Below are 144,179 nucleotides of genomic sequence, written 5' to 3'. Positions count from 1 at the left end.
GAGGAAAACCACTTTTGTTTATTGTTGATTTCACTGAGATTTTTTCTCTCTTTTCTTTCCCTATTGTGCCTGCAGAACTTTTTAAACCTGATTTTTATGTGACCTGCTTATTTGGTGTTAGGCTAGCCACTGTTTCCCAAGCTAGTTTGCTGTTGTTTTGAAGCTGATTTGTTTTATAGGGTTTTTAAAAAATGTTTAACTGTTTTCTATTTCTATTCTCTTTTAATGTTTTGCATTTTATATCTTTTGTAAGCCATCCTAAGAACCTATATAGTTGATATAATATTTTTGGGATATGAATGTGTAAATGGAAGACAGCAGACCGTGCACACTGGTGCCACTCCCCTACTTCTATGAGTAAGGCAGAGCTTCACATCAATGTATAGCCTGTCACACCACCAACCTCCTTCTACAGCCACAATATGTATTTTGCTTGAAGAGGCTTTTATGTACTTTATTCAGGTAAAATTCAAGGCTTTCTTGTTCTTTATTTTTCAGGCAGTTATCAGTGTTGCATATGTTTAAAACATAATGGCCATTTTCACACGTCCTTAAAGGGATGGTCTACTCACCGAACACTGGTGGCTTTTCCACTTCACTCTAGACATCTACGTTTTCAAAATGGTTGCAGGCTGTTTGGCTACTTTCTTTTTTTTACTCCTTTTCTGGCACTGTAGGGAAGTGCAGTTCCAGAAAAGGTGTCGAAAAAACGGAAGCCAAAGAGCCAGCAACTATTTTGAAAATGTCTGGAGTGAAGTAGAAAAGCTGCCTGCTGTTGGTAAGTGGACTGTCTCTTTAAGGATGTGTGGAAACTCTCAATGTTTGGAATTCCAAAAGTATGTGCGCAAAATGAGTACATTTTATGGGGAATGTCTGAATCTTGGAGGTCTGCGCTATCATGGAACAACATATTATTTGCAATGCATAATGCAGCCTTCATTTCCTATAAACTGCATTCTTGTTAACAGCATCTTTTGCAGTCTGCTACAAATGAGTCATTTGCTACAGCCTAATGAAGGATTAAGGTTTCTGCTCAATTCAAATCACATTCTGTAAAATACATCTGACACAATGGACCTAAACTCACAGAAGTTTATAACACAATATATTGTTCTGGAGGAAAATTGAAGAAAAAATATGCAAGAGTCTTGGGCACTTCAAAGGCTAACAAGTATTTATTCTAGCATAAGGTTTTGTAGGCTACAGCCACTTCATCAGATGCAAGCTGCATGTAGTAGCTGCTGCATTTTAGAACATTTGACATTTTCAGACTCTCAGCAGACCTGTGTACAGTGTATTAACACAAGCTAGTCTATAATTCTAGGAACTCTTTCCTGAGAGTAAGCCCCATGAAATAAAATCTTACTTCTTAGTAAACCTATTTAAGATTGCTCCTTGGAGTTTTTCCCCTCATAAGAACACTGTGAGGCCGGTGAGGTTGACATTGACTAATTCATAGTGACTTAATGAGCGTCATGGCAGGGTGGAGATATAAATCCTGATTTTCCTGGTCCCAATCCAACATTAAATGCAACACTATCCTGTGTCAGTTGCATTTACACTTGGGAGAATGCTATATGCATTTAAGACAAATGTATCTGTCTGAGACAGACAGGTCCAAATCCCTGCTCTGTCAGAGAAGCTTGCTGAGTAACCTTGGGCCAGTCATTCTCTTTCAGCCTAACTTATCTCGCAAGGTGGTTGTTGTGAGGATAAAATGGAGGAGGACAAAACAATGATGTAAGTCCATCTGGGTCACAACTGGGGGGAAAGGGTGGTATAAATGAACAAATCAATCAATCAATCTTCAAGCGAATACATCTAAATTGTCTGCAGGAAGAGACTAACAACTGCACACTTATTGTGCTAAAACAATGACCATCTAGAAATACTTTGAACTAAAGGATACTACCACTGATGGTAAATGACCACAAAGTATACTCCTGCCGGATCAGTGCTGGGCTGGCTTGCAGTGGGTGTATTGCAGTAATGATTTCTGCATATATGAAGCAAGATTATTTTCCTTCCAGAAGATTTATGTATATGACATTCCATGTTTTATTTTATATGAGTATGTGCAATGTTAAAGTGACATTATAGAAGATGAGGTGTATTGAAGAAACATAGATAATTTTTAGGTAAGGGACTTTTCCACACCCAGTTTTTTTTAGAGGTTTTAACATGTTTTTTCAGACTGCAGCAAAAAAAAGGGGCGGGGGAGACTTGAAGAAAGACTGGGAGAACAATGACCAAATGATACCATGTGTAATGGGGGGTGGGTGGGTGCTGCAGTTAAGAAGCTGAGAGCAGAACCACAAGTGACAAAAGGCACAGGTTGGACACTTGTCAGCTTCCCTCAAGTTTTGATGGGAAATGTAGGCGTCCTGGTCTTGCAGCTTGGCTCTCTGACTGCTGTCCAATGGACTTTCAACTGTCATTTGTCCAACATTCCGCCAAGCTGCCTACATTTCCCATCAAAACTTGAGGGAAGCTGGCAAGTGTCCAACCTGTGCCTTTTGTCACTTGTGGTTCTGCTCTGAGCTGCAGCAAAAACTTTGTGTAGAAAAGCCCTTGTGGAAAGAAGTATATTATATGCAATATAATACCAGTAGAGGGTGCTCAAGGGGTATGTGTGGCCCAGTTCCAGGTTTCTTCGACCAGTTGTGTAACTGGAGGAATCAAAGCCACTCAAGCAATTTTGCATAGACTAGATATCATCAAGGAACAGCCTTGCAAGAAAAAAGGCTGAAATATGATTCTGAAAATGTATAGGAGGATACCCTGGAGTGCCATGACACCGTATCTAAAAAAGTGATGTACAAGAACCTGGTTAGATTAAGAGAAAAATATTCTCTGGTAACTAGAGTGATAAGACTGACAGTCTAATCCCTAGCATGTGTTTATGGATGTAAGCTTCACTGAGTTCAGTGGGACAGAGTTCAGTTAGCCACATTACAGCTGATAAGCTGAGGAAACTTGCAAAGGTTTTTTTTTTAATGCACCAGTGTTGCAATATTGCAACATTGTTGTTTGGGGTAGTGGTAAGAGTGGTGGAACTCTAATCTGGAGAATCAGGTTTGATTCCCCACTCCTCCACCTGAAGCCAGCTGGGTGACCTTGGGTCAGTCACAGCACCCTTAGAGCTCTCTCAGACCCACCCACCTCACAGGGTGATTGTTGTGGGGATAATAATAACATACTTTATAAACCACTCTGAGTGGACATTAAGTTGTCCTGAAGGGCAATATACAAATCGAATGTTGTTGTTATTATTAAAAAACATTTTAAAAGAAAAAAAGGATTGCTTGCTGTTCAACCAATCAGGACTCAGAAGGAGAAAGGGGAGGGTGAAAGGCGGGGCCAGGGCCAGGCCTCGCACCAAAAAAAAAAAAAAGCATTCCGCACTTCAAAAAAGTCCCAGTTTGACTTTGCTGGGAAAAAAAACATTGGGAGATGTGAGCTGGGAGAAAAACCGCAGAAACCCCAGGGAAAAATCGATCCTGCAGCTGATGCAGCCTTTCACTATGCAGAATGTAAAAAAGTCTGGAAAGCAGTTTGGAGACTGAATTGGGGTATTTTAATTATGTGTGCAGAACTCTGGAGAGAAATCGATGCAGTACGGGCCCAGGCATCATAAAAAAGACGTGTGCAGAAAAGATCTCAGTCTATATCTGAATCACAATGTGGATATATGTTCAAGTGTTTACACAACTAGACAACTTTTGTTCAGCATTCAGAACAGGTCATGTGAATTAGTCTTTAAACCAATATGCTGAGAAAGTGTACGTCATTTTTTACTGTGCCAAGTCAGAGTGACAAAAGGATCTAAGAAACTTTGCAAAGGTGTTTTTTTTTCCCTTACCAAGGTCAGATTGATGTGTAATGTAAATAAACAGTTGCTCAAAGTCCAAAGATGAGGAGTTAGAACAGCACATGTCATCATCATGACTATTTGCCAATCCTGGCACTAGCAGAGCTAGTGGGGAGGAAAAACAGCAAGAAAGGCTGAAATGGTAAGGCAGCAAAAAAGTGACTCTTGCAGCTACTCTCACAGAAAAGCCTCTGCAACAGTGGCTAGTAGCATACAACAATGCACCGATACCATGCCAAAACAGCATATGAAGCTATGATCTCATCTGCACCTTCTGATGAACATCAAGAATCTGCGGATGTGGTGCCTGCTGTCACTCCAGCACCCCGGCTTTCATATGTGCCTGCTTCCATCAACAATCAGGAGGTTGCTGGGGAAGCATACACTGCCAGAAACGCTGAAAGAACTATGAGTAAGCCAACCAAGTCTGGGCATAAGGACATTATGAAACTAGCTTCCAGCTTCATCAAGCATGGTCTGAAAGATAATGGCTGCGCATATTTGTCAAAATGTAGGAAATGAGCATGTCTTAAGTTTCTAGAAATACTAACACTATTTTTGATATTCTGATAAGTTTCTCCCATTGCAAAATAATTTGAAACTATTTACCAGAATGAGACAATTGAGAAGTAGTGACTAAGGAGATATGATGGAATACAAATATGTTCAATAAGTAGATGCATTTGGAACAGTCCTACCATAATGAAAGCATGAAAGCACTGTCTGTCAATCTTGACTAGTGGACAAACTGGGCAGATTTCTTCTATGGAAAAATCAGTATCTAAGGCCAATGAAAATATAGTCGATGCAGTTTGTCCCACCCCCCTTCCGCACCGAAACCAACTATGAAGGTATGGTCAATCTCAGTCTACAAATTACAAAGTCCTTGTGTTAGTTGGGGAACAACACAAGGACTTGATATTACATACGTAATGGGAATTTTGTGCCTCCCAGATGCAACCACAGCATACAGGGACAAGTGGCTGTAGCTCCCCCACTCCCAACTGTTGTTTTTGTGTCCTCAAACCCCCTCATGGAGTGGCTGTTAGCTTCACTGTGAAACTTACATGCAGCCATTAAGCCAATAGCTGCTCCATGGGATAGTTTTGAGGATACAAAACAGAGTGTGGGGAGGAGACTAAAGCTGCTTCTCCTTGCATGCTTCAGTCACAAACAAAAAAGAGACAGTGTGCATCTTTTCACATTGTGTGATGTGAGACACAAAACCCCTATCACACTTGTAATACAAAGTCCTTGTAAGAAACACAAAGATTTTGTAATATGTAGATGTTGTCCAAGTTCCTGCAAGAACGTAACTGCTTTTTCCATTGACAGCACACAACTGGTTTGTGGGACCAAGAAGGACTTAACAGTACTTGACTCCAAATGCCTGCAACATCTCCAAAGCATTATAGAAAATTCCAGAAATGGATTCACCAAGAATGCTGATATTTTGGCATTATTCCTGAGCTGTGGTAGCACTTGTGGACTGAACCAGAAAAGATAAAATATAAGTAACAATAAAAGTTAAAACTGGATGTTGTCAAAGTTGCCTGCAACAAGAGCCACAGTGGCAATCTTTTTAGCTAATTAAGGGGCACTTCATGAGGATGTTATGAGAAATTATGATTTGTCTGAGATACAAAGAGAACAAATTTTGCCTCACTGTGTTGTAGTTTTTGAGGTATTTTACTCAAAATGTGAGCTGGGCTGGGCTGGACTGGGCTGGGTATTTACAGCCCAGCCCAGCTCACATCTGGTGTTGGAAGAGGGCTAAGAAAAAATGTTCTAAGCACCAGAGCACAGTGACGTAAGGTGCAGGAAGTGGCAGAAATTATAGGGGGTTATAATGTAAGTGGAGGAAAACTATTGATGAATAAGATCAATTATAGGAAAGTGTACATTATGTGGTGGTGATACATACTTCTTAGGTTTACCAGGTCCTCTTACACTCCCGGTGGGAGGCATTCACCTTCTCTGTACCCCTCGCTCATGCACAAAGCACATTCATGCTCCTGCTCTTGCGCGATGATGTCATTTCCAGTGATATCATTGCACATGTGCAGGAGCATGCACACGCTTTTCAGCAAGCTGAATTGGGCCTCAAATTGGTCCATTTCGGCCTTCTGTGAAGTGTGATGACATCACTTCCAGGAAGTGGCATCGACCCGGGAGTGCACCTACAAGGCTTGTTCCTGCACCTTTCCCCACGCCAGCCAGGTAAAGGTTAATGCAGGGGATCCCCCCGCTACCACTGGGAGACTAACTACCCTAGTACTTCTCTTTCTGTCACAATTCCAGATTCTTAGAGCCTTCCAAATGGTGTTCCAAGTCCTCAAGGGGCTTCTTCATTTTGCTTCTGAAGATGTAAGCTGAGAAGCATTGATAGCTTGTTCTGACTTGTTTGCATTTCACATATAAAATTGCCCACATCTTTCACAACTTAGGAATTGTGAAAGTTCCCAGCCACTACTTGTTCAATCGCCTTGCTCAAGGAAGGTACATTTGAGACAGGATGGTAGCTATTCAACACTGCTGGTTCTAGATAAGGCTTTCTTTAGGAGTGGACACACCAGAAAGTAGAGAACTGAGGGTTCAGTGCAGGAGTGGGGTGGAGTGGAACAATGTGACTACCTAAGCAAAAGTCAAAGTCTAATATCAATAAAAACTGTTTCCAAAGCAGCGAACTTCATTTTTGAGAGCAGGGAACCTTTGGGACTTTACAGGAAAACTGATCCTACAAAACTAGGATGCAGAGTGAGTGCAACTAACTCTTAGTACCTTGGGGAAATTATTGGACTGGTCATGATAAATACTTGGGACATGCCACTGAGTTGTGAATGGGAGGGGTAGTACGTAGTAGTTCCCTGAGTGCCCATCTCAGTTTTCTGGGCACAGGATTATGTCTTTTTCATTTGTAACAAATGGTAAACTGTTGTTGTTATGATATTGTTGTTACATTGTTCTGTGAGTGCTGAGAACTTCCAGAAGCAATGCTTCCAGCTTGTGAGACCACTGGAGACTGATGGTATCTTTGTAATATTTGCTTTATTTAAAAACATACTAATATAGCACAGGTGCAGGCAACAATACACGGGACAGAAGACCCAGAGAAGCAGGGAGGGGGTGGGGATTCTGCAACATAGGGGGCTTTGAACAAATCAGAGCTTGCTCCCTGCCTTCTGTGTCTTGCTCTCACACTAGTGTTTCTTCATGGACACAGCATTTCAGGTGTTACATTTCTGCTGCTTTTACCTCATGGTACAGCATGCTACATTTGATCCTCCCAATATACGTGACTGCCATTTTGAGTGAAAGAAGTAATATGCGTATCTTCCAGCTACAGTATACACAATCTGAAACCTGCATGTATGAGGGTATGTGCACCAAATGCATCCATTAACCTTTTCACACAAAATAATGATTGCACGTACTGATATGATTGCACAAAACATGCTCCTCTGGTATCGTTACACAGTAATGCCAAAAATGTAATTCCCGAATAAGTGTAACTGTGCCCTACTCACTGTGAGGCAAGGCAGCATCATTATCTCCAAACTCGGCAGGGATGAACAGAGCTCCTGGATGTCTATCTCTGTGCTGATTTTTGGCACCACATTGATAAAGCAGTAGCTAAATATTCTGGACACTCAAGTCTCAGAAAGGAATAGTCAGCCAGCAGCCACAACATTGCTGTTATTAATTTATGTAACCAAATCAATATGCTCGGCTTATATAGCCACATATATGTTTCACACTTCCATAATTTCTACACAAGAATCACACTGACTGGAAGAAGAAAGAAAGGAAATACCAATTAACAGTCTTCGTTCAGCTGGAATATTCACCTGTAAGCATATCAAAATAGTTACAAAATTTCCACATGATTGAGAAAACTAACATTTGTTATACAAGTAGTTTGAGACATCAGCAGTACTAGAAAAGTAAAGGAAGTAGCATTTGTACACCTGTCTCTGGAAATGAGCACAAAGGATATCTGTTAATTTTTAAGCTCTTCCCATACTACACAGGAAGCTGAAAGTTGATATACAGGTAAATCAAGAGGCTGTAACTGCTAGAACAGCCTGAAAATGGTGCCTTCCTGCTACACACTGAGGATACAAAATTTGCCCATAATACAGGGCAACACTTCAGGAAGAGGGGAAAAAAAGCAAAACCATAAATGATTCAAGAGGGCTTTCTACTCAGATAAGAGGGCTGTACTGTAAGCAGGTGGTCTTAAATTGATGCTTCTCTAAAGAGATAGGGACCATAGACTTAACCACTGTGTACTATCTATTGCCTTATGTCCTATATGTTGCTTTAAGTATGTGTTACTACGTACTATCTGCTGCTTTAAGTATCATCTATTGGGTAGTTCTATGTTGTTTAATGTCAGTCCTAGAATTGCTTATGCTCGGTTTCAGGATTTCTTCTACTCTGTATTGGATTTTTGCTGATGTTATATCTTTGCAAATTTGTATTTATATACCCTATGGCATTGTTTATTGAAATGTTGTTGATATTGACTGTACTGATCTCACACTACATAATCCGCCTGAGTCTCAGTGAGAAAGGTGGACTATAAATGACAAATAACTAAATAAATAAATAAAGGTAAAATGGTGGACTCTTGGAATTTCATTGCCCCTTCACAAACACAATTCATCCTTATGAAGAGGGCTTACTGTAGCAGCTGGGAATGTTGATATTTCTACACTTGCTGCATGCAAACTGAATTTTGAAAGATTTGTTCATACATTCATAGAGGTAAAGGGTACTTTCCCATAATGTCAGAAATACCAGGTTATCGGAAAGATCTGAAAACAGACATTTGTAAATCTTTTGCCCCAAAGCAGTTAAGCTTTGGGCAGACATGAGGAGGCACTAATGTGGGAGTGCTTTGCCCATCATGTAATGGTTAAAGGCATACATTATTTGTGCAAAAAACAAACGGGCAATGCTGAAGCTGAATCAAGATTGCAGACAGCTCCTGTATCATGTGAATATCTACACGAGATGCCTCAGCGCATGTTCTCCAAGTGCAGAGAGATGCAATGTTAGCCAGGAAGAGTAGTTTAAAAAGATAGAGCCAGTGGAGATCGCTCCTCAAAATGTTTGTCAGTTTCATCTTTGCCTCCCTGAAGACTGTCAATTTCACCTCTCCAGTCTAAAACTGTGGGTTCTAACCAGAGGGCAGTGAGAAATGGAAATTGACTGGAGCTGCCTTCCAGACCTGGGCTTGAACCTAGTGAGGGTACAATGAGCTGAAGTTTCCCTTCTGGCATTTCACGGATCCTTCTTGGCTGTCATTGCATCTCCCAACATGTGTTCTTCACATGTCAGATGTCTTGTGTAGAGAGACTATAGCATTCCTGGCCATCTATGGGAAGTATATTCTTTATCAGAGATGAACATTGTACAACAGGCATTAGAGAGAAAGATACTGCTTTATAACTGGCTTGGTGGGAATGGTTTGTGCCATGGTTTTGATTAAAGTTGTCTGCCAGAGTACAGTAACTTGTACTCCCCTTCCTGTATACTGTTAAGTGAACCCCACAACAACCTTGACACCGATCTATGTGGCATTCAGAGTCCATGATAATTTTCTGAAACAAAGGATTGATATACAGATATATAATCTTCTGACATTGTTTTCTTCAGTGCAAGAAAAATACACTCTTTCTATTGATGAATTCTTTTCATATCTGTATAAACTCTCTGTTGCAGTGGCTGAAGCACCCAGTATGAACAATCAAACATTTGTAATTATTCCTCCACCTGGCATGACAACAATCCTCCAAAACCAGGCTTTGTTCCCCAGTACCATCAACCAACCTCCAGGAAAGGTCCAGGATACTGACCAGCCACTTCAGACAATGTATCAAATGGACCAACACACTGGAGGAACTGGGACAGCTGGGAACAGATACAAGGGTCATGGAGACGCCGTCCTGGGAGGTTGCCCAAAGGTGGTGGGGGTAAGTGAGAATCTCCTGACCTCTGAGGATTAAGTGAATATTTGTTGCAATGTGGGCACATGGGATGAATGAGGTCGAGTAGACAAGAAAACCCTTGAAAGTAAATGACAGACCAATCTTCATCTATGTGTTTTATCTGATTAAAGTGCAGTTTCCCAAGTAGCCCAGGCCACCTGTGCCTTGGCAGCTGCCCATCTGTACCACTCCTGCCCTGACTCCAGCCCTGTGTCCAAGCGCTGCTATAAGAAAGCCTAGCCATCTGCTTGACAAATTGTCTGTTCAGTCTTATGCAATGACTCCAATCTAATATACACAGGATTGTACTGTGTGGCACCAATGTAGGGAAGAAGCTGCTCCAGTTAGCCGCAATGACATTCCAGCATTTAAGATACCTGCCAAGCATACGAGATTTTTGCACTTCCCACCTCCACTCTTTTTCTAGAATAGAACTAACCTTTCTGTGCTGTTCTTATAGGCCATAGAGATTCTCATCGGCCTGGTACACTTGACTTTTGGAAGTCTCTTGGTTATGTTCAGTGGACTGTATATATCATACATCATGTATCTGAGATACCTGTACTGGGGTGGAATTTTGGTAAGCAGCACCAGCTCTAATAAAAATTAAAGAGACTAGTATATTTTATTATGTATTTATTAAAATACTTCTATCCCACCTTTTGGCAAATAGTACCCTCAAAGTGGCTTACAAAAATATAAAAAGTCACCATATTTTCAATTAAAAAAATAATAAAATACCATTGACATCATTATAGCAGCTATTTGTCTGGTGGCAGATGAAGGCAAGCAAAAGTTTTTCTCATGCTCCAATAGAGGGAGAATGGCATTGCTCAAGAAGCTCAAGAATACTGAATTGATTTTAATTATTTTAAAATTATGTTTATGTTTTTATGATTTTATTATGTTATAATTTGTGAGTTGCCTTGAGAATGTTTTTTGGAAAGGTGGCATATAAGTTTTCTAAATAAATCCTGATATAGTATTTTAGCCTTTACTGAGAACCAAACTAGATAAGATGCAGGGAGATCTATGAGTGTCTCTCTGTCTTGGGGAGAGTTAATGCCCTAGATCTCCCCACCTCAGCAGATTTTTCCTTTCAGGCAACCTGCATATTTCCTTCAATGGGGTGAACAGAAGCTTTATGTGTACATGTTTGTGTGCTTAAGATCTGGAAAACAGCATGGAGGGAAAAGTTAAATCTCCATCCCCTCACATCATGACCCCAATCCAAATTGAGGCCTCTCATTTGCTATATTGCTATTTAGCAATAAAACCATGATGGAAATCTGAACGCAGGTCTTCCAGCATCTCTTCTAGTTTAACATTATACCAACTTATAAAGTGACAATTGGATGCAAAGTGGAAAAATGGGAATTTGATTTTCTAATTTCTGTTGTTTAAAAAATCAGAGATGACCATCTCCCAAGTGTTTTCAGTTCCATCAACATCAGATCTCCAGCTCTTTTCAACGAAGGTTCAGGTTGGAGTTTTTAAGATCACTGCTTAAATGATCTTGCAAACAATCTCCCATGGCCTTTAAAATAAAAATTTTCTTAACTAAAAACTTTTAAGATCTCTAAAATAAATCTTAAACGTTTTTAGTTAAGAAAAAAATATTTTAAATTAAATACAACTGATTTTGCATTCTTTGAAAGCTTTATGATTTTATAGTGTGGCTTTGCATTAGTTTTAACTGAGTCATGTGATCATGCTGAGCCTGTGATCATACTTGTAAGCTGCCTTGTGCTGAACAGTAAAGGTGGAATAAAAATATTTTAAATCTTAAATGTGCCATCTTGTCTACCAAGAAAGGTTTGCTACAGTGTACATGGTCTCCCTATTTTATTTTTACAACCACCTCATGAGGTATATTGGCGTCAAGGAGAGGGAATGGCCCAAAGTCACATTTCCCCTCCCCCCCTCAATATAGGGGCCATTGAATCGATCTTCACCAGCTCCTTGACCCCAAGGATAATGAGGGAGGGCATAAATTTTGTGCTGTAGCCCCCCCAGCTCTGTGAACAGCATGCCATTTATTATCCATTTTGTACTGTAGATGACTTTCCCCGTCTGAATTCAAAATGATGTTTTACTCTGATATTAAAATTTCTTTTTCTTATGTGATTCAGTTCATCTTTTCTGGATCTCTCCTAGTGTTCACTGCACACTATCAAACATCCTGTGTGGTGAGTTCAATTTTTTTTCATTATTAATGTATCTCCTGATTGTCTGTCAGGAATTTAAGAACACCTTACATCTAGACACTTGAGTAGGTGAACTCTTCTGTGCATTAACAATGTAGACCAGTATATGTACTTCAACTGTGTTCTGATACCTTCTGTGTTGTCCCATATTTTATGGCATGGACACGGTTCAGTAATGAAAGCAGATAAAAATAAGTAGGCTTAATGAAAATTGCAGGGATCTGTTTTGGTTCATGGAAAAGGTCTACATGCACCAGGGAGTGATACCCATTTAAAGGCATAACTAAAGCATCTCAGAGTAGTAAGCAAGCTTTCAAGTTTCCCAAAAGTCATTAGGCTTGGTATTCATTAGACAAAAGAAAAAATGGGAGTGGAGAAAGAAGTGTTGGGCATGGTAGAACAGATCTCAGTCTACAGTATCTCTCTCTCTCTGTCTCTCTCTCTCTCTCTGTGAAGTGCTGTCAAGTCATAGCCAATTTATGGCAATCCCTGCCGAGTTTTTCAAGGCAAGCGGTGGTTTATCATTGACTGCCTCTGCATAGCAACCGTGGTTTTCCTTGGTGGTCTTTTATCCAAATACTAACTGACATTGACCTTACTTAGCTTCTGAGATCTGACAAGATCAGGCTAACCTGGGCCATCTAGGTCAGGGGCTGTAGACTGTGGCAGAATGAAAATAGAGTACAGAAGGCAGAGGAAGCCACAGCCTTCAGTTTGCGAGATGTGAGCAAGGCCGTCAATAACAGAACATTTTAGAGGTTATTAATTTATGGGGTCAACATAAGTCAGAAATGACTTGATGACACATAACATACACACAAGGTGCTGTCATCTTTATGGGTTTAAATCAGTTATTCTTAACCAGGGCAATATGCCCCCAAAACAGGATGTGTGGAGAGCAAGATTGTGCATGAGTGTGCTGGCCCTGCCCCTTCTTCTGCATGATTGCCAGCTTGTGAACATGGCACCTGTGTGTGGAATACCCACGTATAAGCTCCCATCCCGTAACTGGGGTATGCCGCTGTCTGAATGTTCCTGATCATGGGTAGGAAGCTTATGCATGGACACTTGTTCTTCATGTTGGTGCCATGCTCTCAAACTAGTGATTGATTGGAGGCTGGGTGTAGGCTCAGCATGTTCATACATGCTCCCGCTTTCCCTGTATTCAGTCAGTATGTGGAGTTGTCATATCCAGAGGGCTACTGCCAGTCAGAGTAGACCAATGGTCTGACCCAGTATAAAGCAGTTTCATGTACACCGGGATAGATCAAGAAGAAATGGCTATTCTATCTTTGAAAATATAAAATTCAGCAGTTAATCCTGCACAACATATGGGACTCCTGAAGAAGAAGAAGTAGTAGTAGTAGTAGTAGTAGTAGTAGTAGTAGTAGTAGTAGTAGTAACAACAATAATTGCACTTATATACCAGTATTCTAGGCAGATGACTGCCCCACTGAGAGCAGTGAACAAAGTCAGTGTTATTATTATTTCCCCAATACAGCTGAGGAGCTGGGGCTGCAAGGAGTGGCTTATCCAAGGCTACATAGTGAGTTCATGGTAGTAGTGGGATTCAAACCAGCAAAGTGCTGATTCACAGCTAGGGATCCCAGGTCCCCTAGTGGGGATGGGGGACCCCAGCTCCCACCCTCCACCTCCTGTCACCACTCACCTTTGGCTGGTGGGGGGAAAAGTGGGGAGAAAGGCATGAGAGTGGGCCTCCTGGGCCTACTTGGTAACGACCAACAGAAAATCACCAAGTCTTCATGCTCTGAACAGGAAGAGAAAGTTTTTAGTGGTATCAATTAATGGAGAAACATTCCTTGTTACCACATTCAACCACTCTACTGGCGTGTAATGAATGTTCTACTCCTGTGCAAACACACTAGTGAGTTTCAAGGCAGTAAAAAAGATGAAAAATGCTTCCATTCCAAAGGTAGTCACAGAGGCAGGATGTCAATAATCTGGTGATCTGTATTGCTGTAATAACTTGGGTTCTGGGTGTCTTTGTGTTTGTGGCTTTCAGATGAAATGCAGCCTTGCCCTGAATATAATCAGCAGTTTTGCTTCAGCTATTGGGGTATTTTTTTTCCTTGCTGACATACTTTATTTCCCTGGTGATCAGTATGAACAACATGCAGTGGACTGGGTAAGCATATGGGAGGAGTTATGAATTCTTAATTTATTTCAGTAGCAGTTGAAGTCTGAATCTAAGGTCTCTTAATCTGGATATGACAACCTGGTTTGTTTGCCAACCTCTTACATATTTTATATTACTAAGTATTATTTACTCACTTCCTCTATCTCTAAATAGATTGCCACAAAAAAAAATGGTCAACTGTCACTGGTGTAATGTTTTTGGGTCCATAAACACAGACATTGAGCAAAGGTAGCTTTCATGAATTACTAGTTGCTGTTAACTAGCACTCTCAATAAGGCAATATCTCTAAATTACGAACTCTGTTACCACAACTATTAGGAAGGCAGGAAGACAGGTGAGGCTAGTGAGATAAGAGATTTTTCTTTGTATAATCACAGGAATCATAAGTTAGGCTTTAGTTAGGAAGGGAATACATTTGAGTTCTCTGGATTTGGAAGGAAAGGGAGAAGCCTTTATATTTTGTCACTTACTTTACTGTTGCGTTTGTGTGTTGTGGTGCTGGATTCTTTAATCTGTTTTTTTCTCCTGCTTCTTTTGTCGCCTATGTGTTATATCAGTCTGCGTTCTGGCTCAAATGACTCACACGACACCTGTCTTGGGTTAGAAAATGGCCACAACTTTATTGATTACAGCTAGATGGAGCATTGGCCCGGCATCTGGGCACGGATCCCCGTTGGCATTGGGGGCCATCCTGCCGAACGATGCATCTTCCGCCAGTCCCGTGCTGGCCCGACACAGCAAGTGTCATCCCCCACCAGCACATACCAGGCGGCCTTCTCCTTCCAATCCATCGGGGTGAGCAGACCTGTGGCCGACTCACCCTGTTGGGATCCGGCCCAATGCCACAAACCCGCCAAACCCATAAAGTCACAGACAGTCCTCACTCCCTTCCATTGAGCAGAGGGTGGGTGGGAAACGCGCTGCTTCTGCCGAAGTCCTGGGAGGAATGGCACCCACCACGCTGCTGACCAGATGTGGTCTGGGCACTCCTACCCATCCTGGGTGTGACGCCTCCACTGCGTCTTTCACAACGGCGACAACTCTGCACGCTGGTGATTCAGTGAGCTCCTTTTCTGTTGGTTTGTTATTTGGCTATGGATTTTAAAATCTGTTTTGTTTTCTTTGTTTGAGGGTGTTGGCTTTTGACTTTTGGTTCATTTGGTGACTAATTTTTTTAATTGTAGGCCACTGTCTGTAGTTTTAAATTTTTTAAAAAATTCATTTCACGGTGCATGTATTCTGTGATGGTTGGTTGTTTTGTGCGTTAGTGCGTTTATATGCTTGCAAGAGGTGTGTGCCTGTGAGGGGCATGGCTTCAACGGACCAAGCTACAAGTGACAAATAACACTTGAATGGCAAGTGAACAGACTTACATGTATTCCTCCCTCACTACGTGATCAAGTGGAGCACAAGTGGAGCGCAAGTGAACAGGGAGGAATACACATGAGTCTGTTCACTTGCCGTTCAAGTGTCATTTGTCAGTTGTAGCTTGGCCCTTAGTTTTAATAAGAGGTTTAAGAATGAGTGAGAGGAGATCCATCTGTCCAAACCCAAGGATATATCCAAAATCAACATTAAAATTCTATGAAATCATGGGTTTAATATTTCTTGGAATCAATATTCCAAGATAAGCAATAACATCTGGGCACCACTGAAAACATCCATCTGAAATCAAACTCTGTGGTATATTGTCTCCCAATGGCATCAGTTCTGATTTTGTCCAATTAATTGAATAACCTGACAAATCACCAAAATTATTAATCACGCTCATTAATTCAGGAATGGAAGACTGAGGTTCTGAAAGAAATAATAGAAGATCATCTGCATAGAAAATAATTTTAAATTCTAAAGACTTGTATGTTCAACTATGTATATTATTATATTGTCTAATAGCACAAGCCAGAGGTTCCAAACATAGATCAAAAATAAGAGGAGAAAGTAAGAGGGAAGTTTTCCAGAACAGTGAGGGCAGCTCATTTTTACTGCTCCTTGTAAAGCGTTCTGTGCACATGGACACACACACACACACACACGGTGCTATTTTGACATGGGGAAATAGCTTGAGGGGGGAGGGAGGAGCCCTTTCTTCCCCTGCAGTGGCATTCTGAGGCCATTTATGCTCTCCCTTATTTTTAACAGCCATTCCAAACCGCTTCCATGTGGCTGCAGGAAACCCAGGGAACTCTCTAAAAAACTGCATGTCTAGAGAAACCCTGAGCCTCCTAGCAATCCACTTCCTCCTGCCGGCCAGATTCCAACAGGCTTCTGACTAGCAGGAACAGCTCCACCAGCCTACACTGTACAAATGCAATGGTGGGGGCATAGAATTGTTTATTTGCCACCACTGCTGAGCTTTGACATTAGCATTATCAGCCCGTGTATTGTGGGATCCATCCCAAATCTTCCTCCATTGTTGTTCAAGTCTTGTCTTTTCCTCACCTGCAGCCCCTCAGCAAACCATGGACCCCTCAGTAAGATAAGACAAATAAGTATTAAATAAACTTGGCTAAAATGAGTTTAATCATTCTTCTATTTGGTTTTTCTTTTATAGTGATTCCATAATATTACAAGCAGTTTTAACTTGCTTCCCTTAAAAATCAGCTCATGTAATACTGAAAATACCTCCATTTATGTATCATATGTTTGTCAAAACCCATTTTTGAATTTCATATACATAAAAATGGGAAAGTATTTACAGTTTCAAAAGCTTCAAAAGAAACTGAAACCTGCTTGTTTTTCAAAACCAGGCAAAATAATGATCAATGCAAAATGCTTACTATTGTCCTGATGGATCTTGCTACCAAAACAGAATGTGGCTCAATCTCTTTGATTATCTTTGACTAAATTACTTCCTGTGATGAGTTCACTTGTTGGTAGTCACATGACTATAATATTATCTGACAGTATGGCTTTTATGTTTGGTAGAAAATGGCCCAAGGACTTTCAAATACAATTTTGTTCTTCGCCATCCTGGAGTTCTTCATTGGAATTATTGCTTCACATTCTAGCTATAATGCTTTGAGCCACCAAGATGAAGAGGTAAGTACTCTCTAGACAGAAGAAGAAAAAAATGTATGCTTTAGCTAAATTTCTTTGGAAAGCAAGATTGGCTCTAATTTTTAGGCTTGTTTTGTTGTTTTTGGTTTGCTTCTGGAATCTAATTTTACCTAATGCTCATTTAAACATTTCTTCAGTTAAATTTTTGCTGATTTTTTCCCTGTTTATTATTTTTATCATATTCCTACAAACCAAATCAAGTGTGTGGGATAGAAATATCTTAAATATATATTTTATATTTAAAATATATCTTAAACTAAAATATATCTTAAATAAATAAATAAAATAAAAATAGCTTAGCTACAAAAATAAATAGAGTTGAGCTACAAAGGCAACATGGAGAGGGTGGGGAAGAATGCAGGAAATTGTTACAGTAGCCACAGTGTCCTTGCAGTTCTCCATTATCATCTGTTTTTCAGGCGATATGTCTTGTGACAGATTTGAAAGATGAAGTCATGACACAATGAGGAGTTCTTCTGCCAGTAGCTGCTCATCTGCCTCATGAAGCATATGTCTATATAGGTGATGACGACTCTGGATGGTAGGCTGAGCAGAAGACCCAAGAAGAAAAGTCGTATCAAAATCAGCTCTTCCAGAATGTCAAATCAATTTTAAACTATAGTTTGTGCTTACTTCTTCCTTCACGATCATTTGCTGATTCTGAGGAATCTTAGCCTCCAGTCAGCATCCTTGATGTTTATACTATGCAGAAATCCTCAAGTAACTAGAAGCACCTGTTGAAGTTGGATGTAAAACCTTCATCCTAAATGGGGTGTCCAACATTTGCATTGTCTTCCAGTTGTTTTTTGGGTGCAACATAGCAGATTACTTTGGTTGGCAAGAACACTTCCAATACAAGCTCTTAATGAAAGGGGAAACTGTCAATGATTTCAGCACGTTCAACTGCGGGAATGCCTTCATAATGCATTGAAGACCACATCCACGTGTACTTTTGTTTTACTGCATTAAAAAAAAACTAATTACCAAACTGGGAGTGACAGAAGCATATTATGAAACATGTTTTCTCAAATTATGTCTGTCTGATTATACTGCTGAAGAAACATGAGAAGGCATGCTGGGAAGGCTGTTTATATTGTCTGAATGGAATAAAAAAGGACAGTGCCTGGCCTAGGTATTGTGAGGCATATGTACACAAGTAATTGTTATGTTAGGACTGCTACCAAGTTCGACTTTTCCCACTCTAACAGAGACTTTGTACCACTGGATAGTGTTGGGAATTTAATTAAGCTAAACCTGAATGTTTGGGGAAACTACATTATATAAAGGGGAGGAGGCAGAATAAACAACTGTAAATGAACAATGAATGGTATTTGGGGGAGGAGAGAAAGTAGGTGCGGTCTTATAGGAAGGTGTAGGCAGGGTTTTATTTATTTAATCCCCTATACTAGCACGAGGGCTTCTTCAAAACTTCACAGTGACCATTATCATGAGCCTTACTGAGAAATGTTTAATAATCAATGCAGTTTTTTTCTGTCTTCTAGGTATTTGAGGGATCTCTTTGTCCCTTAAATAAAAATCCTCCAAATAACTGCTTGCCAATAGAATGGGTATAATGAAACATTTCAACAAGGGTGGGCATGGGGATAGTAAATCCACAAGCAAAATGATGTCATAAACAGATTTATTTTTAAGAAATCAAAAATCAAATGGCAAGATAGAATTAAGGAAATGACCATAAAGGATGACTTCCAGAGCTCCAGAGAAATGTGGGCAAACTTAGGGAAGAAAAGAAATGGTGCAGCTTGTTATGTTGAATGGTATTTATAATAACATTCGATTGGGAAGACCTAAAACGAGGTGGCTTGACTCAATAAAAGAAGCCACGTCCTCCAGTTTGCAAGTTCTGAACAAGTCTGTTAATGATAGGATGTTTTGGAGGACTTTCATTCATAGCGTCAACATAGGTCAGAGACAACTTGATGGCACATAACACACACACACACACACACACACACACACAGAGGACAACTTAACACCCACTCAGAGCAGTTTATAAAGTGTGTTATTATCCTCACAACAATCACCCTGTGAAGTGGGTGGGGCTGAGAGTGTTCTGAAAGAGTTGTGACTGACCCAAGGCCACCAAGCTGGCTTCAAGTGGAAGAGTGGGGAATCAAACCCGGTTCTCCGGATCAGAGTCTCACACTCTCAACCACTACACCAAACTAGGACCAAAAAGTGTGACAATTGCATCCTTGTTTGTTAAATCACTTGTGTGTCCTGTTATGAAAAAATTTGTATGGGATGCATTATGAATCTGAAAAGGAGACAGAAGGTTATTCTCACAGTGTGCCTTTGCACACCCCTACGTCACACTCCAAGCATCCCAAGGGGATCTTTTAATTTTATGATGACAATTGCCGCCTGCAAAGAAGTACATTATTTAGAAGAGGATAATGATTTTGACAAAATTAACAAGTATTTGGTTCAGGAAACAAATTTGACCACCTCATAATGCTTAAAAATATTACAGTTCTAATTTCATTTCCCTGAGTAGTTTTAAATTGGCTCACAATTCTACTCATGTGTATACTATTATTGAAAATCTAGTTTTGTTCTTAGCCACAAACACTAATTTTGGTTAAGATAGAATTAAGGAAATTGCCATAAAAGGTGATTTTCAAAGCTCCAGAGAAATGTTACTTCACATCCCAGTAGCCAACTGTTTGTGCAAATACTTTTTGATATCTTCTCCATTATGTTTCCCTTTACTATTGTTTTCTTGACCTCTTTAGTTTATTGTGAGCCAACAAAAATGTTACCCCAAACCTTTGTGTAAAATGCATGTATGTAACAAAATCTTGTTTTATACTGCAAACCAATGCAGAACTAGTCTCTTTGTAGGACAAACAGGTCCATTGTCTCCTAAAAGAGCAAACAGATAGAAATCTGCCATCAAAAATCCAGTATTCAGAAACTAGTCGGTCAGTGCTTCAGTATACCAGGATAATTTGTTTTTGACCCAAGAGTCACTATTTTTCAACAACATCCACAACAAAAATTTAGAGGAAGACTCCAGCATGAAACAGAAGAATTGGGATTTATTCAGAGGTTTCACTCCCCTACCCTACCCACTGTTGATTTTTTTTTGCCCAACTTCAGGGCAGTATCTGCAGAAGACCCTGTTCAGATGAGTGAAGCTGCTATGGTAGAACATAGAATGAGAGAGGGTCACACAGATATGAAGAGCCCTGATCTGGATAGCCTAGGTAAGCCTGATCTCGTCAAATCTCAGAAGTGAAGCATGGTTGGCCTTGGTTAGTAATTGGATGGGAGACCTCCAGCAAAGACCATGGTTAGAGAGGCAGGCAATGGCAAACCACCTCTGTTAGTCTCTTGCCATAAAACCCCCGCTGGGGGGGTGGAATGCCATGTCAGCTATGACTTGAGGGCACTCTCCACTAACAACAACTGATGGGAAGCAATAGAGTGACTGCAAAATGGGAGTGATATGCATGTTGTGCCTTGTTCCTAAGAGTAAACAGTGTTCTGCACCAGCTGGGGTATTCAAGTCAACTTTGAGGGGGAGACCTATGTAAGTGAATTATAGTAGTCTTGTCTTGATGTTACCATGGCTTGAATCCAGGAGACCAGATCAGCTGAGTTGAGGTAGTGGGCCGTTTTCCACAGCAATCTGAGTTGGGAGAAGGCCTTTTTTGCTGCTGCATTTACTTACCTCTCTAGCAGTAGTGCTGGATCTAATATAACCAGGGGTCATTTTGTAGAAAAAGAGCTGCAGGAACTCATTAGCATAACACATTAGCACAACTCATTAGCATATGGCACATCCCTTGACATCACTGGAAGTGTGTCATTAGCATAGCTGATTTGCATATGACACACCCCCTGACATCACCTATTCTGGCTGTTTTGGACCCAATCCTGGCCATTCAGGGCCGAAATTGGGCCCAAAATGGTCAGAATTGGGCCACTGCTGAGCGGGAGCGTGATTCACCACCCATCAGAGGCCCAATCCTGGCCATTTTGGGACCAATTCTGGCTGTTTTAGGCCAGATCTTGGACATTTTGGGCCAAATCCAGGCCGAAACGGGCCCAAAATGGCCAAAAATCAGGAGGGTGGGGCCACCTGACATGTGACCTCTTTGGAGAACTACCGGAACTGCGTTCCTGCGTGTTCCCCCTCAAAATGAGCCCTGAATATAACCCCTTTGCTTTTCACTGAGTCAGCCAGGGTCAACTGGATCCCATCAAAGGTTGTGTAAGCACCATGTTCTTCTGGGTTCAATTTCAATTTGTTTGCTTTCATCCATTTGACAACAGCTGTCAAGCAGCAGCTCAGTACCACTACAGCATCACCAGGGGATTTGGTTAGCAAGATGTAGAGCTGGGTGTCATTTGCATATTGATGGCATCCAATTCCATAGCTACAAATGAATTCTCCTAAAGGCTTTACATAGAGGTTGGATAATATGGGAGATAAGATTGCAGTTGTGGAATCCCAAAAAATAATTCCCACACCGAGTCAGAGCCTACGCTTAGGTTTACCAAACCATCTTTCATCTGTATGAACTAAGTCTGAAAGACCAGGATTTATGAGGCCTTTAAAGTTCACAAAAGATAGAAAAGTGAACATTGAAGATTGGTAGGGTGGGAATACAAAAGGGAAATACTCATGGTGATTAATACATTTCACTTTCAGAAAAACTTAAAGATCATTGCCCCCAAATGCCAGACCTGAATGAGGATTCAGAATAGAAGTTAAAATGCAGAAGACTCCAGAAAGTGAATCTTAGCTCTTTATTAGGGATTAGAAGATTATTTGAAGTGGGTGAAGGCTTTGACAGAGCAGAAAGGGTTGGAGGTGGAGCCAGAGAAGGGCACACAGCTCTACTGAAATGGGAATGGAGAATTCTGCCAAGAGAACTCCTCCTGCATTATATATCATCATTTCCTGGTGAGTTTACAGATGCACTGAGAGGGTGAGACCAAGCACGGCAAGAAGTATACGGTAAGTCATTTGGAAGTAACTTTGGCTTATACAGATATTTGAAGGGCAGTACTCAATTTGACCGGGGCACAGCTCTGAAATGTTTGAATGAATATCAGGTTCCTTTTGAACATGTGCAAAACATTTTCCCTGACCGCTAAGAACCCATTTAGAGGATACATTTTGTATATCAATGTATGGGTAGCTTGTGTATTTGTTGTTGAGAAATTAACCAGTGAATGAGAATATTCTCTCTTTCAGCATCTTAGTTTGTTGGCCCATTGGATCAGGTAAGAGCCAGAGTGATTCAAGGATATTTCTGAGGTTCCATTTTCACTGTTCAATCTTATTGAGAAAAAAAATTGAAGGATCTCTCAGATGAGGTCGAAGTTGCACCATTTACTCTGAATGCTTTACTAGTGTTGGGAATATCAGATGGGTTAAGCAATTTTTACAGTTCAATTGGGTTGTGGATATTTTTTTTGTGCATTTTATTTGTTCTTCTATTGAATCATTTTCTTTCTTTCCCAATGGCTAAGATGCCTTTCCTCATCCCTCTCTACCTCTGGCCCCACACTGACACTGTAGGCAGGCAGGGGGAGAGGATTTGCTTTGACAAGCTGCCTGGCTAGCTGGGGAGGTGACGGAAAGAGATGCTGTGGCACCCCATACTCCAAGTAGGGCAAAGTGAAGGAAATCCTGTTGCGCTCAAAGAGAGCTTGCTCCATTAGTGCAAAAGGAAGGGGCCTTTCCCCATTCTTAACTGAAGTACCAGGCACCAAATGGGAAGTTCTGAGAGTTTCCCCAATACTCAGCTTTGGCTGGGCAGGGGTCAATTTTCAATAAACTTCTTGTGCAACCCATCATTACTCGTGAGATCACATTTTCATTTCCAAGGTTATGGGAGATAGGAGGGGCTAATACAGTGAAGATTCAACATCTACATAGAAATGAACATACCAGGTACTGGGAATGGGGTTGTATCAAGACTTCTGTGCTCAGAAGTTCCACTTCTGCCAGTCAGGGTGCCATCTCATCATTAGACTAGTGGAGGGTTGTGTTATTCTATGTTAGCACATCCTATTTCTTGAGCTTTTCTGTACTAAGGGCTCTGTGCATGATACACAAGCACAGAAAGAATTTGCTTGCACAAGCCATATGGCGAGACAGACTGGAGGTAGGGTTGCCGGGGAAAACACATGAGGTGGCCCTAGGTGATTACCTAGGGCACCAGAGGGTGAGTGGTGCCAGGGGTTGCAAGCAGCCCCCGGTGGAGACGTCAGCAGCAGCAGCACTGCTGCCTGGGCCTGCTTGCCTGCTCTGTCTTCCCCACCCTGCCCCAGGAAGGAAGGAAGGAGAGGAAAGAGCAGGCAGTCATACAGCAGCTGGAAGCACAGAGACTTGGCTCTGTGTTTGGTGACTCTACATGCACTCAGACCTCATAAGGGGGCACCCAGTAGGTATGCCAACTCCAGTTTGGGAAATTCCTGGAGATTTGGGGTAGTACTTGTGGAGGGCAGAGTTTGGGGGAGGGAGCTCTGTGGGTATTCAATGCCATAGAGTCTAACTTCCAAATATGCCAGAGGAACTGATTTGTGAAGTCTGGAGATGTGTCCTACCTGTTTTCATGCTGGTTGCCAGGCTGTGCCTGGAATCATAATTACAACTGATCTCCAGACTACAGAGATTGGTTCCCTTGGAGAAAATGGCTATTTTGGAGGGTGGACTCTATAGCATTATATTGGGGGTGCCAGCTCCCCGGTGAGGCAGGGATCCTTTTTCCTGCTGCTGCTCCAGAAATTCCCAGGAAGCTGTGATGTCACTTCTGGATTTCCCCCTAGAAATGATACCAAACCATAGCTAATGGCATCCCACTCACTTCCCCACCAAGAGTTGCCAACCTTCAAATGGTGGCTGGAGATGGCTTGAAATTGCAACTGATCCCCAGGACAGACCCCAGTTCTCCTGGGGAAAATGGATGTCTTGGAATGTGGATGATGGCATTATACTCTGCTGATATCCCGTCCCTTCCCAAACACTACCACCTTTACCCCCCCCCCCCCATCTCCAGGAATTTCCCAACCTGGAGCTGACAACTATATCCCCACCCCTCCTTGTTACCCACTGTTTGCCAGGCCTGGAAACCCTACATCCTGCTGACATCTCCCTCCTTCCCAAACCCTGCCCTCCCAAAGCTCCATATCCAAATCTCCAGGAAGTTCCCAGCCTGGAGTTGGCAACTCTACTTGTGATATTTAAGCCGCTCCAGCCTTGCAAGGGATAGAGAGTAAAATATTTCATTTTACTAGCTGGCTTTCAGGTAAGAGAGCGGATATTGAAGGGCAGAGGAACAGAGGCCAATGCTGAGGCCTCCACTTGTTCTGTCCACAAGACCAGGTATGAAAATCAGGTCAAAGCATAGTTTTAAACAGATAACAGGATTTAATAGAAATGTTCCTTCTTAAAATAATGCCCCCAACACTTAACTTGTTTCTAGAACTTCTTTTTTGTCTTCCTACTCCACTGTATTTAGGTAGCCATGTTGGTATGCAGTAGAACAGCAAGATTTGAGTCCTACAAGATTAAAGACCTACAAGATTCTAATGGTATAAGTTTTCGAGCATCAAAGCTCCCTTTGACAGATACCACGAGCACATGACTCTTGAAAATCTTGTTGATCTTTTAGGTACTACTGGACTCAAATCTTGCTAGTCCACTGTACATTCTGGAATTGACGAGCATGTGATCAATGACAATCCAAAATAAGGATCTAGATCAAGGAATGAAGTTTTTTTACTTACCTACATACCTACTTACTTTATAGACCTCCTTTCTCACTGAGCCTCCAGGTAGATTACAAAATTTAAACACAATGCAGTAGGAACAGTATAAAATATGCTGTATCATAATCAATGGAAAAACTGCATTACAGACATTAGAAAACAATGCAGCAAGAACAAGACAGTGCATGCAATAAAAAGTGCCATAAACTACAGCCCTGGTCTCTGTAAATAAAACCCTGAACAATTCTATTTTACTACTGCCCTAAGCCCTTTATAAAAAGCTGTTATGATCCCCACCCTTCATGCACATACCACCAATGTGTAGCTCACCTGTACTGGAACAAGGGTGGATAAAGTAAGAGGTTAAGACTTTGGCCAACCCCAATGGTACACACACATACAGCAAGGAAGAGAATACTGAAAGAACTGCTTGTTCAGGATCTGACATCACCCAGTGTCAATGATTTCATGTAAAAGCTGCTGAGCAGCAACAGCTTTTTCCTAGTACCTGTTGTCAGAATTTTGTTCGTGGGTCGGAACCAGGCCTTTTTGGCCTATGTTAGAAATAGGGCACCAGCTATAGTTTGGGAAAAAGAAATCTTCCAAAAGTTCTCTCTGTCCCTGCAGAATGAAGTTGCATTTCCTGACAAGATTTCACCCTCTGCGACAGGAAACAGATAAGGCCATAAAAGTTGTTAGTTGTTTGGAACCTTTTGAAGGGTCCTCTGGCCTTTTACATATAAATCACCAAAAGAAGAATAAACAACAAACAGCTTATCTTCAGGAAGGACAAGATATCTCAAACCCTTAGCTTGTATTCTCTTTTGCCTTTTTAAATAAAAACTTCCAGTCTTGCTTAAGACCCTTTTGCAGCTGGCACATTATTCTTAGCAGAGACATCAGTTTAGTACTAGGGAAAGATCAAGTGAGGTTGCACTCTTTACATGCCTACGGTAAGAGGCAAACCCAAGCAACAAACCGACAGCAACTGGTGGACTAGTCCCTGGTTGCAGAGCAACAATTTCCACAACAGTACCAATAACACAGGTTGCCAATGTCCAGGTGGGACATGGAGTGCTTCCGGTATTATAACTGATCTCCAGACTACAGAAATCTGTTCTCCTGGAGAAAATAGCAGCTTCAGAGGGTAGACTCCACGGCAGCAGAAGCTGAGCTCTGTCCTCTCCCCAAACTTCTAGTAGGGCTGCCAGGTCCCCTGGTGGGGGCAGGGAATCCCCCACTCCCAGCTTTTGCCCTTTGCTGCCACTCACCTGGCCAGCCGGGGGTGGGGGGTGGAGGCGAGAGAACAGGCCTCCTGAATGTGCTTCTGGTGTGGCGTGATGACGTCACTCCTGGGAGTGATGTCATTGCACAGGCCCCAGGACCACTATCATGCTTCTCACCAGGCCGATTTCAGCCCCAACTGGCCCCCAAACAGCACACAAAAGGAAACAAAGAAGGTAAGTGCTGCCCCCTCCCACTGGAAGGGTAAAGGGGCCTGTCAACCCTTCTAGCCCAGAGCTATTAGCTTCAATTTAAGGGAAGAAACACAGGCAATCTCCTCCATGTGGCTAAATGAAAACTAAGGGAAGGAAGGCTAAAAGGTCTATTTTAAAACAAAACCAGGGTGCTTAGGTCTGAGGAGATAAAGCCTACCACGTTCCATGTGGCCTGACACATTTTCCGCCAACCTGACTGACTTCCAGCATTGAAGCTGAGTTATATCCGATAAATATTTTTCCATGGGAAAAAAACCCTCTTAAACTGAATTCCTTTTATGACTGGCTTTAAAACCAATATTAAAGAAACTCGAGTGTTTAAAAATATTTCACAATTTAACTTTTTTCATTCCTCTATTTTCTGCATATCAAGTTCATCAAAGAAAATTTTAACTGGATGTAGTTTCTGAACTACGCACGAGAGAATTGTTTGATATTTTTTGCTGAAAACCTCACATGGGCTATTATGCCTAGCAAATGTGTGTTTCAAGCAGCTAAGTTTGTTTTACTACCACTAATTCTTAGCAGACATGTTTCTAGATATAGAAAATAATAATCTGTGATTATTAAAAAAAAAGTCTTTGAATGCTAAATGAATTAATCATTGCTTTCCTTCTAGTATGCTCTTTGCAGAATTGGATGTGGACTCACTGTTTCTATTGGAACCAGGTAGAGGCTTACATTTGGTTTCTCCTGGTGTAGCTTTCAAGCAGGAAACAAATATTTGCCTAGTGCATACATGATGGCCAGATCATATTGAACAATTTTAAGTCTTCCTTGATTCTATCTTGTTTACATGGAGTACATTAAACGGCTTGCACTTTAGGGACTTTTACTATTCATTGACAGAATCTTGAAAAAAATAATTGTTCTTTTCACGGTGGCAGAGAACCACGCTTATGGATTCTGTTTCAGATTTCAGTGAGTCTGTTGGGGATGGGATTAATAAGATTTCTCCAGACTTGGGAGAAGGCTTTCATTTATTTTCATTGGGGTTCCTTCTTCCCCTTGCAGATATTATGGCAACAGATCCACTAAGAATGGCAAATGGAACAGTGCTGTTCATTCCCCCTAATGGTGCCAACATAATCCAGGCAGGCCAGATAATCCCTGGTACTGTTTTCCAGACATCAGGGATTCTACAGTATCCAGGCCTCCAGCCTGGAAGTCCCAACAACCTACCGGAGCCAAACCATCAGGTGGGGTTAAGAGAAAAACTCTACAAAGCAGAGACCAAGACTCTTGGAGTAAGTGTCCTTGATTTATGCTTGTATTCTAGTTCATGCTTGAAACACAATTGCTGCTGCCAATTTAAAGTGTTTTAAAATGCAGTAAGGTGGGCCTATGGCACAGAATTCTTTCCTCCCACCCTGTATCTTTTAAAGTGCCAAAACAGCCATGGAGGGTCATCCCTGCAGCTGTTTCAGCACTTTAAAAGGTTGGCACAGAGTTCTTTCCTCCCAGAGAAACTCTTTCTCTTCTTCCTTTGATAATGGGGAACTCAGAAACATGGCTTCTGTCCCCATCCCACTGGGACTGTGGGGAGATAGACCAGCTCTTTCTCCCCTCTTTTTTGCAATACAGACATCAAAAGCTTTGCTTCTGTCCCCATGCAGCTTTGAGGGGAGAGGAGGGGAGGGGTGGGAAAGGAGCACTATCTCCTCTTCCCTTTGCAACTTCACTCTGTAGCTATTTTGCTGAGTGAGCGGTGTCAGAAGTAGAGATGGGCACGAACCAGAAAAAAAACAAACCATGTGGTTCATGGTTCATCACGTTTCATGAACCACGAACCATGAACTTTCATGAACCTGCCCCAGTTCACAAACCGGTTTGTTTTGGTTTGTGAAAACTTCACTTCCGGGCCAGCAAACCACCACTTTCGGGTCAGCAGAAAGTCACTTCCAGGTCAGCATAAGGCCTGCAGGAAGCCCAATCCCCGTTGCCTAGGAAACTGATTGATTGGCACCAGGCTGTCTGCAGTGACGAACCAAAAAACGAACCAAACGAACAACCCTAAAGTTCGTGGCGGTTTGTCAGAAATAGGCTTTGGCAAACCACTGGCTCGCAAGCCACAAACCGGCCTGGTTTGTGACAAACTTTGGTTCATATTTCGGTTTGTGCCCATCTTTAGTCAGACAACCTGACTCCCAGCTGATCTCCCAATGCACCTACTGGCAACTGCAAACTTATTCAGCAGTTGTTCAAGTTGCTCAGTGCAAACTGAACATATACCTGATCTGCTCACAGTCTAATAGGAGAATCAAACAAGGCAAGTTTGAGTGCTAAACAGGTTTACAGAGACATTCACAACCATAGACTTCACCATTATGTTGCCTTACATATTATCTGTTGCTTTAAATATGCACTCCTATATACTTCCTGTGCTTCATGTTGTTTAATGTCAATCCTAGAACTGAATATGTTCTGTTTCAACAATTCTTCAACCCCATATTGGATCCTTGCTAATACTATGTCTTTGTAAACTTGTATTCATTTACCCTATGATATTGGTTATGGAAATGTTCTTGACACTGTATGGAAATGCCTACCTTTGTCCTTGCTACTGATTGTACTGATCTCACACTATGTAATCTGCCTTGAGTCTCAGTGAGAAGGGCGGACTATACATGACATAAATAAATAAATAAATTGCTGTGATGGTGGCATTTGTTCCCTTGCGATGTTGGGGCTCTGTAGGCCGGAGTAGGCATGCCACACAGCCTCCATTAATTGCTCTTTACATTTCTACATTCCTGATCTCCTGGTCAGTTGGCATGCCACACGGGAAGACTCAGGGAGTAGTTTAAATGTGTAACAATAAGTCTCTCACCATTCACAGAGCACAACATTCCCATACACTCTAAGTAACATTCTCCTATGCTCAGAGGCTCATGATGTACCTTTCTTTCCGTTATACTTCCTAGATAAGACAAAAGTCTGAACACAGCCTATTTTGCTTAGTTGGCTGAGAATGGAATGTGTAACTTGTAACTGTTGCTATAACCATATTTGGGCATCCGGGACTTCCTGAATACAAGCTAATAAAACTCTCGCCTCCATCTTTGGAGGGACAGACTTTGCATCCAGATCCTGTCTCGTGTCGTTACTACAGGGCTCCATTTCCTTGCTTTGAGGGTGCTTTTGCATCTGTGTATTAGGTGAGATCAATTCTACCACAGCCCAAATAGTAGCCTGTAGCTGGAGGGAGCTGGGTTTCAAAATCAGCCAAATATTGAGCTGAGACCCATAGGATTTTCATGAATGGAGATGGTACTTGAACAATGCTCAGATAGCCAATATAGAGAGGCAAAAAAAAAAAGTCACCCAGCTGAAAGACTTGAGATTATTCCTAACATAAACCTGTTTTCAAATATTCCCATTCTGGGTGAAAAACAAGGCCTGCTTCTGAATTGACCGAAAGAATTGGACCAAATGAGCTAGCTGGGTTTGTCATGGTTTTAAAATGTTTCTTGAGTATCCTAAGAGGCCAAAAGAACTTGAGCCTTTCTAGGACTACTTTTTTTCTATTTTCTCCCACAGGCCATCCAGATCATAATTGGAATGATACACATTGGCTTTGGGGGTGTCTCAGTTGTTATTCATAGGATGGCCTATGTTCCTTTTGCCACGGTAGCAGGTTATCCATTCTGGGGTGGACTATTTGTAAGTAGTATATTATTTGCAGTGCTTTTTAGTTTTTAAAGAAAATACCAGTACTAATATATATGGTTGCATTGATTTCCATCAATTCCTCCCTCAAGAGTTAGAAAGCCCCCCCAAAGTTGCCAATACCACCACAAAAAAGCCCCGATTATTCACAGGCAGTCTATTTCAGTGTCCATGGTTTTGAATTTAGACCATGGAGAAGATCTGAATTCAAAGTGCTGTTCAGCTGCTGCTTTTCTGTGTTCTAAATAGTTTAATTTCTGAAAAATGAAAAAGCATAGGATTATTATGAAGATGAATGATATAAAGACATATTATAAAGAGAGCAGTAATATCTCCTATTAAGATGATGTTGTAGGATTGGAGCTGCGTACTCATGTTTGCAAAAAGGGCAAAACCCCAACATCCATAATTAGCCTCCCCCCCACACACACACACCAGGGGCACAGAAGAGCAGAACACAAATTGATTATATCTTGCTACTCCCACCTCCCACAGGGGGATCCTTTTGCCTGCCAAATATGAGAAATGTAGGTTAGTGTGTCCCCATTTTAATACACATTAAATATTCCTTGTTGAAAAGTATGAATGACGTTCCCTTATCCTTTAACAACAGAAATGACACTAGAGGCGTTTTTAAAATTCAAAAATAACTAACTAGTTTATTTATTTTAGAAGGGAAAGGTCAGGTGAAATCAGGAGTTGAAAATTTCTGAGATGGTTCAACATAGATAAGGTAAAATCAGAACCTGCGCAGATTTTAGTTCTTATGCTCTTTACATATACTTAAAGGCTTCTGTTTTGAGGCTTTTGTTCCCTTGTTTTCCCCAAACAGTCTAGTATACTTTTTTTTTTTACTATTCCCTCTCCCTTTTGGGGTTAAGAATGCTGATATCTTAGTACCCCAGTCCCCTTCTCTTCACACACAAGTGCTTTCCTTCAATCCTTAACTGAATCTGAAGGTCAAACAGTTTCCAACCACACCCAACCAGGGATCTCTTCACTCTCCAGAGCTACCTCCCTGTTTGACTGGGTAGGGAAAGTCTCCTCTTCTTAGAAGATTTATCCCCTTTTCTTTAGCCCATATGGGAGTCTGCACCTATTTCCCAGACTTCCTTGCCAACTTTTCCCCCAATCAGATGCTCTCTGTGTCTGTGAGGAATTAACCTTTAACAGTCCTGCAACTATGTGTACAGCACCTCCAGGCTTTATAAAACGTTCAGTCTGTCACAAAAGGAAACATGGTGGGTGAATGACTTTTTCAGCCTTTCCCAGAATTTGCAAACAGGGTGAGGTTGAGGTATCTACTAGATTGCCAACCTTCAAGTGGGACCAGAAATAGGGGAGACAAACCCGGGTAGTCAATAGCACGAAATACAAAAGGCTGGGAATCAAACAGTTTACCAAATTTCAATACTGTTTTAGTGCCAAGTGCAAAGTGCAAGGTGCAGTCAATGTAAATAATGTACAATAATAATAAATAATGTTATTACAAAATTTCAATGTCTGTATGGTATATCCATAAATCATCCACAATGGGAGATCCGGAGGTAGGAGAGCAGTATGCCAAGGTATCAGATGAGTAGACCACAGTCCAAATAGGAATGGAAGATAGACGTACCGACGGGCTCATGCGTGCATATATTTCCCAATTCCCATTTCGTGGTAAAACACTTCTTCTTGGGCACGTTAATCACGGACTGGAATAAATTATACAATTATAAAATTTTAAAAGCATCAACAACTATATACAGTCCACCATTCAGGGGTATTAGATAATTTTACTACTCACAAGTCACAGTTCTCCTGGTCACATACCCTCCTGGATCATATCATATCTTACTGCAAAGTTTCCGAACGGACAATGAATCAATAGGGTGGAGAAACACCCCATTAAATACATTGTGTGGGACTAATTAATTAAAACGGTAAACACCCGCCTGATCTAAAAGGTACCGGTCACCTAATCAATATTCTCATGGTATTAATATACAATACTAACAAGTACATGTATTTTAAATACATATATTTTACAAAAATCTTAAAGGCCGCTTATAATCTAACATACAATTCCAATTGTAGACACAAAAAAGAGAAAAACAATGGATCTATCAGCCACCGTTCTAACATAATGCTGAGTCATCCTCAGCCCAGGAAGCACGAGAAATCTATCTCCTGGTTCAAGCCTTCCAGGGCAAGGCTCTTGAGTACAAAGATCCACTTTGTTTCTAGTTGTAATAATTTTTTCTTCTTCATATCATTATAAAGAGAGGATTCCTGCAATGCATCTAGCACAGAAACGTTAAACTCATTGATGTTATTGTGAGCTAACAGATAGTGCGTAACCAAGGGTGCCTCGTGGACTTTGTTTCTAATCCGAGAAACATGCTCTTGAATTCTGATTTTTAAAGGGCGCGTGGTGCTGCCCATGTAGTTCAACAGACAGCTACATTGAATCACATATACTACATTCACAGTTCTGCATGTGGAGAAACCTCTCGAACATCCCAATCTGCCTGGAATAATGCTGTCCAGTCTTACCATTAAATTACAGATGTTGCAATCCCCACATGAAAAATGCCCAGTTGGTATAGGTCTGGATGGTTCCCTGGTTTCAAATTCCGAATGTGTAAGCATATCTTTCAGACTATTGGTTCTGTGATAGCCGATAGCAGGACACTGCTCACAGCCCAGGATACTACTAATTAAGTGTCAATGTTTACGTACAATTTGGCTAATGGGGGTGGCTAAAGCAGTGTAGTCTATTGCCCATTTAATCTGCATGTCAGTTTCGCGTGATCTGGGTTTAAGCAATTCCTCCCGTGGTGTATCAGCTGCTCTATTCCTAGCTGATGTTATGGCGATCTGTGGGTATCCTCTGCTAACAAATGCTTGAGATAGCTGCCTGCTACTCTGTCTGAAATCCTCCAAATTGGAGGAATTATGCTTAATTCTTAGAAACTGGCTGATGGGAATATTATATTTTAAACGCCTCGGGTGAAAAGAGGTATAGTGCAAATAGGATGCGCGGTCCGTAGCCTTCTTAAAGGGATGGACCCGCAATTTATTATTATACTTGTAGATGGTCACATCCAAATAGCTAATGCACTCTAAATTTCCCTGCCAAGTAAATTGAATGTCAGTGCTGATTGTATTAATCCATTGGCAGAAATCCTCAGCCATGTTATGCGACCTCAGGATCACAATGACGTCATCTATATAGCATCTGTAAAAAATAATAAGTGGGTCCTGGAGTTCTCCTGGAACTACAACTGATCTCCAAACTACAGAAATCAGCTTCTCTGAACAGAGTTGCCAGTTCCAAAGTTCTGGAGATTTAGGGGCAGAACTTGAGGAGGGGTGGGTTTGAGGAGGGGATGGACCTCAGTGGGGTATTAAGGTTCCCATATGCCCACCGGTGGCAGGCAAACTCCCAGCAGTTTTCCTCAGTGCCTGCTGATGGCTGTCAATCAGCAGAAGGTGGCAAGCCACCCAGCAATCATCCTCCACTTGCAGGCAAACTCAGGAAAATGCACAGTATGCAGTCCCAGCAAGCCCAGTGTCCAGCAAGCCCAGGGTCCCAGCAAGCCCATCGTGTCCTCTGGGAGTGTGCCTGCTGTGTGCTGGCCCTGGAGGTTTTTTGTCTCTTGGGCACATTCTCCTGGTCTTTCCCCCCCCTTCTGGCCAGGTGAGTGGGGGGTGGGGGGCAGAGACTGGAAGCAGGGGATCCCCCGCCCCTAGCAGGGGACTAGCAGCCCTACCGCTCATCCATATGATTCTTTTGCTTAAAAATAGATCCTCCCAACCGTCTTTCTTTTTACATGTGAAAAGGTAGAATTGTACATAAATCTACAAAGACTGTCCCAGTAGACTGAGAGTGGAACCACAAGTGACAAAAGGCACAGATTGGACACTTGTCAGCTTCCCTCCAGTTTTGATGGGGAATGTAGGCAGCTTGGCGGAATGCTGGACAAGTGACAGTTGAAAAGTCCATTGGACAGCAGTCAGAGAGCGAAGCTGCGAGACCAGGATGCCTACATTTCCCATCAAAACTTGAGGGAAGCTGACAAGTGTCCAACCTGTGTCCGGCGTCACTTGTGGTTCCGCTCTGAGAACTAAAGAAGTGGCCACTGGCCAGCTTCTGGACCATCACTCAATATGCAGGATGTACAGACCCACATCCGGCAGCATTTTTAGGACTGAAACCTTACCCTCTACTGCCATCTTGTGGCCAGGACAGCTGATGCCATTCTTTTGAAGATTACAGTCAACCTGGAATTCCAGATTAGGGGGTGAGGATGATAGGGATCAGGGCTCCAGTACTGAGGAATAGTCATGGTTGACTAATTTGGCTCATAACCTGCTTGCTGGTCATTTGCTTTCTCTAATCTCTGCCCCTGCCTCCAATTTTTAAAAGGTGCACAGTATTAAAAAAAAATCTCATGAAATATTTGAAATGAGATTTGCCATTTCAGTGCCTTTTTGTGCCAGTGGTGTCTGTGCATGATTAGCCAGTTCTTGCAGTCTCAAATAGATGTTAGTGGCTGTGCAGACACAAAAAGCAGGAAATGTATTCTATGTAATGCCAATCATTTAAGAATATATATGACTGTGCAGGCTACCCCCCCCCCCCTTTCCCACAGTCTTATCAGAAATTATTTTAAGTTCAATAACAACTATTACTGGCAAATTCGAGCTATATCTATGGGGTCACCTATGGCTCCAAAGATGGCAAATTCATATATGAGTAACTTTGAAGACAAGCATATGTATTCTTGAAATAATTCTTTTCAGAGGCATATCATCAAATGGTGATGTTATATTGATGACATTCTTGTGTTGCGGCAGGGAACTTCATAACTGGCTTGACAGTAGAGATGTAAATCTAAAGTCTGACATACATGCAAGCAGTAAACAGATACACTTTTTGGATATTATGGTTTTCATGGAAAACAACAAAATATACACCAATTTTTATTAAAAAAAACAAATACTGCTAACTCCCTCCTTAGATATGACAGCCACCACCCAGCACACGTGAGAAACAATTTACCCTATGGTCAGTTTCTCAGAATTAGGAGAAATTGCACTGAGATACAGGATTTTCAGACTGAGGCTTCAATATTACAAAAGAATTGGACACAAAGAGGATACCCACATCTCTCACCAAAGCCATTGCCAAAGACAGGAGTGAACTATTAAGGGACAAGAAAGCAAGTGACCTGGAAGTCTTGTATATAGCTTAACCTACAATTCTATAAGTGCAGCCTTTAAAAAGAGTATATATAAGAACTGGAACATACTAGATGACATAGCTATGTGTAACAAAAAAACCTATTGTCTATAAGAAAACAGCTAGTTTGAAAGGCCCTTTAATACATAGCAACACTTATCAGAATAAGAATCTACAGCTGGTGTTTCCAGGATCCAGCCTGCCCATGGGCTACTTTCCCAGTGGACATTCTTGCTTCTGTAAGAATACCAAGGCAATGAAATACTTCATCAACACTATTGATAATAAACAGTACTATCTCAAAGAATTCACTGCCTGCAATAGTGATCATGTGGTGTGTGCAATAATATGTGGATGTGGTAAGATCGATGTAGGGAAGACAGTAGATCTCTCAAAATCCGACTTTCAGAGCACAACAGTAACATTACACCACAGAATTAGTGCTCTCCTGGTACAACATTCTCTAGAGTTTAATTACAAACCCACAGATTTTTTGTTTTGGGTCATAACTAAATGCAACAAACAGGAGAGGGCCCTGTTAAAAAAAGAGTCAGGATGGATTTTAAAGTTAAGAACTCTGCACCCTAATGGGCTAAATGAGATCATCTCCTGGCAAGCACTAATATAGATAAGAACTGAGATATCTCAAACAAGCCACTCTGCAATAAGTGCACCTACGGAATAGATGTTAAAATGAATTCTGAAGGTCTGCAAAATTTTACTATATTAACTTGCAAGGAATCTAAATAAAACATCTTCTGTGAATGTAAGGTATGGAATGTTGTTAATGTATGTATGTTAATGTTAGTCTAGGGGCCAAACTACAAGTGATGAATGACGCAGATTGGACGCTTGTCAGCTTTCCCTCAAGTTTTGTTGGACAAGTGACAGTTGATAAGTCTATTGGACAGCAGCCAAGATGCAAGACCAGAATGCCTACATTTCCCATCAAAACTTGAGGGAAGCTGACAAGTGTCCAACCTGTGTCATTTGTCACTTGTAGCTTGGCACATGGTTTGTAGACACTAAAATGTATTATGAATTGCACTTTGCCTCCTTTTGTCCTCCTTTTGAATACTGTTTCATCATTTTTAAGATGTTGTATTAATTGTTAATTCATACATTGTTTTATTAATAGATCTCCCTGATGAAGCTGATGCAAAATGTGTAGGGGTTACTTACTATTAAAGAATTCTTCCTTTTGTACCATTTGCTGTTCCTTCTTGGTTTGGGGTGGGAGCAAGTATGTTCACTTTTTGAGAGTGTAAAGCCTTAGCCTTTGCCACTATTTCCCCCTCCCTCATCAATTTCTGCAGCTCTGCCTGACCACTAGCTAACAAAAATGAAGCTCTGGCCGCTGTCATGTCCTGCAGGGCCTGCTATTGGGGGTGAGTGGGGGTGGGACCTGATCTTCTGCCTCTATTTCTACCCACCATTCAGTCCATGTCACCTTGCTGACTTGCCAGTCACCAGTCAAATTCCCTAAGAATTTCATCCCAGTTTGGTGGGCATGTAGAAGTTAGTTCTAGATTTTTTAAAAAATAGTAAAATCAGTTGAAATAACATTTGGATAGATTTCCTAATATGATATTAAAGAATCTGACTTGCTTTTAAAATTATGTAAGAACCAAATCAGAATCCAAATCCTCACCACCACCACCTATGATAGGCAGACTATAGGTGTAAAAGAAGAGAATTGCAGACTTTCATCTAATACATTTCCTCTCTCTTTTGGACAGTTCATTGTTTCTGGATCCCTTTCCGTTGCAGCTGAGAAACATCAGGACATCTGCCTGGTAATCTATAATTATAGAATATAGAGAAGAAAATAAGGGCTGTCCAGGGCTTTTTTTGAGGGGGACTGCTCCAGAACAGCATTCCAGCAGCTCTAGAATCTACCCACATGATTCCTCCCTCCTTCAGCCCTACGGGCTCTGCAGAGGAGGTTAAGCTGCTTTGAGTTCATTCTGCTTTCTTTTCATTCCTCTGTGAGTGAGTGAGAGAGAGCAAGCGAGCTGGGGCCCAGCACGAGCTCTGCAGAGGAGATTTAGCTGCTTTGAGTTCATTCTGCTTTTTTTTCATTCTTCGGTGAGTGAGTGAGTGAGTGAGTGAGTGAGAGAGAGAGAGAGAGAGAGAGAGAGAGAGAGAGAGAGCTCTGGGGCCCGGCGCAGGCTCTGCAGAGGAGGGTTAAGCTGCTTTGAGTTCATTCTGCTTTCTTTTCATTCAGGGGTTTCTGTGTATGTGTGTGCTGCTTTGAATTCATTCTGTTTTATTTTCATTGGAGGAGAGGGTGGGTGGGGCTGTGTGTGTATGTGTGCTGCATTGAGTTCATTCTGCTTTCTTTTCATTCCTCTATAAGAGAGAGAGAGAGAGAGAGTGCAAGCAGAGCTGCTAATTCTGAGAACTTTGGACCTCTCTTTTTGCATAGAAACATAATAGTTTTAAATATATTTCCTTATTGCTGTACACTTATCTCTTGGAACAACAAATGGGAAGCAAAGTGGCATTTAGCTTTTCTTCTGAACCAGCATTTAATTTTGATTGATCATGGAAAGCGTCCCATATATGGAAAGGGTCCCAGATTTGACTCATTGGCACTGTATAGCCTTTTATTTCTCTTCTTCAAGATTGCTATCTTTAATATGCTCTAAAGCATTACATCTTAAACACAATATATATCCTCTTAGAGGTTCGTTTATTTAATAATAACTTTCAATTTAATGCCACACTCAAAACAGTTTACAAAGTGTGTTATTGTTATAATCAACAATCATCCTGTGAGATGGCTGGGGCTGAGACAGCCAAGGTTGCCCGGCTGGCTTCAAGCGGAGGAGTGGGGAATCAAACATGATTCTCCAGATTAGAGTCCTGCTGCTTTTAGCCATTATACCAAACTGGCTTTCCTAGTAAGTCTCTTAAACTAGGACAGACTGGAAAGAAAACGTCTTTATTATTTATTTATTTATTTATTGGATTTATATCCCACCCTCCCTGCGAGTGGACTCAGGGCGGGTCACAACATCATAAAACCACAATTTCAAAAAATATACATACAATAAATTAAAGTTACAGTCAATAAATTGCAGTCACTCTGGATAAGTGCAATGGATCTCATTAGACAGTGGAGCAGAACAAAACAGGCAAGGGACCAGCAGGTTAGTTCACCAGCTCCTCAACCTGCCTGAGGAGATCAGGAGAGCCCCCACTCTTCTAGCTTTCCACAAACGATGCAAAACCGAATTATTCAAAAAGGCTTTTGTATTGTAGGGAGGGGCTCTCAGATGCTTTGCTAATGAGTTAAGGACCATAGACTTCACTATGTTGCCTTACGTACTATGTGTTGTCTTAAATATGTGCTTCTATGAGCTACTTGTCCTTCATATGGTCTAATGTCAGCCCTAGAATTGCATATGTTCTGTTTCAACATTTCTTAAGCTCTGTATTGTATTCTTTCTAATGCCATATCTTTGTAAAATTGTGTTTATTTATTCTATGGCATTGTTTATGGAAATGTCCTTGAAACTGACAGTACTAATCTCACACTGTGTAATCTGCCTTGAGTCTCAGTGAGAAAGGTGGACTATAAATGACACAAATAATAACAAAATAATAATAATAGTAATAGTAATAATAACCACTCTCATAGGCCTGGCAGAAAAAGCCTATGCTCACTGATCTTGACTCACATTCCCAGCAAGTGGTTGTACCATCTACACTTTCTATTAATCATCAGACAAAGGCTTCAAAGGATGAGACTGCAAGTTTGATTAGATCATTTGGGGCTTTACCTTTTGGTGAGCAAACCCATTTAATCGACAGATTGAAAACTACAGAAAACCTTGGAAAGAATTGCTTATTCTAAGGTAGATGCTAATTCTTCTGAGCTTGCCCAATGTCCTATTAGTCAGTCACTAGTAATGTTGGAGGGCCCTACTGAGCAATTGATAAATCATAGATCTCAAGCACCTCTTGGTGAAATACAGAGTTGTCAGCCTACTTACAAATGTTCTATCCGGCTCTGGGGGCCCAGGGTGGATATTTAACAGGATCAAATGGCCTTTTCTTCGTGTTAAACAGAATTTTTCTGTTCCTCTTGATTCCTCTTAATTGTTAAGCAATCTAGTCCTGCAAATGGACAAACTAAATTGTGTAATGACTCTTTTCAACATACAACATTATTAAATATTATAGTTCTGTATTGTTTTTAACCACTGTAATTGTTGTGAATTGCTACAAAATCTTAACTAAAGAGAAGTGATATAAAAATTGAATAAATAAAATAAAATAATAAAATAAATATCAGTGGAGGAAACACTGATAAATATCAGTGGAGGAAAGCTGTTATAATTATCCTTACAGATCATCTAAAGATAATAAAATTGACTTGCCTGGTAAATTAAGGGCTATATTTGTAGATAGTAGAAAATTGATTATTTTAAATGGCCTTAAGGAGAGCTTACCTCTCTGAACAATTTTGGGGCAACTGTTATAGACAATTTTCTTACTTCGGCTGATTTTATTGATTGGGTAAACTATCTTGAAGTGGAGAAGGCTATTGCCAGTGACCATATGCCTTTAATAAGTTTGAAGAATAATCTCTATATCCAAAATAGTCATTTGATCTTGTTTGTCAAGACTATAACAAATAGGAACCAGTAAAACAGAGCTCTGAAAACTGCATTTTGTGTAGAACTCTGATATTCTCAGATAAATGTTGTACTCTTAAAAGAGAAATCGCTCTAGGGTCTTGTGTGTAAGACAACTGTTACAAGCTAGATCAAATTTACTCTCACTTGCTGCCCGCAAGTGTAAGTGTCTTTAAAATGTCTGCTATCAGGCACTTACGGAATATAGATTTTCTAGCTCTTCAACTACCATACAAGCTTTTCTTTTCTGGAAAAAAGCATATAAATAAGCTATACACATGAATAAAGAAGAGGCTTGCTTTAATAATTGGCAAAAGCTAATCAGAGCAGCTAGAAATAATAGAAATTTGGATGAATTTTGGAAGTTGATTAGTTCTGTTTTACATCTTAGGAATCTTTATCCTATATTCTTTTGCATGTCTAGGAGGAACATTTTGTTAATATTTTTGCTAGCTTTTGCAGCAACTACAATTATCAGAGGAATTGGAATCTAGCTGAAATACTGGAGTGGCCCCCCCTGTTCGACCATCTGAAATTAGTTTTCTGAAGAACGGGAAGTTCTCCCAGTGCTGATCTAATTCCTCCTGCATTTTTTAAAGCCAAAATCTCTTGGTGGAAGGATATTTTGGCAACCATTTTCACCCATGTCAGACTCTGCAGTAGGGGTCTCGGAGCCAGGGGAGGGGCTCGCCCTCCGGGATGGCTGATTTACCTAGGCCAGTCACCGGATGTGCTTCAGAAACAGGGAAGAATGGAGGGGGGATTCGGTTTCGTTTTCTTGGCCATGTCAGACACTCCTCCCCGCAGGTCCGAGAGGAAGCGCCCGAGCAGCCTGACCGGGCGGCTGATCTGCGAAGATTAGCCCCCAGAACTCCCAGTGAGGGAGGCAGGGTCCGGAACGTGGCGGGAAGAGCCCCCTGAAATTGATGCAGGGGGTAAATTGCCCGTTTGTTCCTATGGAGGCCGGCAGACGTGCGCGGCACCTCAAGTGCTGCCGGGCCATGGAAAACGGCAAAGAGCAGAACTAGGTGGAAGCCTTTAAGTAAGCGAATCCCTTCTGTTATTACAAGCGCACGCGAAGGAGTGGTGGGATCTGAAGCTAAGAAGGCTCGTTCTTCCCCCTCGCTGAGTTTCAGAATTTGGTCAGCGGTCCCCCCCCCCTAAAATGGCAGCGAAAAAGCAGAGTCCCACTTTGGGCAAGTCAATCTCGGCTGCCCTGCAGGGGAAAGGAGAGTCGCTCGAGGACTTGGTGAAGAGGTCAGTTATCGAAGCCATAAAGCCCTTTGTTGACAAGCTGAATGAAACAGATCAAAGGGTGGGCTTAATTGAGAGCGAAGTGAAAACCATTAAGGAAGCAGCGGGGGGGGCAGAGAAGTCTGCTCGGGAAAATGCGTCACTCGTGAGGGCAACGAATAAAGAGTTAAAGCTGGTGGAGAACCAGCTGATCGAGCTACAAGTGGAACGAACACAGACAATTTTGCGCATCCAGAATGTGAAAGAGGAGGAAAATGAGGATTTAAGGGATCTGGCCTCGGAACTATTGGCGACACCCGCGAGGGCAACTAAAGAAGAGGTAAAAAGTGCCATTTTGGAAGTCCGTCGGGCTTCTTCAAAATATGCAATGAAGTGTCAGCTGCCTCGCGAGATCATCATCGATTTTTCATCTAAGAGGATCCGAGACACTATCCTATACAACTCATACAATGCGGATCTGGACTTTCTGGGTAATAAAGTTAAGATACTGAAGAACGTTCCATTTTTAGTTCGGAAAAGAAGATTTAAGTATAAAAAGTTCGCAGCTCTTCTGAGGGAACGTGGAATAAAGTATAAATGGCTATTTCTGGAAGGTATCTGGTTTAGTTACAAAGATCAAGCTTACAAGATGACATCAGAAGATCAACTAAGGGATTTTGAGGACAAAAATCAAGAATTTCAGCAAGACACCAAGCAAGAAGAAAAGGATTTGAAGTCTGAAGGGGGGGGGGAGGGAACGAGCACTGCGGTTGCAGTTGCTCAGAGAGAACTGCGTCCTAGGCCCAGGGGGGAGGGAGGAAGACTTAATTTGGATTGTAATCTGTATTTTGCAAGGTCAACCACTCCATCAATATCTTACAAAGTTTTATTTTTTTAATAATGGCAGTATGAAGGAAAAGCATTATTTGTAGTGTAGTGTTGTTATATGTTGCTGTTTTTTTTTCTTTCCTTCCCCTGCTCCCCTCCTTTCCCTCTGTATTGTTAGTTAATGTAGATAATAAAAAGAAAAAAAAGAAAAAAAAGAAACAGGGAAGAATGGGGTTCACAGTACCCTTGCACCCTCTCTCCCCTCTGAGTAGCCTGTTGTTCCTCCCTTGCATGCCAGGAAGCTACCCAGCTCTTCCTCCCCAGCGCCCCTGGGTGGCCTTTTATAGAGACTCCTGGGGGGAATCCTGCCCCTCCCCCAGACTCTGTCCTACTCTGGGCGTGGTCACTCCTCCCCTGGGCTGACCAACAGGGACAAAGCCCCATCCAGTGGCTTCTAGGGGCCTCCCCTTCCCCTTCCCTGGCCCTTTAATTTCTCCCTGCAGGGAGGGGCTGGCTGGCCCCCTTCTAGATAGTGTGGCTGGGCAGCTGCATCAGTGGGCCTTCTGTCTGCCCCATACTGGTCAACCATGGAGGCCCTGTTCCTTGGAGCATCCGGCAGGCCAGGCCACGCTCACCAATGCTGGGGTGGTGGTGGCCTGAGCCGCTGCTGGCAGCATGCCTTGGGTGGTCCTGGCATGGTTGCAGCATTCAGAGCTTTGCTCATTGGCTGCCCCTCCACCACCAGTCACAGCTGCTTCAATGGCACAGCTACTGCTCTCAGAGTGTCAGCAGTGTAGCTGCAGCTCTTGGAGCCTTGCTTGTTGGCCGGCTCCTCCAGAGGCTTTGACTCAGTGGTGCTTGCCCCTTTCCACAGCATCCCTGTCTCTCCTGGACCCTCCAGCAGGGGCTGAAGTAAGTCCAGGGGGAAGGTTCTATGACCCCAGACAAATCAGATAAATGCAACATGAATCATGCTGTTTGGAGACATGCTATCATAATATTTGTTTTTAAGAAGGAGGACAGAGCAGACTCGTCCAATTACAGGCTGATTAGTCTTCCATCAGTGGTCAGGAAACTCTATGCTCTATCTCTTTACTATCGACTTGTGTGCTGGCTGGAAAATAATAAAATCCTGGGGAGGGAACAGGCTGGTTTTAGGTAAGGGGTTGGTACAGAAGATCATCTTTTGGCACTACAGTTTTAAAATATACAACCAAGAGCCAAGGGATTCTTGCAGCTGCCTTCATGGATCTGAAGGTGACTTTTGATACTGTACCCTGTACCAGATTGTGGCATAAGCTAAAATCAACATTGATTGACAAGAGCCTGAGCTTTGATTGAGATTCTGTATTCTAACCCCACTGCAGAAGTCCGCTGTCAGTTAGATGGACAACTTTCCAACATAATTTCCCTACAGCAGGGAGTCCATTGAGGGGTGCACTGGACCCTTAGTTGTTTAATTTTTATATTAATGACATGAGTTCTGCTGTTTCCATCCTGGGTTGTTATTCTCCATCTATTATTAATGTGAAAGTTCCTATTTTACTTTTTGCTGATGATGCAGTTCTCCTATCAGGATTGTCCTCTCTGATACAGACTTCTATCTCTTATTGTCTAGAAGAAAGCCTGATAGTTAACTAAAAACATCCAAGGTCATTGTCTTTGGTAAAAACTCTTGTGCACACCATAAGCAGCAATTTCATGGTGATAACATCAAGAAGGTTCCCTGTTTTAAATACCATGGGGTTTGGTTTGATCAGCGATTAACTTAGTCAACACAAGCTGCTCATGTTAAATGATTGGCTACAATGGCAACAAATATCATCTGTCTTTTTTTTATTCATCTGGAGCTCAATATATCCCAGCCACCATCAAACTCTTCAATGCCAAGGTGGCTGCGCAAAATTTATATGGAGCAGGTATTTGGCTTGATAAAATAGGGGAGTCTTTTGATTCAATTCTCCTTAAATTCCAACAATCCATCTCTGGAATTCTGAATTGTGTAGGGGGGCTACAGAAAGGGGGTGATCCTCTGTGCAGAACTGGAACAATCATCTCTTGAAGCTCAGGCTTGGATGAAGGCTTTTTCTCTTAAAGTTAAAATCGGTCTGATTTTAAAGAGACCTGTGCTTATGCTTTGTGCATTAATTCTTTGTCTCTATTTCAGGTGAAAAGAAGTGTGGGAATGAACATCACAAGTGCTGTAATGGCAGCTTTCGGAGTTGTTCTGTATATAACAGATTTAGCTATAAATCCACTTTATTATTATTTTTCATATGACTCTACTTTTCTAAGGGTATGTAAACAAATATCATCAAGAATGTTTATTGGTGGGATCCAAAGAAGGGGTGTACATTAATGAGACTGAAACATACACACAGCTGGAGCTTTGCTTGCTGTTTGCACTGAAGTAGTTCCCATTTCCAAAGAAAGAAACCATTGTTCATTTTAAAAGGTGGCTTGTCTCCGAGACAGTGGGAACTGTGGATAAAACAGCATACAAGTCAAGCTGTCCACAGGGTTCTCCTATGTTTGCCTGCCTATCTGTCTGTTTAGCTACTGGTAGATATCTCGGTGGACAAACCACACTTGGAGGAAAAGCAGCAAACAACAACAATAACAAGAATCAGTGCATATAATTATAAAGTGTATTCCAGTGCAAACTGTCTAGTGCTTCTAATAAATAATTCAAAGTTCCTAATAAATATCCATATAAATAATTCAAAGTACCCAATAGATATTCATATAAATACAATCAATACAGATGTTCAAACTCTGATAATGGGTAAAACTTCCAATGACTCACTCATGGTGCTTGTATATTCTTTGTTCGTTTAAAGCCATGCAAAGGAAAAAAAGACACATCTATTCACTAACAGCAGTGCTCATGAGTGGATAGAAGAGAAGATATTTATTGAATGCTAGAAAGTCGGTTTTCTATTTTTATATATGGCCGACTCAGTTTTGATACCATTTTGTATTGATTGTATTTATATACAAATTTATATGCTCTGGAATACACTTTATAATTGTATGCACTGATTCTTGTTATTGTTGTTTACTGCTTTTCCTCCAAGTGTGGTTTGTCCACCGAGGTATCTAGCGTTTTGGATTGGGGGTACCTATCTTTTTTTGTGGTCCTTGTTTAGATACTGGAGCTGTTTGAGCAAGTTAACAAGCATGTGGGTAAGCAGACCTTAAATACATGGACTTCCAAAACTTTTGAGAATACATCTTTTAAGAAACTTTCAAATAAAGTTGGCAGTCAAGGGATAAGAAGATGGATCCTTCCATATGAGGAAAAGCTAAAGTCTGGAACTTTTCAGTTTAGGAAAAAGGCAACTAAGGGAGTACATGATAAAGGTTTATAAAATTATGTATGTGATGCAGAAAGTAGATAGAGGCTATTTCCACACACATTGAATAATGCACTTTCAATGCACTTTCATAATCCTTTAGAAGTGGATTTTTTGTTCCACACATGGAAAATCAGTTTCAAATCTTCAGTAAAGAGTACTGAAAGTGGATTATCCAACGTGTGTGGAAGCAGCCAGAAAGAGGGTTCCCCACCTCTTCCATAATATTAGAACAACAGGCACAGGAAAGTCAAAAGGTGTTTATTTTTCTACTCATGAGTAGAGATGGGCACGAACAGAAAAAAAACCGAACATGATGTTCATTGTTTGTTGCCATCCACGAACAGGGACTCATGAACAACCACGAACATGGCCCTGTTCATGAACATGTTCATGGTTGGCTGTTCGTGGGGGCCAGTAGGCTCTCCTACAGCCATCATCCAAGTCAAGATCCCTACTGCACCACTGCCAGAAACCTGACCTGAGCAGGCAGCAGGAAAGGTACCAATAATAATAACTTGGCCCAGAGCCTGGCAGCAGCCCTGGAACTTGAAGGGGTAGATCCCTATCCCATCACACACAAAGAAAATTCAAGCTCCAATGTACTCTCTCTATCAAAATGCCAACAGCAACTGTCTCTCTTCCTCTCCACTGTCTGCAAAGTCAGAGCTGGGAGCCCCCCTCCCCCCTGGTCTTTGCTCCCTTGTTGTAACAAATTTGGAGCTCCACACTTGAAAGGAAGACCTGCCTATCAAGCTAAATTGGGCTTAGATTGGGGTTTCCAGGGCAACAGCAGGAGTTCTGACAGAGTTCAGACAATCCCTGCCTAAATTGCCAAGGGAATTGATTGCAGATGCCAGACTGTCTGCCTTGATGAACAGCAACGAACAGCAACAAATGAGGCTTGCAACGACCACCTGTTTGTTTAGAATGGGGCCTCACAAACAGCTTGTTCGCGAACAGCAGATTGGGCTGTTCGTGGCTTTTTTTCATTCATATTGCTGTTTGTGCCCATCTCTACTCATGAGAACAAATGCCTATATGAGAGAATTAGACAGATTTGTGGAAAATAGTCCATCAATGGATACTAGTCAATAAAAGGAACCTCCATATACAGAGTAGCAAAATTATCTGAATATCAGTGCAAAGAGTTAGCATCAGGGGAAGGTCTTGGCCTCTAGGGCAACTGGTTTGGCTGCTGTGTGAAACAGATGCTGGACTAGATGGACTACTGGTCTGATCCAGCTGGGCTCTTCTTATATTCTTTGACTTTGGCTTTAAAACCTAGAATTCTTGCGAGCTTTGCTAAGTCTGTGCTAAGCATTCAGGTTATCGAATAGGAGTCTGAACATTTGGATGCTATTCTCTGTTGTGGAAAGGCCTACCTGAGGTGTCCAGGAAGGCTCCCATGCTTCTTGTATTTATAAAATTTACAGGGCTATATTATAACAAAATGATTTGGGAAGGCACTTTTACAAAGGCAACAGTACTATGTTTAGTATGTATTATCTGTTTGCTGTGGGTATTATCTTATTCTCTCTGTATTGTTTAATAATTATGAAATACAATTTTCTGCATTGTTTAACATGCCATGTCTAATATTTCATGGGTTGTTTTAGATTTCTGTGATTATATTTCTATTACATTGCTTATTAAATGCTTCATCCTGTTGATTGCATTGATGTACAATATGTAATCCAATCTGAGTCTCAGTGAGAAAGGCAGACTATACACAAACATACAAATTACTATACGTAGTTCAGCATGGCTTTTTTAACAATAAAAACAAAACAAGAACTCTGATAGATCAGATCAAAGGCCATCCCTTTTTCCCAGAGTGGCCCACCAGTAGGGCAGCAGTGGGGCTTGAACACGATAGATCCGGTGCTAAGTCTCAAAGAGGATTACAGAAATAGAATAAACAATGGGATAGAGAAAACAGTATAAGACATGCCATGAACAATGCAGCTATTAGTTTACAAAAATTCAAAATCAATGCAGTACAAAGATAATACATGTTGCAAGCAGTGTAATAAACAATAACAGTGTTCCCTGTATGAAAGTGCCCTCCTGACCAAATTCAATTTACCAAAACCTTATCTCTTTATAAATATGCCTTCCTGCACATCTGAAAATAATGCACTGCAAACAAGATACTACATACAACGAACAGTGAAATAAACTACAACACTATTCCCTTTATAAAGGTGTCCTCCATTTCATTTACCTCATTCCCTTTATAGTCAGGTTGTCCTCAATAATTCCATATTACACAATCTATAGAATGATAGAAGTGTGGGAGCCTTCCTGATCTATTCAGGCAGCCGTTCTACAAAAGGGGAGCCACAACAAAGAAAGTGTGTACTAGGGTTGCCAATCTCCAGGTGAAGATCTCCCAGAGCTGATTTCTAAGACTACAGAGATTAGGTCACCTGGATTAAATGACCAATTTGGATGGTGGACTCTATAGCATTATAGCCCACTGAAGTCCCTCCCCAGGCTCCACCCCCTAATCTCCAGGAATTTTCTGAACTGGAGTTGGATTACTATGGTATGAATCCACATGTTTTGATAAACTGGGTCATACAGATACAAAATTGTAATTACACAAAAGGAAAAAAAGAGCAGCTGATTTGGCAACAACATTATCCCCCCCCACCCGCCCCCAGGGAACAGGAACTGAATAATTAACTACCGATATCAAAATGTAGCAGCCATTAGTGAAGAGGAAGGAAGGAATTAAAGTAGAAGGGGAGAATCTGTTAAAATTGCCCCTCTTGAGCCTACGGAAATTGTAGGCAGGATTCAAGCCAATGTGCAAATGACCCTTCCTGTCCCACCTAATATTTGTCTTCTGTCATTAAGGAGGCAGCAAATGAGACTCCATTAGCCGCCAGCTCTTCTACTTGCATGCCTTCTTCACTGAGAACATCAGCTCTGAAAACCATCCCAACTCCCCACCCAATTCAATAAAAGTATAATCACTGCATTAGAAAAAGACACATTTTATCATAATAAATGTGTGGTTATTATTCAACAGTGCAGGATCCTTTCATTGGTATATAATCCTATTATATAAAAGACAAGCCATATTCGCAACGACTCACTTTTTATCCTGGTGCGCCTGCTGCAGGTAGATGCCCAGGCAAGGTGGTCTGTCCCTCCAGAGTCCACTTCCATGCCAGGAAGGCCAGCGTTCCTGTGTTCCATTTTCTAGAGCTTGTTTAAAAATAAATAAATAAATAAAAACAGGCTCTGCTGCTAGTCTAAGCATACTTGAGGACTGGAGTCTATTTGATTTTTCTTCTGTGTTCTTTTCTGTATTAACAATCTTCACATGTGTCATTAAAAATAGGGTACAAATTAGACATTTAGCCTGGTGTGTGCATGTTCAAGCATTATTCAAGCATTATTGCTTTTATCTATGTCTGGAGTCTTAATTTGTTGGAAGACAACACACATGCCAAGAAGGCCCCTGCCACATCCTTACCCACTAGCATAGGTTCTGCAGCAATATATTCAAAGGAGCATTCATATGTCATGCAGACAACTTGACCTAATTATTCAAAGTGCTCACTACTCTCCTCAGGTCTACGTAGGGTTGCCAGCTCCAGGTTGGGAAATTCCAGGAGATTTGGAGGGTGGAGCTTGGAGAAGGCAAGGTTTGGGGAAGGGAGGGACCACAGACGGGTATAATGTTACAGAGTCCATCCTCCAAAGCAGCCATTCTCTACAGGGGAACTGTTCTCTGTTGTCTGGAGATTTCCAGCCACCACCCAGAGATTGGCAGTTCTAGGTCAATTTTTCAGAGATGTTTTCAAGTTAGTTTCACTGAGATGGTGGTTATATTTTTTATACTGTTTCCACTGAGTTACTTTACCAGAACTGAGAGGTGAATAATTGGTAATTCACACAATTCTGTGTTCTGTAGTCTGCAGGTTTGGGTCTTAGTGTCATGCTTCTCTTGTTCAGCGTCCTTGAGTTTTGCATCACCGTTTGGACAACATATTCTGGGTGCCAGGCAACCTCTTCCAGCAGTGACATGGTAAGCATTTGATACCTTGCTTGGAGTTTAAGCAGATCATATTGCAAAGTCCATGAAGAAGTAGGTAGGGAGAAGTTTCACTCATGCATGTGAATAAAACATGAATGAAATATGCCTTCAGGCTATTGTGGAGTTCTGCAGTTCCCTCTGAATCCACAGTTTGAATATTGATTGTAGACATCAGGGCTTTTTTTCTGGGAAAAGAGGTGGTGGAACTCCGTGGGTTTCCCTCGGAGAAAATGGTCACATGGCTGGTGGCCCCGCCCCTTGATCTCCAGACAGAGGAGAGTTTAGATTGCCCTCCACGCCGCTCGGCGGCGCAGAGGGCAATCTAAACTCCCCTCTGTCTAGAGATCAGGGGGCGGTGCCACCAGCCATGTGACCATTTTCAAGAGGCTCCGGAACTCCGTTCCACCGCGTTCCAGCTGAAAAAAAAGCCCTGGTAGACATAATCATAAATCCTGTTAGGAGATTCTCTGTTATACCTGACATGAGCATTCTATGGGGTTAAGAAACATTGTTACTGCCAGTTTAGCTGACTGTATCTTGTAACAGCTATCTCTTCTGCAGCAGTGTTTTGTCATGAAGATGTCCACATAAGACAGAGGACTGGCATTATCTGTGCTAACACAGTTAAGGAGGACAGATTTCCCTGTCCATTTTCCTAGGACTTTAATGCCTTGCTTAAATAATTGATTATGCATTAAACACATTTATCCTGCAAAATTTCCAGCAGTCAGTTGGAAACCTTTTAATCCCACTCTTCACATTTATCCTCACAACAATCCAGTAAAGTAGGTTAAGCTAAGAGAGACTGACTGGCCCCAGGTCCCTCAGAGAACTTAATGGTGAGCATGGGTTTGAACCTGGTTTTCCCTGGTCATCACAGCTCAGCATCCATACTGCTCTCAAAGGGCATCTTATTCCTGTAAAATGGCTTCTGCCTAATACATGTAATAATCTTGCTCATTTTCCATCTTGAGGTGTCTGTGTGCGTGCGTGTGTGTGCGTGCATGCAGAGCAATAAGGAAGTTGATAAACGTATTTCTCATAAATGTAGTAGAAACTGAACTGGAGTGTGGATGCAGAATAATTGGGGGAATTAAGATAACTGGGTGAACAATGTCTGCCTGCCTACCACATTGTAGTGGCTTTGCAGAATGTCAGCAACAATAGTGAAGGAAAGAGTTTCTTGTAATGCTTGATCTTTCTGTGTTCTAGACGATGATGATGGTACCCTACTCTGTCAGTGCAGGGGGTGTGATGCCTGCTGAAGACACTCCTGCTCCTCCTCCCTATGATTATGTGGTTTCTGCTCAAAAGTGAGAGGCTTTGTCAAGAAGCTAAGAGAGACATTAAGGGAGATATCACACTAGCATCTCAAAATATTTCATTTTTGCATCTTTTTCCCCCAACAGGCACAGCAAGTGTTGGTGGGGGGAGAATTTTCCATGACCTGGTGAACACAGGTCTTCCCTCTTTCAAGAAAAACTCCTGGAGACATGAGGAGTTCACAGTGTCCTTTGTTTCCCCTTTCCTCTCTACACAGTAGCTTCCTGTTTTGGAGCAAGGAAATTATGCCACTCCGTTTCCCCAGAACTACCATCTCAAATCTCCAGTGGCCAAACAGGAGCCAAGCTTGGTAAAAGCCCCACTTGGCCCCACCTACTTTCTAAGAACACTTGGTGGCCACCAGGAAAGGTATTGGCGGTGCGATTTGATCAGCCTTTATTGGCATATAACAAACAGAACAAGATGGTACAGAAAAAAGAGCACAAAATATACTATAAAAAATTGAGTGATATTAGCAGCTATTTATGAAGCTTCTCCTGGCTCAGCTTTATAGCAAATTGTAAAAACTTTGCTACCTTCTCAGTTATATCAGAGGAGAAATCATTTAAGAGACTGTAAACCTTTCAGGGATCAGAAAAACCCATCATATTAGCCAAAATAGAGCTTAGATATTTAGAATGGATATCAGTATAAAAAGGGCAATAGAAGAGAGCATGTGGAATTGTCTCGATACAGCTGGTATTACAAAGACAGTATCTGGCCGCATATGGTATCTTTGGGAATCTGCTGTATAAAGTCACAGATGACAAAGCGTTAAATCTAGCTCTGTGTTGTTGTGGAATTTGCAGATAATAGAAGTATGTGGCCATACGACCCACTACCAATGAAATCTCCAAACTCAAAGGACAGCAAGTTTTGTTAGCCATATAGATTTTGGAATTAAACATCCAAAATTCTACATTTAATCATTTGATATGCACCTGAAAATGGGAGTATAAACAGTGAGTCCAGAGATGTACCCGTCATAGTGATTTTCCCCTCAACACCAGCTAACCAATTGGTTTGTGGTAGGAAGGGGGTGGTAGAGAGATGCTTAGGATTTAGTCCTAAACTCCTAAATCTTTCACAAGCAAACAATGTATCAATGATTTACCTTTCAGTTTGTGCATCTGTCTTTTGTTTATTGTAATGTTTATCCCTCCCATCATTCAAAGACCTCAGAATGATTTACATGAGTCTCTTCTCTGCCTTGTTTTATCCACGCAGTACCCCTCTGAGGTTAAGTTAGGCTGAGAGAGACTATCACTGCTCTAAGGTCAGCCAGTGAGCTTCATGCCAAACAGGAGATGTGAACCTGGGTCTCACAGGTTGCCATCCAACACTCTAGTCCATGAGTCCCCAACGTGGTGCCTGTGGGCACAATTATGCCAGCAGAACCTTTCCTGGGGCCTGACAAGTGTTTTTAGAAAGTGGGTGGGGCTAGGTCGGGCTTTTGCAAAGCATGGCTTCTGATTGGCCATTGGAGTATTAATTGGCTGTGCAGAGTTTTAAAAACATTGGTTTGGCAGAAACTGCTTCTATGGCACAAGGATCTTCACTGTGTGACTGAAGCTGTAGTAGCCATTTTGTGGCTGGCTCTACCTCTTTCAGCAGCCATTTTGTGGCAGCTGCTTTGTTGCTGTGCCCACCACATTGTGTCAGAATTCCAAAAGGTTGAGGACCCCTGCTCTAGTCACTACACCACACTGGGGACCAATAGAGAAAGACCTGTTCAACTCTTGAAGCTATCCATTCATAGACACCTATAGGATACCTATAAAGACACCTATAAAGATAACATCTGCCAAATTTCTAACCTGAAGAAGGAATTCAGTTTCTGAAACAGTTGAATATGTGAGACCTGGAATTCAGCAATCAATGGAATCTAGACAACTTGAACAGAAGAAGTTAAAAGACTTTCAGTCCATTTCCCCCCTATCCATAAGAAGCAGGAGGTAGACTTGGTCATCAATGACTTTGCAACATGTATTGTTTGAAAGACTTTCCTTTAAGATACTCCAAAGATGATTTCTCTGTCATCTATTTTCTATATAATTTAAACAGTATATGATCCCTTAATGACCTGCACTGTCATCTTGTGATTATATTTGATTTTATGTAGCATTATCAAGTACAGAATATGTACGTTGGGATATTTAATTGCTATTTAATAAAAGTGTTGTAGGGACAAAACTTTCTTTTTGTTGCCTTTTGCATTATTGAATACTTTAGTCTTACCTTATTCATCTCATGTAAAAGTGTGATGTTAGACCTGCTGTAATATAAAAATAAATATGTTAATGCCAGAGAGGAGCTTGTGGCACACATCAGATTATCCATTCCTTTGCTACCACTGTCTGTCATTCCCTTAGACAATAGATTTAGGGGGCAGATATCATTCCCCATGCCACTGGAGGAGGGGATCCAAGGGTTGAAAGAAGTTAGGAAGATTCTTCTCACCTCTTGTTCCTGTTCTTATGTGTTGTTTATCATATTTGTTCTGTGTACTCTGCCGAGACCTTGTTTACCTGCTGTCAGCTAATGCCTTCCTCCCATGCTCAGTGGAGCCCCATGCCAGATTGTGCCTGTATGTGATGAGGTTTATTGAATTTATATTAATAAACCATTGGTCCCAAACATATTTTTCTATCACATATTGAAGGCATAATTTTTCCTACTTGTAGCCAGTAGACAATGTATTCTCTATCCGAATTGACACATTTTGCTTGAACCAGGTATGCATGTGGGGGAGGAGGTTGGGCCACTGCTGGGGAAGGATGTGATGAGCTGTGGCCGTAGTCAGCATCCTGTGTTGAGCCAGGGCTTGTGGGTGGTTCTGTGTCTGTGGGTGGTGTTTTGCCTTTTCTTTTGAATGGGCACTATGATTTGGGCAGGCAAAATTATGCCAGTTGGGGGGGGGGCTAAATCTGCTGTGGCTAAATCTGCTGTGGCTAAATCCAGCCATGCTTCCATGTCTTCCCCTGCGCCTTCCCCTGCCAGTGTAGAGGGGTTACTAGCAGTTCTTTGGCAGGGGCCATGGTGTTACATCACCAGTGCCTGCCCACAGTGCAGCAGCAGCAGGGCACTATGGCAATGAAGGTATGCTGACATAGCAGCTGATCAACTCCCTGAGCACTTTTGCCCCCCTCCTCAGCACTGTGCTCTAAAAAAACTCCAATCCAGGGAACCATCCAGAGAGATACAGAAATTCATGACAACTTGAAGACTGTTTCTTACAATCTAGAGAATAAATACCTCACCCCAGAGAGATATATCCATGGGGCTGTAAAATACCTAAAGTATAAAGAATACCAGCTAATAATTTTAAAATGTTTAAATTAATGAATGTTAATGTTAGTTGTATAATATCTTAGGTTCAATAGATAGGATTGCTTTGTTCCATTTTTTTTTAAAATGTGTCTTTGGAAAGAACCATGCTGGTATGAACTATTCAATATGCAAAAAGGATGGGTGAATCTACACAAAAGAAATTTTCTACCTCATGCCAAAATGTGTTTTTAAGATCTGGGTGTTCTAGTATACAATGATTTCTGCCACCACAAACAAAAACAGTCTTGTGGGACTTTTCTACCCAAGAAACATTGGAATTTGCCTTGGGATAGAAATATATCCAAAATGTAGTATCTACTTTCTTTCACAATCTTTCCAAAATAGAAATAGATAGAAATATATCCAAATTGTAGTATCTACTGTCTTTCACAAAATGTAGTATCTACTTTCTTTCACTATCTTTCCAAAATGTAGTATCTATTTTCCTTCTACTTTCTTTCACAAAATTGGCCCCCGGGGTTCAATCTCCCAGAAACTTGAGGAGAGGTCTTCAGAGGACGGTCAGGACGCTGCCCTGCAAATCTGGTGGATTTTTATTGCAAAATGCCATTCCCAGCTCCCTGGATCTCCCCCATAGTTTTCCCCATAGGGTATAATCAGGGCTTTTTTTCTGGGAAAAGAGGTGGTGGAACTCAGTGGGTTGCCAGCACAGGGGGCAACTCTTGGCGGGAGGTGGTGCCCCTGGTACCACATGTGCACGTGCAAAGTTCACGCATGCTCCCAGGGCCAATGACATCACTTTGGGTCAGCTGGAACAAGGGGGGGGTTCAAAGTTTAAATCTCCCTCGGTGAAAATGATCACATGGCTGGTGGCCCCGCCCCCTGATCTCCAGACAGAGGGGAGTTTAGATTGCCCTCCGTGCCACTCCAGCGGCGTAGAAGGCAATCTAAACTCCCATCTGTCTGGAGATCAGGGGACGGGGCCACCAGCCATGTGACCATTTTCAAGAGGTTCTGGAACTCCGTTCCCCCGCGTTCCGGCTGAAAAAAAGCCCTGGGTATAATGGAGGTGGCTGGGGGTACCTTCTTTGGGGCCATAAAATGGTCCCCTAGGGCCTAATCTTCATGAAACTTGTGTGTGGGGGTGAGTCATTAGAAGACAGTCAGGAGTAGATATGCTGCAAATTTGGTAAAATTAGGTAAAAAATGAAAGAAAAAAAATCCAGAACACCAGATAAACCAAAATCGAGTTTCCCATAGGAAACAATGGCTGAATTGTACCGAATTTGCTCTGTAATACCAAACCAAACTAGAGAATCCATTCAGTAGTCAGGGAATATGGAATTTTTTCTCCAGTTCAGTATTACTGAACCAAATTTACTGAATGTTTTTCCTGTGTGCACCTCGAACGGCTTCAGTTCCCTTGGCGAAAATGGCTCCTTTGGAGGGTACACTCTATTGCATTGTAACAACAATAAATTCAATTTATATACTGCCCTTCAGGACAACTTAACGCCCACTCAGAGCGGTTTACAAAATATGTTGTTATTATCCCCACAACAAAACACCGTGAGGTGGGTGGTGCTGAGAGAGCTCCTAGAAGCCCAAGGTCACCCAGCTGGCTTCAAGCGGAGGAGTGGGGAATCTGGTTCTCCAGATTAGAGTCCTGTGCTCTTAACCACTACACCAAACTGGCTCACCAAACTGTACCCCATCGATGTCCCTCCCCTCCTCAAATCCTGCCTCCCCCAGGCTCTACCCTCAAATATCCAGGAATTTCCTAACCCAAAGTTCGCAGCCTTAATCATGCTGCACATCAAACAAAGAGCACAGCAATGAGGGTGTGCAGTCATTTTAAAACCAATTAATAAATGAAACAGAGAAATCATGTCTATGCTTATTCTTTGTGAAGCAAAAATGAACAGCCCAATAAAATCATCCGTGCATCTGGTGATCCTGATTGCCACTCACTGCCTGGACAAGTCACTGCACACCACAAGTTTTTTTGGGTCTCACCACTTTCCTTCCGTCCCTCATAAAGGCCCTCTGCTAATTGGGTAAAATCAAAAAGAGTCCAGTAGCACCTTTAAGACTAACCAACTTTATTGTAGCATAAGCTTTCAAGAATCACAGTTCTCTTCATCAGATGCATGAAGAAGCTACTGGACTCTTTTTGATTTTGCTACTACAGACTAACATGGCTAACTCCTCTGTATCTATGACCATGCTAATTGGGTAGAACTCCTTCAGGCAGAAATGCTCCCAATACAGCAGGGGTGGCCCTCAGCCTTGTGTGACAAATTACATTTTGTTCATGAGCGCCCTGCCCAATGAAAGTGAATATATCTGAATTATCAACTGTAGCTTTTACATTTTCTGCCAAATTCTTTTTAAAAAAACATAACAATTAAATGTGCATGTAAAAATTACCAATTATAACAATATTGACAGAAAAGAAGTTATCTTCAATACCTTATTCTAATTCATTACCGATTGTTCTAGAGGTTTTGTCTTCCTGACAGGACGTCTCAAAATTAGTTCATCATGGGAATCTGATAGGCCTTCCTGTGGCTAGTCAGGCTCCTCTTGAGGTGGATAGATTATTTATCAATTCGCTGAAGCTGGAATCTTTCCTTTCCGAAGACTCTGGTGAGTGTTCTGGGGTGACTCTAACATCATGACAGGTATTGTGCAATACAGACCAAAGTAGACAAGATAATGGGATATCTGTGAATGGGAAATATTAGCTGTGGAGAAACAGAAATCTGGATCAGAGCCACAGCATTGGGGAGGGAGAGGATTTTAACCCTTTTCCTTTGGCCTGTTTTCCTGACTTCAATTACTTTTATGGAACTTTTTTTTTTGCCTCTCTGCTTTTTTGCTTTTCTATTCCCTCAATGGCTGCTATTTATGAACTTTTAAAAAAATCTTGGTAGATCCATTCATGGTCTCCCAATGTCTTGTTTTAGTATGGCCCTAAGTTTCCTATTATTGTGTTGGATTTATAAGTAGTGGATACAGTGGTGCCATAACTATACCTCATTGATCCCTTATACAAGCATCATAAATATGTCTGTTTCTGATTTCCCAGGCAGCAGGAGAGACTGGTGCCATGAGGAGAAAGAATTAACATCGGCAGATATGTGCTGCTGACAGGGAGACTAGGAACAGTATTGTCCCAGCTGATGTTTTTATGCTCACTGCTTCCTTATCACCAGTCATTGTATTGTCTCGCAGGTTTGGGGGAGGCTTGCTGATTCTGTATTAGCACATCCTGTTTGCCTGCACTATCCCACTATCTGGGGTGATGCTAAACAGACAGGGGAAACACTGTGCGCTGTATAGCAGGCTAGGGAAAAGGCTGGCTTTCCCATCCTTCAGTAATGCCTGCCATCCTGCATGCCCTGCAGGAAACAGAGGAAAATGTTTTCATTGTAGTATCTGGCATCAGAGAAGGCTTTAGAGATGGGGAGGACAGATGCCCAGACTCCCCACCCCCAAGAGTCAGCACAGCTTTCTTCAGACAGATTGGAGGGGGCAGAAGTGGTTAAGGTTTTGCTCATCCCCTACAGTAAACACAGCATGCCAGATTAGATGTAGGAGACAAGTGATGAGGAAGGACTAGACCATCTCTTTCTGCAAGGAGCTACTGATTCAGGATATGATCTCTCAACGCTTATAAATTCATGTAAAAGAGCTAAAAAGCCTCCCTCAACTGCTTCTAGCTCCAGTAGGATTAAAAGAAAAGATACCCCTCCCCCGCTGCCCCCTGCTGCCACGTGTCATTAAGCACCAAGCTGAGGGATGATTTTAAAACAAAATTGGAGTGCTCAGGTCTGAGGTGGTAAATGCTGCCCCGTCCTATATTTTACTCTAGTGACTGAGGTATTTTTTGGTCAGAAAAAAATGCTGAAGCATCAAAAAAACATTAAAGTCAAGTAGGCAGAGGGCAATATTTAGCCACCTTCACCTCCAGACAAAGTAGAAGAGTTCCCTATACATTAAAAATATGTTTTGACCTCCCCCCCCCCCTGGAGGATTCAGGCTTCCTTCTCAAGTTCCAAAGGTTAGCCATTTTTCCTTTGGGAAAAATTCTATGATGATGTTTTCTGTTATCAAAAGATATAGACTTTCAAATTATTTACTTAAATTATGTGTTGAAATGGGACCTCTGAAATCTCATCACTTTATGAGCATACAATAATATTTTTTGCTCAAAAAATGAAAGCAAATTACCTGGCAATTCTCCATTCCAAATTTTAGGTAGATAAGAAAAATGGGTGGTCTATGTAACAGACGAATGCTAGAACTATGTAGCCACTCTGCAAGCTGCATAATAAAGAAATTTTCAGTCTTTCCCTAGACCTGGAAATCTGTGTGGCACTGGTGGGCATTTCCATATGGCTGCCAATTTCTGAATAAGCTCCATTAGATGTTTCTTTAGGGACAATTGATGCTCTTTCATTCCATGTGGTGAAAAGCTTCATCTCCTTTTCAAACTTCTCTTACTGGGGCAAAAGTATATCACATTTTTTTTTAGGGGGGTATCAGCTAGCAATGGTACTCCCACATAAAGTTTGAGCAGATTTGGAGAAAACCAGTTCAAGAACAAGTTTGTTAACTCCACCATGATGTCCCTACAATTTAATTTTTTATATATTTAAGGGCCGTATTGGATAGGCTTGCCAGTGCCAGAATCAGAAATTCCTGGAAATCTGGGGGTGCTACCTGGGAAGGGCAGAGTTTGGAGAGGGAACTCAGTGGGTGTTTGGTTCCATAGAACCTGCACTTCAAAGCTGCCATTTCCTGCAGGGGAACTGAGCTCTGTAGTCTGGATATCACTTGTCATTCTAGAGAACTCTAGGCCCCCATTTCGAGGCCTCTGTCAATGGTCCATCTTGATTTTTGCCCCTCTCCCCAAATTACTTTCCATTTGTTTCCTTTTGAGACCTGATTGTTCTAAAGACTAGGGTTTATTTGCATCTATTTACAAAAAATGGCAAACTCTCTTTGATCTTCCTTTACCCTGATGAACGCTGGGGGGTAGTCTCTGTGCATACATTCCATAAGTGCAAAAAGCTGCATAAAGATTAGTCATGAGTAATTGACTTAGTTGAGTATTTACATGAGAACATCTACTGGCACAGAGCTCACCTTCCTTGGCTCTGTTTCAGATTTTAGTCTGAGTTAGGAGTGGGTGAATGTGTGGGGATTTGCAACTTTTGTTATCATTTGTTTATTTCCTTATGGGTCCCTTCCCCTGCTTGCAGACAATTGAGATATGGCAACAGATCCACTAAGAATGGCTAATGGGTCAATGCTCTTCATTCCTTCAAATGGTGCCAACATAGTCCAGGGAGGACAGCTAATCCCTGGAACTGTTATCCCGTCAGGAGGGGTGATACAATATGGAGGACAGCAACCTGGAAACTCCAACAGCCAACCTGAGCAAAACCCTCAGCAGAGGGTACAGGAGAAACTCCGTAAAGTAGAGACCAAGACACTGGGGGTAAGTGTATTTGGTTTCCTGCTCATGGACCAATGTACAGTAATTTTAATAGCTTCTTTGGCACAGTGATGGCAGTGCAGGAAAAATGAAGTTGTTCAAAAGGGAAGCCAACAGGTTCTAGTTGTGGATATTGTATAAACTTACTTATGAAGATATCGACATTTTAAGGTTAATTCCTGGTGAGCGACAGCCCTAGTATTTGGTAGTTCAAGTACTCCACTTGCTAGAAATAAGTAAAGGTATTTCTGCCCAAGAATAAGGGACGTAAAAAAACAACAATATGATGAGCCTACTCCAACAATGGCTAGTTTTCCTCCAAAGGAACTTCCAGGCACAGACATGGTTTGCAGCCTACCACTCCACTTAGCTACGGGTGACATGTTTCCTCAGCACAAAGTCCTGCCAATGCAGGAGACTCTTACGTTGTTGGGTTGCTTCTTGTGCAGTTGGAACAAGACTTATGTTGCCAGAATGTACTGCCCATAGCCAAGCTGAGTGGTAGGATACTCCAGTATATTATAATATTTATTAAAAATTAATATTAATGGCATTATTATCTTGTACCGCATATTCCCCCACTCCATCCCAATTTTATCTTCATAGTTTATGTCTGAGCCAGGCTTCAACCTGGCTCTTCCTGGTCAATACTGTATTACATTGGCATAATTGCTGTAAGGCAGTAGAGGCGAGACCAAAGATTCTTGGTGGTAGTGTCCGCCCCCCCCTTCACATAGGGATCTGTTTTGCTTCCTTCCCAACAAAGAGTTGATTTGTTTGACAGCAGCATACCAACTCTTTCTCTCATTCTTATCAGAAAAGAGTACAACACAGAGATCTTTTTTATATATTATATGAAGCTCAGATTTAGGAGAAGCTGGTCAGAAAAGGAAAAGACTTGAAAGAGGAACTAATAGGGAATGAGCAAGGTTCAAATCGAGTACACTCTAAAGTTCAATATATCTGACAAAGGGAGCTTGACTGTCTAAAACTTATACCCTAGAAAGATGCTTTTGGACTCGAATCTTGCTCTTCTAATTCAGACCAACATGGCAACCCACCTGAAACTATTTACATAGGGAATGAGTTGGATTAAGAAAGTGGGTCTGAAGAATATTTTCTTAGCGTGCAACTAAGACTCAGAAAGAAATCTGTGATGTTACAGTGGGCACATAATGGACATTTGTAGAAGCTGGGGCACTTTAGGGCTAACCCAAAGAGATGGGCCTGAGCTGCAGGGAGCTACAATTCATATACTGGAGTTAAAGCCTTGCAATTATTGCCAGATTGGATCAGTAAATATTACGGTTGTAACAAGCCTAAGCTGTGATCTCAATAGTCCAGGTGAGCCTGATCTCATCATCTCAGAAGCTAAGCAGAGTTTGCTTTGGTTAGTAATTGGATGAGATTCCTCTAATGAAGACTAGAGTCACAGAGGCAGGCAACAGCAAACCATTTCTCTTGCCATGAAAACCCCACCAGGGAATGCCATAAGTCAGCTATAACTTGAGGACACTCTCCATCACAACAAGCCCAAAAGATTTTATTTGCTAAAATGAAGTCATTTTTCAGCTTTTGTAATTCATCTATATCAGAACTAATATGTTTTGAACTTATTATTCATTCATTCATTCATTCATTCATTCATTTATGTCATTTATAGTCTGCCTTTCTCACTGAGACTCAAGGCGGATTACACAGTGTGAGATTAGTACTGTCAATTTCAAGGACATTTCCATAAACAATGCCATATGGTAAATAAACACAATTTTACAAAGACAAAGCATTAGTAAGAATCCAATACAGAGTTGAAGAAATGCTGAAACAGAACATAAGCAGTTCTAGGGCTGACATTAGACCACATGAAGCACAAGTAGCTCATAGGATCACATATTTAAGACAACAGGTAGTACATAAGGCAACATAGTGGAGAAGTCTATGGTCCTTAATTCATTAGCAAAGCATCTGAGAGCCCCTCCCTACAATACAAAAGCCTTTTTGAATAATTCGGTTTTGCATCATTTGCGGAAAGCCCGTGTACGGCTTAGTCTTTTTCAGTTTTCTATTATAAAAGGAAATTGACTAAATGAACTAGCTAGGTTTACATTATTTTTTAATGTTTCCAGAATGTGTTAATGGGTCATAATGCAACCTATCCACTGCTCATTGAATTATTTGACCTTGCTTGCTGTTTTCTCCTTCTACAGGCCATCCAGATCATAATTGGGCTGATGCACATTGGATTTGGGGGGGTCTCAGCTGTTCTTGTTGGTTTATACTACATACCTTTGGCCGTCGTTGCACTTTATCCATTCTGGGGTGGAATATTTGTAAGTAATATAACGTTTGTCTTTGAGAGCTCATGTGTTTGGATGGCCATGATTTTTAAAATATATACATTGGGAGAGTGCCAATCAAATTCTTGTTCAGATATTCATTTTCTGTGTACAAAGAACTTGTAGCTGTATAGGTTTTAAAGGTCAGCATCAGCACTTCCAATTGTCCCCAGAAATTAATCAGGAGCCTGTGTAGATGAGCCAAGGCTGGAGTGATACGGTCCCTAGAACGCACTGCAGTCAACATCTTGACTGCAGGATTCTGCACCAACTGAAATTTCTAAACACTTCTCAAGGGCAGCCCCACATAGAGCACATTGCAGTATTTTAATATGGATGTAACCAGGGCATGCACCACAGTGGCTAGATCTTTCTTGCCACAGCTGGCTAACCTGTTGAAGCTGGTAAACGGCATGCTTGGCCACAGCTCCCAGCTGTTTATCTTGCAGTAGGCCTGAGTCCAAGAGCACTCCCAGACTACAGGCCTGTTCCTTCAAGGGGAGTGCAACCCCATGCAGAATAGGCGACACCTTAAATCCTGTGTCAGACTCACCAATAGCATCTTGTCGGGATTAAGCTTCAGTTTATTAGCTCACGTTCACTCTAAAATTGCCTCCATATACTGTTTCAGGGCTTCTACCGCCTCCCTGGGATCAGTTGGAAGTGTGAAATAGAGCTGGGTGTCCACCTGCACATTGGTGGCAACTCAGCCCAAATCTCTGGATGATCTCACCCAGTGGTTTCATGTTGATGTTAAGGAGTATTGGGGATAAGATGGAACATTGCAGGATACCATAGGCCAAAAACGAAGGAGCTGAGCAGCAGTCCCCCACCAACAACTTCTGAAACCTACCCTCCAGATAGGACTGGAACCATTGCAAAACAGTGCCTCCCAATCCCAGAGGCAGCCCAGACAGATACCATAAACAATGGTATTGAAAGCCACTGAGAGGTCAAGGAGAATCAACAGAGTTTCCCTCCACCTGTCCATCTCTTGGATGGGGTTGCCAGGCCAAGCTTGGCAACCGGTGGGGGTGTGGGGCCCCGGACAAGAGTGCATGCTTGTGGCACTGGAAACATTGCCAAAATTGCTTCATCTCTTCCAAGTACAACCAGTTTTACCATACAGTTTCTGGCAATTCCTAGAGCTATCTTTTGTCACTTCTGTGTTGTACCTGGAAGTGATGTAATGACATCATTGACGTTGCTGTTTTTTATTTTAATAATAATTACACATGGTTTATATACCGCCCTTCAGGACAACTTAACACGCACTCAGAGCAGTTTACAAAGTATGCCATTATTATCCCCACAATAACAATGTCTCCCTATTTTATTTACAGTAGTTGCATAATTTAACAGAAAACTATACCACATGTAACCAGTCCTAGGAAAAATTATTTTGCAGGCGTCATATATGCTCCAAAGTCAATACATAAAGTGTCCAGTGCTTCAAGTGCTCTATTAATATTGCAACAGGTATTAAAGTGCAAATGCTTCCTAGCACCATGTACACACTAATTCTTTCATTCAAGCTCACCTTATGTTCCAACTGGAATTGGGTATAGTCCAAGATTTGGTTCCAATAAACTGTGTAGTTCACAGATTACAAGTAGACCTTTGCGTGTATTCTTTAGGTGTACATTGATAATTCTGTGACATCAGTATTCTAACGGAAGGTCCAGATCACCATTGTATCCGTTTCCAAGCTCTTTCTCAAAGAACACAGTTGTCAAAGGTTCATGCAACTACCACTCCATACTAGGAAAATTGATGACTAGTATGGAGTGGTAGCTGCATGAACCTTTGACAACTGTGTTCTTTGAGAAAGAGCTTGGAAACGGATACAATGGTGATCTGGACCTTCCGTTAGAATACTGATGTCACAGAATTATCAATGTACACCTAAAGAATACACGCAAAGGTCTACTTGTAATCTGTGAACTACACAGTTTATTGGAACCAAATCTTGGACTATACCCAATTCCAGTTGGAACATAAGGCGAGCTTGAATGAAAGAATTAGTGTGTACATGGTGCTAGGAAGCATTTGCACTTTAATACCTGTTGCAATATTAATAGAGCACTTGAAGCACTGGACACTTTATGTATTGACTTTGGAGCATATATGACGCCTGCAAAATATTTTTTCCTAGGACTGGTTACATGTGGTATAGTTTTCTGTTAAATTATGCAACTACTGTAAATAAAATAGGGATCTTGAAACTGTTTAGTCACAATCTTCTCTTTCATATTTCTTGTTGTAAATTGTACAATCACGTCTCTTGGTACTTTTCTCTGGGTTGCAATTCTCGAGTTCACACGATATGCCACATCTAGGATAGCCACAACATCCTCCTCCTCCTTCCCCAGGTATTCAGCTAACACCTCCGTCATCTGCTCTTGCGCTGTCTTTCCTTCCATTTCCGGCAGGCCGCGAAATCTGAGCTGCTTCTCCATATGTCTACTTTCCGCAACCGCCATCCTTCCCCTCATCAACCTCATCTCTGTTTGTTGTGTATCTGCTAAGTTCTCCATCGCTCCTTCTACTGTTTTAACTCTCTGCTGCGTCCCTTGTAATTCACTTTGTATTGTTTCCATACCTTTCTTCACTTCTGACAGCTCCGATTTTACTTCTGACAGCTCCGATTTTACTGTCTGTTTAACCTCTTTGATCAGCTCCAATTTCATGTCTTTAAATTCTTTAATCACCTCCAAAAGTTTTTTATCCAGGTTTTCTATTGCCGATTGCCACTCTTTCTTCGACATCGTGGGGCTTGCTTTAGCTCGCTCCCACGAATCCGCTCTCTTCCTTAGCTCCGTGGCGTTAAATTTAGTACCTTTTTTATTTCAAATGTCCTGGTCTTCTTGCATAAATTAATTTTAAAGGGTCCAAAATGTCGGGCGTCTTTTCTCTATGGTCTCTCTATGATTTTATAATCCAATATGGCCTACTTCCTTTTCCGCTGAAGCCGCGACCCTTCCCCTCTCAAAGATGGCGATTCCCTTCTTCCTGCCCTCCAGCAAGGGCCGCTTCTCTCCAGCCGCTCTATTGTTGTTACGCACTTCCTGTCTCCCGTCTTCCCACAGCAGGTCTCGCGATGGTGTCTTTTTCTCACAGCTCCAAAGCCACAGGTATTCAAAACAATAATCCGATTTCTTTAATAACTTCTTTAAACTTAGTCTCTTTTCTAATACAACTCCTGCCGGAGCTTCCCCTCCTTTTCACTAGTCTGTTGCAGTTTAAAAGTCTACTTTTTTTCCTCTCTGTTTTTATCAATCTGTCCCGTATCGGAAGATAGTGATCTTTACCTTCCCTTCACTTTCCTCGGGTTGTAATCGCTGTTTCGATTTCAAGTTCTCCTTTCCACTTCTTCCCCCAATCGAAGCTTGGGTATGTAGGTCTTATGCCAGCCGAATTGGCCCCAAAACTGCCGCAGAGATTGTAGCCGACCCGTCGCAAGGTGGGACCTCAAGGATCGGGAGGGGACCCGTTATGTAGAGCCCCCCCTCGTCCGAGATCTAACTCACCCTAGGGTCTTGAGCGTTCTTTGCCTGCTCTCCGCCTGAGAGCAGTCGGCCGCGGGCTATTTTTCACCCCGCCGGCCGCTTAAAACGGCAGTCCGGTCAGCTCCACAAATGGAGCTGCGTTAGACCTCCATGAATCCCCAAGCCGGAAGTCGCAGTATTTTAATATGGATGTAACCAGGGCATGCACCACAGTGGCTAGATCTTTCTTGCCACAGCTGGCTAACCTGTTGAAGCTGGTAAACGGCATGCTTGGCCACAGCTCCCAGCTGTTTATCTTGCAGTAGGCCTGAGTCCAAGAGCACTCCCAGACTACAGGCCTGTTCCTTCAAGGGGAGTGCAACCCCATGCAGAATAGGCGACACCTTAAATCCTGTGTCAGACTCACCAATAGCATCTTGTCGGGATTAAGCTTCAGTTTATTAGCTCACGTTCACTCTAAAATTGCCTCCATATACTGTTTCAGGGCTTCTACCGCCTCCCTGGGATCAGTTGGAAGTGTGAAATAGAGCTGGGTGTCCACCTGCACATTGGTGGCAACTCAGCCCAAATCTCTGGATGATCTCACCCAGTGGTTTCATGTTGATGTTAAGGAGTATTGGGGATAAGATGGAACATTGCAGGATACCATAGGCCAAAAACGAAGGAGCTGAGCAGCAGTCCCCCACCAACAACTTCTGAAACCTACCCTCCAGATAGGACTGGAACCATTGCAAAACAGTGCCTCCCAATCCCAGAGGCAGCCCAGACAGATACCATAAACAATGGTATTGAAAGCCACTGAGAGGTCAAGGAGAATCAACAGAGTTTCCCTCCACCTGTCCATCTCTTGGATGGGGTTGCCAGGCCAAGCTTGGCAACCGGTGGGGGTGTGGGGCCCCGGACAAGAGTGCATGCTTGTGGCACTGGAAACATTGCCAAAATTGCTTCATCTCTTCCAAGTACAACCAGTTTTACCATACAGTTTCTGGCAATTCCTAGAGCTATCTTTTGTCACTTCTGTGTTGTACCTGGAAGTGATGTAATGACATCATTGACGTTGCTGTTTTTTATTTTAATAATAATTACACATGGTTTATATACCGCCCTTCAGGACAACTTAACATGCACTCAGAGCAGTTTACAAAGTATGCCATTATTATCCCCACAATAACAATGTCTCCCTATTTTATTTACAGTAGTTGCATAATTTAACAGAAAACTATACCACATGTAACCAGTCCTAGGAAAAATTATTTTGCAGGCGTCATATATGCTCCAAAGTCAATACATAAAGTGTCCAGTGCTTCAAGTGCTCTATTAATATTGCAACAGGTATTAAAGTGCAAATGCTTCCTAGCACCATGTACACACTAATTCTTTCATTCAAGCTCACCTTATGTTCCATCTGGAATTGGGTATAGTCCAAGATTTAGTTCCAATAAATTGTGTAGTTCACAGATTACAAGTAGACCTTTGCGTGTATTCTTTAGGTGTACATTGATAATTCTGTGACATCAGTATTCTAACGGAAGGTCCAGATCACCATTGTATCCGTTTCCAAGCTCTTTCTCAAAGAACACAGTTGTCAAAGGTTCATGCAACTACCACTCCATACTAGGAAAATTGATGACTAGTATGGAGTGGTAGCTGCATGAACCTTTGACAACTGTGTTCTTTGAGAAAGAGCTTGGAAACGGATACAATGGTGATCTGGACCTTCCGTTAGAATACTGATGTCACAGAATTATCAATGTACACCTAAAGAATACACGCAAAGGTCTACTTGTAATCTGTGAACTACACAGTTTATTGGAACCAAATCTTGGACTATACCCAATTCCAGTTGGAACATAAGGCGAGCTTGAATGAAAGAATTAGTGTGTACATGGTGCTAGGAAGCATTTGCACTTTAATACCTGTTGCAATATTAATAGAGCACTTGAAGCACTGGACACTTTATGTATTGACTTTGGAGCATATATGACGCCTGCAAAATATTTTTTCCTAGGACTGGTTACATGTGGTATAGTTTTCTGTTAAATTATGCAACTACTGTAAATAAAATAGGGAGACATTGTTATTGCACGGGAAATTGTGTTTTGTTGCTGCTATACTTACCGTGTTGCTCTATATTTTGTGCTAATTATTATCCCCACAACAAAACACCCTGTGAGGTGGGTGGGGCTGAGAGAGCTCCAGAGAACTGTGACTAGCCCAAGGTCACCCAGCTGGCTTCAAGTGGAGGAGTGGGGAATCAAACCTGGCTCTCCAGATTAGAATCCTGCTGCTCTTAACCACTACACAAAACTTCTTCTGCTGTCTTCTGCCAGCACGCCAAGCAAATGGGCAATGGGGCTTACAGTGGGAGACAAGCCTACTCCCAGAGCAGGTCATCCACCAAGGTGACCAAGGCTGTTTCAGGACTAAAACAAGACTGGAAAGGATCTAAACACTTTGCCTCATCCAGAAAAGCTTGAAGTTGTCCAGCCACCACCCTTTCTATCACCTTGCTCAAGAATGGAACATTTGAGACTGGTTGATTGTTATTAAGATCTCCTTATGAAGAGGGAGCACTCAGGGCTGGCACGCCCATTGAGGCCAGGTAGGTGGTGGCCTCAGGCGCGGGGTGCTGGAGGGAGCGCTGGAGGAGGCGCAGGGGGGCAGGAGCGTGCGCCACAAAGCAGCAGTCTCCTATCCCTCCTGCCCCGCGCTGCCGCTGCCGTCAGCACAAGCCCCCAGCCGGGCGCAGCCACCGCGGGCAGGCATCTGTGGTGCAGACAACTGAGCAGGAGAGCTCAGAGGCCGCCTGCCGCAGCAATTGGGCCAGCAGCGGTGTGCGCGCTCCCGTGATGATGTCACGGGTGACGTCATCATGCAGGTTGGTGCTCGTGCGGGGGGGGGGCGCCCGGCCAGCCGGCCGCGAGCACCGTAAAACCTTGCGCCGCCCCTGGGAGCACTACAGCCTTTTTCAAAGGTGGGGCAACCAGCCCATCTCTCAAAGAAGCATTAACAACCTCTCAGACTCAGTCAGCCAACTCCCCACCCCCACCCCGCCACCTGCCTTACAGCAGATTTAAGTTGCCAGGAAGAGCAAGGGTAGGTTTGCCAGGTGCCTGTTGATGGGAAGCAAACTCTTGGCAGTTTGCCCATCTGCCCACTGATCACTGGCAATTGGCAGGAGGAGGCAGGCTGCCCTGGGCAAAATCCACCTGCATGCTCTGCACCCTGTGCAATGCTATTGCTTCTGGTTATACTGAAAGCAATGGCATCACACAAGGGCCAATTCCTTAAGATTCTGCCCAAACACTGTTTCATGCTCTGGCATGAAGAGAATGCAGACTTCTGCCCCCCATGTGATCATATCACTTCCACAGGATAACTACATGCTTCCTTGCCCCTCACCCTCCTGACCTCTTCCTAGGATAGATCTGGTAATCCTAGGCAAGAGTCATAAAATTCCAATGATTCTGTCTATATCATCAGGCTGAATAAACTGAGAAGTATCCCAAACAACTGGACAGATTGCGCCCCCCCCCCTCAACTCCATCTGACTCCATCATTGTTAATGTAAAGTCCAAGCTGGAAAAGATGCAAAATAATTTATCTGCAACATGCTGAGCAAAACAGTCACAGCAGGCTACCAAGTAGTCTACCTTCTCCTGGTTCTTCAGCAATCAAACAAACTTCAGCATGGATAGTGAAGACTCTGAGATGCAAATGCCTCAGGGACTTCTATAAGAGGGGCTGATCTTCTCTACTCCTGGGGCTGGCTGCCCATACATGCTGAGAATCACTCATAAAGACAACACTTGACTGATTTTTAATCTTAAGAAAGGACTGTTGCTGTGAGTGGTAAATTTATAAGTTCTGGAGATCAGCAATGGATGGGATCTATATCAGAAAGAGATACACAGAGAAGAAGAGGACCACATGCATGCTGTGAACTTTGACAGAAACACGATTGCTATGTGAACTTTCCTAGCTCAGTTCCCTTGATTATGTGAGAGGTGAGCTCCTAGTTAGATTGCCTTGGTGGTTGTTGCTGAAGTTTATTTTGAGGGGCTTTTTGCCAGCACTTGTTCTGCAGGGCAGGGTTGTTTATAATTTGCATCTGCTTTTTCCCAGACTGAAAATGAAATTGAGACATGTATCTCTCTGAGTCGTGGTTGGATCATTAAGGTGACCTAACTATATTGTAAAGCAGAGAAATGTTTGCAGTTTGTCTCCTCTTTGCACCTGCACAGTTGAATGCATCCTTTAAATGACCAGAATCAGCTACACTGCACAGTCAGGGGCATCTACTCAATCTCAAAGAGATTTCCCCCCTCTTTACTATGTGTCTTTTAAATTGACAGTAGTGGCAAATGGGGGTGCTGTTGCTGCAAAAAAGGGAGAAAATAGCATAATTATGCAAAATGAACTCATCCAAATTCACTCAGAAACAACAGCCCTCCAGATGATCAGCTCACTGCATGAGACTGGCAAGCAGGATTTGAGTCAAACTGGCCAGTGCTCAGGCATGCATAAGGATATGGCTCCCAGAATAGATACAGAAGATCTAGACCCAGGTATCACTTATTTCATGCATTCACATTGCATAGTCTGCCATGAGTGTAAGCAAGAATGGCAGACTACAGCATAGTGCTATAGCACTCTGCTGAAGCACAACGATTGTGGTTGGGCTGCAAGTCAACACTCTACTGGTTTTGAATCCCACTACTACCATGAACTCTGCAGGTGGCCTTGGGTAAACCATTTCTCTCAGTCCCAGCTTCCCAGCTCTGAGTGGGGCACTAATCTGTCTAGAATAGTAGTATATAAGAATAGTTGTTGTTATTATTATTAAATAAAGTAAATAAATAAATACATAAATAAATGTATATCAAAAGACTTTCAAATGCTCGTTTAAGGAACACTTACTCTGAATGTGATCTCTGTATGATCTCTGCTGCCACCTTGTGATCTTATACTTATGATTCTTCTTTTAGATGTTAATTTACCAACATATAACACTTTTGAGGAAACACGCAGTAAGATTTTCTTTGTTGCTTACCGACTGAAGTTCTACTTAGTCTCACCTCTTCTTAGATATGATGGCCATGTTGTTAGCTCTGCAGCAAAAAAAAAGTAAATTAATTTAATGCTAGCAGGGTAGTTAATGTGCAAGTTTATCCATCTCTCCCCTGCCAATTTGTTAGTTCCTTAGACTGTGGCTCTAGGGGGCCAATCTCACTCCCCACATCACTGTGATAGGTAGAAACATGTAGGACAAAATTCTTCCCACATCTTGTTCCTATTCTTTTTTATTCTGTTCTACTTGTTCTATATGTTCGGCTCTGTTTTCACTAGACCCTACCTAGTTCTTCTGGCTTCATCATTCTCCAGTCTCTGCAGCCTTGCCCGCTTGCCAGCTAGTACAAGCAAAGTGCTCGCTTCTGTTGCCACCTGCAGGAGCTGCTATCACTGGGGGGGGGCAGGTTTCCTGGGCTTCTGCAACTATCCCTCGCCCATTCTTTGTAGCCCTGCTGCCTACCAATAGGTACAAACAAAGCTGGGCCTTTGCCTAGCAGGCACATTCTAAATAGCAAAGGCTGCTTCCACACTCAAGTATATCTCTGCTTCACCTGCAAGCGGCACCAACTTTTTTGGAGCATACACATGGAGCTGGATTCAGTCGTGCTACAATAATCCTTTCTCCGTCTTCAGTATGATTTTTTTTCGAAACATGCTATTCTCTATTTTTTTAAAAGAACATTATCCAAATGCATTATCAAATGGTCTGGATGGGAAGGTGCACATTATCCAAGTCCTACTTCTGTGCCATTTTCCTTGTCTCAGTCCCTCATAGCCACTATTCTCCCTGCTGTAATGCCAGGGAGCTTTGAGGGCTTTTTAAAAAATCAGAAGCTGTTAGATCATTATGGCATTATAACAACCTGTTACAACAATGAACTAGTTCCTCTGAATTCCCAGCATTCATTCTTTAAAAAGTCTCTAGTGCTTTCCATTGTGGAGACACACTTTCCCCCTTAAATCTCTGCAGTGAAAAGGACTAGAAACTTACTCTTTTGTAAAGAAAAGCTGGGGATTTAGAGGGACTAGTGCATTATAACAACCGATCATTATTATACTACTATAACTATCTAGCTATTACCAATTTTTAAAAGACCTCTGGTAGCATCCACAGGCAGCTGAAGTAGGGAAATATGGGGGAAACTGCCATATGGACACGGCGTTGCTGTTACACAGGGAAACATTGTCATTTGAAAGCAGACAGTGCAGCTAATGGCAAACAGCAACCATGCATATGTAGGATTACAAATCCATCCCAAATGATTGGCAGAAAGTGGAAATGGAGACATTTCCAGTGGAGATTACACTGGAGATTTCACAGATACATGTGCTAAGTGCTGAGTTACTCTTTTCCTTTGCTTCCCCTCCTCCTAAGTCCATCTGGATGGGTGAAGACCTTTCTGTATTGTCTGGTTTGCCCTTATTGACCCTCCTTCTTGTTTGTTTTTCATTTATGGTTTTATATATGTGTACTGTTTTTAAAAGTTGGTTTTTAATGTCTTTTTAATAGTTTGTTAGAATCATAGAATCATAGAGTTGGAAGGGGCCATACAGACCATCTAGTCCAACCCCCTGCCCAGTGCAGGATCAGCCTAAAGCATCTCTGACAAGTATTCATCCAGCCTCTTCTTGAAAACTGCCAGTGAGGGGGAGCTCACCACCTCCCTAGGCAGCTGATTCCACTTTTGAACTACTCTGACCGTGAAAAAGTTTTTCCTAATATCCAGCTGGTACCTTTGTGCATGTACCTTTAGCCCATTGCTTTGCGTCCTACCCTCTGCTGCCAACTGGAACAGCTCCTTGCCCTCCTCCAAATGACAGCCTTTCAAATATTTAAAGAGAGCAATCATGTCCCCCCTCAACCTCCTCTTCTCCAAACTAAACATTCCCAAGGCCTTCAGCCTTTCCTCGTAGGGCTCAGTCTCCAGACCCCTGATCATTCTTGTCGCTCTCCTCTGCACCCTCTCTATTTTGTCCACACCCTTTTTGAAGTGAGGCCTCCGGAACTGCACACAATACTCCAGGTGTGGCCTGACCAAGGCAGTATAGAGAGGGGCTATGACCTCCTGCGATTTTGATGCTATGGCCCCTTTGATACAACCCAAGATTGAATTAGCCTTTTTTGCCACCGCATCACACTGACTGCTCATATTTAGTTTACAGTTCACTCTTACCCCAAGATCCCTTTCACATATACTACTGCCCAAAAGTGTATCCCCCATCCAGTATTTGTGCTTCTCATTTTTGTGGCCCAGATGTAATACTGTGCACTTGTCTTTGTTGAATTGCATCCTATTCACAGCTGCCCACTTCTCCAGAGTATTGTTGCCTTGAGAATCCTAAGTTGGCAGAAAGGTGGCACACTAATGTTTAAATAAATACCTAAAATATAACAAAACAAAACAGAAGAGTATAATTCTGCATAGGCACTGCAAATTTACTGAATGTTGGAAATTATTGCAGTCACATTATCTAAAAGTGGGGACTAGGGGTGAGCAAAGGAACCCTGGTTCGTGTTTCCCGAATCTGGAAAACCTGAATCGAGAAGCCGATTCGGGTATAGCAGAAACCTGAATCGCCCAGCCGATTCGGGTATGCCGATTCGGGTTGATTCGGGTTGATTCGGGTTGATTCGGGTTAGCTTTTTCAATGGGAAAAGCCTCCCCCAGGCTTCTCTGAAGCCTGGGGGAGGCATTTTCCCACCGAATCAACCTAAAATTGGTGGATTCCTTCCTCTAACTCCCCTCTAACAACCCTCCAAGTTTCAGACCGATTGGACTTTGGGGGGCCACGTTATGGCCCCCAAAACCAGGTCCCCCTATCCTCACCTTAAAAAGGGCATAGCTTTAGGTTGCTGCTGCTGATCTTCATTCATTTTTTCCTAAGGGGAAAAAATGAAGAGGCAGGCTTCCTTTGCCAGGGGTGGCATTTCACATGCAAAATGCCCCCCAACCCTCAGGGGCCCTTCTCCCACCTTTCCTCCAACCCCCCACCAAGGCTCAGCCTGCTCCCACTGGGGGGGGGGCATTTCATGGCCTCCCCAAGTAGGTGCTCTTTTCTCTACTACAGCTGGGGGAGGCTTGTCTTGCCAGGGGTGGCATTTTGCATGCAAAATGCCCCCCTACCCTCAGGGGCCCTTCTCCCACCTCTACTCCCACCTCCCACCAAGGCTCAGCCTGCTCCCACTTGGGGGGGCATTTCATGGCCTCCCCAAGTAGGTGCTCTTTTCTCTACTACTTACAGCTCGGGGAGGCTTGTCTTGCCAGGGGTGGCATTTTGCATGCAAAATGCCCCCCAACCCTCAGGGGCCCTTCTCCCACCTCTACTCCCACCCCCCACCAAGGCTCAGCCTGCTCCCACTTGGGGGGGCATTTCATGGCCTCCCCAAGCAGGTGCTCTCAGCCCCCAAAGTCCACCCCCTACAGCCCCACACAAACCCAATTCCCCCCCAGCTGCCACACACAGACCCAAATCCCCACATTAGCCCCTCACAGACCCAAATCCACCCCCAGCAACCCCACACCCATAACCCCAGGAACAGGCTGGCAAAGACCAGCCCTCTCCCTTTGTTCCCTATGCTGGGAACTTCTAAACTCTCTTTCCCTGGGCAATTCTGCACAGCCCAGGGGTACCACAATGGTGGGCACACTTCTGAGTGCCAGCTGGTCCCTGTGAAAGAGCACCTGAACCACAGACACCCTCTCTCAAATTCCCCCACCACCTACAGAGATGGCTGGCCGGCCAGCCCCATTGTTCCCTATGATGGGAACCAACTGCACAACAAAGAATAAAACACGAACAACACAAAATAAAGTTTTTAAAAAATTATTTTCTCCCTTTCAAAGTACAAGTAGGCAAAGCATTATGACACATTACACCAGCAGTCCCCCACACAGAAAAATTAACACAACTCACTTAACATCAGAGAATCACAAAAGCACAGTTCCTGTCAAAAACACTTTATTTCTTGAACAGCTTTAGGTTACACAGCAGGGGGGCACACCAAAGGGCATGACAGCAGTATCTTACACAAAAATAACACAACTCACTTAACATCAGAGAATCACAAAAACACAATTCCTGTCAAAAACACTTTATTTATTGAACAGCTTTAGGTTACACAGTAGAAGGGCACAACAGGGCATGATAGCAGTGTACTACACAAAATAATACAACCCACTTCACCGTTTTTGACAGCAATTGTGTTTGGGTGATTCTCTGATGTGAAGTGAGTTGTGTTATTTTTGTGTAGTACACTGCTTTCATGCCCTGTTGCGCCTTCCTACTGTATAACCTAAAGCAGTTAAAGAAATAAAGTGCTTTTTTTGGGTATCATATACCCGAAATGCCCACCCCTAGTGGAGACTTTGAAGAAATCTCAAGAGAGTGGAAATCCCATTCCACCAACCCTCTCTGCTGCCTCTGGCTTGTTCTATACTGCTACCTCTGACTTGCCACTCCTAGCCCACTAGCACACCATGCCAGCTTTTTCTTGCCACCCCCCAATGCCTGCTTTGGCTTCCCTCCCTCCTTCTATCTGTTGACTTCAGCTTCCTTCCCCATGCCACTTACCCCTCTTCACCCCTCCACTTTGGCCTACCTTTCCCCCCTTCCTGCCTGTTTACTGCCTCACTTCTTGTATTAGAGGGGAAAGAGAAACAAGTGTGCATGGTAGAGGTGTGTGATCTGGGTTTAAGAACTGGGCAAAAAAGCCCGATTTTAGCTGCTCTGGCTAAATCCAGCTTTCCTGGATCAAATTAGAGAATCCAGGATCTGATCCAGGCCCCCCAGATAAAGCAAGTTTAATTGGTAAACCTGGGAAACGTGACTTCAGCTTGGCTAGCTGTGTGTTTTTTTCCACACAGAGACAAGAGGGTGGGGGGAGTGAGTGGCTGATCCATGCAAGAGCTCTCCTTGTCTGCCTGGTTTCTGTGAGTAATGCTAGTTCTGTTCGGCCAAGTTGCAACAGTGTCCCTTGCTTCAGTTTGGTTTGGATGGAATGCTTTGTTTTGACATGATTCTTTGGTTTGATGTTTGTTCCCTTGCTTCAGTTTGGTTCTATTGGGTTTTCTCTAGGTTGAGCTTGCATTTAGAAGTCTGCCTCTGGCCAGCAGCAGTCTTGCACCTGTTTTTCTGCACTGAGAACCAGCTTGGAAACTTTCCCATCACAGGAAACAATGGCGATTGGCTGGGCAGGTTGTTCAGCAGGCACTGGCTTTTAGGACAACTTCAGTTTGATTCTGTTGGACTTTCTTTGGGTTGAGCTTGCATTTGGGAGTGTGCCTCTGGCCAGTAGAAGTCTCGACTCCCTGTTTCTCCCTAAGAGCCTCCTTGGAAATGTTTCCCACATAGGAAACAATGGATTGCGGCTGGTGGCACCTTATTTAGGGGCCCATAGAATTGGACCCCAGGTCCAATCTTCCAGAAACTTGGTGGGGGCATTTGTAGTGGACAGCCAGGAGTAGGTTTCCTGTAAATTTAGTGAAGTTGCTTGACAAATTCCCCTCCAGCTCCCCGGATAGTTTCCCCCATAGGGTATAATGGCCAGAAAAATTGGGGATTCTCTAATCTTGCAGAATCAGGTCAGAAATTCTTTCCTGGATATTTGAGATCCCTGAAACCTGGATTTGGAGATCCCAGTTGCTGTTTTGGTATACATCCCTAGTGCATGGCAGGAAAGCTCCAGCTTGTATGGGGAGGGAAGCAGCTTCACTAGAAGTAATACCCAGAAATATGTTTCCTATTTAAACCAATGGAAACATCTATTAAATTGATTTCCTAATACAACAGGTTTTAATTTCAATATTAAGTAATTAGATTCACACTTTGTTTTTAACTGAATCAGCTGAGTTTAAATGCAGCTTTATTTTTTGCATATCTCTAGCAGAGGGATGCAATATAAGACATTTACCCTTCTTTTCAACAGTTTATTGCTTCTGGCTCCCTTTCTGTGTCAGCTGAGAATCCCATGTGTGCCTCCTTGGTGAGATATAACTTTTTCTTCTCATTTATAAAGCTTGGAAGTATAAAAATAGCCTTCCCTCTTATTTTCTCTACAACCATATTGGTTGTAGAGAAAATATCTATGTACTGTAAACCTTGCTGGACTGGTGCTCCACAAACTCTGCTGGGACAAAGGGAAGCTATGACAAATTAAATCCAATTTTCCTAAACACAGCCAATGAAGAAATTGAAACTGTCCTTAAAAATGGAAGAATCTGAAGCACTAGTGTCAGATTCTGGCCCAGTTTCCTCCTTTCACAGTTCAAGACAGCAGGCGCTCCTGGTACCTTCTGGCATTACCTTGACAACATGGCAGCCCTTCCAGGACAGTTTCTTCCTTACCATCTGTGATGATAATCTCAGAAGCTCCATTTGGAAGTTCTCTGTGTGATTTCTTCCTATTCCAGCCCCAGTTTCCAGGCACATTAGTATTGGAAGCAGCAAGTTGTGAACTTCTCTCATTAAACTTAGCACATCTAACATTACCTTTGTGGTATGAAAAGAAGCCACATTACAGTGATTCACATGATTTGACAGTTACATCACAAGCAGTCCATTGGATCCAGCACCCAACATTAGAAAATTTATTTTTTTAAGAATGAATATAGCTCAGGGATGGATTATGAATCAGATCAGGTTAGGAATCATAGAAAAGACTAGTGGAGGTCCAACTGGAGAAACTAGAAGTCCATTTAGAGACAGCTCTCTAAACTAATCTAATACCTTTCCTCTTGTTTACACTGATATTTGTATCTTTTTTAGTGTGCTAACATAGTCTACCTACAAAAGGACTAAGCAGTACATGCATGCATTAGCAAGATAGCAAATCAGATGATAGTGTAGGAGAAATAGTCATCAAAGTTCTGGAAGAAATGGGAAAGGATACAGGGGGGCGGGGAGAACTATGCAGTGTGTATTTGTGTGTGCGTGTGTGGGAAGGGACCAGGTTATACTTAGGTAACTGGTGTAATCCTATGGTTCTCTTCATTCATGTTTGTTTTATTAGAATGTTTCTTTGCAGCACTTTACTAAAGGGGATTTCATTTTTTAGTTTATTTATAGATTATATAATTGTCCCACATAAATAAAATAGGATTTTCTTTAACTAGAACACTGAAGTGTGAAGGAAACAGTTACAGAAGTCTTGTGTAAAAATCAGATGTGATTTGTATATTCTCCTCAATTCCTGTATGCAAGGTGTCCAGTTTGTATTGCCACTCTGGCATATGTAGAGAAGGAGCTTAAGCCTCCTGCCCCCCCCCCCCGTATCATTTTCAAACCTGAAATGGTGTGTGTGTGTGTGTGGGGGGCTATTTGCCTCCTGGGGAAATACATCTGTACAGTCATGTGTTTCCCCTCAGCACAACCTCAGGTCAGGAGGATGGGGCGGGGGGGGGGCGGGTTGCTCCATGTATAACACAGTCACTATCCAAATTGGGCAGCCCACATGCAGGATTAGAGAAGAACTCTGACTTAACACAGGACACAGTGTGGAGACCCCAGGCCCAACCTACATTCTCTGCAATGTGTGCTATGCCTATTCTCTTTTTCATTAGGAGAAACGTAAAGCCAAAATATATAAAGCTTGTATTTTAGATCCTTCTACAGAGTCTTGAGATTCTTCAGGAATGTCTTATGGCTTGAATTTTTCCAGGTGAAAACTTCAATACAATTTGAAACTTGGAGTCCATAACTAAATCATGATTGGGTGTGGCTTTTTTAAAAAACAAAAGTGTGTCTTATCACTCTCTGTGCCTTGTGGTTACCTTATTCTTTGTGTCTTATTTTCAGGTGAAGTGCAGTGTGGGAATGAACATCACAAGTGCTGTCATGGCATTAATTGGCATGATTCTATATATAGCAGAGTTGGCTATAAATTCGCTGTATTCTTTTCATCTTTATTTGTCAGGAGTAAGTGAATAAATTTCATAAAGATCTTTGATTTATGAACCAGATACAAGGATGCAAATGCATCACAGAGAGAAACCACCCATAGCTTGAGCGGTTTTCACTACATTGGTTCCTACTGCCAAAGAAAGTAGCAGCTCTTAATTTAAAAGGTGCCTTCCCTCTGAGACTAAGGGAAAACAGCAAGTAAAGCTCAGATTGTTCATAGGGGTCTCTTTTAAATTTTGGATTTGGAAACTGGGAATTCTTGCAAAGTTTGATATCCATTTGGTGCTAAATATTCTGATTATGGAAAAACCAAATGAACAAACATTTTTTTCTCCATGATAAGAACATTAGAAAATACCAATGGATCAAATCTGGTGTCCATCCAATCCAACATCCTGCCTCCCATAGTGATAATAGGGATAGAAGGCAATATCCTTCCCCACTGTTGCTACCCAGAGACAGGTATTCAGTGGCTTTGAAAATAGCCAATGTAGTTGCAAGCAGTGTCACAACTAGTTTCCTTTCTTGAATCTCCCTTATGATTTAAAGTAAGGTGGCCATATTATTTTGAATAGGAGATCTGGCATGATTGAAACATTTTTGGGATCCTGAAATAAGTGAAAAGGATTCTGAAATCCTTATTGGCAGTTTCACAAATCCTCAGGTTGTCGTTAAATTTAATCAAAAGCAAATTCTGGTCATGTGACATGTCTTTGAGAATTTTAATGGCTGTTAAAAAAATTAAATAAGATTATCAAATTTGTCATGAGGGATTTACGTGTCTCTCCTTGAAAGGAAAGTAACGTGAGCATTCATGCTGGTTCCCCAACGTAGTTCCTTGCCAAGGAAAGAGAGCTCTGTATATGCAGCTCATTATAGGCTAAGGAGCACAGTTTATTCAATAAATCAGTATCTGTAACTCTTCTATCATTCATCAAAGAATACATTCATTCATCATAACAAGTGAAAGTGGATGACATTTTCATTCATGACTTTCCAACTGTACAAAAATCTGAACATCACAAAGGTAAGAAATGCAAAAGCAATATGCAAACCTCCCACCCCATATTTGTCTTTTTAAAGTAAATATATAGAAAATGAGGCCCCATTAACTACAAACTCTTTCACTGGAATGCTCTTCTACCATGAATAACCTCAGCTTTGAAAGCCATCCCAACTATGGAGGAAGTTCAATAACAGCACAGTAATTGTGTTGGAAAACACAATTTTTAGCATATTTTTAGCCTGGCTGTTATTCAATAGTTATTCAATAATGCAGGATCAAAATATTTTTCCTCTGTAGTATTCTATTGCTGGGAAAATATATATGCCGAAGTGAGCTATTTAGCCTTGTGTGTACATTTAAAATATATCATGTACATTGTGTGTGTATATATACATTGTGTGTGTACATTTCATTTTTTGCAAATCTTTGTCTAAAACCTTTGTGATACTTCAAAACGCTAAAAATTCTGGGATGGTCTCTGTCAAATTCTTTCCTGCTGACATAGGTTTCAGAATGTTATGTTCAAAGAAGCATTCATGTGACCAGGCCACATGATCAAATGATTCAATATTATCCATCAATTGCACCAAAAGATTATGGCTGTTTCCACATGGCTTACCTTGTTCTGGAAAACAGCGAAATCTCACATGAAATCTCTCGAGAAGATGCTGTTATCGCGTGAGAAGACGCGATAACAGCGTCTTCTCGTGAGATTTCACATGAGATTTCGCTGTTTTCCGGAACAAGGTAAGCCGTGTGGAAACGGCCTATATCTGAAGAGCCATTGTGGTGTAATGGCTAGAGTGATGAACTAGGATCTGGATGACCCAGGTTTGATTCCCTAATCTGCCATGGAAACTAGCTGGGTGACCTTGGTCAGTCATATACTCTCAGCCTAACCCACCCCATAGGGTTGTTGTGAGGAAAAATTGAAGGAGAGGAGAAACTGCTTTGAGTTCCCATTAGGGAGAAAAGCAGGATATAAATGAAGTAAAATAAAATTTATATGTGTGTATACACACACACACACCTCTTAATGTTTTAGTGATTCAACTAGTGGTCAGACTAGATTTACTTGTTTTTAAATAGTTGGGTCTGGGTTGCCTGGACCCAACTTGGGTTACACAGCAGCTGTGGGGAATTGGCTTTTAAAAAATAAAGGAGAGCCTGTTTAGACTCAGAATGCTGCTGTGGGAAGAAAAGGCTCTTGTCTTCTCCCCAAGCAGTTTTCCTTTGTCCTGGAGGGAGTTATTTCCCCATTTTTACAGCTCATGTGGAACAGTAAAAATGGGGAAATACCCCCTTCCCACACTGTTTTGGCACGGGAAAACTGCTGGGGGGAAGGCAGGTGCCCTTCCTCCCCCATGGAGGCATTCTGAGCCCAAACAGGCTCTCCTGTGATTTTTAAAAGCCATTCCCCACAGATACTGTGTGACCTAAGTTGGATCCGAGCAACCCAGACTGAGCTCTTTAAAAACAAGTATGTTTAGTTTGGCCCTTATTAAGAAATGAGTTATATAACTAATATAAGAAGTAGTAAGTAAGAGATACATATCTAGCAATCCATATGCTTCTATACTCTGCAGGCTATAGGTTTTGGTCTTGGTGTTATGCTCTTCTTGTTCAGCTTGCTGGAGTTTTGTATCACTGTTTGGACTGCACATTTTGGGTGCCAGGCAACCTGCTACAAAAATGAGATGGTAAGCATCTACTCCCTTGCCCAGAGCTTAAATAGCTCATGTTGAAAGGTCCAACAAAGATAGAGAGGGGAGATGTTTCACTTCATGCCACCGTGAGTATCCTGCAGCTGACTCTGAATCTATACTTGGTATTCATTCTTTTGAGGTCACTGTGATGACAATAATAAAGATGAGGACAAAGAAAAATATTTGCTATCATAAATTGTGTGTGTGTGTGTTTCAGGCCATGATGGTTGTGCCCCGCACCATCAGTGGAAATGGTGTGGCTCCTGCTGAAGAAAATCCTGCTCCTCCAGCCTATCATAATGAGGCCTTCTCTCCAAAATGAGAGGGAATGTCTCATTTAAGATGCTGCAACTTGTGTGCATCATCCATGCACAAGGAAAAAATACTTATTCTTTAAATATTCCTTAAGTAATTGTTTTATTCATACACAAAGTATGAAGGTGTAATTGATTAATAAAAGAATGAACTAATCAATATTCCATTTCATTTTTTCATTTAAAATCTATATGACTGACTAAGAATTCTTTAATAGGGTGACTATATCCCTATCCAAAATGTTTATCCGATCAGCTTTGTCAATAGAATGTTGAAATAGGTTTTCTGTCTTTGCTAATCTGGGAGTCTGATGTAGATCTCTTAGTGTGTGAGATAAGGGTGAGGCAGACTTTGTCACTGCTATTGGCCAAGATCCCAACTTATACAAATAATCATAAATAATAATTTGGGGTGTGCATTCAAATACTAGCTAATTATGACTTTAATTTAAAAACTCATATAATACAATAATTATAAATAACCTCAACTGCAAAAAAAGGTAACAGCTGGTAGTATCTGGAAATCTTCAGGTCTGCCCTTTTGTTCTGGCAACTGGCTATCTATAAAGTTCTGCAGAAGGAGGAGAGAGGAGATATGCAAGTAGAGATGGGCACAAACCGAAATACAACCCAAAACCCCCCACGAAACAGGCTGGTTCGGGGTTCCCGAACCGGGGTTCGTGGAAGCTCCTTTTCCAGAACTTCCACAAACTTTATACTGGTTCGTTGGGTCGTATTTACAGGGGCAGTTTAAATGGCCATTTTTCGGCCTTCATCCCTCTGTGGGCCTGCACAGGGGTGGAGAAGGCCAAAAACAGCCTTGCTGCCCCTCGCAGGAGGAGAGAGAGTACCCCACGCCACAGGGGAAGGTAAGTGTGGGGCTGGGGCAGGGGTTGGGGCTGGGGAGAGGGGGAGTGGGGGTGGGGGGCTGAGGTTAGGGCAGTTTAAAGGGCCCTGCCACCAGCAGGTCCCTTTAAACTATCAGCCGGCAGTCGGCGGGGGGGAGATCACCCCCTTGCCAACTGCCAGCTGATAGTTTAAAGGGACCTGCTGCTTGCAAAGCAGGAAAGGCTCTTTAAACTGTTAAATGCCCTTTCTCTGCTGCTGCTAAGCAGCCAGAAAGGGGCATTTAAACCCCACGAACCACAAACCACGAACTGGGTCGTAACTGGCCCCAGTTCCATGCCAGTTCGTGGTTTTCGGTCCCTTAAAATCTACGAACCATGAATCTCATGGTTCTTTTTTTTTTTTTTTGGTCCGTGCCCATGTCTGTATGCAACTGATATGTTTTCTAGTCAGAAAAGAAACCGGAATAATGCCACCAAAGATGGTTATTGTGATATGTTTGTCTTTCAAAATATTTACAACTAAGTAATGAAACACCATTATTCATACAACATAGAGACTGTGACAGGACTGCTTGGTAGAAATGATATGTGATTCAGTGGGTCCGCACTGTGTGCATTGTAACGAATGAGTAATGCATATAGGAAAGAAGGGAAAGGAGGAAAAACCTCACACATCTATATTACAGAACAGCCAGAACAGCCAGAGGATGCTGTCCTGAAGTGATGTGTGGCCACCACACCTTGCTAAGAGTGTTGATTGTTTATGGTGGGGCTGTGGCTCAGGAGGAGCAGAGCATCTGCTTTGCCTGCAGAAGATCCTGGACTCGGTCACCAGCATTTCCAGATGAAAGGATCAAGTAGCAGTTGATTGGAGGGACCTTTGCCTGAAATTCTAAAGAGTCACTGCCAGTGACTGACTGGAACTGACTGGAAAGTCAGTGTGGTATAATGGTTTGAATGTTGGACTCTGGGAGACTCAGGTTCAAATCCCCACTCTGCCATAGAAGCTTGCTGGGTGACCTTGGGCCAGTCAGACATTCTCAGCCTAACCTACTTCGCAAGGTTATCGTGAGGATAAGAAGGAGGAGAGGAGAATAATGTCAACTGCTTTGCATTCCCATTGGGGGAAAGGTGGGGTAAAAATGAAGTAAACAATAAATAAAAACAAAGACTAACAAGGAGGAGAAGATAGTTCCCAGCTTTGGCCTGTGCTTCCCAGGGTGTCCCCAACAGGCACTCTACCAGTAAAAAATGTGGGCAGTCTTATAAATCCCCAGGGTTGTGTTGCTGTTATTGGATAGAGAATCTGGATCTTTCAGTCAAATCAAATCAAATCAAATCAAATCAATTTTTATTATTACGGTCATAGACCAGCAAGCAAGATACAATGGATAGTAAAACTTATGGGTAAATAAGCATCAGGACAATAAAACAGTACAGAAAAATGACACATTAAAATTATTTTAAAACCCAATACTGCGTAAAACTTAATCCAGCATAAATACAAAATTAAGAAAACTCCCTTTAGTTAGTAATATGTTTCCTGCTCTTCATTGCCAACCATCCGAATCTAGCAGCCTTGAATGTTATATCCTGTTTCTTAGCTGACAGCATTTTTGAAAGAAGAAAAGCTCTTTGTCTTCCTGGGTATACTACAAGTATAGGCATTATATAGACTTTTCTGATCTGATTGTACATTTTACACTCAAATATAATATGTTCTAAGGATTCTATTTTTCCATCAGCACAGGGGCACAGGCATGGTGACACATGCCTGTAATCCCAGTCTTCGAGAGACTGAGGCCAGAGGGATCATCTGAGCTCAGGAGTTTGGTTACTGCAGCATCGCATCAATTCAGTCGGATGTGGGGCAGCCGCAGAGGGTGCCTGCCCACTCCAGCGGTCACACTCCAGGATCATTCAGTCAGGTCCCCCCACCCCGAGCCTTGTGGCTTGGTTGCTAGCCCTCCCCCGGTAGAATGAATGGGAGGACAGGAACAAAGCTTCTGCAGAATTTCACTCTGCAGATGCTCAGAGGCAAGCAACATCTTCCAAGACCTTCCTTATTGTCCTGCTACAGCACTAGTCTACAGTCTTTAACATTTTCCACAAACAAAGGGCCAAAGATACAAAAGGGAACATAGAGCACCAGCATGGTATAACCGAAAACTACAAGTAGAAAGCAAAGAGAACTGAAAGAGGAATTCCTCTTTTGAAAAAGAAAAAGGAAATAAGAGTAATCAATGGCTTTATCAAAAAAGAGTTGTTGAAAAAGGAATTCCACTCCACATAATTATGCTACCTGATCTTGATAAACTAAGGGCATGTCTCAGGGTCACTCTAAACATTACTTCCTTCATGAGTTCTCCATGAAGCCAACCTGGGTTTGCACAGACTCATAGCAGCTTTGGGGAATGGCCTGCATAAAAAAGGAGAGCCCAAATGGGCTTGGAAAGCTGCTGCTGTGGGGAGGAGAACTCCTGCCTTTCTCCCAAGCTTTTTCCCCCTGTGCAGAAACAAGGATGTGGGGAAATTTCCTGTTTCTGCTGCCTTGCGTACACAAAATACCTCCACGTGGAGCAGATGAAATGGGAACCTACCTCCCCTCCTTTTTGGCACAGGAGGGAAAAGCTCGGGAGAAAGGCCAGAGCTCTTCACCCCCTGGCTACAGCTTTCTGAGCCCATTTCTGAGCCCATTCCCAAAAGCTTCTGTGTGTCTGTGCAAGCCTGCGTTGGCTCCATGGAGAACTCATGAAGGAAGTAACGTTTGGAGTGACCCTAAGTAGAAGGTGGCTCCATGAGTTCATGTGTATTCTGCTGACAGTGCTGGTGAACCTGCTGCTGCAGAAGCATGGAGTCTCCTTCCTGTCTGTACCTCTACTTTTGTGCCTTACGTAGATCTGCATCAGGTTGTGCTTCCAACAGACAAATGAAGCAGAGAGAAATGTCATGTACCCCTTCACCTTGTGATCACACCCCATAGCCAGCATATACTCCTTCCTCCCATTCGGTTGCTCCACTATAATATTTGACCCTACAACATCCATCTTTGGAAGCCCAGGAACTTTAGGATGAAGATGGACAGGATCAAGATGCAGGTGGCAACAGTGATGATCTTGGGGTCACCCTTGAATACATTATGACACCTTGCCCCAATATTTATGGTCAAGTGGTATCTGTGTATCCACAAATTTCCCTTCCCTCACCATCAAGGGCATTGCAACTGTAAGTCACCATGAAGCCCCTCATGACATCATCTGCTTCTCTCTGCCAACATGCTGTTGATGATCTGGGGAATGTCTGAGTAAACACAACAGAGGCTCTTCCAGAATACAAAAGCAGCAAACAAACAGCATCCTGGTAAGTTCCTGCAAAATATGGTACATTGGACGTTTTGCACTGGGTGGGAGAAGGCCAGTGCCATGAGGTACTCTGATTAACTTTGATTACTACTGGTGGTCTGAGCTTGCAACAACAACAACAGAAATGGGAAACCACTTCCTTACATACAGAAAACAACCAAGGGTGCAACCTTGCTCAAGGAAGTGTATAATGGACAAAGAAAAAACACAACACAGCATGTGGTCAAGATATAACACCAAAGGGTGTGTAATTCAACCTTGTTACCATGTGACATTAAATAATCATCCAGACCCACGCTCCTTATAAGGCATGCATAATGAATAGAAAAGAGTCTTAGAGTAAGTCCGGTGTCAGAGATTGTAGTAAGATACATCCCGCTAGATTCTCTGCTGGTGTCTGTAAATTTGCTGCAGTGCTCCAGGCTGCTTGCGTTATCAGCTACTAGATTGTTACACATGAGAAGACGAAGCTGCTGTAAAGGTCAGCTACAGAGCCGTAAACTAGTTGGAAAGGCAACGAGCCGCGCCGGCCTTTTATCTCTTCACTTGTTTCAGATATTTAACTCCTTCTTCAGGCCATAGCATCTATAATTAACCACAATAACATGCAATAACATAAACTGCCCAACAATCAATGCATCCAATGAACTACAACCGGATCGCTCTACTTACAAATGTTGTTCAAAAGAGTCAAGTTTGTATTTGATTCCATGCAACAGCGTTCTAGGTTGTCCGAGGGTGAGGGCTAGCTGCCCACTTTCAATTATATATATTAATCACTGACAGCCAAATAAGAATTAAAGTCATATTCATAAAACACGATAGCCCATTCAATCTTGGAAACAATAATAAATCCATGGATGATACGCCCCCTTCAATATAAAAAATTGCACCGCATCAACCTCCTAATCATATGTTATGAACACATTTTATAAATATTAGGTTAATTAAATAAATTTACAATTAACAATTCTACAAATTTACAATAAATTTACAATAAATATTTCAATTTTATATTCATATAATGGAAATACAGTTCATGAATAAAACTCCTTTAAAAACCCATAATGTGTTCTGTGCAAATGATGCATTCTGTGCAACGAATATTATCCTAATAATAATGGTGTTAGTATTCCATCATTCAAAATACTCTCAGATATTATCAATAATTTCCATCAGTCAGGGACATCATCATTATACTCATCCTATATTCAAGGGGAAGGGGGAGCTTGCAGCAGACTCCCTACTGCGCCACAACCATCTTCCTCATCACTTTCCTTCCCCTCTACCACAAGGGACTCTGTTAACTGAGGATCCTTGTTCTGGTGGACAATGCTCCCCCACAAGAGAGATCCATTCCCCACAGTGGGATTGGAAGAGATTGCTGCTGTTTCCTCTGAAAGGCTTGCAGGAGTATTTGGGAGAAGAGATTGAAGGGACTCCTTGTTCCCAACATTATCAACCTTCTCATTATCACTCTTATTTGAAAAAGTTCCCTTTCTCAAAGGAGCCAGTTCCAAACCCAAATCTATAGTCCACCCCGCCCCCCCTCATCATCCTGTCTTGATGAATGTCTGCTGCTCCTGTTGATGGTGGGCACAGTGCTGCTGATATTAAGAATGGCTGCTGGGGTTTGAACAGTTTAAATGAATGTTCTCCTTCTCCAGCATATCTGCAAGTCATGAGAAGGTTATGCCAAGCAGGCCATTCTTGGGGTTGCTGTTGCTGTACCTCACTGCCCTTGCTGACTGCAGCAGAGCTCATCCCCATCCATGCACTCAAGGAATGAGGCACTGTCAAGGGGTGCCAGCAAGACACCCTCCTGTGGCAAAATGCCAGCCTTGTCTGCTGTATGACTCTGTTCAGTTTTTTTTTGCACTGAAGTAGTACTCTCCCTTCCAGATCTGTTCTCCCAGAGATAGATTTAAGCAACATCTTTAACATCCAAACAACAACAACAACAACAACAACAACAACAAAAACAAAAACAAAAACAAAAACAAAAACAAAAACAAAAACAAAAACAAAAACAAAAACAAAAACCAAAACCAAAACCAAAACCAAAACCAAAACCAAAACCAAAACCAAAACCAAAACCAAAAACAAAAACAAAAACAAAAACAAAAACAAAAACAAAAACAACATATTCCTCTTCTTAGGGCTGTCAAAAAGCCTGCCACTGTAATCATCTCTCTCTACCTTCAGAAGGATGCCACATGTCATCCCATGCCTGCCTCTCTGTACTGATGCCTACCTTCCTTAGGGAGCTGAAAGTGTCTTTTGCTTACTGTGTCAGTCTGCCCGCCTTTCTTGGGGTTGCCAGCCCCTCCATGGATGTGTCAAATATCTATTCTTACCATTTTGAAAGCATGAATTTTAATTGCCTATAAAACTGGGACTTTTGTTTAATCTGCCTGAAATTTAATGGTAATAACCTTTGAATGTAAAGTACGAGTCCTAAACATATTATCAAATTTAATGGAAAATAGAGAAAGTAAAGCCTAATCATAATATGAATGAGATTAATATTGTTGTTATACATCTGACCCAAATCAGGTAGTTAACTAGGCCCCTTTTGCACTGGGGACATAACTCCTCACTTTCCCAGAAGTCAAGCCAAAAGGCATGGAATCAGCTTGTATGTGGCCATTCATACCTCTCATTGGAGCAGCGATGAATTGCTGGCAAAGCTACATTCCTGCCTCCTTCTCTGTTACCCCCAAGCATCTGTTTTCCACCATGAGATAAAAACATAATCTAAAACTCAAGTATTTCTGATACCCAGATGTTTAGCCCCCTATACAATAGTCCCACCAGTGCCAAAGCAAAACAAACAAACAAACAAATAAATAAAAATGGAACTTTTCTCTGCCTGCATTCAAACCAGTGTTTCAGTAATACTGTGCTGGATTTAATTTTTTTTTAAAGAGGAAAGAGGAGAGGGGGGAAGAATGAAAAGGAGGGGAGAGAGAGTGGCTGGCTAGACAAGAGTAGCCAATCACAACACAGTGGGCTGGCAGGGGGCAGGAGAGGTGGGGATGAGGGTGGAACACCAAAAATTGAATAGAGTATGCATGAGGAAACAGCCTACTGCAAAGCGGTTTTTTAAAAAGTTGTGGTGTAAGCACTTCCAGGAAAGCTGGAGAAAAGCTGTATAATGGCTGGAGTGACTATTCATGGCAGCAAATCTACTGCAGACTGTCACAAAAAAACTGCTGCAGTATGAGAACTGAACCAGTGGCTGCTTGCTTTTAAAATCGGGTGGGGAAGAATGGAGCATTCTGTCCCTGCTTTTTTAAAAAAGCTGGGAACAGCAGGGCACCCCTCCGCTTTGGCATCCCCGGTCCCTGATCCACGGATCGGAAATGGGAGATGACCAGTGTGGATCGGTGGTTTGGGGTCGTTGCCAGCGCCGATCCCCGATCAGCTTGATTGGTAATTTTTTTTGGATCATGCCCGCCACCTCTAATCACCAATATTACTGCATTTGCAAGGCACATCCACTGCAACCGCTGCAGCCATCCTGCCCTCATACATTTCCCTCTCACACATCTCACTGCTTCGAGCTCTTAATGGAAGAGAAGCGGTATCAAAACAAATCAATGATATGAAGCCGTTTCAGAGGGCAAAGTTCTCCATTTCACCCCACCAGTGTGAACCATGTTTTTTTTTAAGGAAAATGAAGAATCAGTGTCCATAAAGGCCTTTCCTGAGTCAAGACTTGGAATAGAAGTCTAGATACAGAAGAACTCAGAAAGACAGGAAGACAGAAGACAGAAGAGAACATCTGAAGTGTAAGAACAATTTAAAATGTCTTAACTTAATGGCACTGTGGTGAGGAAAGACACAGTACCATGGGCAGGGCAAGAATCAAAGTCTGAACATTGCCTGTGTTGTTCTCACTTATTATCACTTCCTGGTGAAGTTGCAGATATGCTGGAAGACTGAGAATAAGCACATCACAGAGTGAAATGTAAGTACGTTGGGAGATACAAGTATTTGGGGGCAGCACTCACTTTAAAACAGGACTTAGCTTTGAAATACTTGAAGAAATGCTGGGCTGCTTCTGAACTTTTCTCTTACAACAGAATAGTCAGAAATCCACCTTAAGAACAGAAGACATGCACCCAGGACAGGCAGCGTGGAAGGCTTAAAGTTTTTCTCTTCAGAGGTCTTTTACTATCCTGTCCATATCAGATGATATCCCTGTCTTCAAATAATGGAAGGTGCAGTGTTAGCCTTCTTTCCTGGAGTTAGCTTTGTGGTTAGGAATGGAGAGCAGCTGGGGAGAGAGTGATTGTAAATTGTCGGTAGCACTCAAGAGAGTAAGCTTGGCAACTGTTCTCTTCTTCGAGGATTAGTCCAGATTATTGCTTCCCAGTTTACATGACTAACACCAAGAAGGCATTCATATAAATAAAAAACAACATCATGTGGGCTAGCTCAATGTCCATGAGTATGAACCTTTTTTCTGTGAATGAGCCCCAAAACCTGATGTACAGGATTATAGCTTGCCACCTGGCAACCACACCGCCACCACCTCCTTTCAGAAATTGTGATGTAATATCACTCAGATTGTTTGGCTTTATTCACATAGTCTCTTTGGAATGGAATGGAATGGAATGGAATGGAATGGACAGAGGCAAACCCTCTTTTAGGGGTCCCCAAACTTTTTGAGCCCGAGGGCATCTTTGGAATTTTGACACAGGGTGGTGGGCACAACCACAAAATGTCTGCCGCAGGAAGTGGAGCTAATTACAAAATATCAAGGAGTGAGGTCATACATAACTCTGATAGTAACTTTTCAACATTACGGCAGATGTTCTGCTTAACGGGGTACTTTAAAAATGAACATACTGTTAAAAATATTTTTTTGTTTACATATAGTTTATCTTCAGTGAAAATCCTTGTGTTGTGGTGACAGCTGCTGCCAAAGCAGTAAAGCCCCATTTGGCCCATTCACTTTCTAAAAACACTTGGTGGCTTCCAGGAAAGGTATTGGCGGATGCCATGGTACCCACAGGCACCATGTTGGGGACCCCACCCTATTTAATCTGCTGTTGCCCAGATAAATTCCTGTGTAGTTCATATATACAAAGTGCAGCACAGGAATTATTCTGGAATAAATATCCTACTGAGTGTTTATTTCTGAATTCATATAGAGCGGAACTACAAGTGACAAAAGGCACAGGTTGGACACTTGTCAGCTTCCCAAGTTTTGATGGGAAATGTAGGCATCCTAGTCTTGCAGCTTGGCTCTCTGACTGCTGTCCAATGGACTTTTCAGCTGTCACTTGTCCAACATTCCGCCAAGCTGCCTACATTTCCCATCAAAACTTGAGGGAAGCTGACAAGTGTCCAACCTATGCCTTTTGTCACTGTAGTTCCGCTCATAGTGGCAGGGAGCCCTCCTTCAGGAGTTCTTATTTATTTTATGTATTTGGGGGGGGCAGGGGGGGTAGGGAAGAGACCATGTAGAGTATTTCTCCAAATCTGAAAGAGAGCTGTTCATTTTTTAATTTCTTTCTCCTTCTCTTTCTTTCTGTTTTTCAAACAGCTTAGCTATGGCAAGACATCCAGGGGAAAAGGCTACTGACACAACTATGTTAATTCCCCCAATTGATGCCAATATAATCCAGGAAGGCCGAGTAATCCCTGGTACTATTATCCAACCAGTAACAGCAACACAATACACAAACCAGCTTCATGGCAGCTTGAACAACCACCCACAGCAGAGTTCTCCGATGGGGTTATGGGAAAAGCTTCACAAAGTAGAGAGCAGCACTCTGGGGGTAAGTGCATTGGATTTCTGTTCTTGTTCCAGTACATCAGATTTTCAGTGTTTTGCCTGTAAGAATAGTGTCTGTATAGGAAAGACCAAACAAGTCATAGAGATTGGTCTAAAGGTAGAGTTGCTTGGAGAAAATATGTCCTGTCTCTTTACTAGAGGATTAATGGTATGTTATTTACTGGTTGAGTTGCCATGCAACCAGTGGATAAATGGAGTATGGGGAGCACCCCTCAACAATGGTGTGATGTCACTTCTGGGAAAAAACAGAAGTGACATACCCATCTAGGAATTGCCAGAAACTCTATGGTAAAACCAGAGAGTTTTTAACAATTCCTAGAGAGGACTATCATCATTTCCAGGTGTTGTCAGCAATTTTTTTTCTCCCATTGTTGACTGGAATGCTGACAGGCAAGGCCCACCGGCTTTGGGAGATCTCCTTTTTTACTGATGTTATTTACCTCCATGCCATGAAAAGCTTCAGCTGCCTATTTCCACACATTAAGCCTGTATTAAAGGAACAGGACAATTTTCGTAGGCCACTCTGTCTAAAAGAGAACCTCTGACAGAGGTCTGCCTCTGAGTAGGCAGAATGGTTTTCAGCACCAGACTCCTTCACTGTAAATTTATAGTGTGCCTTCCCTCCTGCGTTTAGCTTTTAAAATATGCCGCCAGTTCCTCAAGTATTTACATGGGAGACTAACAATAAAATACTTCCCTGGGAGTAAGCCCTATTAAAGAGATCTGAATAGGATTCTGAGTAGGCCTGCTTATGACGGCATTGTAAAAGAACAATTTTAAGCAAGTCTACTCAGAATCCTACTCGGGTCTATTCAATGGGGTTTAATATCCAGGGAAGTGTTCTTAGAATTGCCCTGTAAGGACGCTTAAAAAACTTAACCCCTTTGGATAATAAAAGCTTCTATTAAAGTTTTTTTTGTTAAAAAATATCTAATATTAAGAGAAAAATAACCTAGCAAGCTTAACCAGAATATAGTACAGGTAGACAGAAGCGCATTTTGTTACTCAAAAAGTAAAATCTATTTATTAAAAATGCAAATCAGAAATTCAAAAAGCTGGAAAACTCCAGTTCCACTGGGGAAAATGACACCCATGGTATTATACCTTGCTGAGATCCCTCACCTCTCCAAATGCTACTGTCTCCAGCCCCTACTCCCACCCCCCAGTCTCTAGGAATTTCCTAACCCACAGTTGAAAGCCCTAAACAGGAGCAGATAAAATGTTATATTCCCCATGATTTAAAAAATGTGGGTTAGAAGAACTTTTGTTCTTCCAAAACTTTGAGGAACTGAGTTCTCTTATTTGCTGTATTTTCTTCTCACAGGCTGTCCAGATCATAATTGGACTGATACACATTGGCTTTGGCAGCGTTTCAGCTGTTCTTTGGAATGAGTACAGACCCTACATACCTTTGGCCACTCATGGAGCGTATCCATTCTGGGGGGGAGCATTTGTAAGTACTATGTTATCAGAGTAATCCTAAACAGAGTTACCCTCTTCTAAATCTATTGAAGTCCATTGGAGAGCCAAATGTGTTTCAGTGTCCATGATTTTGAGGTTAGACTTTAGAAACGATCCATATATAAATTTGTGTTCAGCTTTTATTTTCTGTTTGATGAAAATTAATTGCTTCTAAGCAAGCTGTTATCTCTGTCACTTCAGCTTTCTTGTATGAACTTTGGTTATAGTCAATAAAAGTGATTGGCTGATTATCATACTTTGTAAAATGCGATATGAATAAGGTTATATGAAAACAAGTGGGATAACCACAAGGAATTTTAGTGGTGGGGGGGAATCTTATTTCCCAACCCTGAGATTTCTCAGGAGAGCCTGATGGTGTCATGATTTGGGACCTGGTTATACTACATTGAATAGCAATATTAATGATAACATTTCCACATACTACTAAGAATTGAACTATGTGGGGGGTCTGTAAATTTGTGTAGTCACAATCATGTAGTTTTGAAGAAATGAGCTATTTACATGACTAAAATGTAAAATGGAAATTAACTATGTGCTAAATGTAAAATGCAGTCAAGCTATTAATATCAGATAATCAGACTATGAGTCCATTGATTTAATTAGTATACCTATATATTTTTCTCCAGAGATGTTGCGGGGCATAAGACTGTGCAGTAGAATTCAAAACTAACGAATTACTGATGAATTACTAATTAATGTAATTATTAAACTGGGAGATTCCTGAATTACACTTGCCCTCAAATCACTCTCTCCCGCCCAGAAATTCCTTTCCTAATACCAGGTGGGTGGATTCTGTAGATCCTGTACAGTGAAGAGGAAATGTTCAGAACATGTTTAGTATGTTTGCATTCTTGACAATGACACATACTTAGTGCCATTTGAAAGTACTACTATTACCAGAACAATAAAATAAAATATCATTAAGTCCCACCCCATGCTACTCCGGGAACCATCCATGACATTATGAAGTTGTTCCCACTAAATCTCAGGATTTTGGCAGAATTTGTAACCACCTTATCAGAGCATAAAATGGCAAGAAAAGTGCTGCTTTCAACTGGCTTCCCGCTTTGCCGCCTTTTTTACCCAATGCGAGGGTAAGGAGGGAGTTGTAGTGAGTCACTACAACCCCCCTCCCCCTCCCATTGGGTTAAAACAAGCAGGAAGCTCAAAGTAGCACTTTTCTTGCCGTTGGAAAACAGCAAGAAAAGTGTTGCAGCTGCTGCTTTCCAAAATGCTCTGAAGCATTTGGAAAGTTTTGCTTCAGTATTTCCCGAATTCGCTCAATTTGGGCCCGATTCAGCGCAAATTGGGCTGCTGCAGAGCGCAGGAGTGCTCCTGCCCTCCACAGCGGCTGGAGTCACTTCCAGGAAGTGACATCATTGCGCAGGCCAGGGGTGCACGGTACTCCACTTGCACGCAACAGGCAAAGCCATAAGGTATGTGCCAGGTCTCCAACCTCCCACCCAAGGGGTCAGGGGACCTGGCAACCCTAAGGAAGAGTGACCTTGAAACAGTCGTTTTTCAGTCTAACCAGCCCTACAAGGTTGCTATGAGGATAAAATGGGACAGCCATCCTCATCATCTTATATACAAATAGCCAAGCCCTTGCCCCCCCACCTCAGATACTTAAATCCACTGATTGGGGCCACCTTGACACAAGGGAGATTTTTATCTGAACTTGGGGAATCCCCCCCCCCCAAGTCTTGCAGAAAACTCTGAAAGCAGAAAGGAGGGGTGGGGATTTCATCTCCCCCAAACCAAGAACAATCCAATACACAATCTCAGTTAACTGTTCTAAGCAGGCACTGAGGGTGGGGCGGCAGCCACAGAATGTAGATGAGACAGTCTGAGCCACTGGCCCTTGACTTTCCTTGCCAGCCCCGCCCCCCCCAAGGCTGAGAGAGCCCAGGCACCTCAGAAACAAGCTGTGCCAATGGCAGGTGCCACAGAAATGAGCCACACTGAGTGCCATGGCAGGAACCAACTACTCTCAGGCTGGGAGAGACCAGGTTTCTCAGAAACAATCTGCACTGAGGCAGGCCATGGCAAGACCTTACTGCTCTGAAGCAGGGAGAGCCTGGCTGCCTCAGAAGTGAGCTGCGACAGGGCTGGATGCTGCTAAAACAAGCCTCCCCAAGGCCAAAAGAGCCTGGGTATGGTGGCATTGAGTGGTCCAAGACCCACACAGGAGCCACAAGGTGGGGGAGGATAGGGAAGGGTCATTGGGAGTGGGCACTGAGGGACTGAGCAGGAAAGTGTGTGTGTGTGAGAGAGAGAGAGAATGAGAGAGAGAGAGAGAGAGAGAGAGAGAAGGCTTTGGGGGATGGAGCAAGAAAGAGTTGGGTGGGTGAAAGAGAAAGAGTTATGGGGTGAGTAACACCCCATGTGTACATGATACAATGAGCATTGTGTAAGAGAGAAGAGAGAGAAATATTAAGAGAGAGAAAGAGACAAAGTGAGAGAAGTAGTGGGGGAGAGGGGAGGAAGCAAAAGAGGAGGGAATGGAATGGCTGCTCCTGCAATTTCCTTGCAGGTTCCCCCTTTCCCAAGCACCTTTCCCCCAAACATCTTAACCTTTTCCACATACACCCGACCCTTCTCAAGCACATTTCCACTTTGCCTCATCAAACACCTTTCTCCTTCAGACCCCTCCCTCCTCAACCCCCTCCCCCTTTGGATGGAGGGGTCGTAAAGGGGAATGATATTTGGAATGGAGGTGCAAAAGGGGAAGGCTTTGTGCAATGGAGGGGGAACAAAAACCTGGTATGGCTTTCTGAACCCTCCCCACACAATTTTTGTGGGTCCTGCTTGTATGTACTAACAGCCAAGTGGCCCTAATCTGCAGATACTTAAACCCATGGATTGGGGCCACTTGGAAATGAAACAGAGGCTTCTGAAACTTGGAGCAACCACTCAGGGTTACAGAAAAATATTAAAAGTAAGAGGGACAAGAGGACTCCCGATGATTGTTTGGGGGCGGGCAGCTGCTACTTTCTCCCAGGGCATCCTGCGGGCTGCCTGCTCCCGGGGAGCTGCTCTGGAGAAAGCCGCCGCATTGGTGAAGCTCCAGCTGCAGCAACAGCAGAGGGATCTGCTGCTGCTCTAACATGCCCTTCCCCTACTCCTGACTCATAAGTTCCCGGAGAAAAACTCGAATGAGTGCATGTTAGAGCAGCAGCAGATCCTTCCACTGTCGCTGGGGCTGGAGCTTCACCAACACGGTGGCTTTTTCCAGAGCAGCTCCCCAGGAGCAGGCAGCCCGCAGAATGCCCTGGGAGAAAGTAGCAGCTGCCTGCCCCCAAACGATCATTGGGAGCCCTTTTGTCCCCCCCCACAGGCTTGTGACTGGAGGAACGATTTGCAAAAGCTGCTGTTGCTGCCGGCTTTCTCTGGCTCTTCAGCCAGCGATTCTAACAGAGAGGGGAAGGACACTCGAACTTCACTTCCCAGGTAAACTTGCAAGAACAATCAAGTGTTCTCCACATGAAGGAAGTCACTTGTAGCTTGGCTCTAAGAAAGACTTAACCCTCCCCCCTCAGCTGCTATTTGTGTACAGGTAGGTTCCCAGGTCCAAAAGCCCAATGGTGCTCATTCTTTTCAAGTAACTCTCAGCCTTAAAAGCAAAAACTGTAACTGACATCATTTCCATAGCACTCAGTTTATTTGAGAAATTATTTCTGTAAATATATTGCACTGCAGAAGTCTAATGTGTTTCTCTTTTTTCATATTTGGACAGTTCATTGCTTCTGGATCCCTTTCAGTATCAGCTGAGAATGTTCGGAACACCTGCTTGGTGAGATCTGCAGAACTAGGGACTTCTGACGTAATCTTAATGATAGGGGAAGGAGCCCATTGCAGTGAGAAGCATACTATGAAAGTAGCATCAAAACGAGACACACATTTTAATAAAAAAGAGACCCAACTGTGTTTAAAAATCAAATGTGTGGGAGTCCTATTTTTAAGTGGGACTCTGGCATGACAGGCCTTCCCCTGCCTTTCCCCAATCTGTAAGCAGCAGGTATATAAATCAAATGTTGTTGTTTGGCCCATTGCGAAAAGAATATGAAGCTGCACATTGTCTTGTAGTTTACAGGACCTTGGCAGCTACAGATTTAGGTGCTTTTTACACAAGGACAGTACTGTGTGACTGTGACTGCCAATACACCCCACAGGGCTACCACATGGCAGATTTCCCTGTATTTTCCCTAGTTCCGTCTTTACCAGTAGTCATTCCCTCTTCCTGCCAACAGAGAGCTTTTTCAGATCTTTTTTTTTTATTTGCATTTTAATATTGTTACAACAATCTGTCTATTGAGTGCTATGAATTTTCAGATTTCATTTTTTTAAAGTAAGTCTCTAGCCATTTTCATTTCAGAGATATAAGCGGAAATGCCTATCTCTGCAGAAAAGCTTAGCGACTTTTTAAAAATGAAAGCTGGGAATTCTGAGCACTCAATAGGCAGACAAAATGATATTTTGTTATAACAATATTCAATTGCTGGGTTTTTTTTAAGTCCCATGGTGGTGAGGGGATGAATAGTGTGGGAAACTAGGGAAGGGAAAATGACACTGATGTATGTGGGAATGAGAAGATCTGGACTTTCCAATACACATAGGTGCCACCAGGGCTTTTTTTCTGGGAAAAGAGGTGGTAGAACTCACTGTGTACCTGGGACTGTGCAATGACATAACTTCTGGGAAGTGACATCATTGCGTAGGGTGCAACCACCTTTGGGGGCGCTCCCGCAAGGGGGGAGTTTAAATTGCCCTCCGCGCTGGCAATTTAAACTCCCCCCTTGTTCCAGCTGACTCGCAAGTGGCACGAAGGGCGGTCTAAACTCCCCCTTGCTCCAGCTGACTGGTGCCAGTCAGTTGGAGCAAGGGGGGCATTTTCAAGTTTAATGATCACTGGCCACATGACCATTTTCTAAAGGTTCTGGAATGCCATTCCACTGCGTTCTGGCTGGAAAAAAACCCTGGGTGCCACCATGGTTTTGTTGTGATCTTTCCCAGAAAATCACATTGAAGCAGGTTTCAAAAAAGTCTCAGGAAACATGGAGACACTCAGGAGGAGAATAGAAGCACCACAAAACTGTAGGGAAATAAGAAACAAATTCTGCTTCCCAATAGTACCCATGCAGCAAAAAATCCATTTATATGTGATTCTAGTTTGGGATTTAAATTTTCCTTGAGGAAAACACCAGTGCAGCTTGAAACTTGGGCTTCCTATTGCACACTGGCTTAGCTAGATATTGATTTGGTGTGACTCTTATTTTCAGCTATTTAAGGAAATCTGTGCTCTGTCTCTCCCTGTCCTTGAAGGTAATCTGATTCTTTGTGTCTGATTTTCAGGTGCAATGCTCTGTGGGAATGAATATCACAAGTGCTATCATGGCATTAATTGGTGCAATCCTATATACAACAGAGCTAATTACAAATTTATTAGATTTAGATTATTATTTGACAGAGGTAAGTGAACATTTTACTAAGATATTTGATTTTAGGTATAGAATCCAAAGGAGGGACACACAGATATTGATAGGAGAGAAATCCACACACAGCATGGGCTTTGTATATGTTGCTTCACTGCACTAGTTCCCAATAGCAACCATGAATTTTACAAGGTACTTTGTCACTGAGATAGTAGTTCTGTTCATATGGTACTGAGAACACACATACGTCCTGGCTGTTCATGCATGCTTCTGTCTGTAAGAAAGAGCCAACATGCAATCAGTTTACAAATGAAACGGGACTAGTACCTGAATGAATCTGCAGTTTCAATCACACATTCAGAAACCCCAATTTAGCTTGATAGGTCTACCTTTCAAGTGTGAAGCTCCAAATTTATTACAAGGGAGCAAAGAGCAGGGGGGAGGGGGGCTCCCAGCTCTGGCTTAGTTTGCAGACAGTGAAGGGAGAGACAGCTGCTGTTAGAGAGACAGGGAGAGTTCATTGGAGCTTGAATTTTCTTTGTGTGTGGTGAGATAGGGATCTACCCCTTCAGGTTCCAGGGCTGCTGCCAGGCTCTGGGGCCAAGCTATTATTTATTATTGGTACCTTTCCTGGTGCCTGCTCAGGTCAGGTTTCTGGGAGTGGTGCAGAAGGGATCTTGACTTGGATGATGGCTGGAGGAGAGCCTGCTGGCCCCCACGAACAGCCAACCACGAACATGTTCATGAACAGGCCTGTGTTCGTGGTTGTTTGTGAGTCCCTGTTCATGGATGGCAACGAACAACGAACATCATGTATTGTCGAAGGCTTTCACGGCCGGACAACGATGGTTGTTGTGGGTTTTCCGGGCTGTATTGCCGTGGTCTTGGCATTGTAGTTCCTGACGTTTCGCCAGCAGCTGTGGCTGGCATCTTCAGAGGTGTAGCACCAAAAGACAGAGATCTCTCAGTGTCACAGTGTGGAAAAGATGTTGGCAGGTCATTTGTATCTACTCAGGAGGGGTGGGGTTGAGCTGAGTCATCCTGTAAGAGTTTCCCAGGGTGTGGAATGCTAATGGCGGGAGGCTTCACTGTATCCTGAGGAGGCTCTTTTGCATATGGATTGGTGCTTGATGTGCTAATCTTCTCTGCAGGGCTATTGTCGAGTATAGAGTGTTTTGTTAGCCTGGTGTTTTTCAGAACTGGAAACCATGCTCTGTTCATTCTTAAGGTTTCTTCTTTCCTGTTGAAGTTTTGCTTATGCTTGTGAATTTCAATGGCTTCCCTGTGCAGTCTGACAAAGTAGTTGGAAGTGTTGTCCAGTATTTTGGTGTCCTGGAATAAGATACTGTGCCCTGTTTGAGTTAGGCTATGTTCAGCCACTGCTGATTTTTCAGGTTGTCCAAGTCTGCAGTGTCTTTCATGTTCTTTTATTCTTGTCTGGATGCTACGCTTTGCGGTCCCGATGTAAACTTGTCCACAGCTGCAGGGTATACAGTATACTCCTGCAGAGGTGAGGGGGTCTCTGCAGTCTTTTGCTGATCGTAGCATCTGTTGTATTTTTCGGGTGGGTCTGAATACTGCTTGAAGGTTATGAAGAAGAAAGAAGAAACCTTAAGAATAGCACCAAAAGATCTCTGTCTTTTGGTGCTACACCTCTGAAGATGCCAGCCACAGCTGCTGGCGAAACGTCAGGAACTACAATGCCAAGACCACGGCAATACAGCCCGGAAAACCCACAACAACCAACGAACATCATGTTTGGGGTTTTTTTTCTGTTCGTGCCCATCTCTAGTTAGGACTGCTCTGCAAACATGCTAGGAAGGTCCCTGCCCTCCCTTTGTTTTAACTCACTATTCTAGGTCTTAAATTTTATGTTCAGAGCCATTTGCATGTCGTGCAGACTCTTTGGTCAAATGATTTAGATTGACACTACAGCCCGCATCTTTTCCACTCCTGTTTTCAGATCAGTAGCACCAGGTGCTACTGGGCCACTCTTTTTGATCTTGCAACTGACTTAATATGCCAGAGGTGCATAGCAGGTGACCTACATGCTTGTATGTTCTGCAGTCCGTAGGTTTTGGTCTTGGTTTTCTGCTTCTCATATTCAGTTTGTTGGAGTTTTGCATCACAGTTTCAACGGCTCATTTTGGATGCCAGGCAACCTGCTGCAAAAATGACATGGTAAGTGTTTGATACCCAGAGTCTAAACAATCATTCTGCAAAGCCCAAAGAAAGGAGTGCACAGGGGAGATGTCTGACTTACAGAATTAAACATGAGTTTAAAAAACATCTGGAGGCAGCTGTGGAGCTCTTGTAGTTTCTTCTAACTCTTTGGATAATGGCCCTTTTCAAACTACTTGCCTGCTCCCGGAACGTTGCGAAACATCGCGCAAAAAACACAGAAGATAGCGTCTTCTTGCGAGAGTTTTGTGCGACATCGCGCAAAACTCTCGCGAGAAGACACTATCTTCCACGTTTTTTGCGCGAATTTTGCAACGTTCCGGGAGCAGGCAAGTAGTGTGAAAAGGGCCACTGTCCTCTGCTTGAGAAAGATGCTGGGTCTGGAACATGACCCAGCCTAGGAAGTCTTCTTTTTTGAGAGGTGCATGTAATCTTCACCCTGCAGGCGTAAGAATGATCATGAGTGTCCCTGTTTCAGATTGCCAGCAGATTGTGGCTCCCAGTTTGCACATTCTGATCCTGAAATTGCTATTAAAAGCATAAAACTGAGCAAGAAGAATCTGGGTGCAATCTCCTGAATACTCAGAGTTGAAACATGTAATTTAAGAACACAGACAAAGATTTTATTTATTTATTTTATTTATACCCCACTCTCCCCACAAATGGGCTCAGGGTGGCACACAGCATGTATACAATAAAATGAATTAGTCATAAAAAATTATAAAATCAGTAATTTAAAAAGCCATTAAAATAGTTCAGGCACCTTCTATGTATAGGCTATTTAGATAGACAATCAACAGTCTGTATATGAGCCATGAAATATGGACATAACATATAGCTGAGGGCAGTCACAAAAAATGTGGTTTTAAAACACAGAGAGCATACAAAACTCTAACACAATAAACTGGCCAAAAGACAAAAACTGCCAAAATGTACTTTGGGGGCACAACAACAGCTGCCTGAATGTTGACTGTAGGGACATTGCTTGCTGTTTAGTTGGAGAAAGGATGAATTCCCTCTCACAGATATATTAGATTTCTGGGTGTAATGCATTCATCCTATCCTTGACTATTGGTTTATTGGCATTTATTGCCAGGCATAAGAAAAGCCTCATACAGGCACTGTATGGAGATTTGGGGATAGAGCCTGTGGAGGGCATGGGTTGGGGGTGAGAGGGACCTCAGTGGGGTCCAATGCCAGGCAGTCTACCCTCCATAGCAGTCATTTTCTCCGGGGGAACTGCTCTCCGCAGTCTGGAGATCAGTTGGAATTCTGGAAGACCTCCAGGCTCCTCCTGGAGGCTGGCAACAATACCTTGTATAAGAAATCAGGCTTGATCAGCATTGCATTAATTAAGCTCCTCTTGCTAGGGCAACACTGTAGCAGTTCACAGCATGAACACTGGGCTTCAGGTCAAAGTTCTACTGTAGTTCTTGCTATATCCCTGAGTGGTTTGCAGTGTGTTCCCTCCTTCTGCTATAAAATGTCTGCAGCAGCAGAATAGGGCTTTCTTCCCACTTAGTTTATCTACACTCAACCACCATCTCCATACAAATGGTCTAAGCAAAACCTGAAAATGTTGAGTGTGCTACGAGGGTTCCAGATTAATAAGCTAGTAACTGTGGCTTTTTTTACTTGCTTCTGCTTGCAGTGCATCCTTTCTCATTGTTGGGGAGGTCCTTTGCTTCAGAGTGCATGTCTTCCTCCAGCACTAGGCATTTCTGCAGATGCAAGATCAATGTCTTTCAATAAGGCAAAATGAATGCTTGGCACTAGATTAACATGTTCCATAGGGGAAGACAATCATTCCAGTGGATAAAGAGGGGCGCAAAAGGAAATAAGATGCAGTATCCAAGCCATTATCTGGGCAAAGAGGATGTAGAATAAGAGATAAAACAAATATATTGATCATTGAAGGTGCAGTCCTAAACAGAGCGCTACCCTTCTAAACCCATTGGCTTCAATGCACTTGGAAGGGTGTTGTTCTGTTTAGGACTGCACTGCCAATCACCAGCTGTTTAAAGAACTTGAGCAGTCACAGATAAATCTGGATTCCTGCCTCCCAAATGGCATACAGTTTAAGCATAATAGTTGTGATTATAAGAATCTTTTGTGTATTTCCAGCTTCAGAAGGAAAAATATCTACAGGTGTAAGGCCAGTGTTTATAATGACAAAGGTGATACCAGTGAGAATATTTTTGACAGTGAATAATTCTTCTTTGTTTCAGACCATAGTTGTTGTTCCCTACACCATCATCAGAGATGGTGTGATTTCTGGTGAAGACGTCCCTGCTGAAGCTAATCTTTCTCATCCAGCTCATGACAATGCAAATTTCTGTCCTTAATTAAAGGCTTGGTCAAGAAACCAAGGGAGGTGTTATGGGAGTTATCAGGTTAGCACAGAATATATCCTTTAGTTTTTGGAAAAATAGCCATTGTTCAGGACAATGTGACAGGGCTACAACCTTTTTGTAGGGTAATCCATTATTTAAGAAATGATGGAAATAGTTTCAAATGGAGGAAGGGCATTCCAAACCAAATTTGGTGGAATATGGACTGACCTAAAAAGGATAGAATACTGGGGCCCTTCTTCCCACTAATTTTCCAAAATACAAGGAGCAGTGGCAGTGAGCACTCCATAGGTAGTAGGGCCACTTTAAGACTCTAGTAATTACAATAAACATTTACAGGAGGTATGCAAGGTGTTAAGGGAACAGTGAAAACATCATTTCCCATGATTTCTATAATTTCTGGACACTATCACACATGTCTATGGTAATACCCATAGATACTGGGAACTGTGGGTACTCTATTTCCTATGGTACCTCACAGCCCTGGAAACATGAAATAAATACTTTGCAAAAAAAACACCAACTAGAAAATAAAACTGAAGCAGCTATTTGGTTTCCATTTTTTGGCGCCTTTTCTGTGACTGCACTTTCCCAAAGTCCCAGAAAAGGCGCTGAAAGAACGGAAATCAAACAGCCTGCAACCATTTTGCAAATGGAGACATCTGGATTCCTGGGGGAAAGCCGCCAGCATTCCATGAGCGGGCAATCCCTATAAAGATGTGGAGAAACTGCCATAGTCTCTTTTATCAGCTTTGGTTAAAATACCAGCTACAGCTATTCTTCAAAAAGCATGATTTGGCCACAGTCTCCATGCTCTGATTAGATTTAGGTTAGATTACTGTAATGAGCCTTACTTGGGGCTTCTTTTGAAAATGTTCCAGAAACAGCTTATCCAAAATGCAGCAGCCAGGCTATTGTCAGGGGCAGGGGTCACACCAGTGCTTAAAGATATGCACTGGCTACCCATTTGTTTCCTGGCCCAGTTCAAAGTGTTGGTTCTTATCTTTAAAGCCCTAAATGGCTTGGGACCAGGGTACATGAAGGACCACCCCTCCCATGTTGTCTAGTTGCCCATGCAGATCAGTTTCACAACAGTCTCTGTTTTCTGTGCCCCCACCTTCAGAGACAGGCAACCAGAGACAGGCTTTTCAATAGTGGCACCTCGCTTATGGATGCCCTTCCCCTGAGGCTTGCTGGGTATCTATATTGCTTTTTTTTAGGTGCCAGGCCGAAGCATTTCTATTCACTTGGGCTTTTAATCAAGGGATTAATTTTTAACACTATTTTAGCATGGAAACTGTTGTTTTAAGATGTCTGTGGTCTGTTTTTATGATCTAAGTTTTTATGCTAGGCTGAGGCTTTTTAATGCTGGATTTTATTTAATCTTTAAATGTTTTGTTTTTACCACCTTGATTTTGTAAGCTGTCTTGTGCAGGTTCTTGAAGAGGCAACATTAAAATGTTCTAAATAAACAAATAAATAATATTTAAAATGTGACCAAGTGGTTGTTTACTCTGGCCGCTTCCACACATTCCAATATTTTGGGTTTTCCCTGTCCTAAAGCTGTGTCTGATTTGCTTCGAGAACTCACCTTTCATATGCATTGTCCTCATGCGTGTTTTGTGGGTGTTTGTCATGGAAAAAAGGTCTCAAAACAGGAAATGCGTTCTTTATCTGCGCCTCATCACAAATGACGTTGACACATTCCTGCCCAACTTTTTTTTTTAGTGCATGCAGGATTGCATTATACCATTTTCCTGTCTTTTCGCTTCTGTAGAAATTGGGCATGTGTAGTACTCTGTTTTCTTCCGTTGATTTCCCACTCAAAGTTTTAAATGCAAAAGTGTTTAATAAATATGTGAACAGTAGAGTAGCATGATCGTGTGATTCCATATCCTACTATATAAAAGGCAAACCATGTTCCCCACCATTCACTCCTTATCCCTGCAGAGGCGCAGTACACAGGGATAAGAAGGAAGGGGGGGAACAATTTGCCTTCCTTCTGCCTCCTTGGCGCCTCCAGAGGCCCGGAAGGGCCCAACGCAGCTGTGGGAAGGCTCAGTGCAGCAGCGAGGCCCTCCCAAGGTCCCCAGAAGCAGGGGTGGGCCACCCCACCACCTCTGCAGGGCCTTGGGAGGGCCACACACAAGCCAAGTGGCAGCCAAGGGGTAAGAGGATGAGGGAGCCCCCGCTCTCTTCCCCGATCTCCCCCTTGACTGATGCTGGGGGGGGGGGAAGCGCTGCTAGGGCCCATTGTATTTTCCCAAACAATGGGCCTTATTGCTAGTTTAAAATAAGATTAGAAATGGCATTCCTTTCTCAACGTTATTCCTAGACATAGTCTGATTGCTGAGTGATCCAGTGTAGCAAGTACTGCAGTATGATTCCCTTTGTATACATAGATATCGTAATAGCACAAGGACTGTTTTAAAAAGTAAAAAAAAAAGGGGAGATTATACGATCGCACATGTGAGCCGGATGCATGTGTGGGAGGGGAATGATGAGAGGAGAAGTTGGAGATTTGTGGGAGGGCACTTCAAAAGCGCAAAAAAGCCTCCACATGCATTGATATGGTACATAATTGCATGGAAAAAGCAGCATCAAAAATACAGACCAGAATAGGTCTTACAAAAAATGCTTATAAACTGGGATCATCATGACCCGCTCGTGCATGGAAAATGATGATGTGTGTAATGAGTGAGATAACTTGCCAGTTGGCAGGCCATCCCATTGAGGACGTGTGGAAGCGATCACTCTCTCTCTCTGGCCAACTCTTCCAAAACAAACAATCAAAAATGTAATTCTGATTTTTCAGCTCAGCCTTATATAAAACCTAAAACACAGATACTGGAACACACCATTCCAAAAAAAATGTATCTAAACTAGAATGTATGCAGCATGTAATACCAAACGTACATGTTAAAATACAATGATTTTACATAATATGTAGTATATGTATTATAACAGGAATATAGTAATCTTCCCATTTCAGAGCAAAACCTCTTCTTCCAATGATTTTTGTAATGGTATCAGAAGAACTTTACATCTCTGCATGTTAACTAACAAGAAATTTCGTTTAGCACGTCCCACAGACAAACTGAGAAACATCTTCCGATCTCAAACCAGATAAGTCCCCAAACTGATCAGCTTAGCAGTAACCAGTATTTCACAAGTAAACATGGGCATGAATGGGGAAAAAACCCAAACACCCTGTTCGTCGTTCGGTGCCATCCACGAACAACGAACATGGATGCACATGAACTGTTCCCCGACATGTTCGTTGTTCGTTTTTTGTGGGGGCCAGAACCCCAAACCCCCCCACTTAGTCCCCCTTCCCCTCCAACCCACCTACCTGGCCCTTTAAAGATCCCTTTAAACTATCAACTGGCAGGTGGCAGGGGGGATTCCTCCCTGTTGCCTACTAGCTGATAGTTTAAAGGGCCCTTTCCTGCCACGTGCAAGGGGCAGGGCCCTTTAAACACCCCACAAACTGACCTTCCCAATGTCCAATACCCACTAAATTTGCAGGGGACATAGTCCTCACTGTCCTCTGAAGACCCCCCAAGTTTCAGAAAGATTGCACCTCGGGAAAGGCATGATCCATGGGTCTCCCCATTGGCTGTCATTTTCTCTTCACAGTGGCAAAAACAGGACTCATGAACAGCTTGTTCAAGAACAGCAGATTAGGCTGTTCATGGTTTTTTTCTGTTCATAATGCTGTTCTAGGAATCCCAGGTCTTCTGTGGGAGCTGGGGATACCCGACTTCCACCCTTCGCCCCCCCCCTTATCTGGCCGGGAGGGGAAGGCATGGGAACAGGCCTCCCAGGCATGCTCCCGGGGTGGCGCGATGATGACACTTCCCAGGAGTAACATCATTGCACCACCCCGAGAGTGCTCGCATGCTTTGCAGCAGGCCAATTTGGTCCCCAAATGGGCAAACACAGGCCTGTTTGGAGCCCAAATCAACCCCCTGTGAAGTGCATGCACCCTCGTGCCTATGCAATCATGTTACTTCCATGCCTACACAATGACATCATCGCACAAGTGTGAGGAGGATTCCCGGGGAGTGGGCTGGCTCCCCACTCCTGCCTGGAGGGTAAGGAGACCTGGCAACCCTAGCTTCCTCTGCCCTAGCTTCCCCTACTGGGGAATTTCTGGTGGCCAGTTCACACCTCTTGTTGAGACATGCTTATCCATCACCCATAAACAAATAAAGAATGCTTTTTCCTTCAGCATATTTGTATGCCCATTGAGATGTATGCAGAATGAATTGCTTGATCAATCAATTATTCAATTATAGTCACTGGATTGACTAAGAATTCTTTATCTGGAACACAGCCTGTGATTTGCTCCTCATATTTGTTCCTCCAGATATCTGTCAATTGTCAGATAGGCTTTCAGCCTATCTGCCATGTATCATGCATCATATGTATTTGACTTCAGTGCCTCTGAGTGAGTGTAGAGAGAACCAGAATTGTGTAGACCTGTTGCTAACTGCTTATCTTCCAGGCAAGGTGTTTTGGTTACGAGTTCCTGCAGAAGCCTGGGAATGTGACCTTGGATCCACTACAGTGACTGAGCTGAGCTCCTCTTTCTCCCCCTCCCTTCTTCCCAGGCAATGTGTGCCAAGACTCCTAACTGCCTCTTCTTCCTACTGGGGGAGACACTGACCTATAACTGATCTAACTTTCCCACCTTTAGGCATTCCAGTCGATTCCATTGTTACAGCATCTTGATACTGGTATCTTTCCTTAATAAAACATCTTTAACTCATACACTGTAGTGATGCAGTGAAGTGTCTGGCAAGACCTGACATTTTGACTGGAATCCTGAACTTGCCTTCGGAACCAGAGTCCTGAACCCCGTTATCTGCACCATGGCAGATGGAGTGGATACAGGAGCTCATGAGAAGCCTGAAGGATTACCAAAAGACCCCACAGAACTGTGTGGGTTTGGTGCTGAGGTACTGATGGGACTTGGAACAATCCCAGGATGAGGGAGCAATACCCCACCGTAGTTGGCAGTGATGCTGGACACCGCATGGGGCAGTGGCAAGAAGCAAGTGGGGGGTCGATGGAGCACTCTATCAGCTCACCCCTGTGGAAGGCCAGATCCTTACCCTGGTTGGAAGACATGCCGCCTGGAGCAACCCCATCCGGGGCAGTAGACAGAGAGACGAGGAAATGGCAGAGAAGTCGATGGAGGAGTATTTGCAAAAGGAGTCTATTCTTAAACAGAGAATCTCCCAGAGAAGAAGGGGAGCCGGGGGAAGAGGAGCCGAGCCCTGTGACAGTGCTTTGGGAGGAGTTACAGGTGATGAGGTGCAACCTACTTGCCCTGACGGGACTCACTTGAGGCTTGCTGCAGGCGGGAGCCCAAACCGCCCAACCCAGAGGGCTGCCAGAACCACCCACACCCGCAAATGCCCCACGAGGATTGAAAGCACCCAGGCCATTGCTGGAGAGGGAACCACGAGAGGGAGGAGAGTTCCTGGCCCTGCCACCACCCGGGTGGCACAACCTGGATGCTCAGTTCGACAGTGATCCTGAGGAGCTAGGATATTTCCTGGTGCAAGTGGTGGAATTTCTCAGGGAGTGGGGCCACACCTTCCCAGATGAAGCCAGCCAAGTAAGCTATTTAGGATCCTGGCTGCGGGGGGGGGGGGGGGTGCAGCAAAGTAGTATGTAACCCTGTATGTCGATGGCTGTTGTGGGTTTTCCGGGCTATATTGCCGTGGTCTTGGCATTGTAGTTCCTGACGTTTTGCCAGCAGCTGTGGCTGGCATCTTCAGAGGTGTAGCACCAAAAGACAGAGATCTCTCAGTGTCACAGTGTGGAAAAGATGTAGGCCATTTGTATCTACTCAGGAGGGGTGGGGTTGAGCTGAGTCATCCTGTAAGAGTTTCCCAGGGTGTGGAATGCTAATGGCGGGAGGCTTCACTGTATCCTGAGGAGGTTCTTTTGCATATGGATTGGTACTTGATGTGCTAATCTTCTCTGCAGGGCTATTGTCGGGTATAGAGTGTTTTGTTAGCCTGGTGTTTTTCAGAACTGGAAACCATGCTCTGTTCATCCTTAAGGTTTCTTCTTTCCTGTTGAAGTTTTGCTTATGCTTGTGAATTTCAATGGCTTCCCTGTGCAGTCTGACAAAGTAGTTGGAAGTGTTGTCCAGTATTTTGGTGTCCTGGAATAAGATACTGTGCCCTGTTTGAGTTAGGCTATGTTCAGCCACTGCTGATTTTTCAGGTTGTCCAAGTCTGCAGTGTCTTTCATGTTCTTTTATTCTTGTCTGGATGCTACGCTTTGTGGTCCCGATGTAAACTTGTCCACAGCTGCAGGGTATACGGTATACTCCTGCAGAGGTGAGGGGGTCTCTACTGTCTTTTGCTGATCGTAGCATCTGTTGTATTTTTCGGGTGGGTCTGAATACTGCTTGAAGGTTATGCTTTTTCATAAGCTTTCCCATCTGATCAGTAATTCCTTTGATATATGGCAAAAACACTTTTCCTGTAGGAGACTGTTTTTCCTTGGTTGTTTGATTCATCCTGAGTTTGATTGCTCTTCGGATTTCATTTCTGGAGTAGCCATTTGCCTGTATGTCGCTCGAGCCCTGGAGTTAAGAAGCATGAAGGCTTTTCTCTGAGCTTTAAAAAAAATGAGGATCCTCTTGAGGAGGAGAGGGTGAGATTCAAGTTGAGGAGTCTATGGCAGGAAAACCGTTCAGTGTGAGAATTCATCAGAGAATTCAGGGCTAATGCAGCCAAGGTGCAGGACTGGATCATAGAATCATCATAGAATCATAGAGTTGGAAGGGGCCATACAGACCATCTAGTCCAACCCCCTGCCCAGTGCAGGATCAGCCTAAAGCATCTCTGACAAGTATTCATCCAGCCTTTCTTGAAAACTGCCAGTGAGGGGGAGCTCACCACCTCCCTAGGCAGCTGATTCCACTTTTGAACTACTTTGACCGTATTTTTCTAACCGTTTGAACTACTCTGACAGTATTTTTCTCTGAGCGTTTTTCCTAATATCTAGCCGGTACCTTTGTGCATGAAATTTAAGCCCATTGCTTCGCGTCCTACCCTCTGCTGCCAACTGGAACAGCTCCTTGCCCTCCTCCAAATGACAGCCTTTCAAATAATTAAAGAGAGAAATCATGTCCCCCCAGGGAGTAAAGATCGAATTCTTCCGTGTGGGGCTGAACCCGGAATTGGTTGAAAAAACTATGGTGCAAAATGATCCGAGAACTCTGCTGGGGTGGATCCAACTCGCTTGTGAGATCAAGAACTGAGATCAAGTTGTCAAGCTGCTGTGGATGCAGCATCAAGCAGGTCAGCATAACCTCCCCTCAGACACGGGAGCTCGAGAGAGAAAACACTTCCGAAGCCTCCTCCCAACAGGGGAGAGGGCCCTCAGGTTTAAACAGGGCCTCTGTCTGCAATGTGGGGGAGTGGGTCATTTCATGGCCAAGTGCCCAGGCCAGAGGGGAGGAGCTCCCAAACGGGAACGGAAGACCAAGAGAGGTCCAACAGAACCGCCGGAGCCAGCCCGGAAAATGATGTGCAAGAGGGACAAAGCTGCGACTGGCCTGGAGGTGGAGGAGGCATCGGAACCGTCTAGCAGGAATTGCTCCAAGAATGAAGGAGAAAAGATCCCCTATGAAGGGGCCCCGCCAATAGGTCACAGAGGATCCGGTACCACAAGAGGTGAGACCGAAGGGGGCCCTGTTCTGTTTGCCTGTTACTTTAGTGAACTCCCGGAGAGAGACCCACATCCAAGTGAGAGCCCAAATTACCAGAGACTTAATAGCCCCGGCATTGGTGATGGGTCTGGGGCGAGATGTAATAAAACTATCCCAGCCCATTATATTTGAGCAAATAGATGGATAAAAAATAAATGGAAATCCTTCCGAGTTTGAGACTGAGCTTATTCCCGTGGGGATGGGGATCCACTGGGAAGCCCAGGCATTTGTAGTCAGTGCTGTTACTAAATTTCCTTTGGTGTTAAAAATATGCTGGCTGTGGGATCATGACCCCCAGGGGTCATTTCGTAGAAAAAGAGCTGCAGGAACTCATTAGCATAAATCATTAACATAACTCATTAGAATATGCCACACCCCTTGACATCACCGGAAGTGTGTCATTAGCATAACTGATTTGCATATCCCCCCCCTGACATCACCTATCCTGGCTGTTTTGGACCCAATCCTGGCCATTCAGGGCGGAAGTTGGGCCCAAAAGGGCAAAAGGGCCTGAAAATGGCCGAAAAGGGGCCCAAAATGGTCAGGATCAGGCTGCTGCTGAGCGGGAGAGTGATCCACCACCCATCACAGGCCCAATCCTAGCCGTTTGGGAACAAATCCTGGCTGTTTGGGGCCTGATCCTGGCCATTTTGGGCCCAAAATGGCTGAAAGGGGCCCAAAATGGCCAGGACTGGGCCCAAAATAGCCGGGATTCGGCTGCTTCCAGATGGGGAAGTGTTCCCCCATCTGGCAGTGGCCCAATCAGGGCCATTTTGGCCTCAATTCGGGACAAAACCATGCAATCCAGGATGAAATGAGCCCAAAATGGCTCAAACTGGCCATTTTAGGCATATTTTGGCCTGGATTGGGCCCAAAGCCCAGATTGGGTCAGTGCCAGGCAGGGAAGGCATCCCCCACCCAGCACCAACCCAATCCAGGCCGTTTCGGCCCTGAACTCGGCAGAAACGGGCCCAAAATGGCCCAAAATGTCCAGTTTGGGCCCGTTTTGACCCCAACAGGGGCCAAAATGGCTGGGATCAGGTCAGTGCCAGGCAAAAGAGGCTTCCCCCACTAGGCACCGATCCAATCCTGGCAGTTTTGGCCCTGATCCCGGCCGATACGGGCCCCAATCCAGGCTGAAACGGGCCCAGAATGGCCCTAAAACAGGTGGGCAGAGCTACCAGACAAGTTACCTCTTTGGAGAATGGCCAGAGAATGGTATTCTGGCACATTCCCTCTCGAAATGAGCCCTGATGACCCCTATGTATGTTGGCAAGCAGGAGAGCTCTGCTTCCCAGGGGAAGAGTCTCACAACCATGTGCGGGATACAAGATGGGGAAAAACAGCTCCTGCAACCCCAAAGACCGTCTTGCTGACAAGAGAAGAGATGGAGCAGATTCCCCCTGAGTACAGAGACTCAAGTGTTTGATAAAAAGGAAGCAGATGAACTCCCTCCTCACTGGTCAACGGACTGTGCTATCGAGTTAATCACCAGCCAGAAGTTGCCAAAGAGGAAGCTCTACTCCATGAGCCTGGGGGAGCGAGCAGAGCTGTGAAGTTCATTGATAAGAATTTGAAAAAGACTTTATCATACCCTCGAGCTCTCCTCACACTGCTCCAGTACTATTCCACAAGAAAAAAGATGAGAAATTAAGACTGTGCAGTGACTCATTCGGTTTCATTTTCTCAGCCATGCCGGATGCTCCTCTCGGCTGGTCCGGGAGGAAACGACCGGGCACCCTGACCGGGCGGCTGATCCGCAAGGATTAGCCCCCAGGACTCCCAGGGAGGGAGCCAGGGTCCGGGACGCGGCGGGAAGAACTCCCCGAAATCAATGCGGGGGGGGAATTGCCCGTTTGTCCCTATGGAGGCCGGCAGACGTGCGCGGCGCCTCGAGTGCCGCCGGGCAACGAGAAACGGCAAATAAAAGAAACAGGCGGAAGCCCGTAAACAAGCGAATCCCTTCTGTTCTACAAGCGTTTGTGAAGGAGAGGTTGATCTGAAGAAGACTCGTTCTTCCCCTTCGTTGAGTTCCAGAATTTTGTTGGCGCCCCCCCCCCAAAATGGCAGCAAAGAAGCAAAGTCCCGCTCTCGGTAAGTCAATCTCGGCTACCTTGAAGGGGGAGTCGCTCGAAGAGTTGGTGCGCAGGGCGGTGGTGGAAGCCATAAAACCCTTTGTTGACAAGCTGAACGAAACTGATCAAAGGGTGGGCTTAATTGAAAGCGAAGTGAAAACCATTAAGGCAGCAGCGGGGAGGGGGGCAGAGAAGTCTGCTCTGGAAAGTGCGTCACTTGTGAAGGCTACAAAAAAGGAGCTGAAGCTGGTTGAGAACCAGCTGATCGGGCTACAGATGGAACGAACGCAGACAATTTTGCGTCTCCAAAACGTGAAAGAGGAGGAAAAAGAGGATCTGTGGGAGGTGGTCTCGGAACTATTGGCGATACCCGCGAGGACGACTAAAGAAGAGGTTAAAAGCGCCATTTTGGAGGTCCGTCGGGCTTCTTCAAAATATGCAACAAAGCGACAGTTGCCTCGTGAGATCATTATTGACTTTTCATCTAAAAAGATTCGGGACACCATCCTATATAACTCATACAATGCGGATTTGGACTTTATGGGTTTGAAAGTCAAGATTTTGAAGGACGTTCCATTTCTAGTCCGGAAACGGCGTTTTAAATATAAAAAGTTTGCAGCTCTTCTGAGGGACCATGGAATAAAGTACAAATGGTTATTCCCGGAAGGAATATGGTTCAGATATAAAGATCAGGCCTATAAGATATTATCAGAAGATCAACTAAAGGATTTTGAGAATAAAAACCCAGAACTCTGCTGCACCGAGAACGAAGAAAAGGAGGAGCCGGGGGGGGGGGAGGAGGAGGAGAGCACCGCAACAGCGGTTGCACAGAGAGAACTGCGTCCGGGACCTAGAAGGGGGAGGAAAGTTTAATCAGAATTTGAAATGTTTATTCTCTGTATGATTAACCACTCCATCATTATCCTATGGAGCTATTTTTGTATTATGACAGTATGAAGGGAAACATTGAAGTGTAGTGTTTAGTGTTTGTAGTTAATTCCCCCCCTTTTTCTTTTTTTCTTTTTCCACCCCCCTTTGTCCCTTCCCTCTCCCCTTTCCTTGTGATAGTCTTGTGTAGTGCTGTGTAGTGTTTTGTAGTTATGAAAAATAAAAAAATTTATATAAAAAAAAAGACTGTGCAGTGACTATAGGGAAATCAATGTGGTATTGATGTCTAATGCCTACCCCCTACCCCTCATCAGAGACTTGTTGAAAATAATGGCTCAAAAAAAGATTTTTTCTAAGTTAGATTTGCGGGATGCTTTAGAGTACGGATAAGAGAAAAAGATGAGTGGAAAACGGCGTTCAACACCCCTTTGGGACAGTATGAATACTTAGTGATGCCTTTCAGATTACAAGGGGCTCCAGTGGTTTTCATAAATTTGATCAATGAAGTTCTCCACAAACACATTTACAAAGGGGTGGTGGATTACTTAGATGACATGTTGTTATATTCACAAGTCTATAATTCTCACGTGAAATTGGTGCGGGAGGTATTAAAAACCTTGCACGCCCACCAGCTACCTGTTAAACTGTCCAAATGCGACTTTCATAAGAAAGAGCTGGAATTTCTGGGATATCAAGTATCTGGCCAGGGGTTGGGAATGGACCCTGCCAAGGTCCGAGCCATGGTGGAAGCTCCCGGAACCTGACAGCAATTGCAATTGTTCCTAATTTTTACTGACCCTTCATAAAGAACTTTGTGCAGATTTCACTACCATTAACAGACTTACTGAAGACAAAGGGGAAGGGACCCCAAGGGACAAAGCCTAGCACTAAATTAGCCTGGACTGAAGAGTGCCAGGAAGCTTTTGAGAACTTAAAACAGTTGTTCACATCTGAGCCGGTCCTGTGCCACCCCGATGAAAATCGTAAATTTGTGGTACAAATGGATGCCAGTGATGTTGCGATGGGGGGGGGCGGTAATCTTACAGGAAGATGATGAGGGGAAGTTGCACCCCTGTGCTTATTTGTCTAAGAAGTTTTCTGAGGCAGAACCCTACTGGGTGGTCTGGGATAAAGAGGCGGCTGCTGTCAAATTAGCATTATGCACCTGAAGACATTGTCTTGAGGGGGCTAAAATGTCATTTAAAGTGTGGACCGATCACAAAAATTTGGAAGTGTTACGTGCCCTTCACAAATTGCCATTAAGCAGTTGCCGTGGGCAGAGTTTTTCTCCCGATTCAATTTTGTACTCAAACACCTGCTTGGCAAATCAAACTTCTTGGCAGACACCCTCTCGCGCCTCCCCCAACATGACAGTTAAAAAGAGGCGGTAGTGGACACTATGTTCTTGCCTGCTCAGCTGGGAGGGGCAGCCTATCTTCATGAAATAAAAAAAAAGTGGCGCAGCCTAACCTCACGAAATTAAAAAAAAATGCTGAAGTAAAAAAGGAGAAGGAGGAGATGCCCAGGGATGAACTAGAGGAAGGCAAACATAAAAGCTGTTACCAACAAGGGAAATTATACATTCCTGCCAGCCTGAGAGGGGAGGTCTTAAAAATTTGTCATAATGCCAAATTGGCTGAACATTTTGAATACCTGAAAACATTGCACCTAGTGCAGAGACAATTTTGGTAGCCTAAAATAAGGCGTAATATGTTGCAATATGTTTCCGCTTGCCAATTATGCTTAATGGAAAAAAAGGAGAAGGAAGCCTCCTGGCTTGCTGCGGCCCCTTGAACTTCAGCTCAGCAGTAGGCCACAGTCCCCATGGATTTCACTATGGACCTCCCCCCCTCTAAGGGGAAAACCGTGATTTTAGCGGTGGTGGATTTATTCTCAAAACAAGCCCATTTCATACCATGTCCCAAGTTACCTATGGCCAAAAAGCTGGCTGCTTTGTTTATAGAACATGTGGTGCATTTACATTCTTTCCCTGATAAGTTAATATCCAACCGAGAATCACAGTTCTGGAGAGAACTGAGGCAAGTGGCGGGGATAAAACAGGGATTAAGTTCGGTCTATCATCCCGAGACCGATGGACAAACTGAAAGGATTAATCAAGAGTTGGAGCTATTTTTGAGATGTTACATTAATTATCAGCAAAGTAATTGGATCGATTTTTTGGTTTTCACAGAATATTGTTACAATAACAATGTCCGGGGGTGGGGGTGGGGGCTTAACTGAATGGTGGACTAAACTAACCGGTGATTAAGCAAACGTTGAACAAAGCCAAAGAGAATTACAAAAAGCAAGCTGATCGAAAGCGCTCCTCCCCCTGGGAACTGAAAGTGGAGGACAAGTTCTACATTTCTACAAAGAATCTGTGGGGAAGCAGAATGTCAGATAGGCTTTCAGCCTATCTGCCATGTATCATGCATCATATGTATTTTACTTCAGGGCCTCTGAGTGACCTATAACTGATCTAACTTTCCCACCTTTAGGCATTCCAGTCAATTCAATTGTTACAGCATCTTGATACTGGTATCTCTCCTTAATAAAACATCTTTAACTCATACACCGGAGTGATGCAGTGAAGTGTTTGGGGAAGTACCTGGCAAGATCTGACATCAATGGAATATCGAAGAATGCATTGGTTGATCTGGGAATCTGACATATAGCCACTTGTGATGTCTAATATGTGCTGATGCAGATTTTGGTAGTGATATTGGCCATGACCACAATTTATAAAAGAACAATCAGTGATAATGTTCAGCATTCTGACACTTTCTAAAACTCATGCAAATCCTTGTAAACCTGCTTTCCCCTGCATATTCACTCCTAGTCACCCCTATGGGAAGTGGCTGCTCCTGTTCTAAAATGGCCATTTGGTTACTGCTATCCATGTTTGTATATAACATGTACTCCAGGCTGGAATATGCAAAAGGCTGCACTTTATCTTTACAGCACTGCTATAAAGAAGGTAAGTATCATTACCCCCATATTATAGAGGGGGGAACTGAGATATGGTGGTTTTCTCAAGGTTACTTCCATGTGAAGTTGTGGTGGTGAAGAAATGCTTGCTTCACTGTTCAGTCTCATAGACTACACTACACTGGAGACCTAGCTCCTGGATAACAAGCTTACCAGCCCAGCAAAAATTTCTGGTTACACATCCATATCACAGCTCTGAAATCCCCCAAGTGAGACTTGACCACTTTTCTTGCAAAGCCGAACCCACCTTCTACCACTTTAATTGACAGGAGGTGTTTAATGGTGGTTCCTTAATACTTCTGTTAGCAGCACAGAAAGAAAAATAAGATATATGACAGTAAAGGAAGAGCTTTCATATTAAGATGAGATAAAAGGGCTAACTAGCCATTGTGTCTACCAAGACAATTCCTTGTTGGTCAATTGCCTCCCCCTACACTTGGGCTGGGCCAGACCGGTGGCAGAAGGGCTGCCCTGGACCCTCACATGGTGAGGAAGAAGTGGTGCCCACCAGCCTTTGCATAGCTCATCTAGCACTCATACAGTGTGGGGGAGATGGGTGCCTGCCTGGCCCACATGAGGCATTTATACAGCCCTTGCATATGAAAGGGAAGGAAGAGGTTGACTGGCTCTTGGGCAGCAGCAGCACCATCACCACCACCCCGCCCTAACAATGTACACAAAAGAACAGATGCAGAGAATTTGAGCCCTGTGATAGGGAGAAGAAAAGAATCTGAAATCTTACATAGACTGTACAGTTCATAGCAGAATGGATTGTTGATAGATAAGGGCACAGTTCAGAGCAAAAGTCAAAAGTCTAACACTAACTAAACTCTTGTATAGATTTCACATCTCACCACTTCCTGATGAAGCTGAAGTTACACTAAGAGACTGAGATCAAGTACCTCACAGAGTGAAATGTAAGTACTTTAAAAGAGAATTACATAAATTTGGGTAGAGCACCTAATTTGAATGAGAACTCAGTTCTGAAATGCTTGAATGAATGCCAAAGTGCCTCTGAACATCTACAGAGGGCCTTAGCATCACTACAAAATAATCAAGTTGGAGCAGCATTAGATCAAGCCAAACTGGACCAGCCACGGTTCAAGAACATTTCTGAGGACCCAAACTGGTATTATATAATCTTCTCATGAGAGCCTTCATAGATTAAGCCTGTTTCTCATGAGGGTAAAGTTATGCTGCTTCCTCTGAGCACTTTACTGGCCTTATTGGGTGAAATTCTCATCCTTGTGAAAACAGAAGGGTAAAGTCTTTTCCTTGTTTCTAGGGGTTAGCTTTACTATTAAGAGCAGAAGATAGCCAAATATTGATGATGATGATGATTTATGCTGAAAACATTGAGCCCACATGGTGGTTATAGAGAAAAATGATGGGGCAGTTTAACTGGGAGGGGCATTCAAGGCCTAGTAAAAACATTGGCCACCTCCACTCTAAAATTGGAGGAACCGTAGTGTTTCATACCTCACATATCATTCCTAAGGAGTGCATGTTCACATACAAACTCACAAAATTATTATGAGATATTTGAAATTAATCATAATAACCAGTTTCTAAAATTCACCTTTTGGATTAGAATCTTGAATAGGCCCAAGAGCTCCTATTTGGCTCAGACTGTGAATCTCTCCTTCTTTCTTGGGGAATTTCATTGTTGCTTCTCCCTTTCTGAAACACAAGATCTGTATGCAATGTCACTCTAAACATTAAATTGTGTTTATGGGCAGGGGCTCTATGACAAAGAGCCTACAATGAAATATAAAGATGAATTGCAGAGGCATCTTTAGGGTCATGTAATTCCTCCCTCTGCCCTCCCCACTCTTCCTCTCATGTGCCATCCAGAAACTGAAGATTTTTTAGTTCAAAACAAAACCTTGCGTATCATTATAGCTGAACCACAAACTGTAGTTTGTTCTTTTGACCACAATCCAATGCAAACCAGGATTAAATTGTGGTTTGGAATCCTTTTTATGTGGCTGAAGGGGATAATTTGTGGTTCAAATGTAACTACAAGCTAGGGTTTATTCCAAAACTGGATGTCTTTAGCTTCTGATCTGCATACAAGGAGCATAAAAAGGAGGGGATGGCAATCCCAAGGAGTTCCAAATCTTGCTTTCATAAATATGCATACAGAGGCAAACCTTCTTTAATTTTCCACGTTAAGTATCCCTTTCTCCTTCTGTGGGTGCTGTCCATACATGGAAAAACATCAGCATAGAAATTACTCACTGAATGCTCTCTCATGAGTAAATTTACTGACGTAGAGCCCGTCTTCTTAAGTGGAGGTCTGTGTAATATTTCTTCAAATCTGTGAGAGGATGGTTCACCTGGGTTTCTTCTTTCTTTTTTTCACACAGATACCTTACCTATGGCAACAGATCCACAGAGAATGGCTAGTGGAACAATGCTCTTTGTTCCCCCTAATGGTGCCAACATAGTTCAAGCAGGCCAGATCATCCCTGGCACTGTTATCCAACCAGAGGGGCTCATACAATATGCAGGCCAGCCACTCCGCCCTCCTTACCAGAACCTTCAGACGGGGGTACTGGAGAAAATGCTCAGAGTAGAGACTAAAACTCTGGGGGTAGGTGCCTTTAATTTCTATTCACATTCCAGTGATTCCAATGGTTTCCCCATATGAAAGGCTCTCTGTCCAAGAAAGACTGAACAAGAGGGATTCATTCAAAAGGGAACCTAATGAAAGATCAAAGATTATTATTATATATATTTCTCTAATCTGCTTTGGGAGCATACTTTGACAGAGACAGTGCAGCTAGGGAAAAAATGGTATTTTTCAGATTCAGATTTCAGGAAGGGCATAAATACCAGGATTCAAGTGCAGTGTTCCCAATAATGTGAGCACATGCACACTTGCTCACAGATTCTGACTCCTCTGCTCACGGATTCTCAGCTGTAGTTCACAGATATTAACTCTCATGTGGCCCCGCCCTCCCACTCAGCCGGCACCAGTAGGCAGGCCCAATAGGGACGGAGCAGGGATGGAGCCTTATCCCGCTTCTCTCGTTCCTTCCCAGCTGTGGCTGGCTTAGCACTCAGGGCGGAGCCAGAACACGACTCCAGTTGCCACTAGCTCTCTAGCTGGGGAACAGACCAGAGCTGAGTGATGAGGGCCCAGTCTGACCCCGCTGGGATCCCCTTAGCCCCAGTGAGCAGAGAAGAGGAGGTGGCACCTCAGCCACCGCCATGGAGAAAGTGTCATTTAACTTGGTCTTGGTGCAATAGGAGACTGGAAAAAAGAAGGATGAGGAAGGGAAGGAAGGCAGAGAGCTGGGCCAGGTGCTCACCATGCCTACTGATGGCCAGATGAGGAGGAGAAGACCATTGCGGTGCTGAAGGAGGCTGGTTGGACTTTACCATTGATGAGGCCTCCTTTTTGAGGGCTCTTCCAAAGCGGCTTTTACAGCCTGAAATGCAGATTTGGCCAAGAACTGGATCTGGCCATCCTGTCTCGGCAAGCTGAGCATCTTCATCTAAAATGAAATCAATGGACGTAGACCAGAGTTAACTGCATAGGATCATGATGTTGGGGGTTTATTTTAGCACGACCGCTTTGGGGCTGGCTCCATCTTGGCTTGTTTTCTTTCTTTTTTTTAAGCCGCCTTCCTCTTTGCAGGATCACAGGCTCACAGGCCTTCTTTGCCCCCCACCTCTAATCTGGATCTGAAGCTAAAGTGAGACTCCAAGGGCAGCTGTGCCTGACTTACCTTCTCACTCCTTGTTCACAAAGGAGTCTGTAGGTGCAGAATTAAACAGGAAGCCTCAAAGATTTTGCAAGATTTGAGTCCAGTGGCACCTTAGAGACCAACAAGATTTTCAGGATATGAGCTTTCCAAAGTCAAAGCTCTCTTCTTTAGATACAAATAAAAAGGGAACTTTCATTCTCAAAAGCTTTGGTGCCACAAAGTTTCCTCTTTTGCTTTGTCCAAAACCAGTGGTTACTGGCCAGTTCCAGAGGTTTAGGTTTTGATCTGTCCATGTTAACTGGCTTGCAACCTGCTGATGGACCCAGTTTTAGAGTATCCTAATGATGTTAGATCGAAGCATTCTGGAAATGTTTCCTCCTGTCATCTTGACTTCTTAAAAATTATGTTGTTTTTTGCTTGTGAGCCACCTTAAGCAGCTCTCTGTACAGGTGGTACATAAATATTCTAAAGAAAAATCAAAACTTGCAATTCTGTATTTGCACGTCCTATCCCTCTGAGCTGCAACACTGTGCAGATCTTGTTTATTTGCCCCAGAAAACTGGCAAATAGACTTCAGGCTATCGAAGTTGCATGCACAAAGTTACTAAGGTGCCAGGTTTGCCATTCTTCAGCTTCTGTCTAAAATGAAAGGGGTAGATGCAGGGCTTTTTTTCAGCGGGAACGCGGTGGAATGGAGTTCCGGAACCTCTTGAAAATGGTCACATGGCTGGTGGCCCCGCCCCCTGATCTCCAGACAGAGGGGAGTTTAGATTTCCCTCCAGCGGCGCGGAGGGCAATCTAAACTCCCCTCTGTCTGGAAATCAGGGGGTGGGGCCACCAGCCATGTGACTATTTTCTCCGAGGGCAACCCATTGAGTTCCACCACCTCTTTTCTCAGAAAAAAAGCCCTGGGTAGATGAACCACATTTTCTTTGTGACATGGAGAAGAATAGAAGTCTATGAGCGAGATACTGCATTTGGACAGCTTTTATGTATTTTGTAATTGTCTAAAGCACAATTGTTCCAAATGTTGTATGGTGTTAGATTTCCAGGTGCTTGTATAGGGTAATGGCTAACTGCCTGAGTCGAGAAATCCACAGTCAGAATTGTATCTGAAGCACAAGAAAGCCAGTCAGCATGAATGTAAAACAAAAGTCCAGTAGCGCCTTAAAGACTAATTTTTATTTCAGTATGAGCTTTTGTGAGTCACTGCTCACTTCTTCAGATGTGGAAATCAAACTTAGAATGCTTCTTAAGGGGCAGGTTGGGTGGGGTGGGGATTAAGATCAAGGATGAATTCTGTCATGAGTCTTTCAAGTGCAGATTCATTATGTGGAAAAAGAAAATGTGAGAATGATGCTCAGGTTGATTTCCATACATATCTGAAGAAGTCAGCACTGACTCACAAAAGTTTATCTTGAAATAAATGTGCTAGTCTTTAAGGTTCCACTGGGTGTCTGCTTTATTTTGTAGCAACAGAATAACAATCAGCATGAACATATCCATTTTTATAACAACAACAACATTCTATTTGTATACTGCCCTTCAGGACAACTTAATGCCCACTCAGAGCGGTCTACAAATTATGGCCGAATCCACATGGCTCAAGTTTGCTGCTATTTTCCTGCCATTTATGCGCTTCTCAGAGACCTGTTCACATACTCTTACCTCAATCCCGCCATTCTATCGTATCTGCTGCGCTGCGCCTCAGACGTTGTCACACATTCAAAAACTTCTCTTGCGCAGTTCTCACCATGGATGTGAACAAATAGAAGTGGTTCCCAAAGAGACCACCCCCTCTTAATCACCCACACTTCCTTGTTTCTTGCCTTTCCGGAACACCGTCCCTCTTTGCCAAGCAATTCTTATGGTCCCAACTCTGTCCGAGGCATGCCTGCACCCCCGTACTGTTTATTTTTTTTAAGGGGGGGCATTCCTAGTGCTATTGCGCAATCCCGTTCATGAAGATCACCCACAACTGGTTTGGGAAGTGGCATTGTAAAAAGTCCTTGGAGGCACCAAGGGGAGGTTGCCATTTTTTTTACAGTAAATAATGTTTCACTGCCAAAGGAGAGCCTAGGTAATTTCTGATAAGTGGACTGTGCCTGCAAAGGTTGACTCTTTCCGGCTTTTTTTTTTTAAATTAAAATTATCAGTATAGTGAAAAAACGCTATCCTATCATTATAGTTGAGCGGTAACATTACCCAATCACAGGCATCAATGGGGATGTGGCCCCACCATTGCAACTGAGCAGAAAATCGATATAGCAAAAAGCTAGCATTAAATTTTAAAAAGGCTACGTGATGTCGTCATCAGCAACAGTGGATCTAAACCCGCCCCGTATCGTGCGATTCTCCCAGGGATGTGAACGGAGTATAGTGCGATGCTGGCACAGTAAAAGGGGATGTGAACACAGACTGAGATATTGTGGGATAGAATCCAGCGCAATTATTGCGTATGAAAAGCTGAAGGTAGGGAAGTATGGATTCGGCCTATGTCATTATTATCCCCACAACAAAACACCCTGTAAAGTGTGTGGGGCTGAGAGAGCTCCAGAGAGCCGTGACTAGACCAAGGTCACCCAGCTGGCTTCAAGTGGAGGAGTGGAGAATCAAACCTGGCTCTCCAGATTAGAGTCCCACGTACTTAAGCACTACACCAAACTGGCTCTCTGATTTTTGTGGCCCTTACACCTAATGGGACTAGATGGTCTCGGACAACAAATTAACTTATTGTTAATTTGTTTTGATTGTAATCAAAATGTATTACATGGTTTTTGTGTTTGGATTCTAGAGAGGCTAGCAATCAATGGATTTAGACTGGAGTAACTTTGTACAAGCTTATACTGTAAATCTCTCCACCTACCTGCTGCAATCTTGTTGGAATAGAGAAGGCTAACGTGTCCAGGATGGGATGCAGACCCTAGCACATGTTCTCAGATATATTTGTATATCAAATAGTTGGGAAGGAGAAGTATTAATAACTTTACCTGCAGAGTAATTGTTTGAATGATTGCTTGAATTGTTGCTTCAAAGTGAGAAACAATACAAATTAGTTTGTAGTTATATTTGTATGTTTTTGTATGTTTGTAGACTGAATTTTTATTTTTTTTAAAAAAGGAGGCACACTCAAAACTTTAATGAAAGTTGTTGTTTCGGCTCACAAAATAGATTTTTAGCTCATAACACTGCACAGCTTAGAGGGAACATTGTTCAAGTGTATTTGAATCCCTCCGTACTATTCTGGGGTTTAGGTCAGGGGTTCTGGGATTCCAGAATTATTCTGTTTCCATTATGGGGGGCCTTGAGAAGGGTGGGGTTAGAGTGGCTTTTTTTCAATGAAATGACACCAAATTTGCGGTGAAGTTATTGCTACATGTCCACTAAAGAACCCCTAAGTTTCAAGCAAATTGGACTAAGGGATGCAGTTATATGGGCTCCTGAACAAAGTGCCCCAGCTATCCTACTTGCAAAAGAAAAAGGGCACCACCTCCACTAAGGAGGGAGGGAAGAGAACAAGGCATCCAGGCTTATAGTTCTGCTGGGATGTGCCCCTGGCTTGCAGCAGCAAGGAGCCGCCTTCCCAAGGCCACTACCTGGGAAATGCAGAGAATCAAAGAGAAAAAAGAGACCTGCTGCTGCTGATGGTAAGCACCTGAACACAATTTTGGCGGATTATTTTTCATAATGTGTAAGAATCCTGGATCTGTGTAACTATTCCAGAAAATCATGGCAAGGACCTGAAATAGCAATTGTTGTGTATACTTTCATCTTCAGTTTAGGAATTCCAGAATGCACACCCTTAAGGGCAAAACCAGACCAATTTAAATATTCTTGGAGTGAGAGAAATCTCTGAAATACATCCCAATGATGTAGAATCCTAATATTTGGTAGTGTAAGGCACCTCAATTATTAGAAAAGTCTGAAAAGGATTCTTCCACAAAGAAGAGATTTGAAAATATTCTCCATTATTATGAAGTTATTCCCACACTAGCTAGAAAGCAGAAGTTAGTCGTAGACCAGGACACCCCAATTACTAAAAAAAGTCTGAAGAAGGACAACCTAGAGGCAGATCTCTAGTGCTGTGGGACTGAACACACAAGGGACACTTGCGAGCCTGTTTGGGGGGCGGCATTTGACCATGGAGCCTGAAAAGAATGGCTGTAGCTAGAGTGGGCTGTTTGTCACAGATTAATTTTAAGAGCCAAACTAGGATTTTTTTTAATGTAGTTGGTGTTTTCAGCTACAGATGTGGCAGTGGCTGTGCACAAGCATCGAGTAGCTTATATGGTTTATTAACATCCCCAGGATGAATCACTTGAAATTATTCCCAGAAAGGATCAGTAAACATGACTGGAATAACAAGCATGCATAGACAATTTGGTGAGTTCTTGGGAAATATCCTGTTTCAGTTTGGAATAGATCAAAAGGAAGAGACCAAACAAGCATATTCCCTAGTTTTAAAATTATTCTCTAGACTATGTTAAATGATCAGAACTTGTGTCTTCACCGCCCAGAGCCCCTGGGGATGGGCGGTATATAAATTGAAATATAAATAAAATAAAATGTCTAAAGGAGTTGCCTTGTCTTTTCTTCATGCAGGCCATTCAGATCATGATTGGACTGACACACATTGGCTTTGGGGCTGTGGCATTTATTCTTTCTACTAGTGGTCATCATTATCATCATCACTACATTTCTATGGCTGCAATAGGAGGTTATCCATTCTGGGGTGGACTATCTGTGAGTACTAAACTGGTTTTGAGAGCTAAAGTGTTTCATTGTTGATAATCCTGAATTCCTGTTCAGCTGTTGATTTTCTGTGTCTTGATTATCTTGGATTAATTTTGGTAAAATGGTACAGGAAAATGATTATTTTGAAAATGAAGCAAAAGTTAGTTGCCTTGGGCAACTAACTAAAGACTGGGCATCTTTCTCAACTTTCTATCACACACTAACATGTCTATGAAAAAGAGATCAGAACTATGTAGACTGGTGCTGGCTTCTCATTGGCCAGGTTCATCAGGGATGGGGAATTGGTTTAGCCCCAATCAATCCTTTTCTCCCTGAATATCAGCCATCAACTTATTTGGAGAACTGAATGCAGATCTGCTTGTTGACACACAATGTTGTCTTCCGTAACTGGCCTAGGCCCTCACATGTCTCTCCAAGTTCAAAGCATCCTGCAACATACTGCATGCACACACATGCAGCCAGAGTCCTCTACATACTCTCTAGCCATCACAACAATGGGTACTTTACAGATTAGATGATGGAAGGCTCTTTGAAATGATGTTGGAGTCAGACTTTCACTGAAGGGCTTATGCAAGGAATGCAGAAATCAGGATTTAAAATTTCCTTTTTCTTACGTATGGCAACACTCTTATTTGAGAAATACACAACCTTAAGAAGGAGAGCCCTTATAGTAATTAAAATCAGTATTTAAAAGGGCTCCTCTTCATGTGAGAACCACAATCGCAAGTTAAAAAATAGGCAGGCTAATAAAAATGTGCAGCCTCTTTATTATTCCTGAATGTACTGCTGCTGGAGTAACAGGTAGAAAACTAAGATAATCAAAAGATCAGTGTTTCTTCTGCTTTAAAGATGATACTACTTGGACTTAATGAAAAAATATTCTATTTGTCTAGTATCTGTCCCATAGTACCCTTTGTTTCTGAATAGAGAGAATAGTTCCACATATATTAATAATGTTTTCTTCTTCTTCTTTTGGATAGTTCATTATTTCTGGATCCCTTTCAGTGGCAATTGAGAAACATCTGACCAAATCTTTGGTGAGAGATATATACTATTTTATCCTTCTTCTTTGAAACTGGAGTTGCCAACAAATAACCTACTTCAATACCAATTTATTGTTTCTATGAGAGAGACTCAAGATACTCTGCTGCCATCTTAGAACAGGGAGCAGCACTCCTGTTCTTATCAAGTTCCCCACCCCATCTTCAGCCTATTAACATGTCTCAGTGTACATAACAAGCTTTGACTCAAATTTATCTCCTTATAGAATACAAAGGGAGCTGGGGTTGGTAGTCCTGCGTCAACCATTCAGATCCTGATGTGTCAACTTTTATTCAGACCACAAGCAGGCAATAGCATGCTCACTGACTAGAATGACTCGACCAGTGCTCATACTGTGGGAACTAGTGCACAGTAGCTCTTTCATGCACAATAAAGGTAGTGTTTAGCACCCTGCATCACATAGGCCAGGTCCACAAAATGCCTCCTTCCATGCCAGTACTTAACCAATTTATGGTAAGAATGACATTTGAATGGGAAGGAGCAGTGCTATTGATTCTTCTCATATAACTCTGGACTTCTAACATTCCCTTGTTGTGTGGAAAGCAGCCACACTGGTAAGTTTTGTCGGCATCAGATCCAAAGTCCAGCATTACAAAGTCAGGTTTAATAAGGTTGTACGTGTGTCCAGGATATGCATTTAAATCAAATTAGAATCCAGAGGAAAGATTTTGTGGTCCCTTCCCTTGCCCTCCCTTGATGTCCTCAAAGAACAGAGCCCTGACCCTAGGTGGTTGCCTTCCAGGATCCCAAGCTCCATGTCCCTCTAGGGAATGTTGACTAAGAGCCAAGCTACTAGTGACGCCTGACACAGGTTGGACACTTGTCAGCTTCCCTCAAGTTTTGATGGGAAATGTAGGCATCCTGGTCTTGCAGCTGTAATGGAGAGCCAAGCTGTAAAACCAGAACACCTACATTTCCCATCAGAACTTGAGGGAAGCTGACAAGTGTCCAACCTGTGTAAGGCGTCACTTGTAGCTTGGCTCTAAGTTTATCATGTGTTAAGAATGAGTGGAAGTGTTTTTAGGGGGATGAGGTTTTGTCATACTTTTTTCCATGGAACCTTGAGATCAGCTTTGTTCCATGGTGCCTCTCTTCTCTGGAGTTCTCAGCCCAAAGCACCCCTCATCCATGCCACTTCTGTGCTTATTACAGGAGGCGGGGAAGAGCCTTGTGATCAGGAGAAACTTCTGGCTCCCCAGCTGATTCCCACCTGTTCCTTTCCTCTCTTGACATCTCAATTATATGAGCATCCTTCCCTGGGTTATGACCACCACCCACCCACCCTTCCCCATTAGCTGATCCACTTCTAGCAGCAGTGAGATTGTCTCCAGCAAAGCTTCTAGAGGCAGTGCACCACATCTACACAGAGAAAGCTTCTGAGCCACTTTTATTTTTAAAGTGATGAGGTTTGTGCTGTTTTAACCTGTAAAGATGGCTAAATGTTAAATACATTCCATTGGAAGGATCCACCAGGTGATAATACAGAAGAAAGATACATTGTGCTGCTGGAAGAAATAGTAAAACTATTTCCAGCTTTGTTGGAGTTCAGAAACAGGATTTGTGTGGAAAAGGGAGACCTTAAGTCTGGTGTTGTGTAGTTAAATGTTTTGTAGTGGTCTGTAGTTCTTGTGCTGGCAAAAGGCTCCTCTTTGTGCCAAAGGAAAGTGTTGCTGTGAGTGGGAAAGAATTGTAACATCCTACTTATGATTTTAAAAGATTTTTATATTGTTCATAATTTTTTGTAGCATTTTGCTAGGATATTTCAGATTTTATCTTTACATTATACTGCTTCTCATGTGAACAAGGTGGGATTTTTAAGAAAATTAATGTGTTGAGAAATCTCATATCTCCCCCTACAGAAGACCAAGTGTTTGTAGTTCTTATCAGAGGTACAAATATACAGACAAAATATAGAAAGATTAACAGTCTCATGAGGTTAGGGTCAAAGGTCAACTAAAGGTCAAATATGTTTCAGAATGAAAACATAAATAAGATGTATAAAGGTAAATACCAGGAACACAGTTGATTAAAAAAGTCCAGGATGGGCCAAAAGCTAGGGGCAAGCATTCAGGGGTCTTTATTTATTTATTTTTATGTCATTTATAGTCTGCCTTTCTCACTGAGACTCAAGGCGGATTACACAGTGTGAGATTAGTACAGTTAATTTCAAGGACATTTCCATAAACAATGCCATAGGGTAAATAGATACAAGTTCACAAAGACATAGTATTAGTAGCAAAATAGAAAAGAGTCCAGTAGCACCTTTAAGACTAACTTTACTGTAGCATAAGCTTTCGAGAATCACAGTTCTCTTCGTCAGATGCAGTAAAGTTAGTTGGACTAAAAGGTGCTACTGGACTCTTTTCTATTTTGCTACTACAGACTAACACGGCTAACTCCTCTGGATCTATGACCATAGTATTAGTAGGAATCCATACAACATAGTTGTTATTCCTAACTCATTAGTGGATCATCTGAGATCCCCTCCCTACAATACAGCCCTGCTATCTGCGTAAAAAGCCTTTTTGAATAATTCGGGTTTGCATCATTTTCAGAAAGCCAGGAAAGTGGTTTTCCTGACCTCCTCAGGCAGGTCATTCCACAGGGTGGGGGCCATCACAGAAAAAGCCCGTGTATGGGCTCCTGTTGATTTTGCTGATGTACAGGATAGCACCTGCAGGAGGCCCTGTTTGGAAGAACAAAGCTGCTGTGGAGGAGCATAGAAAGGGACGCAGTCCCGTAGGTTTGCCGGACCAAGGCCGTGATGAGTTTTGTAAGTGATAACCAATACCTTGAACTGAGCATGGTAACTAATGGGTAGCCAATGGAGTGACTGCAGGATGGGCGTGATGTTCATGCTCCTGCCCGCTCCTGATAACAGTTGAGCTGCAGCATTTTGCACCAAGTGGAGTCTCCTAGTTAGTTTAGATGGGAGACCTATGTATAGTGCATTGTTATAGTCAATTCTTGATGTTACCATAGCATTGATCCAGGTAGCCAGGTTGGCCATGTCAAGGTAAGAAGCCATTTTCATTTTCCAGGCTAGAGAGAGGTTGTAGAAAGCATTTTTGCAGCTGCCTTAACTTGTTTTTCTAGTAATAGCACTGGATCCAGTATAATCCCTAGGCTCTTAATCAAGTCTGCAAGGGTCAGAGAAACTCCATCAAAAGTGGAGAGTACAATGTCCTTCAGGATCTCTGCCTTCCCAAGAAGCATCACTTCCATCTTGTCTGGGTTTAATTTTAATTTGTTCTTTTTCAGCCATTTCACCACAGCTTTCAGGCAGCGATCCAAGATTTCGACTGAATCTTGTGGGTACCTGGATAGTGAGATATAGAGTTGGGTGTTGTCTGCATATTGGTGACATCCAACTCCATAACTGCAACTGAGTTCTCCTAAAGGCTTTATGTAGAGGTTGAATAACATGGGAGATAAGATTGTGCCCTGCGGAACCCCCCAAGATAGCTCCCATTCTGGAGATAGCTAATCTCTGACAGCAACCCTTTGAGTCTGTCTGTTCCATGAGAAATGATTTAAACCAGTCCAAGGAACGTCCTTTGATGCCCACTTCTGTCTCTAGATGTCTCAACAGGATGGCATGGTCTACTGTGTCAAAGGCTACAGATAGATAAGAAGGCATGACTTTGTCTATGTTCAGATGGAGATCATCTACTAATTTCACTAGTGCACTCTGTCCCATGCCCTGATCTGAATCCAGACTAGAAAGGGTTCAGAGTACTAGAGTTGTCTAAGAAAGTCTGGAGTTGGTCAGCTACTGCTCTATCAATCACTTTGCCCAGAAAGGACAGATTAGAGACTGGGTGATAATTGGCCACATTATTTTTGTCTAGGAACTGAGAGCCAGTTTGGTGTAGTGGTTAAGAGCGCAGGACTCTGATCTGGAGAACCAGGTTTGATTCCCCACTCCTCCTCTTGAAGCCAGCTGGGTGACCTTGGGTCAGTCACAGCTTCTAGCTTTCTCAGCCCCACCTACCTCATAAGGTGTTTTGTTGTGGGGATAATAATGGCATACTTTGTAAAATGCTCTGAGTGGGTGTTGAGTCATCCTGAAGGGTGGTATATAAATTGAATGTTATTATTATTATTATTATTAATAATACCTGCCAAGGGAGCTTCCTCCATCAAGGGCTGGGCTTTTCCATCTGCCCGGCCCCACCCCTTGCCTGCTCCAGCCTACGGGGACTGCTTGAACTGCTTGCTTTGCTGCTGTTCATTGTTTTTATACCAAGTGTGTTAGTTATTGTAGTCTATGTGTATTATTCATGTTTGTGTTTTAATTATGATGTGAGCCGCCCTGAGCCCATTCGTGGGGAGGGTGGGATATAAGTCAAATAAAATAAAATAAAATAAATTATGTTTTAATTAGCGGACGGATAACTGCCTGTTTGAATGGCCAGGGAAAGATGCCACTTAAACAGGCGTCTAGTAAATTAGTTTGCTTCTAGCATTCTCTGTATAGCCACAACATATTATTCAGAGCTTTACAGGGATGCCATGAATTTTGCCACAAACATATTCAGCTCTCAGACTTAAGGCATTCAAAGGTGGTAATCAGATGTGAACAATCACTCAGTCTCAGTTCACGCCAAGCAGTTGCAAACACTTGCCATTGATAGAGACCTAATTGCATGAACAAAAACCATTACCTGTTTCCCCAAATTGTACTATCTGTATAAAGTTAACACAACATACATATTTTCATGTGAGATGATACTTCTTTCCTATCTATCCATCTTCTTTAGTACACTCTCATCACTACAGCACAACGGCTACAAGAGCCATTCACAGGACTAGTTTCAAGCTCTATCTAAGCATATTTAAATGGTAGAGACATTAAAATTCAAAACTATCAATGTGCTCCTAAGCAGCTTGATTGATTTTTGGATTCTTTCAGGTGAAATGCAGTGTGGGAATGAACATCACAAGTGCTATAATGGCATTAACTGGCATGATTCTATATATCGTGGAACTGTTAATAAATATGCTTGATTTGGATGATGTGGGGACAGATGTAAGTGAACAAATATCACCAATACCTTTGATTTTATGAGTTGGATTCACAGAGAGAACATGAGGCAATAGGACTAAAATGCCCTCACAGGTTGAGCTGTTTGCTGTTTTCTAGACTTGTGTATAGGAGTTTGTTTTTGTTTCTTTTGTTTTTTTATTCATTTAATAAGAACCTTTCACTGGGGGCGGGGAGCTTCTTGGGTCTGTACATTCATGGTTTCCCAACCAAATTGGAAAAACTCATGGGATTTTAGTATCCCCAGAGGGTAAACAATTGCTAGATATCAGATGTCATGACCCCTTTTGAGGCAATGAAAGTTTCTTGTTTTTAACATTAAAGTCTATGGAAGAACTGATAGCAAAGGTTCCAAAAGTAAAACAGACAGTACTGCAGCCACTTAGCTTAGGAAGAAGAGGCAGACTGAGAAGGCAAGGGCACCAGGAGGGTGAGGCTTGTGGGCAGGCGAACAAGCACAAGAGGATACTGAGGCAGATTTGAGATAGAAGGGAACTGACTCTCAAAAGCGTATACCCTGAAACTCTTGTTGTTCTGTAAGGTGCTACTGGACTCAAATCTGTTGGTCTGTGATGTTTCAAAATACTAAACAGTCACCATCCAGAGTCAGATAATATAATCCAAAGGCACTCCAAAGTCACAGTCCAGAGTCAAGAACATAATTCAAAAGCAAGTCTAAAGGTCAGGGAACAAGGTTCTAAGAATCCACCAGCAAGCAGGTCAGACAATGGTAGACTGACCACCCAAACTGTAAACAAGCTGATCCCCATACTGGCTCCAGCCTCTCTGTAGCCTTATATGGCGAGTTTCCCCTACAGTTGAGGCTGGGTTCCTCATTAGGCTCCCTTCTGCAAGCTGAGTCACCTCCAGCTGAGTCATCTCTTCTACTCCTGATGAGGATAGGGGCCCAGATCTTTCAGTCTTTCCTGATCCTTCCTCAACAGGGGGTAGGCCTCAGGCTGCCAAGCATACACTTCTGCTCCTGGCCCAGACCTTTGCTGTAGCTCATTATCTTCTCTGCTCCTGGGGTCCTTTGGGAGACCATGGTAGGTCTGGCAGTGGGCAGGTCCATGCTAGGGCTTTCAAGCTAGAAGGCCCTGATGGCTCAGGGTCCCATTGGGGGACTCTTGAAGGACCCACCTGGCAGGAGGGGTCTGCCGGGATGGGATTTGGGGATAATTTGTCCACTTCTGATGAGGACTCATCTTCTCATGTTAAACTGGAGTGGTCCATGACAGAATGACATTTTTAAAGCCTGCAGGAGCCCAATTCGGCTTAGGACCATGGTGGGGGGAGGGGCTCAAGAAAACCATGGAAGGGAAGGCAGGAGCACATCCACAGCCCACGCCACCAACTCAAGCTGAATCAGGTTCCCATAGGCTTTAAAAATGATGTTCCCAACAGTTGCTTTGGGCTGCAAGAAAAGTGAGTTGGGTCCAGAGAACAAGGTTGCCAGCCTCCAGGTGGTGGCTGGAAATATCTCAGAATTACAACTGATCTCTAGATTACAGAGAACAGTTCCCCTGAAGGAAATAACTGTTTTGGAGGCTATGACATTATACCCCACTGAGGTCCCTCCTCTTCCCAAACTCTGTCATCCCCAGGTTTCATCCCCAAATCTCCAGGAATTTCACTACCTGGGGTTGGCAACTCTAACAGAGAATGTATTGTGTTATTGTGTAGTTCAGCCCTGAGAAGATTCTGGCCAGATTCTAAGACAGTATTGTGGGTTTTACAGTTTTATGTTCAAAGAGGAAAGGCAAATTTCATGAGCAAATGGTTCAAAACTTCCACATTTCTTCCTTGGGTGTTCCCCCGGACAATTGGACCCAGAAAGTGGCTGTGAGGGTATTTGTTATCATTCCAACTGAACTAATTTGCTTCTGTGAGAAATGCATAATAGATCACTCACATTTTTCTGTTCTCTGCAGTCTGTAGGTAATGGTATTGGTGTTCTACTCCTCTTCTTCAGTTTGCTGGAGTTTTGCATCACTGTTTCAACAACACATTTTGGGTGCCAAGTTACCTGCTGCAACAATGACCCGGTATGCATTTGATATTTTGCTCAGCATTTAAACAGATCATGTTGAAAATCCCCAAGATCAGATGGTAGTTCTTGGAGATGTTCCCTTTATGCATGTGAATAACACATGACTATAAATGCTTTTGGGGAACTATGAGTTCTTATATAGCTCCCTCTGAATCTTCAGATTATGTTCAGTTTTTGAGACAGGGTGTTGGTTCTGGATCACAAATCTCACCCCAGCCTAGGAAGCTGTCCCATGTGGTATGAACATCTGGCATCTTCATGCTGCAATAACTGAAAGATCCGTGATCAGATCTTCCCAGCATCTTTTATAACTAATAGTGCAATGCTAAGTGGAGTGACTCCAGTCTAAGCCCATTGAAATCATGCGTAGACCGCATTTGGCTCACAGCCATCCAGGGAGGGTAGAAGAGTTTAATACTTTCCTCTGTACATGGTTTTATCTGTTGAATCCACTGTCACTTGCTGCTATTACCTTTGAAAGATTAAGTTGAGCAAAAGTGGGTGCTCTGAGGATATATTAGCATTGGCACATACTTTTAAGGACAAAACGTAGGATCAACCACTAACTAGATTATGGAGGTCTGGTTCCCTTCCATATTTTAGAACATTGATTTTTCTTCTTCAAAGAACTATATATCGTGCAATAAATGTGCATCTTATCCCCATTTGTTGTAAATTCATGGGAAGTCTTCTGTCAAGTATATCCTGCCCTTGTAGGGATGTATGGCTTTCCCCAGCTCCCACTCAGCAATTCATTGCATTGTGATTTCTCTGTGTATTCTACAGAAATACAAGATCAGTTGTTAGTAATGTACCTCTTTCCCTTCTCTTCCCCACTCCCACCAGGCCTACATTATATTTCAAAATAAAATAAATAAACTGAAACATAAAAATGCTTTGGGAGGTGGTACATTGTCCTCTAGTACAACTCTTCTAGACATTTTTAAAGGTTTTTAAAGGTGAAAGGTTAAAATATCTCTCTCTCCCAGGATTGGCCCTTGTAAATTTTCAGTAAATTTTAAATTAATAGAAGAAGTCGGCATATCCAGCAAATAGGACAAATGCTTTTTAGTATTCCACTTTCCCCAACAATTTATCCATTGTCCTTTAACAAGGAAGACAGTTGCTACAATCTGGAGGTTATTCACCTGGAACACATTCTTATTTGTTGAAAAGGAAGGAGAATAAGTCCTTTGTATTGTTGAAGGCTTTCACGGCCGGAGAACGATGGTTGTTGTGGGTTTTCCGGGCTGTATTGCCGTGGTCTTGGCATTGTAGTTCCTGACGTTTCTTTTGGTGCTACACCTCTGAAGATGCCAGCCACAGCTGCTGGTGAAACGTCAGGAACTACAATGCCAAGACCACGGCAATACAGCCTGGAAAACCCACAACAACCATCAATAAGTCATTTTCTTGATATTATTGTTACATAAAGGCCTTTCACTGGATGTTACATCCTTTTTAACCATTTTTGAATAAAATTGCTTCCTGTGTCTTTGTAATAAGTGTTCCTGGTTTAGTGGTTTTGATCTTGAGACGATAACTTGTAATAAACTCAGGCTTCCAGACTGAGACCTTGAGATCTCTTTCCAGCATTCTCCTCAGGAATTACCATATCATCTTTTTCCATTGAAATAAAAAAATCCTTTTGGTTCAGAGAGTGGTAACTATCAAGTTCCACAGCCTCCACTTGGCTCTGATGCATTAAAGGGTCAAACCTATTTTTAAAGGAAACTGGAGAAACACTGATAAGAAAATCATCTAATCTGCTTTGTTTTAATTTCATGTTAAAATCATCATCAAATGGGCAGGCCTGCTTTTACCTATTTTAATAATCACTAATATAAATCTATTCACTGAAATAAGTTTGTTATCTATATACCCTAGGTTAGAATGAAACAGCTTAAAGCTGCTTAGAACCACTTAAAAGAGTTCAACACAGCCTTTTTAACCCCCTCCCCCCTAAAAATGTTCACAAAACCAGGGAAGCACCACCCAGTGAATATCAACTGGCTATCTAAGTAAATAAATAAATGTAGCTTACTCAGTTTTACGTATTTATAAAGTTATATAATGTAAGATAACATAAATAACAAAAGCAAAGCTGAGTTATCCCCTCAGCCATGCAACCCCACCCTGTCCCCCACTAGAAACCGATAAATCTTTCACCTAACAACATATAAACAGAATTGTTATCCCTTTTATTCCTGGAGGGACCCAAAGTGGCTTTAAAAAGTTTTTTTTAAAAATCACATATTATAAAAAAAAAAAAAAGCAAAAACAATTCTGGGCTGGTTGCAAGGTCTGCCAAGCTGACTCTCACCCTGACTGCTAGAATTCTGATATATGGAGATCAAGAACAATTACTTTAATGATAACGTGTATGCAATTTATTGCTGTTTTAACCCACCCTGAGCCTGCTTGAGGGAGGGTAGGCTATAAGTTGAATAACTAAACTAAACTAAATATCTGGATAGGTGAAGGCACTGAAGAATGTCAGCGTAGCACTGCAGATAAGGACAAGGAAAATATTTCTTACAGTTTTTCTTTGTTTCAGGCTGCCATGGTTTTTGTGCCCTACACTGTCAGTGGAGGTGTGATTTTTGATGAAGCCAATCCTTCTCCTCCAGCCTACGAGGCTGTTTCTCCAAAATGAGATGCTCACTCAAGACCTGGAGAGAGAAGTTATGTCAGCAGCACTCTTAATGCATCTACAACCTCAGAAACCAAATCTTCTTAATCCCCCTCCTTTTTAGGAAGTACATTTATGATTTAAGGACCAGGCAATATATTTAGGCAGCAACTTTGAGTAGATCAAAAATGTTGGGAATGGGGGCTGAAAATGAGGAGGGCTATAGGATGGGGCTTGTGCTGCTTCGGTTCTAATGATGTTGCTGAATGACAGAAGATGTTTGGCAATACAGTCTGGTTCTTCCCAATTATTTACAATAGAAACTGGGACAATCTGATCATCATTAATCAATCAGTTTTTTGCATATAACAATAGTGCTTTCAATTAATTGGTTGAAGTTTTTTTAGAATGTTATGGATTTTAATGCAAATACCATCTTAAAAGCAGAATTTCTCCTTCTTTCTCATTTAATAGGGAATATCTCTTCTAAGACTGCTTACTGGGATAATGTGTATGTATTTAAAGCTATTTTTTAAAAATTGTTGGCTTTGTCATATATTAATTTATGCATAATAAATTCCTTGATCAATCAAAGTATTCAGTTAAAATTCATACAATTAAGGAGGCATTCTTTGATCAAGTCACAACTCTGTTATGTGCCATCCTAAATGTTTCTCCAGTCAGCTTTGTCATTAAAATATTGAAATGCACTTTACGCTGTTCCCATGTGTTTACATCTGTGTACTGTGTGATTCACCAACTAGTGAGTTCTATTCACCCCTTCTAAAAAGGATATTGTAGAGCTGTAAAAGGTTCAGAAAGAGGCAATCAAAATGGTCACGGGAATGGAGCACTTCTGTCACAAAAGCTGGAAGTATTTGGGCTTTTGGCTTAGAAAGAAAAGAGTATGGGGTTCCTAAAACTATGCATACAGAACAATCCTAGGGGGAGGGGTGCTCAGGGAGCTGAATAGCCCATGTGCCAACATATCTCTGACTTATGCTACTGTAACCCCAAGTTATGCTGGCAGAATTCCCTTGTTTTGCTCCACCAGGCTGTTGCACTAGATGGTGGCTGCCACAGCCAGGCGCCAGCAGGCCTTGAACATAAATCTCTGTACCAGCATGGGACTGGGCAGACCAGGGGGCAGGGTGAGAGTTAGTTGGTGCCCTAAGCCACTCTAGCCTGGGTAATGTCCCCAAAGAGCAGTGGAAAGTTGTGTCACAAAAAAGGCAGCATAGTCCATAGGGATCCATGCAATGGGAAAAATCAACCTCCCTCCCACTTCCCCCAGCACAGCCCTGCCCAAATGGCCTGGAGGAGCACAAGATGCCAACAAAAGCTGCAACCAATCTGTTCTCACCTCACTGGCAGCCAAGACCCCTCCCCAGCACCCATTCACGGCCTCTACCCACTCTACATAAATCCCGACCAGGATGTTCATGAACTCAGTAAGGAGGGGGCATGGCACAGGGCTCTGTCCAAGAGCTCCCTGCCATGCAGACTTAGAGTGTGAGGCATCTCAGTTGTGGGAAGAGGACAGAGTGGGCACTTTGCAAACCTGGGTGATCACTTTGCACTTACATCACAGAGGGAGACCTAAGTCCAAAATGTTTTACTAACATCTTTCATTGCAGACCCCTAACAGGTACCCTGTCTCAAGGGGCTCAGCTCAAAGGGGCAAGGATGCACTGAAAGGTTAGAGGGATCTGGGGAGCTGGCTGCCCAACTTGCTCATTCACAACTGCCTCCCCATCCCTCTTATATGAGTTTGGGTACAGACCCTGAAATGTGGCCAGAGGCCAGCAGATGTTGGGGGTGCGTGGGAATGTCCTGATTATGGCCCTCTAGCTACCATGGTTCATGTCTAACAAAAGGGAAAGCTCCTAGAGAAGCGTACTCGACAGAGCTGCCTTGAATGGGGGTGGGTAGGCAGGCACTGGATGCTTCCAGCCCATAACCGGACTGTGCGCAGACTACCTTGATTGCCCCCCCAACAGAAGACAGGGCACAATTGTGGGTTAGGGTACCTGGGAGCTGGCTCTCTGTACTCCCCTGTTAAGGTGGTTAAGCAACCCCTGGACTTGTCCCTCACAAAATCAGAGCTCCATACAGCAACACAGGAGCAAAGCAAATTGATGCAGTCAAAGGGCACATCCTTGCTGGATGGGTGAGTCTTAATTGGATGCCAGTGGCCTCTGACTCACAAGCATCTCTTGCCCCCCACCCTCCATGGGGCCATAGACCCTCCAGAGGTGCAGAAGACTTGGCCTTGCTTTCACTGCACATGTCTTTATTTTCCTTTGGCCAGGTGAAGATCCAATGGAGAGACATGCGACCATGGCTATCACAGTCAAAAAACAGTCATTTCTAGGGTTTGCTAACTTTTACAGACTCTTCATAAAGAACTTTGCTCAAATTGCCCTCCCCTTAACAGACTTGTTTAAAATGAAAGGGAAAAGGCTGCAAGGGAAAAAACCTAGTGCTATGTTAAATTGGATGGCAGAGTGCCAAGAGGCTTTTGAGAATCTAAAAAATCTGCTCATTTTGGAACTGGTTCTACCGCACCCTGATGAGAACCGAAAATTCATAGTCCAGGTGGATGCTAGTGACACAGCAGTGGGCAGAGTGCTCTTACAGCCAAATGATGAGGCTTTCACAGGTGTTTATCTGTTGAACTGTAGCAGCTTCCAGTGTTTATGACTTTGTGCTCATTCCCAGACAGTGCTGTGTCTTGCTTCCTAGTAGCTCAACGTGATATCACAAATATGTGAAACGTTCTCACACCAGGAGAGTGCCAAGGTATTGTTTACAGTTGGGAGGGGGGAGAAAGGAGTAAACCAGAAGGGTAAAAGAGAAGTCTCTCTCACATGTCATTCCTGTCAACTTCTATTCATGCTGCTTAGATGCCTGCCTTGCTTCTAAGTAGTCCTATGGACCTGTATATGGAAACGATTTGATTTCTGAATAAAATCCGTTTGACTAAGAACTTGTGCCTTACTGCAAATGGGCCAGAGATCTGTCTGCTGTATCCTGTCATCCGTAGCCTGACACAATAATTGCTATCAAGGTAGTTATTACATTAGGCTGCACATCAATACCCATGGATAAAATAAAATGACTTCTTGGAGCTTTTTTAGGGTGTTAGCATAGAAATTGCTGATTGGCAAAAAAAGGGACAGGTAAATCCTCCCCTCCAGATTTGTGACCCCTGTAATGTGGGATCTTCTGCAGGTTTACATGGCAAATTGGAAGAGCACCAGGAGAAGGAGGAGGTAGCCCATGAGAAAGACCCCTGTATTGACCCCACCAAAGAACCACCAGAGGCGTCTGCAGAGGACATCCATGCAGACTAGCCAGGTAAGCACATTAAGAATTCTGCTTCAAAGGTAGGGTTACACACACACTTAAATAAATTTGTGGTAGGGTATGAGCTTTCATGATCCATAGCTCACTTCTTCAGATACAGGTATCTGAAGACTAACACATCTACCCATCTTGATCTACATACTTAAATAGTATGGGAACTAATCTCATGTCAAACCTTTTGCAGGTCCTATCCCTGGGATCACTGCATCAGTGGTGAAAAAAGGTAGCTCTTCTTATGGGCCAGGTGTGGGCACACCTCCAACCTCCACCAGCAAGCTGGAAGCTCTTTCGAGTGTTGTTCAGGCCACCACTGGAAGCTGCCTTAGTAGTGTTCATCTCCTTTGCTTCTCTTCCAACATTTCTTTGTGCCTTCAGTTTGCTTCCTGCTTCTCAGTTGAGTACTGTGTCAGCATATGCTCAGCAACATCTGTCAGCAATGCAGCCTGCGCCCATCCACAGGAGTTAGAGGGGAGAGCAGGAGGTATTCCTTCCTTTCTTTCTCCAGCACACTCTCTAGGACGCCACCACAAACTGCTCACCCTGCTGGCACTTTTCTTACTTCTTGCTCCTACTTACAAGTAGTATAGGTTGGGGATCCTCTGGAAACAGGAGGCTATGGCAGTTACTTTCTTTCTGCCTCTCCTGTTTGCAGGTTGTATGAAACCAAAGGTCACCTCTGCCTAAAGAGAAGCTGAATTCCGAAGTGGCATCCCCTTATTGTACCTGCAAACTGTACTAGCATAATGGAGGGAAGGCATACAAGCACGCTCCAGCCTGTAGCCCTGTGTGGCACCATTGCCCTATCCTGTTTATGAGGACAGGGTGGGCATAATACTTCAAAGAACCAACATCCAATGATGATCTGGAATAGAGATGGGCACGAACCGCATTACGAACTTCAAAAACCCACGAAAATGGCAATTGCACGATCGCGATCTGGCGGTTCGTTATCGGCCACAGCCAACGAACCAGCAGTCGGTAAAAGCCTGGTTCGGTGCGTTTGGCCATGGTTCGGGAAGCCAGACACTCAGGCGCCAGCAATCAATTCCCCTGGCAACGGAGCGGGGGGAATGCCTGAACTCTGTCTGCACTCCTCTGTCGCCCTGGAAACCCGAATGGAAGCCCAGCTTACCTTGATCGGCAGGTCTTCCTTCCAACCACGGAGCTGCAAAGCGGTTACAAGTTGGGAGAAGACACCCAGGGGAGGGAGGGGAAAGGGGGTTTCCTGTAGCCATGGACACTCCAATCTCATCCCTGCAAACCCTAATAGGCAGCTTAAGTTTTAGTCCTTATCTTGCAACATTGTATTGGGACAACTGTGGACTGAGAATTTCTGTGGTTACTTGTAGAATAATTGGCTGGAAGAAGATTTATCCTTGAAACGAGCAAAAGAGAAGAGGCCGGCAAAGCTCATAGCCTGTGCCTTAGGTGCGCTGATGAGGGCCACCTGGAATATAAGATAAGGACTCTGATCATATATGACAAAGTTCCAAACCTACTTTATGAACGGGACTTGAAACGTTCCAAACCTACTTTATGAACAGGACTTGATCTTGAAACGTTCCAAACCTACTTTATGAACAGGACTTGATACACAACTGTTATTGATTCAGTGTTATGTTCTTTACAAATGAGACTTAGTTGTTTGAAATTGATATAAAATGGTGGATTATTTGTAAATTAGAAGGGGTGGCCGTTTCACCCTTTTTTGCACCTCCCAGGGGAAAAAATAAACCTACTGCTGCATCTCAAAAAGCAGCTATCAAGAATTTATATCTGACAAAAAATATTTTTTCTCCCTATGTATAGCTGTTCTGATGGATGGTATGATTTGGTGACCCATTACATCCATTCCTGGCTTTTCAAATGAAGCTGTGTTTCTCCAGATTACACTGTCCACATGGACAGATGTCCTGAAAAGGGGAAGAAGGTTTCTGTGGTGAAATTGTTGAGCAGTTGGGTTAGAACGGATAAAAGGAAGTAATTTTTCACCCAAAGAGTAATTAACACATGGAACTCACTGCCACAGGAGGTGGTGGCAGCTTCAAGCACAGACAGCTTCAAGAGGGGATTGGATAAACATATGGAGCAGAGGTCTATCAGTGGCTATTAGCCACAAGGCATAGATGGAACTCTCTGTCTAGGGCAGTGATGCTCTGTATTCTTGGTGTTTGGGGGGGCAATCAGTGGGAGGGCTTCTAATGTCCCTTCCCCACTGGCAGACCTCCTGGACACCTGGTTTTTTGGCCACTGTGTGACACAGACTGTTGGACTGGATGGGCCATTGGCCTGATCCAACATGGCTTATGTTCTTATGTTCTTAAGGGGAATTATGGTATCAAGCAGAGATGGTATTATTTAGGAACCAAGAATATCACTGTACATCAAGGAAGCAGGCAAGCAAGTGGGCTCTGATTAAGGATGGATCATGCAATCAAATTAGGGGCCTAGAATCATAGGTGCTTTGTGGTGTGAAGATTGTTTAAACAAGACATACCAACTTATCATTTTCTGTATTGTCTCTTGGGCACTCTGCACCATCACCACACACAGGAACACTCTGTGATCCACTGCCATGTTCTCTGGGAAAGATCCTGGAAAACAGAGTGGGGAAAACCATGATTGTTGAAAAAAAATGGAATGACCACAGAGCTGCTCTTTCTCACAATGGACACCTTTAGATTATCTGCCCCTCTACCCTGGGCCTGCTATCACATACCTGGCACTCAATACTTTCAAGGAATGGATGTAGAAAACTCCAAATAGCACACACACTCCACTCACCTATATCCGATGGAGCAGAGCAGCTAATGTCTTGCAGGTTGATGGTGATGAGGTCATGGCTGAAGAGCTGTCCATAATGTCTGGTTGTCCTGGCTTGGTGCACACATTTTCTGTCAAGATACTGTGCAGCTCGTAGTATTTCACTTGCACTGTATAAACTGCCTTGGATCTCAGTGAGAAAGGCAGACAATAAATAAATAAATAAAATTTAAAAGTGAGAAAGGTGGGTAATAAATAAATAAATAAATTTATTTTAAGGGACAGGATGCAGGACAGTTGTGCATGGCCTCCCTTTTATATGCCTGTCACAGGGCTTTTGTTTTTGTCCTGCACTCCAAGCCATCCTGGTATGGCCCCTTGCCACCATCTGCTCTGCTATTCTCTCAAAGATATCGATGTTCCTGTGAGAGACAGCCAGAGCCTCTTGCGTGTTTCCTTCTCCTCATAGTTTCAGGAGCTCCAGTGTCTCCTGTTCGTGCCATGAAAAGCCTCAGTCACCACCAGCCTTTTGAGCAGCAATCTTGCAAGTTTGAATATGTATCAGAAAATGGTGCTTCACTGCCAGTTCAAAATGTTCTAAATTTACTGCCCAGACAAGCAGTGTTCTGCCGAGCATGTGAGTGCCGCAAGCGGATGGTGAGAAAGTCACTGTACCCAAAATACAAATGTCAATGTTCTAATGTTGTATTAAATGAACAATGAAGGTCACTTCATATAAATGTATAACCGTAAGTGAAAAGACAACAGTATACATAAATTAATAGCAGGCAAGCCACTTCTTATAATCTTTTAAGTCCAACCGGTGTGGTCCTCCACTTATACAGGAAGTGGGAAAGAAAAGTCCACAAAGGCACCATGTAAGTTCCACAGTAGATAATGTTCTTGTATCTTCCTTGCAACAGGTATGCTGTCCCAAAATGAACATGTAAATGCTCCAGTATTCTCTCAAAGATATTGATGTTCCTGTGAGAGACAGCCAGAGCCTCTTGCGTGTTTCCTTCTCATAGTTTCAGGAGCTCCAGTGTCTCCTGTTTGTGCCATGAAATGCCTCAGTCACCACCAGCCTTTTGAGTAGCAATCTTGCAAGTCTGAATATGTATCAGAAAATGGTGCTTCACTGCCAGTTCAAAATGTTCTAAATTTACTGCCCAGACAAGCAGCATTCTGCCAAGCATGTGAGTGCGGCTGAGGCAGTGTGTAGGGCCCCAAACAGGCCCAATTCAGCCTGCTGCAGAGTGTGGTAACACTGCCAGGAGGGCCCTGGAGAGCTCTTGCACTTCACAGCAGACCAATTTAGGCCCCACCAAGCCTGATTCAGTCTATTTGGGGCCCAAATCAGCCCACTGCAGAGTACGGGAGCGCACTGCCTGGGAACATGCCCTGGGAGACACATTCCCCCACCTTTTCCCCACTGCCCAGGTAAGTGGTAGTGAGGTGTGGAGAATGGGAGCAGGGATCCCCCACACCGAGCCGGGGACTGGTAACCCTAGACATGATTCTCCTCCCCTGCCCCAGCCCACTATTTTCTGCTTCACCAGAAAATGGAACTTCATCATGAACCCTTAAAATAAAAAACAAAAATAAAAATGTAATCCTAACGAATAAAGTCTAAGCACTGAACACGGAGCACCATGACAACACGAGCACACATTTTATTTAATGGGTTGAATGCACTAAAGTTATAATGTTGTAACTCTCCCTTTTTTTAAAAAAAGGGGAGTGAGTGGTTGTTGGGCATTAGTGGAATGTGGGCAGTTAGTTGATTTCCCATTTGAAGACAACCATCTTTACAATACGATGATGTCCCAGTTTTATTGCCCTTTTTTCTTAAAAAGGGGGAGGTGTGAAGAGGAAGGGATAGAAAGAGTTGTTTCCAGTTAGTGGTCAACCAATCAGTGCCCAGAGAAAGGAAAAGAGGAGAGGGAGAAGTCCTTCTAGAGAAACATTTCTGCATGCAAATAAAACACTTTAACACCGGGTTTTAAAAAATTGGGTTGTATGTGCAGGAAAAAAGTCGAGGGAAAGCTGGGGAAAAATTAATTCTGCCTCTCATTCACCTTTGGCAGAAATGATCCTCCTCTTTCTGTT

The 144,179-nt window shown here is 42.9% G+C and overlaps 4 protein-coding genes across 8 annotated transcripts; all 4 read left to right on the top strand.

Moving 5' to 3' along the window:
• Positions 1-6,543: 6,543 nt before the first annotated feature.
• LOC129324672 (membrane-spanning 4-domains subfamily A member 15-like) lies at positions 6,544-18,277 on the top strand. 2 transcript variants are annotated; one of them, XM_054972030.1, is made up of 7 exons: positions 6,544-6,628; positions 9,602-9,852; positions 10,328-10,447; positions 12,000-12,056; positions 14,098-14,220; positions 17,158-17,271; positions 17,709-18,277. In XM_054972030.1, the coding sequence occupies exons 1-7, from the start codon at positions 6,622-6,624 to the stop codon at positions 17,754-17,756; spliced, it is 720 nt and encodes a 239-aa protein (XP_054828005.1). In that variant the 5' UTR covers positions 6,544-6,621; the 3' UTR covers positions 17,757-18,277. The 2 variants fall into 2 exon arrangements, with proteins under 2 accessions (XP_054828005.1, XP_054828006.1); XM_054972031.1 differs by lacking the exon at positions 10,328-10,447.
• Positions 18,278-22,240: 3,963 nt separating this feature from the next.
• On the top strand, positions 22,241-53,060 carry LOC129324691 (membrane-spanning 4-domains subfamily A member 15-like). 2 transcript variants are annotated; one of them, XM_054972062.1, is made up of 8 exons: positions 22,241-22,279; positions 27,555-27,787; positions 30,081-30,203; positions 37,179-37,235; positions 44,314-44,442; positions 49,434-49,547; positions 50,769-50,869; positions 50,966-53,060. In XM_054972062.1, exons 2-8 carry the CDS (start codon positions 27,560-27,562, stop codon positions 51,000-51,002), a joined length of 789 nt encoding a protein of 262 aa, XP_054828037.1. In that variant the 5' UTR covers positions 22,241-22,279; positions 27,555-27,559; the 3' UTR covers positions 51,003-53,060. The 2 variants fall into 2 exon arrangements, with proteins under 2 accessions (XP_054828037.1, XP_054828038.1); XM_054972063.1 differs by lacking the exon at positions 30,081-30,203.
• Positions 53,061-59,472: 6,412 nt separating this feature from the next.
• Positions 59,473-104,451, top strand: LOC129323486 (membrane-spanning 4-domains subfamily A member 8-like). Its single transcript, XM_054970025.1, has 10 exons — positions 59,473-59,679; positions 61,884-62,006; positions 76,521-76,577; positions 78,389-78,480; positions 91,287-91,521; positions 92,863-92,991; positions 96,757-96,813; positions 98,373-98,489; positions 100,520-100,633; positions 102,862-104,451. Exons 1-10 carry the CDS (start codon positions 59,473-59,475, stop codon positions 102,976-102,978), a joined length of 1,248 nt encoding a protein of 415 aa, XP_054826000.1. The 3' UTR covers positions 102,979-104,451.
• Positions 104,452-117,519: 13,068 nt separating this feature from the next.
• Positions 117,520-140,420, top strand: LOC129323721 (membrane-spanning 4-domains subfamily A member 12-like). Of its 3 annotated transcripts, none has more exons than XR_008596473.1 (9): positions 117,520-117,593; positions 119,046-119,272; positions 124,995-125,135; positions 126,128-126,184; positions 131,125-131,241; positions 133,188-133,301; positions 135,864-136,449; positions 139,173-139,298; positions 139,960-140,420. XR_008596473.1 is itself a non-coding variant. In XM_054970345.1 (7 exons), exons 2-7 carry the CDS (start codon positions 119,057-119,059, stop codon positions 135,960-135,962), a joined length of 744 nt encoding a protein of 247 aa, XP_054826320.1. In that variant the 5' UTR covers positions 117,520-117,593; positions 119,046-119,056; the 3' UTR covers positions 135,963-136,648. The 3 variants fall into 3 exon arrangements, 1 of the variants encoding a protein (XP_054826320.1); XR_008596474.1 differs by lacking the exon at positions 139,960-140,420 and adding an exon at positions 139,492-139,582; XM_054970345.1 differs by lacking the exons at positions 139,173-139,298; positions 139,960-140,420 and having other exon boundaries at positions 135,864-136,648.
• The last annotated feature ends 3,759 nt before the right edge of the window (positions 140,421-144,179 follow it).

This window comes from Eublepharis macularius, chromosome 2 (assembly GCF_028583425.1).
Source record: "Eublepharis macularius isolate TG4126 chromosome 2, MPM_Emac_v1.0, whole genome shotgun sequence".
Lineage (NCBI taxonomy): Eukaryota > Metazoa > Chordata > Lepidosauria > Squamata > Eublepharidae > Eublepharis > Eublepharis macularius.
Note: the sequence above shows the minus strand (reverse complement) of the source record. Positions and strands in the feature narration are given on the sequence as shown.

Bases quoted from the DNA above. Each gene is read 5' to 3' on its own strand.
- LOC129323486 (XM_054970025.1), top strand. From the start codon at position 59,473: ATGGCTAATGGGTCAATGCTCTTCATTCCTTCAAATGGTGCCAACATA. The intron at 91,522-92,862 runs GTAAGTGCATTG...TTCTTCTCACAG, and splicing joins TAGAGAGCAGCACTCTGGGG to GCTGTCCAGATCATAATTGG. The intron at 100,634-102,861 runs GTAAGTGTTTGA...TCTTTGTTTCAG, and splicing joins CCTGCTGCAAAAATGACATG to ACCATAGTTGTTGTTCCCTA.
- LOC129324672 (XM_054972030.1), top strand. The intron at 9,853-10,327 runs GTAAGTGAGAAT...CTGTTCTTATAG, and splicing joins GTTGCCCAAAGGTGGTGGGG to GCCATAGAGATTCTCATCGG. The intron at 12,057-14,097 runs GTGAGTTCAATT...TGTGGCTTTCAG, and splicing joins ACTATCAAACATCCTGTGTG to ATGAAATGCAGCCTTGCCCT.
- LOC129324691 (XM_054972062.1), top strand. From the start codon at position 27,560: ATGGCAACAGATCCACTAAGAATGGCAAATGGAACAGTGCTGTTCATT. The intron at 27,788-30,080 runs GTAAGTGTCCTT...TTTCTCCCACAG, and splicing joins CAGAGACCAAGACTCTTGGA to GCCATCCAGATCATAATTGG. The intron at 44,443-49,433 runs GTATGTAAACAA...TGTGTTCTGTAG, and splicing joins ATGACTCTACTTTTCTAAGG to TCTGCAGGTTTGGGTCTTAG.
- LOC129323721 (XM_054970345.1), top strand. From the start codon at position 119,057: ATGGCAACAGATCCACAGAGAATGGCTAGTGGAACAATGCTCTTTGTT. The intron at 119,273-124,994 runs GTAGGTGCCTTT...TTCTTCATGCAG, and splicing joins TAGAGACTAAAACTCTGGGG to GCCATTCAGATCATGATTGG. The intron at 133,302-135,863 runs GTATGCATTTGA...TCTTTGTTTCAG, and splicing joins CCTGCTGCAACAATGACCCG to GCTGCCATGGTTTTTGTGCC.